Genomic DNA, 137,665 nt, shown 5'->3' with positions numbered 1-137,665 from the left:
CTGCCTCCCTACTGTAGTGAATGTAATGTAATGGTTCTATTTCGTATAGGCTACGCCCTCTAAGAGCTATCGCTGTTGGGTTTATCCCTCGCGCACCTGCGCAGTACTGAGAAAAAATAGTCCACGCCCACCCACAGGGGGCCCCACCTAGACGGAGTATAAATACCCGTGTTAACATACAATCAGCTCCCATTTTCTTTCAGCCACCAAGCTGCAAGTACTTTTGAGAACTAAAAACTCTTCAAGAAGCTAGCTAGCTAGCAAGAACTCACCATGTCGACGGCGACGGCAGCCTCCTCGGCGGACGAGGACAGGCCGTGTTCTTCCTGCGATGGCCGTGTCTCCGGCTTCGACCTCCACACCCGCTGCGGGATCTGCCTGGGAGCCCAGCACGCTGGCTTGGCCTTGACCTCGAGGTCCTCCTGCCCGTACTGCGCGCTCCTCCCTCCTGAAGAGAAGCGGCGGCGGGTTGAACTCTTCACCACGGCGGTGGACGACGTCTGGCCTCTGCGAGAGACCTACACCGTGGAGGAGGCCCTGGATGTCCTGGACCCGCCTGACTTATCGGACTCGGACGAGTCTGAGCTCTCGCAGGCTGACTTCCCTGTCCCTCCCCTCTCCCAGCCGGAAGAGCTGGAGCACGCTGGGACAGGATGTGTCCCCGGGATCCCTTCCTCTGCCACCACCGCCCTGCCATCGATTGGCGGCCTAATTAAAGAGCTGCCAAACATCATTAAGCAGGCGGCCGCTCGCCGGGAGCTTCCGGTTCCGCCGGCTCAAGAGTCCGCACAGCCGGACGAAATGTGCGGTGTGTTTCCCCTCGCTCAGCCGAGCAGGCGAGACGCCGTGTGGCCTCTCTTCCCGCCCATCCGGAAGTACCAGGAGGGCGCGGCGGAGGACCCGAAGAACCTGAAGGCACCTGTCTCCACCTATGTGCCAATCACCAAAGTCGGTGGTTTCAGCGACAGAGGGTTCCCGGCGGTACCTCCGCTGGAGGACAACCTCACCACCTTCTTTGGTGTCAGCGGTACGGCAGCCGGACGGCGGCCCTTACTGCCTGCACCCAGAGACCAGTACGTGGCTCGGCAGGCAGACCGGATCCACCAGTGTGCCTTCCAAGCATCTGCTGCGACGAACAACATCGCCCTGCTGCTCTCCAGCGTTCTGAAGATCGCAGCAGATCCCGGGATGCCTCCCGAGCTAGCCACGGAGCTAAGCAACGCAGCCAGCGCCGCCCTCACACTCTGCGCTTGCTCCGCCGTCTGCATGGCCCGACAGGCCGCCTGGGCGACTCTGCAGCACCGCCGCCTGTGGCTGGAGCAGACTCGCATTCCCGAGGCATCCAGAAGAGAACTCCTGGAGGCTCCGATCCACCCGGACGGGTTGTTTGGGCCGCGTTTTCGTGCCATGGTGGACTCCATGAAAGCTGCTTCCGAGGAAGCGGAGTCCATCAGACGTCACGTGCGCTGGGGCCAACCTCCTCCGCGCCAGCAGCGCTTTGTGGAGCGTCGTCCGAACCGTCCCGGCGGCGGACGGTACGACAACGAGCAGCGTCGGGGCCGGAGGCGACCTCCTGCAGCTGCGGGAACTGCACCTCACCACTCGGCTTCCTCCGCCACACCGGGTCGGCCTCCCTTCCCACCCTCCTCGGCTGGTCGGCAGGCTTTTCAGAAGGCCCCGAAAGCCGCCCACTCTGGCTACGGCGGGGCCAACCCTCCCTTTGAGCCTCCGAATAAGCAGGGCCGGAGACGCTGACGTGAGGGGGGGGACATGTGTGTTAATGTTCTTGATGTTAACGCTGCCGTTAGTGGGACAGATTGTTTTGAAATAAAACAAAAACATCTCCCCTTAATGAGCAACATCCTACCGAACAAACAACCTGCACCTGTCTCTGCTGACACAGCTGTAGTTACCCACATGTTCCCCACAAAGAGCGAGCCGGCTCTCCCTAACCTGCCGGTTAGCGGACAGCTCGGTCTCGAAGTGTTGAAGCACTACACAACCTCTGTTTATCAAACAGATTTTTCCCCTGCACAAGGAAACCTGTGTGACAATGAGCCCACGAGAGCTGCACGTGCGCCTCGTGTGGACAACGCACACTCACACACTCACCTGCCCGTAAACTGCGGCTCCTCTCTCTCAGCAGAGAGCGAGTGCGCTGACATGTCGCATCATCGCGTTTGTGGACCTTCTCCCACTAAACGGCGATGTAAAGTCACTGCTGTTAGTGCGTCTAACGCGGCTTCAGGGAGATCCTCCGCTGCAGCGCAGCTCTCGGGGATTCCCTCTCAGCCCTTTCGTCAGCAGCCCCCCATGGGTCACTTCCGGGGTTTCCCCGCCTCACGTGACGGCGGCGAGGGCTCTGTCGCAGCTCGTTTCCATGACAACGGCAGCGAAGCAGGAAAATGTACGCCCGCTCTCCGAGCGCTCCTCGGTGTGGCAGCGCGTTTGTGTGATGGACAGCTGGATGAGCAGGCTGATAAACAGGGGTTACACCCTGCAGTTCGCCTCTCCACCTCCCCGCTTCAACGGGATTGTGGAGACGGTTCTGTCGTCTCAGGACCAGCGTCTAGCTCTCCAGTCAGAGTTGCAGGAACTTCTGGCGAAAAATGCAATCTCCAGAGTTCCTCACGGGGAGGAAAACCGGGGGTTTTACTCCCGTTATTTTCTGGTTCCCAAGAAAACAGGGGGAATGAGACCCATTCTGGATCTGTCCCTGTTCAACAAATCAATAATGGTCAGACCTTTCCACATGCTGACGGTCAAGAGAGTGCTGGAGTGTGTGCGTCTCGGAGATTACTGTGTGTCAGTGGATCTGAAAGACGCATATTTTCACGTTCCCATCATCCCAAAGCACAGACAGTTCCTGCGCTTTTCATTCCAGGGGATTCAATATCAGTACAACCGCCTGCCGTTCGGTTATTCCCTGGCCCCTCGCACTTTCTCCAAATGTGTGGAAACAGCTCTGCAGCCGTTACACAAAAGAGGGATGAGAGTGCTGTTTTACTTGGACGATCTACTGCTGTTAGCTCGATCCGAGGAAGAAGCTCTGGTGCAAACGACAGAGTTGCTGTCACATCTGTCAAACCTGGGCTTCACCATAAACTGGGAGAAAAGCTCTCTCTTCCCCTCCCAGTCCATCACATACCTGGGCGTGGACTTGAACTCTGCCAGCATGACAGCACGGTTGTCACAGCAGCGAGTGGCTGCTCTGACAGCCCTGTTGCAGCGTGTCGCGCCTCCCCGGGTGGTGACAGCGCTGTCGCTCATGCGGCTGCTGGGGATGATGTCAGCAGCTCACGTGGTTGTCCCTCTGGGTCTCCTCCACATGAGGCGTTTACAGAGATGGTTCATTCGGTTACGCGTCGACCCCGTGCGTCACCGGAGGAGAATGATCTCCGTTCCTCCCTCCGTGGGTCCCGATTTGGCTTACTGGGGAAATCCCCGCATCCTGTCGGGCGGGATTCCCCTGGGCAGAGCTACGTCACATATCTCGGTGTTCACAGACGCATCTCTCTCAGGGTGGGGGGGGACGTGTCTGTCTCAGGTGGTGAGTGGCCGGTGGCCAGCTCACATGTCTCTCCACATAAATGCTCTGGAGCTTCTCACAGTGTGGAAAGTGGTTCAGCACTTCGCCCCTGTGCTGCGCGATCAGCACGTGCTGATTCGCACAGACAACAAGGCTACAGCGGCATACATAAACCGTCAAGGGGGGGTTCGATCTGCTCGGCTGCTGAATATAGCGAGACAGCTCTTATGCTGGACGCACACACACTGTCTGTCCATCAGAGCAGCGTATATACCGGGCGAACTGAACAGAGGCGCAGACATCATGTCGAGGGGAGGCCCCCGTCAGGGGGACTGGAGCCTCCATTCCGATCTGATTTCCCAGGTGTGGATCAGATTCGGCAGAGCCGAAGTGGATCTGTTTGCTGCACTCGGGAACGCACAGTGCGACCTGTGGTTCAGTCTGAGCTCACGGGACAATCCTCCGCTGGGAGTGGACGCGTTCGCACATCGTCCGTGGCCCAGGATGTTGCTGTACGCTTTCCCACCGGTTCCGCTCATCCCTCGGGTTCTGGACCGAGTGCTGGAGGAGCGGCTGTCCATGGTTCTGATAGCCCCGGTGCGCACGAATGCGTCATGGTTTCCGTGTCTGCGGCGGCTAGTGTCGGGCCGGCCCTGGGAACTGCCGTGGCGCGGGGACGCGCTTTCACAGGCAGGAGGGGTAATCAGGAGTTACCCGGTGCTGGGGCAACGGTTATGGGCCTGGCCGCTGAGCGGCAACGTTTAGAGAGGTTAGGCCTCTCTCAGGATGTTGTGCGCACGATACAGGGCGCACGGGCCGCGTCTACTAGAGCGTCATACACGGCGAAGTGGGCGGCCTTTCAGCGCTGGTGCGTAGAAAGGAATTTAGACCCCACTGCGTGTCCTCTGCCTCATGTGCTTTCTTTCCTGCAAACACTGGTTGACAGGAATCTGGCTTTCAGCACGGTTAAGACTTACACTGCGGCTGTGTCATCCTGTCACGAAGGTTTTGGCGACAGATCAGTTTACAGTCATCCGCTGGTGAAGCGTTTTCTGAGAGGTGTGCGGAGAAATCGACCTGTGTCTCGCTCATTTGCTCCTCAGTGGGATTTGGCGCTGGTTTTACGCGCGCTGATTAAACCTCCTTTTGAGCCATTGGATCAGGTTCCGCTCAAGTTTCTGTCCATTAAAGCGGCCCTGCTTTTGGCTTTAACATCTGCAAAAAGAGTCAGTGATTTGTCTGCTCTTTCTGTGGCTCCATCATGTCTCAGAATACAGGGAGATGGCAGTTCAGCTGTCCTGCGCCCGAACCCAGCTTTTACGCCTAAAAGCATCACCAGTTCGTTCAGATCAAGAGTGGTAACGCTGGAGGGGTTCTTCCCCCCTCCTCACAGATCAGAGGAAGAAGCCATGTCTCATCTTCTCTGTCCAGTGCGTGCGCTGTCATGCTATGTGGCGCGCACGGCTTCTACACGCCGCTCTCAGCGTCTATTTGTTCATTACAGAGACCGATCTAAGGGGCTTCCTCTGTCTTCACAGCGCCTGTCACACTGGCTGTGTGAGGCGGTTACACAGGCGTACGTTGCGTCCGGGTCGGACCCCCCGGAGCGCATCAGGGCGCACTCCACCAGAGGAATCGCGTCCTCCACAGCTTTATATGGAGGAATGACGGTGGAAGACATATGCACGGCGGCATCTTGGTCTTCCCCCTGTTCTTTTGTTCGCTTTTATCTGCGGGATGTGTCCCAGTTTTCCATGACTCACTCTGTTCTGAGTGTTCTGTCAGAGTGATGTGTTTATTCTTGTCTCTGCTTTGTTCCTCTGTTGCAATGCGAGACTTCATCATTCGTCTTGATTTTTCCCAACTGTCCTTTCTCCTCAGTATATTCTGAGGAATGTGGACTGCGTCATTACGCACAGCGTAATGGTTGGGCATGGATGGAGCTGTGTTTATTTAAGTAGCGGGTATGTTTGTGCTTCTGGTACTGTATGGAACCAGTGTGGCATAGACTATATCCTGCTACGCCCTTATCCCAACAGCGATAGCTCTTAGAGGGCGTAGCCTATACGAAATAGAACGTTAGTTACGTATTGTAACTCCAGATTCTATGAGTATAGGCGCAGCCCTCTAAGCTAGGGGCCCCACTGGTTCCCTGTGGCTAAAAGAAAAGCCTTTTATTTGGGAGCTGATTGTATGTTAACACGGGTATTTATACTCCGTCTAGGTGGGGCCCCCTGTGGGTGGGCGTGGACTATTTTTTCTCAGTACTGCGCAGGTGCGCGAGGGATAAACCCAACAGCGATAGCTCTTAGAGGGCTGCGCCTATACTCATAGAATCTGGAGTTACAATACGTAACTAACGCTACCAGGCATAGCAGCTGTGTTAAAGCACCAACAGAGGAGGGAGGGAGGAAGAGAGGGAGAGAGAGAGGGAAGGAGGGAGAGAGGGAGAGAGGGGGGGGGGGGGGGGGGGGGGGGGGTCATGGAGTGTTCAGCCTCCCTACTGTAACAGTCTGAGAGTCCCTAATGTTTTGTCTGTGTCTGTAATGCTATAGTGGGAGGGGAGGTGGGGGGGTTGGAGTGGGGGGGTCATAGTGTCAGGTTCTGGCCCCCTACAGTACTGGAAGGGGTAGTTCTAATGTATTGGCAGATCCTGTTATCCACTGAGAACCCTTTTCCCTCCACTTTCTGTGTGCACCTGTGCTGAGTCTGCTCGTCAGGATTGGTCATAATGTTTTGGCACTCTGTGTCTGTGTGAATGTGCTCCTCTTCTGCTGCGTGTGAGCGTGTGTAAGCTCGTTAGGGTCCGGTTGTCATGGCTACCAGGGCCACCTGCTGTTTGAAGTCTCCTTCTGCCTCTCACCTCTGCCTGAGTGAGAGGGAGGTCCAAAAAAACTGGACCCTAGGATTTGCCCTCCGAACAAATGCTCATAAATCAAAAACTACAAGTCCTATCGGGAAAACGAGCACATTGTGAGCGTCAGCCGAGGGTTTTCTACAATTTAGTGTTGTTCCCACGCGCCTACTGCGAAAATTGTGGCCGTAGTCGTTTTAGAAAAAAAATATGCGACACGAAAAATCGTCGAAAAATCCCTCTCGCTTTTCACATACACACACATGGGGAAAAATTCGAAAACTGATCGGTGCACTCCTCGCTCGGAGGAACCTCCAGTCCAAACCGTACGTCCCACACAAATAAAACCCACACCATCTGAAAGCCAACAAAAATCCCCACGTTTTTATATATTTTTTATCTCTCTACCTCAAAAACTGTGGCCACCCCGTAACATTGAAACTTTTTTTTTCTTCAGAATTTCGACGAAACTCTGAAGTTAGAGTGAGCGGTAGAGTGCGTCCATAGAGATCCATTATAAACGAGAATTTCTTTTTTTTTTTTCAGAATTTCACCAAAACGTAAACTGCGACCCTGACCAAACCGTAAAAGGTATCGAAACGCCGTTTTCAGGACTAAAAAGCTACACTTCCCGTGCCTTGTACAAACTTCCAAGCATTTTTCTACTCCGAAGCACGGCCGAGTAATCCCTCAGGAAAGCGAAGGTGTCCATTTTGGAATGTTGGCGATTTTTTCGGGCTTCTCCATTCATTTCAATGGGAAAAATCGTCCGTATTTTTCCCGATTATTCCCGCACCGTTGGGAAAATCGCTTAGAAAAGTCATAGCACACGATTCCCGATCAAGGCGCACGTCTGGATATACAATTTGTCTATTTTTCTTCAAAACTCTGGGACGAGTTATCCGGCGAAAAAAAGTCCGGAAGAAGGCGGAAGAATAATAAGCTCGGGCAAAAACCCCTCAACCATTACAGGACTATAGTTGGGCTGCCAGAATCTGACACTATGACCCCCCCCCCCCCCCCCACTCCATTTAAGCATTACAGTAATAGACTGCCAAAACATTATGACCACTTAACCTATTACAGGACTATAGTATGGTGGCACAATCTGACACTATGACCCCCCCCCCCCCGACTCCATTTTAGCATTACAGTAATAGACTGCCAAAACATTATGACCCCCTAAAAGGGTTCTGAGTGGATAACAGGTTCTGCCACAACATTAAAACCCCTCAAACCATTACTGCAGTACTGTAGGGGGCCAGAACCTGACACTATGACCCCCCCCACTCTCCCCTCCCACTATAGCATGACAGACACAGACTGCCAAAACATTATGACCCCTCAACCCATTACAGAACTATAGTTGGGCTGCAGAATCTGACACTATGACCCCCCCCCCCCCCCCCCACTCCATTTAAGCATTACAGTAATAGACTGCCAAAACATTATGACCACTTAACCTATTACAGGACTATAGTATGGTGGCACAATCTGACACTATGACCCCCCCCCCCCTCCCCTCCCCTCCGACTCCATTTTAGCATTACAGTAATAGACTGCCAAAACATTATGACCCCCTAAAAGGGTTCTGAGTGGATAACAGGTTCTGCCACAACATTAAAACCCATCAAACCATTACTGCAGTACTGTAGGGGGCCAGAACCTGACACTATGACCCCCCCACTCCAACCCCCCCACCTCCCCTCCCACTATAGCATTACAGACACAGACTGACAAAACATTAGGGACTCTCAGACTGTTACAATGGGGAGAAAGAACACTCCATGACCCTCCCCTCTCTCTCTCTCCCTCCCTCTCTCCCTCCTTCCCTCTCTCTCTCCCTCTCCCTCCTTCTCTCTCTCCCTCCCTCCCTCCTCTGTTGGTGCTATCACTTTATTAGGTAAGTGAGTTTCTAGAATTATTTATATGTTAAGTGTTAAGTGTGCCCAACATAGCTGAACTGTTAATAGAAGTTAACTACTAGCCGCCCAATGTTTTAGCCTTAGGCTAGCCTTCCAGCATAGCTCATGTATGTTAGCGAGCTAGCTAACCGCCGCTGACTAAACCGCGGTGTTAGCCTCGAGCTAACCGCGAGCTAGCCTCGAGTTAACCGCGAGCTAACCGCGGGAGTTAGCCGCGAGCTAACGCGGAGGCTAGTGGGGTTAGCCGCCGGCTAATTCGCCGCGTTGCTAGCGGGAGCTTATCACAGTCATGAAACCGGCACTGAAGTTAAAACATAATGTTGAAGTTTTACAATTTAAAGGGAAGATACTTTTAAATAAAACTGTAAAATATATTATTCCACCACATAAAGTAGGAAACGTTTATGGCTTGTAACAACATTAATGACATTTTATATATAATTGGAGTAATTTAATATAATATGATGTTTTTAATTAAATAAATAATGAGCTGTTGAACACTCATTAAAAAATCATCGTTTATAATGGATCTCTATGGACGCACTCTGGCGCTCACTCTAACTTCAGAGTTAGTTTTTAAATTTTTTAATTTTTTTCCAAAATTTCCCCAAAACGTAAACTGCGACCCTGACCAAACCGTAAAAGGTATCGAAACGCCGTTTTCAGGACTAAAAAGCCACACTTCCCGTGCCTCGTACAAACTTCCAAGCAATTTTCTACTCTGAAGCACGGCCGAGTTATCGCTGGACAAAGCTAAGGAGGACATTTTGGAATGTTGGCGATTTTTTCGGGCTTCTCCATTCATTTCAATGGGACGAAACGCCCGGTTTTTGCCCGATTATTCTCGCCCCGTTGGAAGAGTCGCTTAGAAAAGTCATAGCACACGATTCCCGATTAAGGCGCACGTCTGGATATACAATTTGTCTATTTTTCTTCAAAACTCTGGGACGAGTTATCCGGCGAAAAAAAGGCCGGAAGAAGCTATAAGAATATTAAACGCGAGCAATAGTAATATATGTGCCATGCACAGGCAGGCGCAGCCTGCCTGCAATGGGAGCTAGTGCATCGGCACAGATAATAAGCCCAAGCAATAACAATATATGTGCCATGCACAGGCAGGCTGCAATGGGAGCTAGTGCATCGGCACAGATAATAATAAACGCAAAGCAATAGTAATATAGTGCATCGGCACAGATAATAAGCCTGAGCAATAGTAATATATGTGCCATGCACAGGCAGGCATCCCATTGCCTGCAATGGGAGCTAGTGCATCGGCACAGATAATAAACGCGATCAATAGTAATATATGTGCCATGCACAGGCAGGCAGCCTGCCTGTGCATGCACTAGCTCCCATTGCCTGCAATGGGAGCTAGTGCATCGGCACAGATAATAAACGCGAGCAATAGTAATATATGTGCCATGCATGCACTAGCTCCCATTGCCTGCAATGGGAGCTAGTGCATCGGCACAGATAATAAGCCTGAGCAATAGTAATATATGTGCCATGCACAGGCAGGCGCAGCACTAGCTCCCATTGCCTGCAATGGGAGCTATATGTGCCATGCACAGGCAGGCTGCGCCTGAATGATATTATTATCGGCACAGATAATAAAAAAACAAAAAAAAAAAAACATATTTGATCTTTCCTGGATCATCCAGGGGCGTAATAGAGTACACGGCCCCACCGTCAGAGGGGGTCTTAACTCTATACTTCCTGGGACCCCAAACACCCTGGATCTTTGCTCTTCCTCGAGCGCTATGGTCTTGCAAATAGACCACTTCACCTTCTGTCAGGCTGCCACCAGACAACTGTAGGTCATGCCGTTCCTTCCTGAGGCGAGCTGCCGCTTCAATCCGCTCCTTGGCACCATCAAAGGCAGTCTGGAGCCGCTTCTGGTGCTCCTGCAACCAGTCATTAACCGTACCTCTGATCGGTTCCTGAATTCTGCCAAGGAGAAAATCAACAGGGAGTTGGGGCTCCTGACCAAACATTAAAAGGTACGGTGACTCACCAGTAGTTTGGTGGGTGGTGGTGTTATAGGAGAAGGTGACATGTGGAAGATAGTTTGGCCAATCCAGCTTCTTGGCAGGCGGGAGGGCCTGCAACAGGCCATGTAGGGTCCTATTAAACCTTTCACACTGGCCGTTCCCCTGAGGATGGTATGTAGTGGTGTGTGTTTTTTGTACACCATAAAAACTACAAAGCTGTTGGATTAACAGGCTCTCAAAGTTTCGGCCCTGATCTGAATGTATTCGGGCCGGCACCCCAAACCTGTAAAACCATTCCCGAACCAACACCCCTGCCACAGTGGAAGCCCTTTGATCACGGGTAGGTACAGCTTGTGTAAACTTTGAGAAGACATCAGTCATAATTAGGACTTGTTCTCTCCCATCCCGAGAGCGTTCTAGCAGAGAAAAGTCAATGGCTAGAATCTGGTTTGGTCGGTAAGCCATCAAATGACCCATAGGTGTTTTCACAGCAGGGTGTACAGGTTTAGCCAAGGTGCACCGTTCACACTTTTGACACCACTCCTTAACATCCTTATACAGACCTGGCCAGTAGCACCGCTCTCTCACCACGTTAGTGGTCCTCTCCACTCCCTGATGGCCATGACCCTCGTGCAGCTTATGGAGGACCTCTTCCCTCAAGGAGGCTGGTAGCAGCAGCTGGTAAGTTTCCTCTCCACCATCCGGACGGAGGATACGCCGATACAGGAGCCCTTCTCGCTCCACCACTCTATTCCACTGGCGTACCAGCTCCCGTACTGGTTTTGAGAGGGTCTGACGTTCCCTCTTGTCAGGAACGCGTTTGCTGCAGAGTGAGAAGATAGTCTAGGGTGTAAGAGGGCAGGACCGACATCGACATTTGGGCTACCTGTAGTGGTTGTTCGGTCTTCTGGCACCTCAAGGACTCTGGGAGGGCCGTTCCAGGGTGGGCTGTACCCAGGGCAGCAGGTGTATTGGCACTTTGGTGTTGCCTGGAAAGGGAATCAGCATTAACATTAGAACGGCCCGAGCGGTACCGAATGGAAAAATCAAACGCTGCTAGCTGGGCAGCCCACCGCTGTTCTGTTGCTCCCAGCTTTGCAGTGTTCAGATGACTAAGCGGATTATTATCAGTCCATACAACACACTTTTGGCCCAACAAATAATCCCGAAACTTTTCAGTCATTGCCCATTTCAGGGCCAGAAACTCAATCTTCATGGAGCTGTAGTTGGGCATGCTTCTCTCTGCTGGAGTCAAGGCCCTACTGGCATATGCTGGCCTCACTTTACCATCTTGCTCCTGAGAGAGAACTGCCCCCAGTCCGCTGAGACTGGCATCCACTTCTAAAATGAAAGGCAGAGAGAAGTCAGCATAGGCCAACACAGGAGCACTGACCAATCTGGACTTAAGGTTCTGGAAGCTCTCTTCACATTGCTCAGTCCAAAGTTCTCCAATTACCTTCTGAGATGCTTTTTTTGTGCGGGAGACGATGAAGAGGGGCTGCAATCTTAGCAAACCCCTCCACAAAACGTCGATAATAGCTACAAAAGCCTAAAAATGATCTCAACTCTGTCACTTTCGTTGGCCTGGGCCAATCTGCCACTGCTGATCTCTTTCCCGGGTCTGTAGCCACCCCATCTTTGGAGATCACATGACCAAGATAATTTACCTCGGTACGGAAAAAACAGCATTTCTCCAACTTTACTTTCAGGTTTTCCTGTTGAAGACGAGACAGCACTGCATCGAGGCGCTCCAGATGCTCCTCTATTGTGGAGGAAAAGACAATCACGTCATCCAGGTACAACAACAGTCTGGAAATGCTGGGCACCAAAGATCCGTTCCCTCAGCCTCTGAAATGTCCCTGGTGCATTACAGAGGCCGAAAGGCATGCGATTAAATTGAAACAGACCAAAAGGTGTACAAAAAGCCGTTTTTGCCATGTCCTTCTCTGCTACGGGCACCTGATTATAACCACTGGCCAGATCCATTGTTGAGAACCACCGCGCCCCTGCCAGAGCATCAAGAGACTCCTCTATCCGGGGTAGAGGAAAAGCATCCCTGCGTGTCTTACCATTAAGTTGACGATAATCCACACACATCCGCAGGCTGCCATCCTTCTTCTTAACAAGGACTATGGGGGATGCATATGGACTGCAACTTTCTCGGATCACCTGGGTCTCTAAAAGCTGGTTAATATGGGCCTTAACAGAATCATAATCTGAGGGGGGGATTCTTCTAAACCTCTGTCGCACAGGCACATCATCAAGCAGTGGGATTTCATGCTCAATAAGATTAGTACATCCCAGATCCCCTTCAAAAGCCGAAAAGACAGCATGATGTTTCTTTAGCATGGCCCTTATCTTAGCCTGCTCTGCCTCTGGGGCATTGCCTAGATCAAGGGACTCTATGGCATCAAACGTGCTGCTCACCTGCCCTGCCTGAGAACTCATGGTGGCCGCGATACCCAATCCTTCTGGCTTCTGGGGTACTTCATTGATGCCTGTAGGTAAGCTCACTATTTGGGCCTGGTTCAGCATCCCTAAGGCACAGCGAGGATAGAGTTTAGCACCAGTATTACCAACATTCACCACTGGGATGTAGGCAGTACCATGATGAACTGTGACCATTGCAGGAGATACTAACAAGCCTGCAGGGAGGGCATCAGGGTTAGCAAAGGGTTCAAATAAAGCATGGGCAGAGGGACAATATATTTGTGAACAGGTTGCTGCCACCAACTTAACTGTCCCCCCAGGTATGTAGACTGGATGTCTCCCCCTCACCCTAGCAACTCCGCTGGCACGTGCTGATGTCGTGACCCGGGCCTCATGGCACTTCTGGAGAGCCTTCTTCCACGCCGCCGGAGCCTCCTTCACAAGTGGACTATCAAAGAGGGATGCGGCATATTGCCCAAACAACTCTACATAGCATTCACGTATCACATTCATGCCTAGCACACCAGGAATGTCATCTTCAGGTACAGACCCAGGGGGATCCTTAACCACTAGGATTCCCCTTTTCAGAATGACTGTGCCCAATACAGAAACATCAAGCTCTACATACCCCACATATGGAATGCCATTAGCTGCTGTGAGTTGAAGCCACTGGCATGCATGAGGAGAGTTGCTAAAATGTTGGCGGAAAAATGACTCTTTCATAGTAGAAACCATGGACCCGGTGTCAAGTAGGCAATTTACCTCTACCCCACCCATGCCTACTGTGACATGCGGACAAGGGCTAACAATCTGAGAAAGGGACTGTTCGTCTACGGGATGACTTGAGCCTGCAATGCCCCCTTCTGAGTTGTGGCTCTGCAAAACAGAGGGCATTAGTTTTCCGACGGCTGATTCTGTGCGGCTGACCTTTGCGTGGGATGGGACTGGGGACACTGTTGCTGAGAAGGAACCCTTTCATTATCACAGTTACGGGCAAAATGCCCCGGCTGCTGACAGCGTCTGCAAATAACAGGACCACTATTAGGAGGCTGAGACCATCTGGGAGGGTTCTGGAGCTGTAGAAGGCGGCCCGGGAGTTGATTAATTTGCTCTTGTTGTTTCTTTAGCATCTCCTTTATCTCAGTCATGTCAATTTGAGACGGTACAGGGTTTTGATCTGACACCCTCGAAGTGTGGGTAGCACACATAGAGGGGACTGAAAAACTGCGTGGCCTACCTTCGAACTGTCTACCCTCCCTCTCCCATCTGATCGCCTCACTTCGTACATCCAGAAGGGTAGCTGCTGGCTTGGCACGTACAACCTGTTTTAAAGCCCTGCGAAGATCTGGATCACCAACATGTTCGACAAACTGATCTCTCAATAAAATGGCAGAGTTAGGTATAGCCTGAGGAGCATTTCTCATAATTTTCTCCATAAGCTCAAATAAAGCATGGGAGTATTCTTGTAATGACTCACCCTCTAGCTGTTTTCTAGAAAAGAAGTCCTTCTGCAAAGCAACATATGACAATGAACATCCATACATTTCCTGCAGTATAGCCAAAACCTTCTCTGGGTCCTCACGATCCTGTTTATCACATCACAATTAGATTAGATAGGTACTTTATTATTTTTATGTCTTATTTATCATGTGGTGTAGCAGTCCCCCCAAAGCCAATGCTGTTTCCACCCAGGTAAATTACCAATACATCTGGAGCAACATGGTGGCCAGAGTCTCTCATGGAGTGGATAAGAGGCATGAGATGCTAAAACAGCTTGAACAAGAATCACACTCTAGGACAGTGTACTTAAAATCATATCTATTCTACGTGCAGATGACTGCAGTAACCTAAGGAATGTTAGGATGGACTTCTGAGTCATCCAGGTCATGGTATATTAAAAAAAAAAAAAGCCTTTATTTTGGATATGTTCGGATGGAGTAAGTCAAGACGCTTTCTATCGAGCAGTGACAAAATGTCCTTGGCACACTGGCAGAAATTTTCCTCTCATCAACCTGTGGCTCACTAGCGCCCTCTTCCTTGAGGCAGGAGTACTGTCTGCCTCATCTGGTGCTTTTTCAGCACAGTTTAAGTCAGAGTTGTGGACATAAGACAACACTGTGAGACACAGAACTAAACAGCAGATGGCAGCAATGAGCTGAAATTGCACTTTTTCTTTAATGAATTTCATTCTGTTGACAAAATGTTTTGTAAAAGGATAGTTCATTAAATGTTAACATTTTCATAATGTACTTATTCTTCTTTGCACTAAAATAAACTGTATTTATAGGTTATTATGGTACTGGTCTGCTGTCCTTGATATAAATCAGTTTGACACCCTGATCTGTACCATCATATAATATTTTGTTGTGCATGAAAGCATGGCTAAATGGAACTCTTCAACTCTTGCATCTTTACTCTGTTTCTTTTTCCACAGAAGTGACATTTTTGCAAAGTATGATATTTTTTTTCCTTGTTCCTCTTTCCACTTCTAATAATAAATATTGCTTTTATAGTTACCCAAATGACCTGCCCTTTTACAAAACACAGGACTATACTGTTTAAATAAATCCCAAACATCTGATGCATGGTATACAACGGTAATGCAACTTGCATTAGCATTACATACAGCTGAGTTTGTTGCTTTGTCCTTTTAATAGTCGGGGGGTGGACGTACTGACATGACAGTCTCTCTTTCTGCAGAGACTATCTGGGTATAAGGTAATTGCCCTCCAGGGGAGGTAACCTCAAAAGGCACGGAGGAGGACCTATAGCGTTCTCTCAATGGGCACACGTGACGTGAAGGTTGATGCAGGGTTTGTTTTTGTTCCTCTGTAGTGCTGTGGGGGGAAGGAGGCAGACTCGGCGTCAAGCTGGACGCTCTGGAAAAGAAAAACCCGGAAATGGTGCAGCTGCCTTTAACTTTTTTTTTTTTTTTTAGTTTTTTTTTTTTATTATTATTTTTAAACAAAAATATATAACTAACTAAATCTCGAAAGATTAAGTGTGTTTGTTCACACATCCTAATAACAGTTCTTGTTAAAAAAAAAAAAAAATTGTAAATACAAAAAATATCAAATTTCCCAGCAGAAAGATTCTTTGCTGTGCAATACTAATATATTAAATATATTATGTGATATATTATTTGGGAAGTGTTTGTTTGGAAACTGTCCGTAAATCAGCATCTCCACTATTTAAATTTTTTTCTGTCCGCGACACATATTTTATTTTGGAAAAATAAACCGGAAGTACTCTCTGATTGTGGGTCACTTTACACAAAGACAACAACTCGGCTCGTTGCTCCTCACAAGAGTTTAGGACCATGGAGGGAACCGGGGCACCAGCACCGACTCGGTTTTCTTGCTTTTCTCTCCAGAAACTATAAGGAGAACTTTTTATTATTATTATTATTATTGTCGCTGACTCAGTTTATGAAACAAAAGAAAATAAAAACAAAAACGAAGTAACCTCGAGGTGGAATTATAATGTTGGTACATGTTCAGCAACTCGTCGGAACAATGGAGTTTTCTTCTGCCAAACGGCAATAACGTCCACTCCACGTACTAGGTAAGTAGATAGATAGATAGATAGATAGATAGATAGATACTTCATTTATCAGGTGGGAAGTTCAGCACCTAACAGCATCATTACACAGAGACAGGAGGAATTACAGTCAGCGAAAAATTGTAAAAAAAATAGTATGCAGTATAGTATAGTAGAGGTAGAATGTATAAAGGTACATACAAAAGTATATATATAATAATATAATATGCAAAGTATATATAATAAAAACAAAACTATACCAACATACAAACATACATTATACAAATATACAAAGATTTACAGTATACACGAATATATACATATGTATATATAATGCAATAGGTATGAGTGAAGGATGTGGTAGGTGCAGTCTAAGTTAAGTGTTTTTCCTTTGTGTTGACATTCTGCACTGGTAAAAAAAAAAAAACCTGAAGACTGAACTGTACCTCTGGACAAGGTCTTATTTATCCTGCCGGTTAATAATAAAGAGACACTACGGGAGAAGGAATCCTGCAGGACGTGTTGAACTACCACCTGTTGCACAGCGTCAGTACCCCAGCAAGACAGCACACCAGCGATAGGCAGGGAAACAGAAAAGCTATGTCTACTGACAAAATCACATGCAACAGCAGATGTGATTTGAGGCTTCTGTGAATCTCCAAACGGCAGCCTTCAATTCAGCTTAAAGAGAACAGAGTAATATATATAGTCAACAAAAAAATAGGCAAATGTTACACTGAGTTAATGAGCCTTCAAGTCTTAAAGGCTACGTTGTTGGGCCATACAGTCAGTGGTCAGTACATTAGCTGAAGCCAGATTTAGTGATGTTTGAGCTTACGGTAGACCGTCTTCTGTTAGAGACAATTTTATAAAGCTGTTGGCAGAGATTTAAGGACTGCGGATGTTCTGATCAAGATTTATTTGCCCCGATTCGATCTTTTCATATTGAGTATTGGCCGATCCGAGTCCCGATCTGATCCTAAATGTCCTAGAGTTGGTCTCCTGTAGCTTCCTAAAGTCTTTCCTAGTCTTTCTTGTCCCTCTCTGGAAGATGTTTCTCCTTGACGCTGTCTCCAGGAAACTGTGCAGCCTTTGCCTGAGCGGACTCGATGTATTTCTATTCTGTTTTTCCATTTTTAATTTTCAGTGTTGAATCTAGTTGGTAGTATTGACTCATGATCTCCTACTACCACCTCACCAAACATCCACATTGCATAATTTACAAATTTCTGTTGAGTAAAGTTCTTTGGCAGCTCCGGCGCTGAACCAACCGCCACTAAAACAGAGGAAGAAGTCGTTTTTGCAGGGACATGGTTTCGGTTTATGGCAGACGTAAAAGAAATAACTAGCCTGAACTAAATACCTGGATCAGGACGTCCCTAATAAGAACACAGACTACTGAGATAAACTAGAGTTGTAAAGTACCCCAGCAATATTGGAGAAATTAGTTGTATCGTCAAGGTGAGTTTGAGCTTATTTCCAAAATGCTCATGGCCTGCAGCGTTTGCTGATACGCGAGCCGGGTGATATTTCAGCTCAGCTTTGAAATCCACTTGTGTGCGCTGGTGTTTTGTGGCTTTGTATCTTTGTGACTCAGGACTCAGGTTTTCTTTTTCTGACCCCTGAATGTTTCCAGCTCGCAGATTGGTGTGTCATCTATTGTTTGCGTGGTAATTAGCCCGCTGTTTAAAAGTGGCTGCCAGGCATTCGCAGAGTTCTCGGCCTGTAATCCTACCCATCGTTCGTCTCCTGTCTGCCCCCTCCTCTTTTTTTTCCTGGGTGAAAAAAAAAAAAAGCCAAAGTATTTCCTGGTACCGGCCAAAACCCTGGTTTTGCAATCGCCTCAGAAATCTGCTAATGTGCTTAGTGCTCAGCGTCGGGACCAAAGCGGGAGGCTAGTGCTGCTGTCTACCTCAAAGCTGAATCACAGGTCAGGAATTCAGAAAGAGTCGACGGGCCCGGCAGCTTGGTTTGCTGTTTGACCACCTCCTTTTGAATATCACGCTGTATTTGCTCAGGTGCAATAAGACGGTTATGAGTACATGTTGCTTTCCATAGAAGGATTTTCATTTATGTAGTTACAAAAACATTTGGCAGCTCATTCACAAAACAGCAGCTTCAGATGGTATTAGTCAGGATGATGGGTGGGGTGGGAGTAAAGGGAAAAGTGTTTATTTCAAGCTTGTTTTGCAGATAAGTAATTGGACTTATTAACACCCAAATACAATGGAATATATGTTTTAACTCTTTGTGGTCCTCAGTGGGAACAGTGATGCTTTGCACTGAAGGATGGTTGGCAGGACAGGAGGAGGTTTGGTGGTCAAGATGTTGGTCATTCTGGTTCTCAGTCTGCTTTTCTGTAATGTAAATTAAGTTATCATCAACTTCCTGCTACAAAGTTAACAGGTGTGTGGTATCTGTGGAATCTCTCATCACATGCAGTCAACATGTCTTCAGTTCAACTGTGTTTCTAGACATGCTAACGTTGTTGAACGCTGCCTTTGTTTCCAGGAGACTTTAGTGAGGCGCTCTTTTATGAAGTCACCCTCTGAGAAAGGTTTCCTGTGTCGGTCAATGACTGAACTGGCTATTGTTGTATTTTCTATTGTTCTGAACTTTCTGCTCTCGTTGGGCTCCAGTGTAGGTCTGACGTTTGGTTTCACAGTGTTGTCGTATATCAGACTCTTTCATCACAGCAGCAGTTTCGTTTCACATCAAACAGACACACTTCCCCTCGTTTTCTGGGAAGAAATATTCATTTTTCCACCATGCGTTCACGTTCCTGTCTTGCGTTTCTTTGGTTCTACCATTTCTGGTCAACTGTGGCGCAAGTCTTCTTTGATTAATCTTGTTTTGTGGAGAAGCTGCAGCGTTCAAGACCTGTTAAACTGAAATAGTACGATACAGTCAAGTGCATGTGCCCATGTGTGAGTCATAATCCATTATATGTTTGGAATTTTCTGCAACCCGATTAAAAATGGACCATGGGACACAGTTCGGAGACCCTTGATCTAGTAGCAGTATGTACAGTACTATTATTCCCAGATGGACAATACATATACATGGAGACCTACTTTACTTGCCTTATCTAACCACAGATGTGAGGGACAATCCTGGTCTCTAACCCAACACACAAACTGGTCTCACATTTTCATTTGGTGAAAAGCAAAAAGGCAACAGAATAAAAACATTTTTTACAGTGTTCTGCTAAAGTGATGAGGTAGTGTTGACATGTAGCCTCTGACTAACACTGGAATATTGTGTTTATGTGTTTCAAATTAACCTCACAACCCCCTTTTCATCCTGAATCAAAGGGTGAGGTAATTACAGGTTATGTGACCCCTGAAGTGTGCCTGCAACCTTTGTACTGGTACCTGCACTCATTTTGGCCTTGGAGCATGTACACAGGTTACTGTAGTAAACGTAGTGAACAGCAGTGGTTAACATGCGTCAGCCCCCTTCATGCACCAGGCTTAAATACAGGTCAGACTTTGACTTTGGTAGGGCAGGATTTTAAAGATGGTTTTCCGATTCAAATCAAGCTTAATTGGATACCTTTCAAAGATATTGAAAGGTATCATCTGATACTGGTTCCGATACCGGTTTCGTGTTGACATCTGTTGCTGGAGAAACACCAAAGATCTGTAAAATCCTTTGCTTTGAAACTGAAATATCTGTAAATGAATCGGGGGGGGGGGGGGGGGGGGGCAGTGACACTGACATGTAACTTGAAAGGTGAGTCATTAGTTTAACAGTAAATCAGAAGACACCAACTAGACTGGAATTTCTGCTATTGCTCTGGTTCAGTCAACCTGTGTCATACACGAGTCTCTTCCAATGAATTAGGAAATAATAGGTGTGATTAATGTATTAAATTATGGTCAATTTAATTTAGCTTGTCATGCCACTCACTGATACGCTGGCATGTGTCACCTTGACAGAGCGGTTGGTAGTGTTTGTAGTGGTGACACATTTACCTGTTACGACAAGAGGAAATATCTGCTGTGCATCAAGACTGTACGCTTGTGACTTTAAACGATGTTGTGAGTGTTAGGGATGTCCCAATTGGTATCAGGCTGGATACGGGCATTGTTAAAATGATCGGATCGGTAACAAGGTTCAGCCAAGCCTGCTCTAGTGTAGTTATTTATTTTAGGTCTGACATAAACCTAAACCACATCCCTGATTTAGTGGCGGTTGACTTGCGAAGTAGAAGAAGAAGAAGAATCAAAATCACTAAATGACTAAACATGTCTGCTCTGTGGAAGAACTTCAGTCTGGAAAGTGAAGTCAGTCAGACAGAAATTTGTAAATTATGCAATGTGGATGTTTAGCAAGGTGTTAGTAGGTGATCTTTATTCAAAGGCTGCACCCAAACAACAACAACAAACACTGAACGTTTAAAAGAAGAGATGAGTTTCCCGGAGACAGCGTCAAGGAGAAAACTCTTCCAGAGAGGGTTAGGGAGTTTATGGCAGCGTTGGATGACCAGAACATTTCTGGAGTAGAGAACACAAGGTTTTCACCGTCTGTCATTACCTTTGACAGCCCTATTTAAGAGATTTAAGATAAGAAAAGCCTTCGGATTGGCCGATACTCGTGGGTATCAGATCAGAGGAGGCAAAAGCACCTGATCAGGACATTCCTAGTCAGTACAGTCTTCAGTAATCAGCTATATAGAAATCTAACTAAACTAACTAACTAAACATTCCTAATTCCAAACTACAAGTTGATTTGTTTGGATGAAATTTTAATTTGTTGGACCGCATTTTACACACATACACACATACAAAATATCCACATGCAGCTGCTAGTAAGTTACAGGCCTCTTCCCTGGAAGAAGAAGTTCAAGGGTTCACAAGGGGTTAAGATAAGTCTAGTTCCTAGTGTTACTCACAGTGTTTAGTAGTGTAATCAGAGCAAACCTAAACCCTACGTATGAGATGTACCACAAAACCAATAGGTCATGCTCACAGCAACACAAGGTGAAAATATAAATGTAAGAAACCACGTTAACCTTGATCTAAATGAATCTATTCAAGTTCAGAGTAACTCTGTTTGCAGAGTTGTCCTTTTATTTGCCCATCTGCAGTGATTTGTGGTTTCCTGTATTGTATGGTATTGTATTGCACCAGTCTGTTTCTAAATACAAAATGGTATTTAGCATTGCCTTCTGATTGCACGTTTGATGTCTTTGCATAGCAAATACCCACCCGCAGTCACTGCTCAGCCACGCCTTAGAAGTGGGGACGACAAAGCCGAGAGCTATTCAGCTCAGTCGCTGCCTCCACTAAGCAGCTATTGTCATGTGGGAAGTGTCTTCATTCAGCGCTCTCTTAATAATGACTTTCCACTCCTGCAGAAATGAAAGAACCGCATTAGTGATTTGGCAATGTGGTCTGTTACAGAGTGAAAAAAAGAAGAAGAAGTAATGATGAGTCATGACAAAGAGTGTCATCAAAGATTCCAAATTTACTAGCTGGTCATATTATATGTGTCTAGAATTCTTTTAATCCAACAAGAAACGCATATACAAAAGAATTATTGGTTGTTTGAACCTGCAATCAGCTACATGTCTGCAATTCTTCTGTTCTTGCACAAACACATGATTCATCCAGGTTAATGTTGTTGTTTTTGGCCTCATTGCAAGGGTTTATCCAGGTATTAAAAGGAAGCAGAACCGTATCTAGAGCGTCCTTAAGTTGTCTTAGTTTCTCCTTTCAGTTTTACACTGTTCTGCCATTCCAGTTTTATTGGTATACCGTTATACTGTCAACGTAGGATAATTCTTGCACAATGTGAAAAAAAAAACCTCTTCTGTCTGTCAGTCAGGACATCGACATCACTGTTTCCTGCACATGTGATCTTTGCCTATGACACACGCACACTTGAGTAATGGCAGAAGACGGTCGTATTAACTGGATTTGAAAATGGTCACACTGACCTGAATATGCTGACCCTGATTATAAGACAGTTTTAGTCATCATGAATATGTTTCCGGCTCCCCATGTGGCAGCAGAACATATTACAGGAGCCTTTAGAAACTATGAATGGGTGTCGGGAGATCGGTATCCAGGCATTTTTAAAATGATCGGATCGTTATCGGGCTTTAGCCAAGGCCGATCTTTTTTAGTTATTTAATTATAAGACCATGTCCCTGTAGCGTCAAAGAGGTTGGCTAATGTCAAAGCTGCCAAAAGTCGATCAAATGACTAAACATGACTGCTGTGTGGAAAAACAATTAGTAAATTATGCAATGTCATTGTTTGTTGAGGTGGTAATAGGAGATCAGCATCAATACTACCAACTTGATTCAACACCAAAAATCCCCTCCCAAAAAAAAAACAATACACCCAGTCCACTCAGACAAAGGCTGCACCCAAACAACAACAAACACTGAACGTTTAAAAGAAGAGAAAAGTTTCCTGGAGACAGCGTCAAGGAGAAACATCTTCCAGAGAGGGTTAGGGAGTTTATGGCAGAACATTTCTGGAGTAGAGAACACAAGGTACCGGCTACCCTCTCCACACTACATTAACTTTGACAGAAAGATTTATTGGACAGAATCCAGTCGACTCTAGGAGAAGACAAGGAAGACAAGGAAAGACTTTAGGAAGTTTAGTTTATTTAAGATCGGTTCGGCCAATACTGAATATTAAAAGAGCGGTATCGGATCAGCGGGCAAAAACACCTGATCAGGGCCTCCCTAGATGCAGTGTTCCACCATGCGCAGTTCACCACTTTCACTGGGGTGTTGTAGACTTTGGCTTGGTTCAGAGGGCGTGGGGAGGCTGTACAGTGCAAGTTATCAAGAAGTACAAGATATCTGTGTGTGTGTGTGTGTGTGTGTATATACACAGTGTGGCTGCTTACATCACACTCTCTTGTCAATCAAGATATGTGTGTTGGTGCATGCGTGTGACGTCAAAGCTGGGTAGATGGTTTTCCATGGAATAATTTGCTGCCATGTGGAGAAGAGAGACACACCCAGCTAATGTAAATGGGAAGTGGAATGCACTTTTATGCACTTCTATGGGGCTAAACATAGCATTGGGTGTTGGAAGAAGCTAAACGGCCGCCATCGTATTCGCCAGTTAAACCACGACCCACAGGAAACCCCGTTTGGAGTGGGGAGAAGTGCTCAGGAATGGTGGATGCAGACAGGGTAAAGAGGTCTGTTTTTTCAGAGACATTTTTCCATGTTGCTGTTGCCAGCTTGGAGTGCTACTTCACAACCCAGGCACTGTTGAGGCTCTTGTCCTTTGGACGATTCCATTTTTCCTCCATAAATGTCCAAGCAAAATGACAATAACATGCTTATTTCATTTATATATTTATAACATATATAATTTATTATGTATTGGTAATTGTTATATTTAGAGATGAATAAGACTCATCGAATAATACAAATCTTATTTGCAAACTTGTGAAAATATGCTAATTCACTGGATGTTTTAGCAGCTTTGATTGTGAACATGTCCGACTGACACACAACCAGACAACACAACCCAACAGTCATTTTATGCAGTGGTTGGTCGGCTTTGTGAACATATGATAGCAGACAGATTAAGCCTTTGACGTTCTCTTCTGTATATTGAGGCAGGATTGTTATTAAAGCTTACTGGAGCCTTAACTTGGCTCCATATAAACCAGCTTTAAACAACAGCGTCATCATATTTACTGAAAACATTAGACCCAGCTGCTAACCACAGAGTGTGGCGAGCACGTGAACCACAAAGGGGCATAAACAAATAGAGAAACAGCAGCAAGGAGTTTCAGTAAATGATATTTGCTCTGTAAGGTACTGGTCAGTTAGTGAAGTGTCTACAATTTGCCAGCATTCGGCTTATTGCATGACATACAGTACATCCATGGTGTCCAATGTTCAGCTCACCAGACCCTTGCAACTTAGTCAAACAAGTCCATATTTTATAGCCCGCTCTGCCTGCGACCCCAGATCATCCACAGAGCCCCCAGTGCTGCAAGTCATTTCCTTTGAGAGGGCAACTCTGGTCTTCTGGAGCTGATGTAGGTGTTTTTCAGAAAATAACCATTCCTCCACAACTTCTTTGTGGGGGAAAGGTTATTTTCAGGAACCGCTCTGTTGGGAACTAATTATGCTCTGGCAAAGATCTGCAGAGCCAATGAAATCGTTTGGGTGGGGCTTTACGTGGTGATGGACAGAAGACTAACAGCGACGTAGTCATAGATGTCATCTGAGTGCTGGGGAGTTGAATTAGTTTACAACTAAAGAGCACTGGTGTCCATTTTCTGCACTCAAAAATGGTAAAAACTTGTGCCACGTAATGTTTGCATATTACTATCGTACACCGATCAAGCATAATATTATGACCACTGACAGGAGAAGAGAATAACATCAACCATCTTGTGACAGTTCAATGTTCTGCTGGGAAACTTCTGGACCTGGCATTCATTGGTGTGGATGTTACTTAGACATGTAGCACCCACCTAGACCAGACCAGGCACCCCCACCCCATAGCAATGACACTCCTTGATGGCAGCAGCCATCCCCAGCAGGATGCAGCCTGACACAGACACACACACAAAAACACTTTAGGAACAACTAAAAAAAAAAACATGAAGAACAGCACAAGGTGTTGACCTGGCCTCCAAATTCACTAGATCCCAAACTGATCAAGTATCTGTGGGATGATCCACAGAGGCCCCTCCCCTCAAAGGCCCCCCCACTAAAAACATTCTGTTGCCAGACACCACAGGACACCCTCAGAAGGCCCATGTCCATTCTCTGATGACTCACCACAAGGGAGACCTGCACAATATTAGGAAGGTGGTCATAATGTTATGCCTGATTGGTGTATGTAATTAGTTTACAACAGTCTAGAGTTAATGTCTTTTAGTATATAACTGGACAACCTACAGTCCAGTGTTTATTTTCCATTTACTGCTAACCCCAGGGGCCTTCCTGTTTATGAGGTCTGGACTGCAAGTCACACACAAGCGTGCCATTACACACGAAAACACACACACACACACACATATGCACCAACCAAAACAACCCCAGAAAGCCCGACCCACTGCTTTGTTTTGACAAGAGGGCTTTGCCCAACTGGAGAAGTGAGGAGGAAAGGGGGAGGAAGGGAAGCAGTGAGGAAAGAAAACCAGTCAAGTTGCATGCTTTCAGTCAATCTGTGCTCTGTTGCTTTCCAGGAAACAAACCTGTTTTGGTCTGGACTTCTCAATGTTGCGTGCGTTCACATGCCAGTCAGGAAACTGGAAATGTTAACCAGACTTTTTACAAAAGCACGCAGATAAACAGCTAGAAGCCTCATAAGTACATGTACATATCTTTGATCTGTCAACTCAAAAGTGGTGCAGTATTCTAATCCAATACACCTTTTTGTTACCAAGGATTTACTAGCGGTCTGTTCTGTGTGTGCACTGAGAATAAGTCTTGTGTTTATATTGTATATAGGGATGTCTCAATCATGTTTTATTGCCCAGCAATCCGACATTGATCTTTCAATATTCAGTACTGGCTGATCTGAGTCCCGATTTGATAAAAAATAAAAGGCTTTTCTTATTTTGCTTGTTCTACTAGATCATGCATCCACCGTGGGACTGTATTACTGTTAATGTTGCGAGGAGACAGTGGCGGCAGACAGTAGACGGTAGACGGTGTGTTCTCTGCTCCACAAATGTTCTGGTCATTCACCGCTGCAATAAACTCCCTAACCCTCTCTGGAATAGTTTTCAGAATATTTATCAGTTTTAAGTCAGATGGAATTTAGTCAGTTTGAATCTAAGCATTGTGCATATGACCCCTTGTCTGGTTTGTTTGTTCAGCTGTTAACACTGTAATTTCGCTTGGGAGTGGAACAAAACAACTGCACTGAGACTCCTGACAGATGGCTGTCACCACATAAGCTCTGGAGCAATCTGTTGGTGCTGGTGGTGGTGGTGGTGGGGGGAGTTTAGCAAGATCCAAACCAACTTCTTGGTGTTCTCCACGGACACGGTAGCAGCTTGCATAGCCAGACAATGTTTCTTTCACCAATAGTCCAGAACACAGGGCCTCCTTCATGTAAACATCCCTCAGAAACATTTCACCAATAAGGGGAGTTAAATGTTCTCATGTGGTTTGTAGAGATGTTCTGGTTTGCTTGTATTCTTCTCCAGACCAACAAGAAAACTCTCAAAGTTTACTAACTCACCAACTGAAAACAAACTACTGGATAATTGTGATAAAAGGTTCATGTTACCTTTTGGATACCTCAACTCCTCATCCTAACTCTCAGGCTGAGCCCATCCACTCTTTGAAGGAACATTTTTTCCAGTCACTTCATTAAATTTCAACCTAAAGGTGTTGGTTGGGACTGAAAGTATTTCCTTCAGACTCAGCACCTCGTGTCAATCCAGTGCCGTACCCACATTCCCTCAAACGTTTCAAAAGTCTGGATCTCTTTCAGTAGGAATAGTGGACTCTACAGCAGGGGTGGCCACATGTTTTTCATAGACGGCCACATATGGAAAAATACAAGCAGGGCTGGGCCACTTAGGTGAGGTATAACTGCAAATAGATGTAGATAAATGATGCTTGATGAATGGTAATGATTTAAGAAATAAAAACAGTCTGCATCCCAGCTTTACATTAAAGGTTTTTAGCTTCTTAGTCAGGATGATGCAAACTTGCAAACAAGTAATTGGACTTATTAATACAATGGAATATACAGGTTTTAACTTTTTGTAGTACTCAGTGGGAACAGTGATGCTTTGGACTGAAGGATGGTTGGTAGGACAGGAGGAGGTTTGGTGGTTGAGATGTGAAGGACATCACAGAGATAGCTGTTGGTCATTCTGGTTCTCAATCTGATTTTCTGTAATAGAATAGAATAGAATAAAACTTTATTGTCCACCGAATGTAAAGTAAATTATTGTCAACTTCCTGATACAAAGTTAACAGCTGTGTGGTGTCTGTGGAATCTCTCACCACATGCAGTCAACAAGTCTTCAGTTCAACTGTGTTTCTAGACATGCTAACGTTGTTGAATGCTGCCTTTGTTTCCAGGAGACTTTAGTGAGGCGCTCTTTTATGAAGTCACCATCTGAGAAAGGTTTCCCATGTCTCAATGAGTTGAGAACCTCAGAACTGGTTATTGTGGTATTTTCCTGTGTTTCGTTAGCATGGATAAAAACTGTTGTAGAGCTTCAGGCTAGCTGCCATTAGCGGACCTTCCTTCTCTCAGTGGGCTCCAGCGTAGGTCTGATGTTTGGTTTCACAGTGTCGTCATGTATTAGACTCATTCACCACAGCAACAGTTTCATTTCATATCAAAATATTCATTCTTTGGTTCTACCATTTTTAGTCACCTGTGGCAAAAGTGTTATTTGTTGAATCTTGTTGAAGCTGCAGCGTTCAAGACGTTAGCACCACCTACTGTTAAAACTAAATAGTGAAATACAGTCAAGTGTAAGTTCCATCTGTGGACCATAATCTGTTATAGTGACATTGCATTGGGTGACCTCCATTCAGTACTGTCTCCACACCTCACATTTTACTCTGACTGCAGAGTTTGAACTAATCAGGATAATAATCAATAACATGTTGTTTTAATACAGTTTGAATTCTGGCGTCTGTAGCTTATTGCTTTGCTTTTTAACTCCAGCGAATCAAACAGTTCTCTGTCTGTTAAGATTTATACTTCAACAACAATGTTTGGACAGAAGATTGTTGTTGAAGTATCTGCGTAAGGGATTTTGGTTCAGTAATCGGATGCTGTTGGTGTTTTCCTCTCGCTCATATGTTTCTTAAAAGGAGTCCTGGGATGTGTTTGCATGCTTCGACACAGCTGGACTATATCAGGCCGTAACAGGATCCACCACAACATCTGGGTCAAGCATGTCTGTGTGTATGTGCATGTGTTCTGGCTCTGTTTCTGTTAAAATGTATTGTTCGAAACACGTTGATTCAGCTTTTGCAGTCACTGTGTTGAGGGAAATATTGTGTCTTAGAGGTCACAAGATTCTTTTTGCTGCAAGTAAACTCAACCTTTTAAGAAACTAATTATAGGACACCGAGAGAAATATAGCAGTATGTTGTATTTACTTAAATATGTCTAATGGGAAATACACCTGTGTGAACTGAAATCATAACATACAACAATACTAGGGTACATGTTGTTGTCCTGAGACAGGAGACGAGGAAGAAAAGCTTGACAGAGCTTTTTAATCCACTGTAAAACTTCACAATATCCTCTTGCCTGGGCTTGAGTCAGTTTTTTCCTCTTTGTGTATTGCTCTAATTATTTTTTTCCTTCGCAGATAGTTCTGCAGACGGAGAAGAAACATGTCCACGAGCGTCATCAGACAACCCTGCAGGCAGGAGAGGAAGGGCAGTTTCTTCAAGGTGTGTAACGTGGTGGACATTTCTGTTGGAAAAATAAGAAATCAGAACCTAACTACAGTCTAACTACAGACGGGCTCATGGTACAGACAAAACACCAAGCATTAAGAGTGGCAAATGAGAAAAGACTACACAGTGTAGATGTGTTTTCTACTTCTTATCTACTGGAGGTCACATTGTTCACTCCTCTCAGCTCTGGCTGACTCCCATCCCCCGAAACAACTCTTGTAGTTATTTATTTTACAAACCAAAACCACGTCCTTTTAGCGCCAAAAGCGCCTTCTTCCTCTTCATTGCCTGGCATCAAAGCTGCTACAAAAATAAATAAACGAAGAAGACGATGACTACTTCTTCTGTTTTAGTGGCGGTTGTCCAGAGTTAAAGCTGACAAAATAGAAGAAGAAGAACCAGAATCTGGAAAATTAAGTCAAGTCAGACAGAAATTTGTTAATTATGCAATGGGAGTGTTTGGTGAGGTGGTAGTAGGAGATCATGATTCAGTACTTCGAACTTGATTTAACGCCAAAAAACTGAACAGAATCCATGGAGTCCACTCAGGCAAAGGCTTCCTGGAGACAGTGTCAAGGAGAACAATCTTCCAGAGAGGGTTAGGGAGTTTATGGCAGCATTGGATGACCAGAACATTTCTGGAGTAGAGAACACAAGGTACCAGCTACCCTCTCCACACTAAGATAGGAAAAGCCTTTATGAATCTCCACGGGAGGACATTTTGTTTATATAAGATCGGATCATGGGGCAGGAAAACTTGATGGACCTGTATATTTTTATAAAATCAAAAGCAAGTCCTGTCCTTGAAATCCAATATGTGTCTGAGTTGAAGCATCTCCGTCTGCAGAGAGAAAAACAACCAAATGTTTTTTTCCGTGCGTATTATTACAATTTGCTATCAGAAAGTCATCCTCTGGTTGTAATTGTTTGAGGTTGTCAACCTGAAATGTGTCTTTAAAAAAAAAACAAATGAGTCAGAATTTGTGAATTCCCCTAAAAAGAAAAGAGAGCTGAGTTTATTCATTCCTCGTTGTGCTGAAGGTTACCAAATAGAAACGCTGACAAAGTAGATAGATAACTGGGAAATGAAACAAATGACTTCAGTGTCACGCTGGAAGGGATCAGGGTCAAGTAGTGGTCTCATGAAACTGGTTAAACATTGGATGAGCTCCTGTTAAGACTCACTCGTTTGATAAAATGCATTAGATTAATTCAAGGTTTTGGTTTTGTACAATAATAAAAATGACCTAATGACATTTTACCAGCATGTCTGAGTTTTACAAAACAAGCAGGATTTAGAAGACAGTACCAAATAAATGGAGTCACGTTATTTCACTGATATGGAAATTATTTGGTTTTGCAATGTCCGACGTGGAAGCGGCCGCAGTGCTGCGTAAAGTTTTTAAAAAAGAGTTTATGTAGCAGCATGAAAAACCAGTAGAAACACAAAACTAGGGATGTCCTGATCCAAGTTTTTTACCCCCCGATCTGATCAGAGTCCTGATCCGATCTTAAATTAAAATACTTAAGCTACATTTTTGTGTTAAATACTGTGAAGACAATCATGTCAGAGCTGTGAATTCTGTCAGTGGGTGTCCTGGGTTAAACTTAACTCACACAGACGGGTTTTTACGAAACGTTTCCTCTGTAGCAGCTCTGGTTGGTCAATGGGAAGTGGTCAGGCTGGGGATAGATCGTCTTGCACACACCCACACATACACACCCAAACACACACTGGCACTTCCCTATAGAGGGTCAGTTACTGGTGAAAATGTATTACCTAGGTCCTAATTCCTAACCCCAGCTCTTGTCTTGTCCGCATCAAAGTCCCAGACATCGGTGGCAGATGCAAGGACTTTGAACAAACTCTGGTCAATCATGAACGATGTCCACCACGCTCTGCACGACACCATAGCCAGGCAGAGAAGCTGCCAAGAGACAAGTTAAGGAGGACGTTCGTCCTTTAGGACATACGTCTCTACAGCGCCTCCCTGTGAGGACACAACCGGACTGTGGTTGCTCTGATGCTGCTATGTATTTATATTTTTATACAGTATATCACCACGTGTCTTCATATCCATATTTATTGCATTATATATATTGTATATCTTTGAATATTTCTTATAAACACCTTGATAGACAGGTAGCAGGTAAACAAAGTTCATCTCTTAGACCGGTTGCAGGAGTACACAGTCAGAGTAGACGCCTTTCACAGACACACATGTGCATATGTTTGGGTTAAAGCTGATTACTTCCCAGTTATTTTTCATTAAATGTTTCCATGTCTGTGTCTCTGTAGCTGATTGACTCGTTTGCTTGGGAAATTGGCACTCTGAAGAAGGAGATGGGGAAAAAGACAGAGCAGTCTGCAGAAGGAGACCAGAAGACAGACACACTCCTGGGGTGAGTGCACATACCAATGTCTGGATACCTCTCTAAGTGTCTGTGCCTGCTCTCTGTCGCAGGTCCTGTTGCCATTTAATTCAACATTATCCACTTTACCATAGCTTCCAGCAGAGGGCACTCTTGTGCTTATAGAGATGTGAGTGTCACTGAGCCATGCAAGGAATCAGCAGATAGACAAGCTGATATACGTTTGTTTCCCGCTAGTCCTTGAACCTGAATGACAGTATCTCAGACTCGTAGATAAACATGATCGGCACGTTCGAGCTGAAGACGTCAGTGAGAATGTTCACTGTGACGTCCTGGTGATTAATTCCTCTTCTGAGGTACAGCTTCTGCAGAACCAGTTGAGGTGTTGAGGAAGTGTGAAATAGGTTGGTGGTATCTTGAAGCCCACGGTCATGAATTCCAGTTCATCTATTTTTTTTTTTAAAACAATAAATGTGAAAAACACAGAACTAGTCAGAGTCTCTCCGATTTTTTTTGCCATGGGAACTGTTCAGATCTTGAAATCTGTGGTCATCGTAAAGGGCAGAGAGATCGCATTTGAGCGATCCGATCTCAGTCCACATGTGGAGGTGGTCTGGGACACATGTGACCTCCTTCCTTTGGTAGTGTGAACACACAGTGAGTCCTGGGTCACATTAAAGACCACCTACTCAACAGGGGTGCTCCTACTTCAGTGAAGTTTTGCTTCATTCACTCAAAAAAAAGACACACAAACATTATCATAAATGCTGACCTGAAAAAAAAGGAAAAAAAAAAAACATTAAGTGAGAACCTTTTAAAATATTCTGTCCCTGTAGCTGTTAACAGGCTGGTGCATAATCAAGAATTAATAAAAGTATTTCATATGAGTTATTAAATAACGTATCAGCATGTGGTTAATTACGGATGTGATCATGATGCATGAGGAACAGCTGGAGTTATTATTTCCTCAATCACTGATTAAGAGATTAACGGTGCATGTGGAAGCTTCCAGGGTTGGCGTTATAATCTGAGTTTAGTGCAGATCCGACTAACGTCAAAGTGAAGATCAATAAATAATAACGTGTGAAGCCAAAGTCATGATGCACTCACATAAAACAGTGCTGTTCTTGGTTCTGAAACAGCAACAGAGATCCATCAGAGACAGTGGCAGTCAAAAATATTCTACTGTGCCCCAGATGATGTTGGTGTTTATTTGCATACAGAGAGTAAAAATGAGATGGGATCCAGAGAGCTGGATCCTGAAGCTTGTCACGGATCTTAATGCAAGGTCTGAACGGGGCTGTAAATTTTAAAGTCAACAGTATGTTTGTCAACATCTGGTATTATATTGAACCGTCTCCAGTTTTTCTGTGTGTTAAGTGTCACCACCCAGCTTTTAAGCGGTGATTAAAGAGTCAGACAACACTAGGTCTTAGAGTGCAGATCAAACCCAGTTAATGGTTTCCTGGTGTTCCCGGTTTATATGCATTTGAACCCAGTCCACTCAACTTTCAGCACTGACGTGAAACACAAAATGTTGATCTTTCCGTTTCCAGGCTGGGTGAAGAGGTGGGGGGCCTCTTCCTGCAGGCCTCGCCTTGCGTCGGGATCAGTGCAGGGCTGGCTGGAGCGAGAGACTCGGGCTATGACTCCCTCCGCCGGCGGCTCAGTGTCCTGGACAGACTGGTGCACACACATGCTGTGTGGCTACAGCTGGGCCTCAGCCACCAGGATGCCACGCGTATACTGCAGAGCCAGCCCACCGGGGTGAGGGAAGGGAACAGCAGCTTCTTGTTTTCAGCACTGTTGACTTAAAGTGCTCACTTTGTCGCACGAGTTTTCACTTGTTGGCAAATGAACACATGTAATAACAGTTGCATTTAGGTAGCATGCAGATGTTGACATTCAAATCCGTGTTACAGATTATTTTCAAAGACGTATGAATCAGTAGAACGTGATAAAGAATGACACAGTCCTTCTGCAGACATGAAACATGTTGACTGGATGTTCTCTGCCCTGGTTTGCAGACATTCGTGGTGCGAAAGTCAACCAGCCTGCAGAGGAAGGTGATATCTCTACGCATGGACAAAGACTCTGTAGTTCCCGTCAAAGAGTTCTCTGTCAAGGAGAGCCAGTACAGTAAGAACCCAGGAACTCATTCTTCACATGTTCTTTTCTTTGTGTTCATTTGAGCCGCCTAAAGCCGTCAGTCAAGTTCGCCCCCAGGTCAAAGTGGAAAACTAAATTCTTGTAGTCGTCCCTTATCTGGATTATTTTTAGCATCATTGCACAGAGACAGGAGGAAGTACACCTGGAACAAAATCCTTTCTTTTCCTGTTAGTTTTCTGTTCTGTTTTCAGTCAAATATAATCAGGGGCTTTTGCCTGACTGCATACCGTCTTCTTCTCGTACGTGACGGGAACCCCCAAATTCTTAAGTGTTGAAAGTATGCAGTGTGTGTCAATCACTGCTCGGCGGTTTTCCCCCTGGACTCCAAAGCAATGATTAACTTAAGTGAGACCACTGTACTGGTTGAGCCAGTGTGAAGAGTTGTCGGACAATAAGCTTCACCTTCTTTTGCAACACAATACAAGTTCATGTCGTGGCACTGATAACACATTTCTACCTCCGTCATGTTCTTCATCATATCATCGCAGATCTATTACTGAAACCGCTTATCTTGCGTCATACTTGAACTCCCTCAGGCGGCAGGTAGCTTAGAAGCTTGAGGTGTGTAATTACTAGGGACATCCCGATTAAATACCGACCTTTTAATATTCAGTATCGGCCGATCCGAGTTCATATCCGAGCTCAAATGACAGGCCTAAAATAAATAACTACAAGATATCAGGCTTGGCTGAAATGCCTGCAAAAAAAAAAAAAAAAAAACCTGATTGGTTTTTGTGTAGGTCCGTTAACCAGAAATGTTCTGGTCATCCAAACTCCCTAACCCTAACTACCTGAAACAGCAGCTTTGATGCTACGCAATGAAGAGGAAAAAGACGCTATTGATGCTCATAGGACGTGCTTTTAGTTTGTGACAGGCCTAAAATAAATAACTACAAGAGATCAGGCTTGGCTGAAATGCCTGCAAAAAAACCCAACTGATTGGTACATCTCTAATTGGTGCCGAGATTAGATTGGAGACACGGTCGATGAGAAGTCGTGGGTTTGTTGCTGTCTAGACAAATGTTTGGATTCAACCTACTTTCACATAACATTTTATTGCTCTGTTTGTCCTTCCGCTTCCTTCTCACAATTTAACCCCACAGTGAACAATACGTTTAGTTCAGTGCCAAGAGCCTCACCTGTTCGCCAAGTTGTCAAACAAACACCTTGGTTTGAAGGTTTCATAAATGAGAAACGTAGAGAAAAAAAGTGAAAAGACAGAGCTTGATCGTGTTGTTCTGTTCTCTTGCAGCTTTCTCCCTGGAGGGATCAGGCCTGAGCTTTTCAGACCTTTTCCGCCTCATTGCATTCTGCTGCATCAGCAGGTGAGTTCGACAACTAGAAAGACATGCAAACCGCTGCTACACTGATTTGTGCCTCACCCGTTGGTTTTCTCTTTTACACTGTTTTATAGTTTTTTGACCACTTTACACGGCACTTTTTGTAAGTCTGGTTATTCTGCCCACAGCTGCAAAAACCGCAGACAGTCATTTAATCCCAGTTTCACCGTGAGATTCAAACTATTTGCTTCAGAAATCTGCAGGTCTAAGTTTAAGCCTTAGACACTTGAAGTTTGTTCGACTGACATGTTTGGAAACTGTCTTTAAATGCTTTGGAAGGTCTTATAAAAGAGCCACAGAGAGGAGAGCAGCAGCATTACCCTCTGGCTGTGCATGCTTGAATTCAGGTTTCAGCCAAACACACCCAGGCAGAGAAATGCGGTTTTCCAATTTAGTGACTCACTCGCTGCTTTTGGGAATAAGCTTTCAGTCCCGCCCACTCTCATGCACGTTTTCCCTTTCCTTGTCTCTTCTCTCTGCCTTTCACTCGTTCTTTTTGTCTCTTTCTTGTAGGGATGTGTTGCCCTTAACTCTGAAGCTCCCGGAGGCCGTCGCTTCGGCCAAAACGTTTGCTGATCTGGAGGAGATTGCGAAACTTGGATCAGGTTTGTTGTCTAATCTGTATCCGGTGTATGTTTGGGGACGAGCATGCTACGGGAAAGTCTGTGATTGTTTTTGTTTAGGTCCAACGTTTAACAGTTAACTCATTGCATACGGCATGCTATTCTTAATTTGTCCACTAGTAAGAGTTGTAGACATAACACTGAGACCCAGATGGCAACAATGTGCAAAAATGCACTTTTTTTTATTAGGAATTTTAGGTTATTCATTAAATGTTTTGTAAAAAGGATAGTTCATTAGCTCCCCCTGGTAGCTGACTGCAGTATAAGTCATAGCTCCACCCCCTCCATGTTAGTGGGCGGGACTTGGGGCAAACTATAATGCACGTGAATTAAAAAACTTTATTTTATGTTTTTCTGTAATTTTAAGTTAGTTATTTGACGCTATAGAAACGGGATGTGACGTCATGATGATTGACAGGTGCCGCTGACAACTGCTCCGTGAAGTGGTCCCGTTAGAACACGAGGTGCAGTGCAGGCAAAGCGCCACACAATTAAATGAGTAACATGACCCTCTATGAAGGTGTCGGTGTCTGTGATCAAATTTACTTTTCCTCAGTTTTCTCCACAGACACAAAACCCTCCATTGTGTCGCTCAAACAGGAGCCTCTTGTGTGAATGAAATAAAAGACACTGAGAGAAACAAGAGGAAGGGAAACGTAGAGAAAACACACTGTACGTCAGCAGATAATTAAAACCACTTTAAAGGACGTCATTGAAGGATCTGTGCTTGTTCGGTGTGTTGCACCGGACTCTTGTAGACGCTGTGGGGTTTATGTTACGCTGGACGTCAGAGCTGAGTCGCGGCAGCACCTACAAAGGTAGATCAGATAAACCCAGCAACAGCTCTGCAGTTTTAAATCACTATTTGTTCCACCTCACCTGGAAGAGGCTTTTTATTTATTTATTTTAAGCCAGGGCGTAGTCATTTAGCTCTGGAATGCCAGTAAACCTCTCAAGCTGTGGGCATTGTGGGTCAGATGGACTTAATAAGTGTCGCGACTCAAGAAGGGGGGAAGAAAAATCATAAAATGTTTATGCGCAACAGATGCGGTATGAGCAGACTGAGGAAACAAACAAAACAGTTTGGCAGCAAAAAAATAAAAAATAAAACTGATGCCATTACAACAATAATTGCTTCAAAGTGACTGGAGAGCTGAGGCAATACGGGATATTTAAAATAAACCCAACCCACAGCATAACTCAGTAATACTACACTTCTCAGTACGTGACTACATACTATAGGTTCTCAAGGTTTTCATAGGATGAATGAGTGGATGTCCTATGTGTTGATATCACCACGCAGAGTGAGAACTCTCCACTTTCTCTCACTGGTCAAACTGATGCTAGTGTCCCAGGGATAGTGGTGGCACCATCTTGCTAGTTTGGATCCAGAGTCAGAGCAGTGCTGTCTGAGAGAGGAGCCACGTTACCGATGCCCCGCCCACACTTCCTTGAGACTCAGTGGCGATTGGTTAATGCTGCACTCTGCTCTACCTCCATGAGTTGCAAAGACATGTTGGATTATACACCGAATTTAGAAGATTTTTTTTTCCTTCTCTCATGGTCCTATGGGACAGTTGACAGTGGCAACTGTCAATTATCATGACGTCACATCCTGTTTTTACAGCGTCAAGAAACTAAAACGAAACTGGATTCTTGAACATACAACATTATATTAATTACCTAAAATGACTGAAACCATCCTTGAAAATAAATGTAATTGACGTATAGTTTTAGTGTTTTAGTTTGGCCCAAGTCCCGCCCACTAACATGGAGGAGGTGGAGCTTATGACCTATACATCAGCCAGACACCAGGGGGAGCTCCACATGCTTTGGCTTCACTATTGAGGATTTGTCATGGCGTCCACTTTTTTATACAGTCTATGGCTGAAACCACTGGTTTGAGATCTGAAATCCAAATGGAGTGTTACCAGCTACAGTAGAGGTTTCTGCATTGGGTCTGATTTAGTTCGCTCTTTGCCTTATCTCTTTATATTGTTTAGTTTTTTTCCTAAGACCTTTGTTATAAAAGTCTGTCTTATATTTTACTGACACACATCAGTTGAGCACATCCTCAATCAGATCCTTGATCAGATACCAATCTTGGGAGTCCCAATCCATTCTTAAATAAACTAAAGTTCCTTCCCTGTAGATTCCTAAAGGCTTTTCTTGTCTTCAGGCCTGTCCAAGGTAATGTAGTGAGAGGCTAGCGCATACCTTTGCTCCAGAAAACCTGTGTTCTCTACTCTACAAATGTTCTGGTCATCCAACATGGTTCTTCTTCTTAGATTTTTTGCAGCTTTGACACAAGCCAACCGCCACTAAAACAGAAGGAGAGGACATTTTGCTGCCATAGAGACGTGGTTTTGTTTTATGGCAGACCTAAAATAAATAACTACATCAAAATAATTACTGCCTGTTGTTTCCTTGACCTATTTTTCTTCATCTGCCTTTCATGATGACGTTGAAATACCTCTGAGAGAATCACAGTAGTTGTCTACATGTCTCAGATAGCATGTTAGTTGGGTCTATTTTTGGCTCCAGTTCAGCTGTCATGTCTCTCTGCAGAATGCCCTTGACTTTCCCGGTTCTGACATCAACCATGTCAAACCACATTCCTCTCTTCTCGCCGTTCTAGGTGCACTGTGTGCTTTTGTGTTTGAACTTTGTACAGGAGTGTATGTTGTCTATACCTTTGTGAACCATATTCATTTCTTACGAAGTAGGGGTGTTAGAGAAGCAAAAAAAAAAAAAAAAAACGTACAATAATTATCAAGAATAGACATGAGTAGAAGGGAAGTAGGAAAAACTTGTCTCACTGTGTTTGAAAGTGAGAGGAGACCACGCAACTTGAACTGAGAGGGCGGGACGGAGGTGGGAACAGATGCTAACAGCCCGCCCACTCACTTATTAACATGAGTGAGTCATAAAGCAAGACTGACTGTGTGCGAACCACAGACACCAGTGGAGTTTCAGCTTGTGGATACACAGCAGCGTGCGTTTTTTTTCCCTGCAGAGAACAGAGAAAGTTAAGACTCGGTGTGAGATCAACGGCTCGTCTGTCGTTCTGCTTTGGGTTTCCAGTGAGTATTGTTGCTCTCTCTTCAGCTGTGTGCTTGTGTGAAGGAGCTGCGCTGTGTCAGGCACTAGTATCCCTCGTGTCGTATTGTTTGCGCCGCCGTCTGTTGTTTTTTTAGTCTTGGACTCTGCAGGTTTAACAAACGGTTATGTCAAAGTTGTGTAGTGATATTTATCTCTTTGTGGTTTGCTGCCTGACAAGGTGAACCTTTTCTTCTGTGAAAAACTGTTTTGTGGCTTTCTTTGTTTTTTGCTGCCCTTTGCTGTTGATTGATGGAGTCTCTAATAGTGTCGTCTACCCCAAAAAAATATTTTCTCTGTTGGTATCGATGTAATCTAGCATCAGTCATTTAAAAAATATTTTTGAAACAAAAGATAACATATATTTACATTTGTTCTGATTAGGGATAAGCCCTGATACTGATCTAGATATTTTTTTAAATTGTCGCATTGGTATCTGGCTTCAGCCAAGCCTGATCTTTTGTAGTTGTTTATTCTAGGTCAGCCATAAAACCTAAACCACGTCCTTATAGCGTCAAAACTACTTCTTCCTCTTCTGGTGATTGAATAAAAACCAAATTCACGTGACTAAATACGAAATAAGTTAGAGAGAAATCTTGTGCATTTATCCGATGTGGGTGGTAGTAGTGGATCGTTATTTCAATACTTCCAACTTGATTTGCAACCCTAACCCTTGCCCAAAATGCTAAGTTTAAAAATGAGAAAAGTTTCCTGGAGACACTCTCAGTGAGAAAAATAATCCATAAAGGGTTAGGGAGTTTATGACGTTGGATGACAAGAACATTTCTGCAGCAGAGAACGTGTTATCTGGAGCTACCCTCTCCTCTCTACAGACCAATTATTCACGTCATGGGGCTTACCTGTGACGTCTTTAATTAATCTTGTAAAAAATAGTTTCATCTGAAAGCCTGTGAAAAGGTAGCTACAGGACCTGATTTGATGAGTGTTGCTTTCAATCCACATACTACCACATAATACGAGTATGATCCAGGGGATGTGACGGGAAGCCGGTGTAATAAATTTGGCACTAATGGGTTGTATAAAGTCCATATAACAATCTAACTCTGTATTTTCTTCTTGTATTTGTCTCACAGGCTTCTGGGATGCCCCATTGTCCCGCACAAGGAAAGCATCGTTGACTGGGACAGCGGCTGCTCCCGACAGACCGCCCCCGCCAACCCAAAGACCAGTCTCGGGGCACCCCAAGCTTCAAACCCGCAGCCCGTCTGAGCTTGATTGTTGCCAGACCAACGGAGCACTGTGCTTCATCAACCCCCTCTTCATAAAGGTTCACCAAACCGACGGCGATGACCAGAGCACCGTTCCCGACGCCCCTGACAACGCAAAGCAGGGCTTGAGGGGAAAACCAAGCAACACAGAAACTACCAACGAGGGAGCTGTTCACTCTTGTGGTGAGATCAACCAGTCGGATCAAAGAAACCTCGGTGGAAATACAGAGCAAGAGCAAGACGGTATCAGTCAAACCAGCAGTTGTCGGAAGCTAAGCGTTGCTGACGGCGTGTCTCGGTCCCCGCCCCCTCGCCCACCGCCGCCTCGCTTTTCGCCGCAACGCTCGGGCCCTCCTATCCGACAGCGCAGCATGCCAGAAAAGATCGCCTGGATCAACAGCCCCAAGGAGAAGGTGGAGGAGAAGGAGAGGAGCAGTAGTCTCCTCTCTCGCCTCGGCTCCTCGCTAAGCATCAGCCCCTCATCTTCCCCTCCCAACAGACTGAGCATCAGCTCCCCCATATCCATCCCCCGGCGGTCCCTTCCCCTCTCTCTGTCGTCTCTGTCCTCATCCCCACGTCGAGCCAAAGCCTCGCCATCGTCCAGTCAGGAGGATGCTAAGTGTCATTTGGCGCTGGAGGAGCAGACCATTGAGAAAGCCCTCCTTAGGGCCAAGCTGTCCAAGCAAAACTCTACCCAAACCACCACCCAGGACTTGTGCAGCCCTGCTGACGCTTCCCTGACGACAACAAGCAAGCATGAAGAGGAGAAAACAAGCGAGGAATGCAGCGGGGGCGGTCAGCGACTGAGTGACATGAGCCTCTCCACCGATTCCTCAGACTCACTGGATTTCTCTCAGTCCTCCGCCTTCTTCATTCCTTCCATGCACGACCCCAGCCCTCCCACCGTGGCCGACTTTGACGCCCACCTCCCCCTCTCCCTCCCACCGTCCCACCTGCCTTACTCCGACGACGACGAGGACGACGAAGACGAAGAGGAGCCCGACTATGGCGTGAGCCTCGAGAGCGATCAGGACCAGGACCAGGACCTGACCATGGTGCCACCCGGGCACCGAACAAAGCGCCGCCCCAGCGCCAGCGCTCTGGTCCTCCAGAAAGCCCTGCGGGGGCATCTGCGCAAGATGAGCGGCGTTTTCAACTCGTTGCTGACTCCTGAGAAGAGGGCGACCCGGAAGGTAGTGGAGCTGTCCAGGGACAAGAACACGTACTTTGGCTCCCTGGTGCAGGACTATCTGAGCTACATGGGAGAGGGTGCTGGCGCCCAAGCGTGGCAGAGTTACGCTTCTGGACTGGAGCTGCTGCAGACTCTCCGCCAGTTCATCACGCAGATGAAGAGCTACCTTCGACAGAGCTCCGAGATGGAGCCGCCAATCGAGAGCCTCATCCCTGAAGACCAGATTGGTGAGTTATCCGTTTTTTTCTCACCTGTGTTATTTCACGAGTTTTCAATTCAATGTTCTATTGCCGCATACCTGGAAAACAATGTCACTTTAACTACAATAACTGTACCAAAAAAATTCGGTCAACTACTTTTAGAAGACCAGTGACATTTTCTAGCTTTTTAAGCAACGTGAACTCATCATCTACTCAGGAAGTGTGATGTGAGTAATTTCTGTGTGTGTTTGCAGCTGTCTGATTACTTTAGGCGAATATGAGTGAGTAATCTTAATTCTACTGGAAGTACTATGTCAAAGAAAGCACATTTAAAGCAGATGCAGCAGTTTCAGTTCAGCATTTTAGCAGTGAGGACATCGGTCAAACGTGTCCTCACGTGTTTGAAGCTGGGCGCGTGAACGTGTGCTTCTGTGTGTGTGTGTGTGTGTGTGTGTTACATTCCTGGTGAAACCATTTTCTGGTACACTTAGTTGTATGTCGTCATGGCATCTGCATTGCTTTTCGCTCTTACTATTACACAAAGCTGCCGTGAAAGAAGAGCGCCGGACACAATCGAGATCACACTCACACACCTGCCGGAAGAGCAGTCTGAACGCTTTCAATCCAAGATTCAGTGGCTGCGTTAGACTTTGGACAGAGCGACATGTAAACAGAGCGCACAAAGAGGGGTTTATCTCAGGAGGAAGGGGGGGGGGCTCATCCAACCTGTCTCCACTGGCCTCGTTCAAATAGTTCAGCGAAGGGCTGTAATTCTGAAGTCACGAATTCGTATGATGACGCTCTTCTTGAGTGCTGGCATTTAATGATTTACTGGTATTTTTTTTTGTTAACTGTTAGAAATATCTATTTTTAAATCATGTGTCATTAAGCTTTTTGGAAAATCTGTGCTGTCGTACCACTCAGCCTGCAAGTTGTGTAATCGTTGTTGTGCAACTGACAATGACATACTAGATCTATTTGCATTATTGGTGGTGTAAGTTTGGTAGGTTTCGTGTTTTTTAATTGACCCACAATCCAAAACTGATATTTTAATATTCAATATTGGCTGATCCGAGTCCTGGTCCGTTATTAAACTAAGCGTCCTCCCCTGGTGATTCCTTGTATTCTCCTAGATGGTCAATATGAAGCTAAAGCCAGTAGCCTGTTAGCTCACTTAGCACAAAGACTGGAAACAGTGGGAGAAACAGCTAGCTCCACCTTCCAGCTAATTAGCATGGCGTATGTCACTGGATAAATCTGGACACAGAATGAACTCTGCGGCTGCTGACTTCAGATTTGTAAACAACAGCTCGGCAGGGTGGTCGTATAAAGACACTGCAGCAGCTTGTTCTCAGAATATGTCAGGAAACCCCCCAGGTCTAATCCAACTGTTACAACATAGTTTGTGAAGCATACGCCATAAACAGAGCTTCATGACGTCCAGGCTAAATCCCACCCCCAACCACCGATACCGTGTTTAATACTGCGTGAAAGAACAGATACCTGATATGCACTGGCACATTAGATTAAAGCAAGGAAGCTGAAGAGAGGAGATTTGGAATGAGAAAGAGATGGGGCAAAAACAAAACCCAGGAACAAACAACTCATGCAGAGAGTGTCGGAGAGAAGGCGTGAGACAGAATGTGGTGGGGGGGCTTGCCTCTAATCCTCTCGCTCTCATTGGACAGTCGCTATAAAAGAACTGGAGTAAGGCGAGGGATTGCACAGACTTGGCAGAGAGCCCGCAGGGATGCATCTGGGGCGGCCAGCCCCTCAGGCCCAAACAGAAAACGCTCTCTGAAGAAGCCACAGCAAAATATTGTGCAATAGTTCCAAGAAGCAGTTCCCAGTGTGTCAGAAAAAACAGGCCATTCAGAAAACAGTCACGACACTAACGTGGAAAAAATAGGGTTGCAGCTCTGCGGTTCTTCTGAAATATGATTCTTCTTTTAATTAGAAGCCAACAATAGAGATGATGCCTCTGTGACACAATCTTTTTTTCTCCCTTTATAATGTTTTATGTCTCATTTGATTTTCCTTTTAAGTTTTTCTGGTCTCTTCCATAAAGTTGATGTTCATAATCTAAGCAGGAGAGGCTGAAATATCTTTTTAGTTCAAATATGTGTCAAGCTCCAAACAAAATAAAAATAAATGGAAGGTAGAGCTCCAATAATCCAAATGGTAGGGACGTCCCAAACGGTATCGGGCTTCAGCCAAGTCTGATCTTTTATAGTTATTTTTTATAGGTCTGGCTTAAACCAAAACCACATCCCTGCAGCGTAAAAACATCTCCGTGCTCTAGCAGAGGAAGAGGAACCAAAATCACGTGACTGGAAGAACTTTACTCTGGAAAATGAAGTCAGTCAGACAGAAATCTGTAAATGGTGCAATGTGGATGTTTGGTGAGGTGATGGTAGGAGATCACCATTCAGTACTACCAGCTAGATTCAGCACCAAAATCAAAGGCTGCACTGAAACGACAGCAACAAACACTGAATACTGAGGTCTAAAGGCTGATTATTTTTTACCATGCATATCTCTGTGCAGGAAGTAAACAATGTGCATATCAGAAGAGCTCCTTGACTCAGAGACAGGGCAGATAACACACCCTCCCTCCTGATTACAACGAGCTATTTATATCTGAAGGCCACCCTTTATCAACATGCATTTGTCATTGTGTCTGAGCTTAGCTTCATCTTGGTGTGTTTACTTGTATTCTATCTGCTTAAGGTGCGGCCCAACAACTGATCAGTTCAGTTTTGAGTGTACGGTGTTTGTCAGGTACAATTAAAAAATATAAATCTTGTGACGTGCAGGAAACCTGAGCATTTACTACAGATATATTGGCTGGGGCTGGAAGAGGACGGAGAGGATGTTTGGCAAGAGGAAGTTTACATCACGTTGGAAGAGTCACTTGTTTTGTGGCGTGAATTGTTTGAGTGTTATTGCCTGTCCTTGACTGATAAGCTGCCCGCAGGAAAATCAGCTGCACCGGAGAGAGATCTTGGCTTTAATGAATTTGTAGGTTTGGGGAATTTTACTTTAGATTCCTGCACGAGAGTTCAAAGAGGAAGCACAGAGGGGTCAGCAGTTATGCTTGGCTGCAGCTTTTGAAGTGAGGGAGACTAATGTCCAGAGGGAAAATAACCATTTTTACAAGCTTATAAGCCCACAGCTTTACTCTGCGGCGTCTGTAAATCTGAAGACGCCACCCTGTTACAAAGAGCTCTCGACTGTCTGCCCACAGTGAGCGATGCTGGCACCGTTTCCCGTTTTTCATCGCTTCAACAGAGCTGCAGAGAGTCCAGTGATTACTGATTACTGGTATTAAGAAACAAAGACGGTGCTTATTATTCACTTAATACACAAATCACTGTTTTCTCCTGGTTTTAAACTAGGACTGGATCTGTTAATTATGTTCTCAGTTTATTATTTTTTTTCATAAGGTGTCACAAACTAGCTGCACAACACTGTGCTGTGAACCGTGGCCACTTCTTATTTAAAGAAATGACCAAAACTGTTTGTCTAACCACTCTAGCTGTTGACGGTTAGTCCTTTTAAGAAAATGTGCCAGTTCCGACTTCTCTGACAGGAATGTCTGACACGTCTCACAGTTCTCTGTTACATTAAATCTAAAAAGTGAGATTTTGGTTTGTAAAACAGAATAAATTAAACTGAATTACAGATTCAGATTCAGAAAACTTTATTTGTCCCTGGGGGCCAATTTAAGTCACAAGTGAGCAGCATGATGTTAACTTTGACATAAATATTTATTGGACTGAATCCAGTCAAGACAAGGAAAGACTTTAGGAAGCTACAGGAGACCAACTCTAGGACATTTAGGATCAGATCAGGACTCAGATCAACCGATAGTTTATAATAAAAGACCTGTACTGTGTGCCGTGTTTCACTTAAATTCCTCAGATGCTTAAAAAGTGAGAAAAGGGAAATTGTGACCTGAGACACTACTGAGGAAGTTTATTTTTTTTTTCTTGGTCTTCCTCAGACTTACCGTAAAACATTTTTGTACCTCAAACCTGTTGCAGGTTTTTCCAGGAATTACAAAACAAAAAATCTTTTTTGCCCCCCCCCCCCCCCCCCCCGCTACCATTTTAAAAACCTCTTCTGTTAATGTCAAACAAAAAGAAATACAGAGCATTCATTTCCATTAGTACAGACTGTATTTTATTCATCAAAGTCCTACAGATGATATGCAATCACTGAGGAATACCTGAGAATACTTAAGGGACAAATCAATTCCCGCAAACCATGACAAACAAACAAACAATAAAAAGTGTCAGGTATTCATCAGAACTAGGTGGTTTAGGAATGAGGAAGTCAGACTGTGCTGTTGTGAGGCTGATTACCTTACGCTCTACTTGATTGGTCCAAGTCCAGCAGAGGTGTATCAGGAGGTGTGGAGGAGAAACTTTCCACTGACTCTGGGCTACGGGACCTGGACGCAGGCTGGTGCTGGATGTTATCCAGCTGTGGTGGATAGGAAAGTCTGTGACTGCAGATGTGCTCTGCCAAAGAAAAAAGAAAACGCTGACTTCACCAAGTTCTGGAGTGTAGTCAACAACTAACACACACACACACACTCACACACAGAGAGAAACAACATTCACAAATGGTTCTTATTCAGCAGAGCTGTGGTTTGGCCTCTCTGCATCCATCCTGTCTGCGTTCCCGGTGTGTTCAGGAGTCAGGAGCTGAGCTTGTTAAAGCTTGTGTTGACAGTGCCGCAACACACTCATGAGTTAAATATGTGCAGATGGTGAATAATAGAACAATGCAAGTTAATCTGAAGCAGCGATCGGACTTTAACGCCAGGGAGCTCGTACAATACGGAAAATAGTTCTGCAAAATATAGCTGTTGTTAATTAACGAATATACACTCTGATATGTTGACTCATGCAGAATACAAATCACTATCTTGTTTGCTCCAAAGGTTTCTTCTTAGCTCCTCCCAAACGGGCATGTCTTCATTGTTGGGAAAACAAATAATTATCTGCCAGTCAGACTGATTCATCGTGCTGTTATCTGAGGCTGGCACTGAGTCATTCTTTCATCGTAGTTGCGTAAAACTTTATTGTTAATAAACAAAATCCCCTCCTCTGTAGGTTCCTAAAGTCTTCTCTTGTCTTCTCCTAGAGTGGACTGGATTCAGTCCAATAAATCTTTGTGTCAAAGTTAATGTAGTGTGGAGAGGGTAGCTGGTACCTTGTGTTCTCTACTCCAGAAATGTTCTGGTCATCCAACGCTGCCATAAACTCCCTGAAAGCAACAGTGGCAAGGAAAACAGGGGGTCAGGGGGACACACAACATGCTATACAGTAGCAGCAGAGGATTGCATCACTAGTAATAGAGAAGAAATTAGAGGACAGGAGCTCGGTGCCAGAGAAAAGAAATTAGAGGATAGAAGCCCGGTGCCAGAGAAAAGAAATTAGAGGACAGGAGCTCAGTGCCAGAGAAAAGAAATTAGAGGATAGAAGCCCGGTGCCAGAGAAAAGAAATTAGAGGAGAGGAGCTCGGTGCAAGAGAGGAGTAGAGGACATGTGCTCAGTGCATCGTCCCCCAGCAGCCTAGGCCTATTTCAGCATAACTAAGGGATGGTTCAGCCCAGCTCTAAATATAAGCTTGATCAAAAAGGAAAGTCTTAAGCCTAACCTTAAAAGTAGAGAGGGTGTCTGCCTCCCGAACCCAGTTTTGACACTACAGGGACTTGGTTTTGGTTTATGGCAGACCTTCAGCTTGGGGCTGAAGCCTGATACCGAACCGATCATTTAAGAAATGCCTGAATCTGCCCCCATACAGCTCGGGACATCCCTAACGTTCATTCTTTCCCATTGCACACTTTACTGGGCCTCATGTGTGGTTGTCGTAAGAAAAAAAAGTGAACAGATCATGATAGGGTCTGAAGGAACTGATACGTTTTGGTTTTAGTGGGTTTCTAGTGCAGGAACTTTCTCTCAGGGAACAACAATCGTTGAGGAAGACATTCAGATGGAATTTCACACCTACAGCCTTAAGAGCACACAGACTTTGTTAACCTCCTTCTGTTTGCAGAAATTGACAGCGTTAGAGTTAAAAACAATGAAATAAAAAAATCTGTTCAGCGAGCTCAGCCGTGCGTTTCTTCCCGTCCTCAGACCGAGTCCTGGAGAAGGCCATGCACAAGTGCGTCCTGAAACCCCTCAAGCCCGTGGTGAGCGCGGCCCTGCAGGAGTTCCAGGTGCGCAGCGGGGCGTGGCAGGAGCTGAGGGAGAACTTGTCGCTGGCCAAGGCCCGGCAGCCGCAGGAAATGGGCGTGGCCGACGCGTTGCCGCCCGACCCCGTGGCCGTGGAGAAGATCAAGCAGAAGTTCCTCACCATGTGTAAACTCTACTCCCCAGAGAAGAAGGTCAGCATGCTGCTGAGAGTCTGCAAACTCATCTACACCATCATGGAGGACAACTCAGGTAGAGAGCTTCTGCAGATTTCAAGTCCTGACAGTAGATAAAGAGAACTGCACTTTTTGCACTTCAGATATGTAATATTGGCTCATTTTACTGAACAAACAAATACCAACCTCATAGTATTTCTGCTCATTTGTTTGATTGGGTTCTCTGTAGAAATGTAGAAACTCTGAGGGGTGCAGATACTTTCAAGTGGAGGTTGAAATGAAACCTGTCCTCACCACCCTGCTGTGTCTTATTTCAGGTCGCCTGTACGGTGCTGATGACTTCCTGCCCATGCTGACCTATGTGCTGGCCCAGTGTGACATGCCTCAGCTGGACAATGAGATACTTTACATGATGGAGCTGTTGGATCCCTCACTGCTCAACGGAGAAGGTGTCTATTTAAGTCTAGAGAGCTTCCTCCTCTTCAGGTCGAAAACCAAAAATGATCTGCCTCTAACACGCTGTGTGTTCGTATCCAGGTGGTTACTACCTGACCAGCGCCTACGGAGCCATGTCCCTGATCAGGAACTTTCAGGAGGAGCAGGCTGCCAGGGCGTTGAGCTGCGAAACCAGAGATACTCTCCGCCAGTGGCACCGTCGACGCACCACCCAGCGCTCAGCTCCGTCCATCGATGACTTCCAGGTGAGCACAAACACAGACGTAAAGGAAACGGTCTCGTTTCACAACACAGATCACAGTTTAAAACGATCACGATTCAGTCTTTCATAAAAATAAATTAATATAATAATAATAGTATTAATAATTCCGAGTGTCTGACCCTTTCCTCTGACTGTCCCTCAGAACTACCTGCGGGTGGCACTGCAGGAGCTGGACAGCGGCTGCACGGCCAAGACCCTGCAGGTCCGGCCTCACGCCACGGTGGAGGAGGTGTGCCGGCTGTGTGCCTACAAGTTCAAAGTGCCAGACCCCGAGAACTACGGCCTGTTCCTGTTAATGGAGGGGAGCAGCCAGCAGCTGGCGCCGGACACCCACCCCCAGAAGATAAAGGCGGAGCTCCACAGCCGCGAGCAGGCCACGCCCTTCCACTTTGTCTTCCGCCGCCTGGCCATCAGTGGCACCTTGCCGCCGGCTCTCCTCGACACCATGCCCAACCTCAACAACCTCACCATGACCTCTGACCCCCGGGCCAACCAGAACAACCTCAGTGCAGACCTGTTGACGACCTCCCGCCCGCCCAGCGTCAGCTTAAGCCTCAGCCTGCCGCCCAGCAGCCTCAGCAGCAGCAACTCTGTCTCAGTATGACTGTAGCTGTAGAGTAGGGACCCTGAAAGGGCCCTTTGTCCCCTGACTGCCACAGTATCGTCCATTATCTCTGATAATTTACGAGCCATAAACGGGAACTTCACGTTGAAAGGATCCCACTGGGCAAAACACTGCTTCGTGCCAGTCATTACAAAGCCCGACTTCTCCTTTTGGATGACACGTCTGTCTCGGTCAACATCCCCTTAGCTGGAAAGTTTTGTCTGACAAGACACGGGTGAAAGAGGAAAAGAAGAAAGGAGGGAAGGAAACGAGGAGAGAGATGCAGTTATTTTTTACTTCCTTTGCTTCATTCGGCATCACAGCAGCACTTTAGTAAACACGGCTCTCGACACAGATAAAGTAGAAGGTGGAGAGTGTTCACAGGACTGCTGCAGGCTCAGTTGTTATTCTCGCTACCTTAAAGAAGGCGCATGGAGGGAAATCTGGTCTCAGTTATACACATGGGACTTCAGTTATTTTAAATATGCAGTAAGTGGTAGATACAATTAAGATTTACTTATCACAGTTGCTGGTAAACTGTTTAGTTTGTGTTGCTTTGTGTTTTAATGCAGTTAATCCTTGAGATTGTTCGTGGATTTTAGCGACGCCCGGTGGTGACTGATGCACACAGCATCAAGTGTGTCACGATGACAAGGGAACATCTCAGTCATATAAAACAGAACCTTACGAAGCCATAAATGTATAAATGGAAAAGAAAAGAAAGAAACATGTTGTATAAAACAGGGACGTGTGGTGAACATTAGTTTTGTGACACACGTCCATGAATTACCTAGACTACGGGACGTTAAGACATATGATAAAAGTGTGCACAGACATTTTATTGGTTACAGACAGAGAAATGACCCCAGGTATAAGCCTAACCCAGTTTGTTCTATTCAATGTGAGGCTCAGCTTGTCACAAATTCTGTGATTTTAACTATAAAAATGATTGAAATGACTGGAATCATACAGAAATGTACAGCACAGACATATGTTATACTTTTATTCATTCATTTTCTGTAACCGCTTGACCTCTGGAGGGTGGGGGGTAGGTTGGAGCATGTCTTTGGACATTTAACCCATGCAGACCCAAACAGAAAGGCCCCAGTCGGCCCATGGATTAGAACCCAGAACCTTCTTGCTGTGAGGCATCAGTGCTAACCACCACACCACTTTGCTACCCCATTATTATAATTTATTATTATTACCTTTAATGATAACTCCCCTGGCCACACGTCCCTGGTAGCAAAGTAGAACCCTGTTCAAATATTTGCTTTCTTTTCTCTGTTGACCTTCATTAGAAGTCAGTGACATTAATTCTACCAACGTGGCGGCGACATTCTGGGTCTGTGTGATGATCTTTATGGATTAACGTTGTAAAATGTAGTAAAGTGTTCTTGCATGTTGTTCTAGTGTAACATTAGAAGCAGGCAGGTGTGCCGGTGTTGATGTATTTACTGATTATCCTGGTGATATGAACAAGACTGTATCATACCTGTAATCTTTTCTCCGTGCAGCAGAGAAACCGTGGCCCGGCTGCGTATCTCAGCTTTGACAAAGGACTCTGTGCTACTGCTAAAAAAATAAAATAAAATAAATGTTTGTATAAGATGAGATCAGTTCTGAAGAGGCTGCGGGGACTTCTTAGCTGGTCTGAGGTCCCGCGCTGCATGGGATCGTGCAGATCCTTGGAAAAAGTGAAAGTATGTGAGGATGCGGTGATGGTAACAGGAGAGAGACAAGAGAACTGAGATCTATCTGCAAATACACACATCTACATCAGTGTTGAGTACTGTCAGTCAGAAATACTTGAATTCTACAAAAGGTTCCAGTCGTTGCAAAAGTCAAATTAAAAAGCCGTTTGTCTAGTGCCATCGTGCTGATTCCTGTTTTTTTGTGGGGCAGAAATGTTTGTGGATGCGGTGCGGTCAGTAGAGAGGGAACTGAAAGTGACGTGGCTGAAGGAAAAAGTGAGAGGTGGAGTGGGAGGACGCTGAGTGGCACTCACGTTGAGTATGATCAACCTGTACAGACGCCGCATGAATGCCGTGGCATTGTAATCTAACTTTCTTTGAGTATTTATGTACGTCTCTGTGCAGGGAGTTTTTCACAGAGGGCTTCTCCATCGTCTAAAATATTCCTTTTGCATTTTACATCCAGGAGATATTTTCCTGCTCATCATTAAACCGTGTCAGAAATATTTTTTTGCACTTAATAAATGTTGGAAATCAAATGCCGTCTGCTCGTGTCTCTTCTTTGTCGGAGTCCTGCCTGCTGTAGCAGCTCTTCACCACCAGATGGTGCTGACACCTCACATGTACACAGAACATCAACAGCGCCCAGACTTTAGAATGAAAAACTACAAACAATGAAGGTTTCACCAGCAAAAGGAAACACAGCAACAAGTCTATTAATGCAAACTAGTAAGAAAATATAAATAAATGACATTCGATGTAAATCCACTTTATTTGCACATATATTGCTGCTCTAGTTCTGTGCATCAAAGTTACTCTTTTTATTTTACATTTGTGACGTGTCCACTCCACCTCCTGGTGGACAACATGTTCTAATATTAGAATTATATCAGTAATATTATTAATAAGTGCATTTTTTTTTGGCACTCCAAACACCTGAAATGAAACTCTTTTGTGTTCTTTAAATGTTCTTGATGATACACACATCAGTAAGTTTAATTCAGCTCTGCTAGAAAGATTTGCAAAGCACCCAAAAAGAAAAGTCACATGACTGCAGGTCTATGCTTCTAGGGATCATTTCTATAGTTTCTGAAATGTGTTTGGTCTCACTAACCACAATGGTGAGAGGGTGATACATTTTCCTGAACACAAAGCAGGCAGAGGGACTTGATTCATTTCACATGCCATTTGCTTTTGATGCCTGTTGACTTTGTTTTAGTCAGTGGTTTTAATGATCTCTGTTATGTGATGTCTGGTGAGGAGGCAGGACCCAAAGGCAGGACACAAAAGAATGTTGCAAAATGTGAAACAAAAAGCGCTGCAGGATAGGCAGGTAGAACCTAAAACACAACTTCAAAAAGTGGTGAAATGCAATAAAAAGAAAAAGCAATGAGAAAAGCTACACAGAGTAAAGGAAAAACTGACCGGAACACGAGGAAACAAACAGATTACGCAACAGGAAACTTGACAAAGAGAAAGACGGGACTATATATACACACTCATGGGCTGACGAGACACAGGTGAAACTAATGAGGATGAAACAATCTGGGCACAGCAAGACAAGAAACATCAAGGAAGAAACCATTGAAATTGTAGCCACACACTGAACATACCCTGTTTAAATACAGAACCAAAAACACGATGCAGGGTGAATATGTTTCCGCCGAATGATGCGCCGAATCAAAAACTCAAGACACGGGACTTCCGGTTGAGCATGTAAGCGAGAGTCACGCAGTGGAGTAGGCTCCCGACACTATCAACTAAATTTTCTACTAAATCTACATTTTCTCACTCTAAACGCACTAGTTTTATTTTGTAAGATTTTTTTTTACTTTATTAATCCTCGATGGCGACCGAAAGTCGACGGAACAAGACTAAAGCTACTTCTGCTACACCTGCGGTCTGTAATGGTAATGGCTCCGCGGCAGGGTCTCTTAAGCTGCCTGTTGACCTGGAAAATCTCCGCGCGGTCTTGATGTCAGAGCTGACAGCAGCTATCACCAGTCAGCTGAAATCCGCTATCGATGCTGCCCTTGCACCCATTGCTGCCTCTATAGAGGGTTTCACAGCCAAGTTCGAAGCGCAAGACCGCCGTATAGTGGAGCTAGAACAGCACCTCAACGTGTATAGCGACAGCATCGTCTCGCTAGAAAAGGCGGTTAAGGACCTAGCTACATCCAACAAGCAACTGACCGATAAGATGGAGGACCTCGAGTCCCGCTCCCGCCGCTGCAATCTGCGTGTTATCGGCATTCCAGAGGGTGCCGAAGGACCTGACCCGGTTGCGTTCATGTCCAGTTTCTTCTCCGAGGTGTTGGGACCTGATGTATTTCCATCCCCACCAGTCCTGGACAGAGCTCATCGAATCGGCCCTAAACCATCGGATAACCAGGCTAGCGGTAAACCAAGGGTTTTCATAGTCTGCTTCCACTATTACAGCGATAAGGAACGAGCCAGTCGCTGGGGGGCTGTCAATCGGCGACAACTCTTCTACCGGGAGAGGAAAATCTACATCTTTCCTGACTATAACGCTAGCACTGCAAAAAAGAGGGCTGCTTTCTCCATTATGAGACGATGTTTACGCGATAAGGATATGCAGTTCTCCCTTCGTTTTCCAGCCCAGCTGCGTATTGACTACGGTGGAGAGAAGCTACAATTTGACTGTCCAAATAAGGCCCAGAGATGGTTTGACGACCATTTCCCATCAGAGTGAGTGTTATCTGTGTGTGGCTGAGGTGACACTAGTTTGTACTCGTTCTGTGACATTGCATTTTGTATTCCTGCTTCAGACTTGCTTTAAACAGGCTTTAGCACAACGTTAGTTACCTAGCTGTTGGGCTGGTGGCTAGTTAGCAAAGCACAACTGGCTAGTTTTACACACCTGCCCTGTTGAGGTAGGCTGAGTTTCCATCTGCCGTTTTTGGCTCACTTAAAAGCCTTTCTTAATGTTAATATGTATTTTAGCATCAGTCGATAGGGTAAGATGGCTTATTTAACGCTGAATTAATGTTATATGCGCTGATGTTTTCTTGTTTTCGTGTTTGTTTGTTTCTTGCTGGTGGGAGGAATGCTAAGGTCACCATTAGCCTGCACTAGACTGTATGTTACATTTTGAGCGCGCAGTCTGCCCTTATGTTGTTCTGACAATTACAAGCAGCTCTTTTAGAAGTTTTGTTCAGATTTATTACAATGTTTATGTGTGTTTTTACAATGACTATTAATTTCACATAGTAATTTTCTTGTTTTTCACGTTGTGGAGCCTCTCTGACCATGAGAGGTAAACTGTTTAACTTGTTTAGATGCATCGGATTAGGAGATGTGGTTTTTGCCTGCAGTTTCCCTTATTTGGGAAGGGAAATTTAAGGTTTGATGTGGGAGGGGAGGGGAGGGGGGTGTGGGACAAGGTCTTTTTACATGTATGTTTTTTTCCTTTATCTTCTTTTATTTACGCTATCATTACTTTATGTATTTCCCTGTTGTGGTTGATCTGCCCCTACTGTCAGTCAATCTGGTTTGTACTCTGTCCTAATGGCTGTAATGTTATCAGGTTTCTTTTTCTCTTTTCCATGCAACCTCATTTAAGCCATGGTTGATAGGTACAGAAATGGTTCCTCCTTGAGATTTCTGAGTTGGAATGTAAAGGGAGGTAATAGTCCTGTGAAGAGATCCAGAGTGCTTTCTCACCTGAAGCAGCAGAGGGTTGATGTGGCTTTCCTTCAAGAGACCCATCTGCGCATTAAGGATCAACTTAGACTTAAACCCCGATGGGCTGGTCAGTATTTCCATTCTAATTTTGATTCCAGAGCTAGAGGTGTAGCTATTTTAATACATCAAAAAATACACTTTTCCTTGGATAGGGTTCTTTCTGATAGGGGTGGAAGATATGTGATTGTTGTGGGCTTGCTTGACTACACACCTGTTATTTTGGTAAATGTTTATGCTCCTAATTTTGATAATGTAGAATTTGCTAATAATCTATTGATGCAGATCCCAGCCTTAAATACGCATTTATTGATATTTGGGGGGGATTTAAATTGTGTAATTGACCCTGCACTGGACCGGTCCAGTTCACGTACTAGTGTTCCCTCTGCCATGTCAAAATATTTTTCTGATTTTATGGCCCAACATGGATGTGTTGATCCCTGGAGATTTCATAATCCTCAATCCAGAGAATATTCATTTTTTTCCCATGTCCACCATACATATTCTCGCATAGATTATTTTTTTGTAGATGGCTCTCTACTCCCAAGGGTAACAAACTCTGAATATTTACCCATAGTAATTTCTGATCATGCTCCCTTGGCCCTTGACATAATCATTTCCTCCCATTGTAAAAGCCGCCCCCCGTGGAGACTCAATTCTCTACTTCTTTCTGATCCAGCCTTTTGTGACTTCATCTCTACATCTATTGACAATTTCCTTATTATAAACAAAACAGATGGTATATCTTACTCTTTATTATGGGAGACACTAAAAGCTTATCTAAGAGGGCAGATTATTTCTTACTCATCGCATCAATCTAAAATTAGGAAAGCTAGACAGGAGGAACTCTCCAATGCTATTCTCGGCCTTGACCGCCAGTATGCTCTGACTCCTTCTCCTGAACTCTATAAACAACGCCTCAATTTGCAGGCTGAGTTTGATCTTTTATCCACAGGCACAGCTGAGCGGTTGTTACTACATTCTCGTGGCACATACTATGAGTACGGGGACAAAGCCAGTCGCCTTTTGGCTCATCAGCTAAAACGTCAGGCAGCTGAGCGTTCTATACCTCAAGTTGAGTCCCCATCTGGAACTCTTACCATTGACCCTATGGAGATCAACTCTGTTTTTAAAACGTATTACTCCTCACTTTACACATCACAGTCTCCAGATAATTCTGATGTGATGATAAAATTTCTGGATAACTTGGAGATACCCAAAATTGAATCCACACGGGCTGAACAAATTGATGCTCCTGTAACTTTAGATGAGATCTTATGCTCTATCAAGTCTTTACAGTCAGGGAAAGCCCCTGGCCCTGATGGCTTTCCCCCTGAATTTTACAAGAAATTTCATGACAAACTGGCCCCACTACTGTTGTCTGTGTTTGAGGAGTCGCTGAGGCTGGGCACACTTCCCCCCACATTGAGACAAGCCTCAATATCCCTTCTCCTAAAAGAGGGGAAGGATCCCACTGCGTGTGGTTCATACAGGCCCCTTAGCCTTCTCAATGCTGATGTTAAGGTTTTGGCAAAGTTACTGTCATCTCGCATAGAGGATGTTCTGCCCAGCATAGTATCGGAGGAACAGACTGGCTTCATTAAAGGTCGTCACTCATTTTTCAACATTCGAACCCTGTTTAATATAATTTATTCCAAAGATGTAAATAGACACCCTGAAGTAGTAATCTCATTGGATGCCGAGAAGGCTTTTGATAGAGTTGAATGGGAGTATCTTTTTGCCACATTGACTAGGTTTGGCTTTGGAGATGCATTCATATCTTGGATACGCCTCTTGTATACATCGCCTCTAGCCTCTATCAACACTAATAACTTCAAATCTGACTATATTACTCTGTCCCGTGGAACTCGTCAGGGTTGTCCACTTTCCCCTTTGCTTTTTGCTATAGCTATTGAGCCTCTCTCAATTGCACTCAGAACCTCACCCTCGTTTGTAGGGATAACCCGCAAGGGATCAGAACGCAGGCTTGCCTTGTATGCCGATGACTTGCTTTTGTATGTAACTGACCCTGTCTCCCACATACCTAAGATTTTGTCTCTATTGGAAACTTTTGGCTCTTTTTCTGGGTACAAGCTCAACCTGCAAAAAAGTGTATGTATGCCTATAAATGCAAAAGCGCTTCAACTTCAACAGTCTGCTTTGCCATTCCAATTGAATCGTCTTGGTTTCAAATATTTAGGAGTTAATGTTACCCGCTCACTATCTTCATTATTTGATGCAAACTTCACTCCTCTCCTTTCTCATATGAAGAATGCTTTTCAGAAATGGCGTAACTTACCCATGTCTATGCTTGGGAGAGTTAATGCTGTTAAAATGAATATACTGCCAAAATTTCTTTACTTATTTCAATCTATCCCTCTATTTTTACCCAAATCGTATTTTAAAAGTATTGATCAGGCACTCATCTCTTTTATATGGGGAGGGAGGACTCCCAGAGTTAGGAAATCCCTGCTGCAGCAATGCACTCTCAGCGGAGGGCTCTCTTTGCCTAATTTTTTATATTATTACTGGGCAGCCAACATCCAGAAGTTTTTGTTTTGGTTGGATGCTCCACAGACATTGTGGTGCCAACTTGAGGCTGGGTCATGTGTGTCATCTTCTCTCTCTGCTCTCTTGTTTTCTTCCATCCCCTTATCTCCTTCTCGCTATACAGACAACCCAATTGTCTGTACTTCTCTTAAAATATGGTATCAATTTAGGCGTCACTTTCAGTCATGTTCTGCCTCTACTCTAATGCCCATCTGCAGCAATCATCTTTTTCCTGCCTCTCAGTTGGACCCTGTCTTTCGTCTCTGGGAGAGAGGTGGTATAGTGAGCTTCAGTGACCTATTCATAGACAATGTGTTTGCCAACTTTTCAGACCTATCCACCTCTCACAACTTACCCCACACTCACTTATTCAGGTATTTTCAGGCTAGGCACTGTGTCTCCACCACCTTTTCTGACTTTCCCTCCCCACCCCCAAGACAACCATGGGAAGAGTTATTTCAACTTAAAACTCATCAAAAATCTCTCATTTCAAAACTATATCAAAGTATTTTGTCATTTGATAAGCAGACTGGCTCTAAAGCCGCTGCTGCATGGGAGACTGAACTGGGAGTAGAATTTGGAGAGGGTTTTTGGGAGAGAGCCATCAAGAGAATACGTACCTCTTCGTCATGCGCTCGCCTAGGTCTTATCCAGTTTAAAGTGGTACAGAGATTGCATTTTTCACAATCAAGACTATCAGAAATTTATCCAGAGGTTGATGACACCTGTGTCAAATGTGGAGCAACTCCCAGCCATCTTAGTCATATGTTTGCCCTTTGTCCCAAACTTGAAAACTTTTGGAATTCTATCTTCAATATCCTTTCAGACATTCTTCAAGTCCAATTAGAGCCATGTTCTCTACTAGCTATTTTTGGTGTTACACCAGTCCCACAGCTTCTTAATAGAAGACAGGCAGATGTTGTTGCCTTTGCTACTCTGCTGGCAAGACGTAGGATTCTATTCTCATGGAGGTCCTCACAGTCCCCTTCTGTGTCCCTGTGGCTGAAGGATCTTATTTACTTTCTAAAACTAGAAAAGGTGAAATTCACTCTCAGAGGGAACACTGATAACTTTTTCAAATGCTGGAACTCCTTTATAACTTACTTCAAGGAACTACAAACACTTCCTTGATTAGGGTGTGCATTCACCCACAACCACTTTTTACCCCATTGTTTTTTTTCCCCCTCTTTGTTGTTTTATTGTATTATTACTTATTTATTTATTTTTTTGTTTTATTTTTATTATATATAATTTTTGAATGTTCACTTAATTTGGTTTCTCAGTTAATGTTTGTGCGTTTCTGTATGTGCGCCATGTAAGACCTATCTTGGGGGGTGGGGGGTGTGGGATTGGGGATGGTTTGGGCTTGGGAAAAGGATTCTGTATTTTATTATATTGTATACGTTTCTCATTCATGTTGTATTACTGTCATACAGTGTTAAAACCGATTGTCCTTCATATAATAATAATAAAAAAACCTTGAACAAAAACTCAAGACACGGCACAAACCAACGTGTTACCTTAAGCAAAGACAACTTTATTTAATGCTCAGGTAGCAAAAATTATTCCTAAAATGACATTTGAAACATCTAAAACACAAAGTAAACCGTTCCGTTGAAAAGTTTCTTGTGTAGGAAGAGGTAAAGCTCGGACACGTAGAGCAACGCATCATCTGCAAACACTCTCACTCTCCGTCTCTCGTTATATCCTACGCTAGCAAACAGCATGCAGTCATCTAGGATATCCAGTTCATACTAAAAATCCAGTGCCGTCTAAAAAAAATAAAAATAAAAAGCCGTTAGACTCTCATCCCGAAGTACATTAAAATTTACCATAAATAATTTATTATATTGAAATATCTCCATGCGAGTAAACAAAAAGACAATATAGTCAGAGGTCTCAAACACGTCAAAACAAAGGAGGGGGTACGAGGGGTACTAGGATCTATGAAAATATATTCGACAGATATACAGATTGAGACAAAAAATATATAAATACATTTACACCTATTTATGTACATATATGTACATCAGCAATATATCACCCATGTGAATATCACAAATTATTTAGAAATCTTCTCTACAAGATGCCTTTTGTGTTGTTTTGGTTAGTTTCAGAGACGTGGTACCGTACGTTTAGGTGTGAATAGCAGCACATATCGAACATACTGAACCGAATAATCCGGAGCGAGTTGTTTTTGATGGTAAAGTGCATGATACAGATATTTTCTGATAAACATGATCAACTAAAAAGAAATGCCCTGGGTTTATGCCCTGAAGTGCCCCGAGCGGTGGCTTTTACTTAACCAGACGGGGCTTCTGTACGTTGAACCTGATAAACGGGAAGGACCGCTGACGTCTGGTAGTCAGCGATTATCCATCGTACGATGCCGAAGCAAATATCTGTATCTTAGTCACTGTACCAGGACAGAGCAGTGGAAAGTCAGTGGCGAGTAACAGATGTTGACTTTCAAATTAATTTACAGAAGAATCATAATGTTATTAGTCACCTTTAATTTCCCAGAAAGGGACTGATATGTAACTTTAAATACTTCTTGGCTTCTGGAAACCGCTAGAATTTGGTATAGCATGTTTTAGACAGTGGTTAACTGGTAAACATTAAATTCAGACTTGTCATATTATATCTTAAAGAGAGAATAAAGTTTAAAATTTTAACCGGTGATATCTGTTAGATTTAATGGAACGTGGAAGAATTCATGGAGGCCCGATGCTACTGCTACTGCTGCTAGAAAAGACAATATTAGGACTTAATTCAAAATTCTTAGCGACTCCAATTAAATGTCAACAGGAAATAACCAGGTTAGAAGTGTCATTTCTTTCAGAATCCGAATAAAAATCTTGTAATTCCTCTTGAAATTGAGAAAAAATTGATTTACAGTAGTCCAATATTCTAGAGAGGAAGCACCAGCCTCCTGTGCTCCTCGGGCTAGCCACAATTTTGTGTAAATCATTACAGATGTATAATTATTTCAACCTTGTAACGGTCAATTTTCAGATGTTGACAATCCCACAAATTTTAATCATTTCAATAATTTGCTGTAGAGCCTCAGACCATGATTCAGACTTTGCATTAACATCTAACCTGGGCAATCCAATCACAAGTGGCCAGCTTTAGTAAATGTGTTCACACCGGGCATTAAAATGCGTCTCCAGGCACCGTTTGAGATCTGATCTCAGTTTCTCTGTAAGCAAATGACAAAATTTGGGATGCCCTAGAATAGTAGTAGTAGTAGCAGTTTCTGTCTCTAATGTATCTCTATTGCTGTTTCAGAACCACAAACAGCTGTTGTGTTTGTGCCTAATGATTTGAGGAGAAGACACATATTTTTGAACAAGATGTAAAGTCTCTTTCTGTGCGTCGTCAATAAGTCAATGAGTCTTGGGTGCGTTCACAACTGTACTTTAAGCTGGACTACTGTGATCTGATTACCCAGGCTGGATGTTGATGTGATGCTTCAACGCATCATCTCATTAAGTCAAATCAAACATTGTACCTCAAAAATTTGATTAGTCCCGATTTTGCAATTTTGTAATTAAATTATTTTTTTTTCTTTTCTGACTCACATGGGCTTCCATAGACTCCTCCCAGAAGTCATTATGACGTCAACAAAAGAACAAATGAGTAATTATCACCACATCGAGCTCTTCCAGGGAAACCTCGAGGGAAATAATCAGGAAGGTGCAGTGACGGCTCTACCCTGATATATAACCTGCTAATGACCCATAAAATGACTACCTCCGATTGCAAATATCAAGGTCTCACATCAGGTGAACATTCGAACAGCATTTCATAATGATCGGAACGTTTTAGCTTATCAGGAATTCCACGACGATGTCGGCTTCTGTAAATTAATAACAGTCTGTTCTGATTGTTTGTATAGTCAGGAGCAAATCCTGACGAGCGGATATTGACAGACATCTTTTTTTTAAAACTCTACTATAAATCCATCTTTGATCATTAAAGTGGAATATTTACATATCTGTAAGCTCAATAATTATTGCATTACATAAGATTCAAAACCCTGTTTTCCGGTCATAGCACAGAGGACTGTGTCTGTGAAATAAATAAATATATACCATATAGAAACAAAGACAACATTAATCATTTTTTACATTCAAAAGATAGTACTTGTCAGATTTGATATTTTCTCTTACCAATCAATAAATTAACAAAGTACCCGGAGCAAATCAGACGTTTTGTTTAGTTCATCTTCCTCAGCGAGAACAGAAACAAAACGCGTCCGGGTGCCTGACATTTAAAAATGAACCTATCTGAGGGAGAGGCTGACATTTTGACGGATACCGAGTGAGAATCAAAAGGCTCTGATTGACGAGCAGTCACTTCTTCATAAGTCTTAGAGGAATCGTGTGACCTCGCTGGTCTTTAGTGGAATAAAAAAGAAAATAAAAATCCCCCCGGAGGGTTTCACAAACCACGTTGTACATGCTCTAAAAACTAGTAGGAATATTTATGTACCACAAACCTACCATATCTGGACAAATCTAGACATTAGGCATTACAAAATACAAAGAACTCCTGGATAAAAAAAAGAAAAGTTAAACCCTTCCCCGAAAGAATAAAGAGTCGGGGTTAAAGTCCTGCATCCTTCCATGCTACCGTTTCCTCGCTTTCTTTTTGGCCCCACAGAGGAGTAAAGCGTGACATCCATTCAGGGTACACCTTGTCAGGCTGTATCTATTTGGTCTTCAAGAGGAATCAAAGCAGCAGACCTAACCCTAACCCTAGCCCAAGACCTAGCCCAAACCCTAACCCTAATCCTGGATGGCAGCAAAGAAGCCACCCCACAGCCCCTACACACAGTAACGCATTTGCTTCATAAACACTTGAATTCCACTCAAACCTGCTTCATTTTACAAGGATGGCCTCCTTATAATCAGCATGCATTAGCAGCTCTTCAGTGCAAGTTTGAATCCTGCATTTCACATCCACATGCAGAACATGTTCCAAATCAAATCAAATCAAATCAAACACCTACACGAGAGGAAATTGTGCTTGTCTTGTACATGAGTGGGTTTTTTCTTTTTCTGAAAAAGGTCTTCAGCGTGGATTTTTTTGTGACCTCCAGAGGAGAGATGTGCGTACGACATGAATAAATAATAAATAAAACATCTGGGGTATTTACAGAGGTGGGCTATGTACAGAAACGGAAGTGGGGAAAAAAAAAGAAACTCTCTCATCGGAGCTAATCTAAACGAAACAAAAGCTATGACTGTGAGTTAAACCGATAAAAGGTGACGGGATAATGCCCTGGTTTGTGTGTAGGTGGAGGTTCGTAGGTGTATGTCTGAAAACGACGGACTTTATTGTGAACTCTCGGCGGAAGTAAAAACAGTCCAAAGATGACAGCGTTCGAAAAATATACTCATCTGCATAACAGACTCTGTTCTCCGTCCAAAGACTTCGACACGTGGCCCCTAGCTGTCTAAACAACTCGACACATCTTATAAACTACACCCTCCCACCCCTCTACATCATTGCTTTTATCATTATTACTCTCGACTAGTAGATCTAAAAGACCTACCTTTCCTGTCAGGGAAAGGTTAGCAGCTAGAAAACATCACACCCAAAGTACAAGGAGTCAAAATAAAAAGGTCCTCACATAAGGAGTGAGCAGTAGTTGGACAAAGAGTTTTTTTTTTGTGTGTGTGTGTGTGTGTTTGTCCTCCGTGAGACAGTCCATTCCACCTCTGCTCCTACGAACCGGTCCCTCGCTCTGGTCTGGTCAGGAGTAAACACCAGAGCGACTCCATATTGCACCGAGAAATCAGAAGAAATAGCAGAGAGTCTCGCAAAAGAGACAAAAGAGCAGGAAGGAGCGTGAATCGGATTGGTGCCAAATGGTATTCTGCAATCGATTCTCACTCGTCAGATTTAGATTTGGACCTCCTGGTTGTCATTCTGCCGTCAGACGCCACCAGATATCTATACTTCCTGTATAAGTGTGTGTGCAGCGTGTGTGGGTGTGCGAGGATGAGCGCGTGCGCCTCAGTCGTCCCGGCAGGTCGGCAGGTTGACGAAGGTGAAGATGTTGTACTCGATGAGGCAGGAGAAGCACAGGAAGACAGAGTAGAGGAGGAGACACGTGAAGCCCAGACGCTTGTCCAGCGTCCACTTGTTGAGGTGAACGCCCAGAACCTGGCGGGAGCAAAGAGGGAGGGTGGAGAGGTGAGCGGACCTGTACGCAGTGAGATTAAAACTCTGTCCCAAACCAAACTCACCGTCATGAACACCGAGGCCAGCAGGAGCCCCACAGAGAAGATCAGTCCTTTGCTGTTCAGTTTGATCTGTGAGTAGGAAACAGGTCAGATGTTAAGAATGCAACACTCTGAGGCGACTTAAGGCTCATTTAAGGTATAAATGCTGTAACCTACGTACGTAGTCTACGCCGGTGAGAGCCATTTATACTTGGGCGCACATCAGTCTGGCTTGGTCTGTAACTACGCCACCCAAACACTTTTTGTTTCTACTTCCTGCTTCACTTTCAACAACGGCGACGGAAACTTTCACCGAAATTTCGCCAAAGACGAGTCGCGCAAATGTTTGTATCTCTGAACCTCCTCAGCTAACCTTTCCTCCATGTGTTCCATCTTTACTGATCCAAAACAATCAATACGACAGTTGCGGAGATGGAGAAGCAGCCGGAAATACTAAAGAGGAAACACGGTACTACCAAGCGGACCAATCACAGCGTAGTTACATTTCTGGGGAGGTGCATGTCAGGCTATGGCGTTAGGGTCTGGGCTGTTGCCGTAGCCACAAATTGACGCAGTCTAAACCGTCTACTAATGATAATAGCACCTGTCTCTTCAGCTGAGGATTCACTAGACCTCTGAATGTGTCCCGTGGTATCAGGTAGGTACGTTTTTTTGACCCCCGATCCGATACCGATCTTTTAGTATTTAGTATCGGCCGATCCGAGTCCAGATCCGATCTTAAATAGAGGAATTTTCCTCCCCTGGAGATTTGTAAAGGCTTAACTTATGTTATCAAAGTACAAACAGAACTAAATATAACACTTGGATTTAGAAGTATGGGTGCAGTCTAGTCTAGTTTCCAAACTTTGAACTTCATGTAATATTTTCTGTCTGTACCCCGCTGGCCTTAGGCAGATGGGTCCCTCCATATGAGCTGGGTTCTGCTCAAGGTTTCTTCCTGTTAAAAGGGAGTTTTTCCTGCCATCGTCGCCTTCATGCTTGCTCTGGGGCTTTCAGGCCGGGTTTTGTAAAGCGTCTTGAGACAATCTGTATTGCTATTGACGCTATATAAATAAAACTGAATTGCACTCAAACTGAACTGAATATCTGTGGGTTGTGCTTTGAGCTGAGATGAACCAGGAGCAGGGGGGCCACTTACATCAGAGCCATAGTTGATAGCGAGGGTCTTGAGGGCCCAGGGGAGGCCGAGCCCCACCAAGATGTCAAACACATTGCTGCCGATGGAGTTGGACACCGCCATGTCTCCCATTCCTAGGACAGAGAGAGACGGAGATGGAGATAGGAAGTGTGAGGAAGGAGAAATAAAAAGGAAGAGAGAGATGCAAGCGGAATGAAAGAGATAGTGAGTGGGCAGCCGGAGAGAGAGAGAGAGAGACAGAGACAGAGAGAGAGAGAGGAACATTGGTGGAGGTGGGTGGATAAAGGTGGAGCTATAGTCAGTTTAGTTGAGGATGGACACACACACACTGAGCCGTTTAAATATTTGATGAACAGGAACAAGAATAAACACAGATGAAAGGACGGAGGAAGGGGCCCCGTCAGCCTCAGTAAGGAAAGATGACAGAGCCACGATCTTTACGGTCCCTCTCCTCCCGCCGGCTCCATCTCTGCGTGGCATCACTTTGATTCTGTTGTTTGGCTAGCATCGGGCCACAGGTGTGTGTGTGTGTGTGTGTGTGTGTGTGTGATTACCTTGCCGGGCCACTATGAGGCTGGCCATGCAGTCTGGGACGCTGGTGCCGGCTGCCAGGAAGGTGATGCCCATGATGACGTCAGGGATGCCGAGTGTGAAGCCGATCACCGTCACCTGGTAGACACAAAGATGGACTGATTGATTTGTATCTGGAATATCTGAGCAATAACGTATGTTTACATACACTATATTACCAAAAGTATTCGCTCACCCATTCAAATGATCAGAATCAGGTGTTCTAATCACTTGGCCTGGCCCCAGGTGTATAAATTCAAGCACTCAGGCATGCAGACTGTGAAACAAGACATTTGTGAAAGAATGGGCCGCTCTCAGGAGCTCAGTGAATTCCAGCGTGGAACTGTCATAGGATGCCACTTGTGCAACAAATCCAGTCGTGAAATTTCCTCGCTCCTAAATATTCCACAGTCAACTGTCAGCTCTATTATAACAAAATGGAAGCGTTTGGGAAAAACAGCAACTCAGCCACGAAGTGGTAGGCCACGTAAAGTGACGGAGAGGGGTCAGCGGATGCTGAAGCGCATAGTGCAAAGAGGTCGCCGACTTTCTGCACAGTCAATTGCTACAGAGCTACAAACTTCATGTGACCTTCAGATTAGCCCAAGTACAGTACGCAGAGAGCTTCATGGAATGGGTTTCCATGGCCGAGCAGCTGCAGCCAAGCCACACATCACCAAGTGCAATGCAAGGCGTCGGATGCAATGGTGTAAAGCACGCCGCCACTGGCCTCTAGAGCAGTGGAGACGCGTTCTCTGGAGTGATGAATCACGCTTTTCCATCTGGCAATCTGATGGACGAGTCTGGGTTTGGAGGTTGCCAGGAGAACGGTACATTTCAGATTGCATTGTGCCAACTGTGAAATTTGGTGGAGGAGGAATTATGGTATGGGGTTGTTTTTCAGGAGCTGGGCTTGGCCCCTTAGTTCCAGTGAAAGGAACATTGAATGCTTCAGGATACCAAAACATTTTGGACAATTCCATGCTCCCAACCTTGTGGGAACAGTTTGGAGCGGGCCCCTTCCTCTTCCAACATGACTGTGCACCAGTGCACAAAGCAAGGTCCATAAAGACGTGGATGACAGAGTCTGGTGTGGATGAACTTGACTGGCCTGCACAGAGTCCTGACCTGAACCCGATAGAACACCTTTGGGATGAATTAGAGCGGAGACTGAGAGCCAGGCCTTCTCGACCAACATCAGTGTGTGACCTCACCAATGCGCTTTTGGAAGAATGGTCAAAAATTCCTATAAACACTCTCCTCAACCTTGTGGACAGTCTTCCCAGAAGAGTTGAAGCTGTAATAGCTGCAAAAGGTGGACCGACATCATATTGAATTCTATGAGTTAGGAATGGGATGGCACTTCAGTTCATAGAATGAGTAAAGGCAGGTGAGCGAATACTTTTGGTAATATAGTGTATCTCTGTTATCATGTGCAGTATACATTTGGACGACTTCTGTTGTATTTAATGTTTTCTTTTTTACAGCTTGTGTGTTAATGTCCTTAAACTGTCCCTAACCCTAACACTCTACACATTTCCTCACAGTGAGATAACTAAAAGATTATCTCATGTCACCTCATCTCATCCCATCTCATGTTATCTCACTTTATATATCGCTTTTAATTTCATCTCCTCTCACGTCATCTTATTTCGTCTCGTGTTGTTTCATCTCATCTCATCTCATCTCATGGCATCTGATCTCATGTTATCTCACCTCATCTATCTCATATCATCTCACGTCATCTTATTTCATGTTATTTTATTTCATCTCATCTCATCTTTTTTCCATCTCATCTCATGGTATCTCACCTTATCTATCTCATCTCATCTCATCTCATCTTTTCCCATCTCATCGCATGCTATCTCACCTTATCCATCTTATCTCATCTCACGTCATCTTATTTCACGTTATTTTATTTCATCTCATCTTTTCCCATCTCATCTCATGTTATCTCACCTTATCCATCTCATCTCATCTCATCTCACATCATCTTATTTCATGTTATTTTATTTCATCTCATGTTGTTTCATCTCATTCCACCTCATCTCATCTCATCTCATCTCATGGCATCTGATCTCATGTTATCTCACCTTATCTATCTCATATCATCTCATCTCACGTCATCTTATTTCATGTTATTTTATTTCATCTCATCTCATCTCATCTTTTTCCATCTCATCTCATGTTATCCATCTCATCTCAACTCATCTTATTTCACATTATTTTATCTCATCTCATTCTATATCATCTCATGTTATCTCACCTTATCTATCTCATCTCATCTCATCTTTTCCCATCTCATGTCATGTTATCTCACCTTATCCATCTTATCTCATCTCACGTCATCTTATTTCATGTTATTTTATTTCATCTCATCATTTCCCATCTCATCTCATGTTATCTCACCTTATCCATCTCATCTCATCTCACGTTATCTTATTTCATGTTATTTTATCTCATCTCATGGTATATCATCTCATCTCCTCTCATCTCATCTAGGCAGCCATGCTAAAACTGCCGGAGTAGACAGACGTGACCACCACAAGGTGAAGTGAACCTTAAATTCTCTTCAGTTCCTCTAAAATATTCTGGATTTATCAAAAGGACAGTTTTCATGCTGCACTTGACGATAAAACGGAAACTGAAATATGCTCATACCGATGTTCTTCTATTAGCAGTGAATGAGAGGATGTCTGAAAGATGTCTCTGACGGTGACAATTACTGCCTGACTCTGCAGCTTCCTGCAGCACTGCAGAGCCTTTTAAACCCCGTTAGGATGGAATTATCCTCACAGGGGGAAGAGGGGATGAAAAAAAACAATCCCTGTGGTAATTTAACTGATTGATCCAGGCCAGGGTTCATTTTGACGGCCCTTTAATTAATTTATTATTACTTAGTTAAACTGAAATGAACACTGATCCAGTAGTTAGTGCTTTGTAAGTAAAGGTGAATATAGACTTAGACTTATTGGGTTACCAGCAGCATACACTTCTCCCTACGCTTTCAGTTCAATTCCACTTTTCACACACATGCACTTTACGTAAAAGTAATAAATAACTGTCCAGATATTTGTTGTTTTTCCTGCCGTGCCACTCACCATCCAGACCATGATGTAGGAGAAGGCGGCGATCCACAGGGTGGAGGCGACGAAGGACAGCATGAACCAGTTCTCCCAGCGAGGCGTGGACGAGTTGGGGACGGTGAAGAACAGCAGCAGACACAGAGGCCAGGCCAGCAGCCACTTGAACTTATTACACAGACCAGCTGCAGACACACATGGTCCATGGATATAAATACAGAGCCAAGAAACAGCCTTTACATTTAACACTGCTGTCAAGTAGGAAGCATTTGTTAAAAGCAGAGATCTAAACAAGATCATTTATGTTTTTCATATGTTCCATTAACATCCGTCCTGGGTAACCTGACCAGTAAAGGTCTGCACACACCCAGGACACATGTAGGACACATATGAGGGATGTGATCTATTACCACATGTGGAGGTGGTCTTTCAATGATTACAGCTGAGATTGAGCACATTAATGAGCACTAGTGGCTGTGTTGTAATGTCTGACAGAATAAATCAGCCCTCCAGACGTCCAGCAGGTACCTGGGCACTGGAAGGGCACCAAGGGCCCCTCTCTGTCCTCTTCCTCCTCCTCTTCGTCATTCTCGTTGTTCTCGTTGTCCTCGTTCTCCGTCTCGTTGCCGGCCTCGCGGTCGTCGTGGCGAGCGTTGACGCGCCTCTCGGCACCGGACAGCCCATTTTCTACACTCCGCCTACTTCCTCCTTTCACGGGGACGTCGGAGTCACCGTTGGTCAAAGTCCGAGTGTTGATTAGACGCTGCCTCTGTACGGGACCAGCATGAACACAAAGGGAGGATGTTTTGTAAAAGTTTGTTAAATGCAAGTATTTTCATAACGTACTAAAACAAAGGCCCCTGAATAAAACGAGTCTGACACCCCAGGTCTTCCCCATGTCTACACCAGTCCTTTGCAAATGTACAACAGCAGGTCATGCCTAGACTGGGGCTGATTCGCAGGCCGGGGGCCTCCGTGCAGCTCCAAATTACCTCGTTAAAGCAGCTGTCTGAACCGCTTCCCCCTCCGAGAACAACACACCGCAGTCGGTTTTAAAAATTGGAAATGGCAACAATCTCTTTTTTTTTTTTTTTTTTCTTTTCCAATCAGAAGTGCAGCGGGGGCGCGTCTGCGTGGCCTCACCTCGGTGATGAGCATTCGCGAGGCCATGGTGAGGCGGGTTCTGGGGGAGAAGTGGCTGGTGATCATGATCCTCATGCCGGCCTCGGAGAAAGTCAGCTGGTGGGGGTACGCAGACAGCAGCTCATCCACCATCAGCACGGACGGCTTCCTGTGGTGACTGGCTGTAGAACAGACACACATGAACTATTACCACTAGAATACATGTCCATTTACTAAAACATATTCATATCAGACGTATGGAGTCAGATCCTTGCCTACAAGTAATATGTAAATGCAGATATTAGGTGCATGGAGTGATGATTTTACTAACTGCATTAGTGATCTCCTTTTGGGGATACTGGCTAGAGATTAGCTACTTTCTCTGTTAACTTCTAGTCAGATGCAAAAAAACAAATAAAGGATTTGTGAGAAGACTGAGGTTGTTCCTCGATAGATGTCGTTAGTGTGCCGCTTTGGGCCCAAAAAAACACTTTAATGGGAAAAAAAAGGTTTGGAGTCAGGAGGCGAAGCAGCAAATTGGAGAATGTGTCATCTAGTTTCTTCGAGGAGAAGTTTAATTGGTGTAAAATATTAAAAAACGTTTGTGCTTTATCCGTCCCGTGCCCGGTGCTTCTTCACAACAAGCTGCTGAGTCACTGTTTAACAAAGAAAGCCCACCTTTCTTTAAAAGAACAGCCGTGGCATCGCAGCCGTCGTCCAGTTCAGCGTTGTTGGCTGCTCCGTTCCTCAGACTGGACGAGCTCTTCTTTCGCCTCTCCAGAAAACGGACAACGTGGGAGTTCATCCTGAAACAGACGAACAGATAAATACATAGATACATTCAAATAATCGAATTTATGAACAGATCAGACTCAGTACAAGCTCAATGAAGAAACCAGAAGCCCTTAGTTTGACTCCTGATCTGTGGATGTGACATTGCATTTCCTTTTAATGTTGTGATTGCTTTGAAATGGCATCCTCATCTTGTCAATGAATAACCTCCAACCCTTTGACCCTTACCATCCTGGAGGTCTCTGTGAATTATTCCAAGCAGGGTGCATTCATTTATGTTTGAGAATTATTACGTTCACTTGGCTCGTTCTTAGAAAGTTATTTTTTTCCTCTTCACAGTTTGAATTAGCAGAAGTAAAAGTGCATTTCAGATTCAGTCTTACTCACTTCATGATCAAAATGTAGACGAAATACATGAGAATCAGCGTGAGGGCCTCCCACCTGGAAAACATAGCGCGTTCACAGTTCAGTTTATTATCATTTATGTTCATTAGTGTGCACATCTATCTGCATCAGTCGTGTCATTCATCTGAAACACTCACCAGACCACTTTTTCATCATATATGAACTGAAACATGGGAGAGAAAAACAAAATCGGCGAATTAATGACACTATATGTCATTTAAACAGATGTTCTGCATGTTAATTTACAGTTAAATGCAAAAAAAAAGCAGATAAAAGAAAAGCAAGGGGTGTTAAATATATGGCCCGTGGGCCAAACTCAGCCCACCAGAGGGTCCAATCTGGCCCACAGCATGAATTTGCAAAGTGAGAAAATTACATAGAAGATATGAACTGCAATTTCTTCAATAAAATGCGCACCTCTTCCTAATTTGTCGTGCCAGAACTAAACAGCAGATGGCAGCAATGAGCTAAAATTGCACTTATTTGTCTTTCAAATTCTCATAAAATTTATTTTTATTATGTATTTCTTTGCACTAAACAAAGAAAAACACTTTGAGTTGTCGTTATTTATAGGCTTTATATGGCTTGAGATCAGACTGGGCTGCATGTGGCCCCTGAACTAAAACAAACGCAGAGGCTTCAGCATTCTCCGTGTTACATGTCAAAGTGAAGCGTTTCCTCACCACGATGAGAGCAGAGATAGACAGGGTGTAGTAGGTGGAGTCTCTGAGCAGAGGCCAGCAGGTGAGGTGTATCGTCTGGGAGAAAGAGAGAGAAAGATGACGCTGTAACACAATCTGAACGACTTTTTCTTTTCTTTTTTTGCCTTGTTGAGTAACACATCCCACAAGGTACTCAGTGCCGTGCACTACCAAGATAAACCATGCTCTAAATTTGTGTGTGTGTGTGTTTGGGTCTTACATAACGTGTAATCTAAATAGGGGAGAAAAAAATAAATAAATAAAAATCTTTCAAGTATGTTTCTCTTCTCGTGGGATTACAGCAGTGAGCGGGGCAAATGTCATTTTCTGACTCACACCCATGGACTGAATAAAAATGTGGACGACACGTCTGCACCTTCCTCCCAACGGTCAAACTGACTCTAGCCCTCTGAAGGATAGTGGTCACTGCAGTGGATAATTATTTAAAAGTCATTTTCTCCTAAATGCAGTTGGTTTCAATGGTAGAGCTGTGTATCAGCCTCTGGAGCTGCTCACTGCTGGACCACTCCACTGAGGTTTATTCACTGGTCAGTCAGTTTAACTGCAAGTACACTGCTGGTATACACTCTCAATCCCTCTATTCCCAAATGAATTCTAGATGATATACAGTAACATCTAATAATAATATTATTCTTTTACTTTAGAAAATTTTATTTTAGAAAACTTTATTTCAGATAAGTAGTAAATATTTTCAACACAATATACACACGGCGCCATCTTGCTAGTTTGGATCCAGACTCTGAGCAGTACTGTCTGAGAGTGGAGCCACGTTATCGATGCTCCGCCCACACTTCCTCTACACTCACTGGTGATTGGTTAATACTCTACTCTTCCTCCACCAGTTACAAAGAGATGTTGCATCATTCACTGCACTTATTGATATATTTATTTTTTATTTTTCCTTCTCTCATGGTCCTACGGGACAGCTTCTCAGAGCTGGTTGTCAGTGGCAACCGTCAATCATCATGATGTCACATCCTGTTTTTATATTTACACTTGAACATAAATCAGCATTATATTAACTACCTAAAATGACAGAAGCCATTTTTGACGTGTATTTTAATGTTTTAGTTTGACCCAAGTCCCACCCACTAACATGGAGGGGGTGGAGCTTATGACCTATACTGCAGCCAGCCACCAGGGGGAGCTCCACTTCCTTTGGCTTCACTTTAGAGGAGCTGTCATGATGTCCACTTTTTATACAGTCTATGCTCCCGAGGGAACAGGAGCACAGATTCCATTTGAGGGTTTTTAACGTGAACAAGCGCAGGTCTCTGAGTGTTTGTGAGAATGCTTGTTAAAAAATCTGCCTCTGTTACGTGTGTTTTGTTCAGTACCTGCACAGCGAATATCCCACACACTCCTATAATGCAGAGGATGTTGAAGACGGCAGAGCCCACTATGGTGCCGACCCCGACGTCGCCTTTAGTGATGAACACTCCTGTAGGGAGGGGAGAAACAAAACACTGGTTACCACACGCACTGTCTCTGCACAGTTTACTGATCATTGATTAATTACCTGTGGTGTTTAATTAAGAAACCGAGTATACATTTCATCAGAGGCAGGGGTCTTTTATGAATGATTTCAATTCCTCATGTTTTGGAATGACAATAAAAACCTTGAAAGCTTAAAACAGAGAAGCAAAAAATAAAAAGTGTCTCTCACCGATGACGGAGGTGAACAGCTCAGGCGCTGAGCTGCCTGCTGCCATAAAGGTCGCCCCTGCAACATCCTCACTCAGGTGAAGACGCTGGTGGACGGGGAGAAGGAGAGAGAGAGAGAGAGAGAGATTATCTTCACAGAAATCCATCACAAAGCGTTAGTGAGAGAGAGAGTGTGTGTTGATGTGAGCTCAGTAGAAGAACAATAATAACCCGCAGTTGGTTTCTTACCTCACATATCTTCTCTAAGGAGGGGACAAAGTAGTCATCACACACCAACGCCAGAGCGTAGAACATGTAGACCGCCTGCAGAGGTCAAAACACACACACACACAAACACTGATATAGGTGAAGAACAATACAAACATACCACCTCCACCAAGACACCTGCAGAATGAATAGACCATGTAGACGCAGTAATAAACCTATTCTCATTAACCTTTTCTTGTTGTCAAACAACGTCTGAGAAATGTGCCCTAATTTCCTTCCTGCTAAGAGTTCACACCATAGACTGTATATGAATATGGACAACGCATCCCCACTTTCTTTCACTGGCCAAACTCATGCTATTTTCCCGGGGATACGGGCGGCGCCATTTTGCGAGTTTGGATCTAGAGTCTGATCAGTACGGTCCGAGAGTGGAGCCACGTGGAGCCGAGGTATCAAAGCCCCGCCCACACTTCCTTCAGACTCACTAACGCCTTTGTTTAATTAATACTACGCTCTGCTCTACCTCCACCAGTTACAAGGAAATGTTGGATTATACTTGTTTTTAAAAATTGTTTTTACAACTCTCATGGTCCCACAGGACCACTTGGTTGGCATGACAACCGATGGTGCCATTTACATTTTAGTGTTTTAGTTTGGCCCAAGTCCCACCCACTAACATGGAGGAGGTGGAGCTTATGACCTATACTGCAGCCAGACACCAGGGGGAGCTCTACTTGCTTTGGCTTCACTTTTGAGGAGCAGTTCTGCCGTCCATCTTTATACAGTCTATGGTTCACACCAAGAAGCTGAAAGCAGCAGTGGATCCACTTTATTCATAGGCTGAACTCTAGAGTCGGTGTCTCAGAGCCGGGGCACATTTATTGACTTTACATTGCTGAAAACAAGTGAACAAACGTTCACGAGAAGAGAGATTCCTACTCTTTTTTGGACAGTTTACACGTATGAAGTCTGACTGTGTTTCTTTATGCTGACGATGTCCTGGTGTATGTATCTCCTGCAGCAGGTGCAGGAAAAAGGGCAAGAAACTAAGAAATTTCAGGTTGTTCATTAAATGTAAACACTTTCATAACGTGCTTGTTCATCTTTGCACAAGAACAAAGAGAAGCTGTTATCATTTAGAGGTTATTGTGCTGTTATGTTACTGGTCCGGTCCACCTGAGATCAAAGTTGCTGAACTAAAATGAGCCCTGATGTAGGCAGACTGTAGGTGGCCACCAACAGAGAGGCTTTAATGATAATGCAGATTTAGGAAATTAAAAAAATTAAGAACTGATGTCATGGAGTTTTTCAGGACAGCACAGCTCTAATTTACTAAATGTACATTATGGATTTAAAGAGGGATTTAAAAAACTCATCTCTTAATAAGATTTAAAATGGGACAAAAAGCTCACAGGTGAATAATAATCATTTTGATTATTGCTGATATTTCCACCTACGTGGGCTACGTCAGGTCGGAGCGGTCGGCCCAGGTTCGGTCTGTGCAAAGACATCGTTAAATTCAATTTAATATACTTCACAGAATATACTACACTCCTTAGAGAGTACACAGGACACACATGCTTTGGAGCTGCACAAAGACAGGAGACGTTTGGAGACACCAAATGTCATGGGGCAGCATCCACAGCTTAGAGCAATGAAGGAATGGATTTTTAACCAATTGGAAACGTGAAGATCCACCATAAAAAAAGGAATTGGATCAATGAACTTGTATCTTGTTGCACAAAATAAAACTCTTCCCTTGTTGTATGTGGCCGATAGCGGCGCTGTGACCTCTGCTGAACCAATACCAATGTATATTTGAGTATGTGTTTAAATGTTCATGTGAAATGTAAAGTAAGGGAGAACCCTATGCAGGAGGTTGGTGGGATCATGGTAAACTGCCATTTTATTGTAACGCAGAGCAGCTGAAACAAAACAGAGAAGACATCTGCTGTGGCTGCATCGTGGCTCCCCGGGTCATGTGGCAGAAAGAAGTATTTATGTGAAGAATGCGCGCTGACAGATTAATAAACTGTGTCCGCAGATTGGGAAACCGCGCACGGCTCCCCGACCTCGGCTCGGCTGGATGTAAACTACGGGCGCTGCGTCATGTCAGCAAAGCGTATAAATACGAAATGATGAATGATCAACACACGGCGTGTTTAGCGCTTACTTTGCAGGTGTTGCTGCTGACGCCCTCCTCTGAGTTTACTTCTGACGTCTCTGAGGACAGGACGCCGAGGCTGTGGACATGCTCTGTTAATCTATTCTCTCAATTTATTGATCTGGATTCAGGTTTATAAGGTTTATTTATCTATGTTCTCAATTTTTTGCGTAAATATTTAGACACTTCGTCACTTGGATTCATATTTTGCTCAATTTTGAGGCTTTAATGAGTTCAACGAGATCTGCTGGACAGAGCGGCACATGAAACATGAAATCTTTTGCATACAGAACACTGCTGTGTTAAACAGTGTTATAAACTTCTCTCTGTGAGGTGAGCACGTTCTGTCTGCAGCCTGGATTCATCTCTACTGTATGTGAGTCTGCAAATATATCTCCAGATGTCCACTGATCACTCATAACATTATGACCACCTTCCTTGTGCTGCTGGGGATGGCTGCTGCCATCAAGGAGTGTCATTGCTATGGGGTGGGCGTGCCTGGTCTGGTCTAGGTGGGTGCTACATGTCTAAGTAACATCCACACCAATTATACAAGTAAAAGTCTTTATGAATCTTTATGCACCAGAGCCCCTTATGGACATGCAATGGCTTTATCACAGCGGTGCAGGTGACACTCACGCAGAGGACGTGCAGGCCCACCGCTCCCTCAACACGCTCCTGGTTGGTGAAGTAATCCCTGGGGAACTCATGGATTCCTGCAGAGAGACAAAAAAAAAAAAGCAAACAGACCGTGAAGAGAGTTATCCTGAAGGACTCACAGAACGTCTCATCAACAAAAGATAAATAAATATGATTGCGCACAAGTACAAGTCAAAGGGATGACTGAATTTTGAATCCATTAGGGGACAGAAGTACAAGGTTCTCTTAATTTGCTGTTTCAGAGTGGGTTCTGCCTGGTCTCTAAATGCCGGTGATGGATCAGTCAGCTTTTATTTGTCTAAACTCGGGGGCTACATTCAGCCCAATTTGATCTCAAGAGGCTGGACCAGTAGCGTAACAGCATAATGACCTATAAATGAGACCTGTCTCGTTCAGAATCAGACCAGCCCTGATGCCTCCACCGCTAATGGCTCACTTGAAATGCGAAGATCGTTCTGGGTGCATGAAAAAGAAACTGGGGTTTGAATCCGGCGCGTTGCACATGCTCTGTCCTCCACCGGTCAGAGGTGGTAGTGTGAATGCATCCCTGTCTGAAGGCTAATCGGAGCACGCTAAATATATGTCGCATCTTCATTCACAGCCATCATGTGCATTTCCTGTTGAGTCTGTATATGAGTGGCCACGCTAAAAATAGCCTCGGCCCCTGTGACTGTGTGTGCGTACACTGGATTTGGTCGGCTTGCTCGGTGTGTGTGTATGTTGTGACTATGTGTGTGTGCACTTTCACCCGTGTGTGTTTGTTTGCCGTGTGCATCGTGCGCTTGCGTAACGTTAAGGCTACCCAATGTGCAGTGACATTCTCCCTCTCAACAGCCGAGAGCTCGTGAGTCAGGCGGCTTGGGCTTCAGCCTGCCCCGGTGTGGCCCTGAACGCAACACAGGTTGGTTCAGCTCATAGGAACTGACAGCAGCACGGGGGAGAGAGAGAGGAAGAGGGAGAGAGAGAGGAAAACTGAAAAGACATTTGAGACTTATTCAGTATCAGTATCTGTTATGGTCAAAGGTGTAGTGAGTCATTTATTTGTCACCAGTGGACAGCTGATTATCATAACACACTAGGCACGTGTATTTTCATGGCGTTTGATTGGATCGGTATTGGGCTTCAGCCAAACCCGATCTTTTGTAGTTGTTTATTTTAGGTCCGCCATAAACCAAAACCACGTCCCTGTAGCATCTTCTTCTTCTTCTGTTTTTATGGCGGTTGGCTAGCATCAACGCTGCCAGAAAGAAAACGAAGAAGAGGAATCAAAATGACCTGACTAAACATGTCTTCAAACTATGCAATGTGGATGTTTGGTGAGGTGGTAGTAGTTGATCATCTAAACAGAATCCATGGAGTCCACTAAGTCAAAGGCTACAGCCAAACAACAACAAACACTGAACCTTTAAAAGTTTCCTGGAGACAGCATCAAGGAGAAAAGTCTTCCAATAACCAATACAACAGCTTGCAACTGTCTTCTTTAAGAACATATGTCATGACATGGCCTTTATCACTGGGGACATACCAAACTAGGAATGATCATTGGGCGAGGTGGTAGTAGGAGATTGTCTTTCAATACTACCAACTTGATGTGCAACCAAAAAGTAAAGCCAAAAAAACAAAGGAGAAACCAAAGAACCAAAAAAAAGGAGAAACATCTTCCAGAGAGGGTTAGGGAGTTTATGGCAGCGTTGGATGACCAGAACATTTCTGGAGTAGAGAACACAAGGTACCAGCTAAACCTCACCCCCCCCCCCCACCAGAAAATAAATATCTGAGATTTAAGCATCTTCCTTCAATTGTTCAGGCTGCCTTAAATCCAGCTGGTAGCTTCATAAGAGCATCAGATTATCCTTTAAATGTCAAATCAAGGGTCAGAAAAGTTGATCAACTCTTGTTGGTAAAAAGAAAGTCTGTCAGAAAACAGCTTTAGTTTCATTCCTGGGTCATTTCCAGCAGTGGAATCTGTTTCCCACTGAACCGTCACAGCCTGGACAGCCTGTGCCAAGAGAACTGCAACACAAATACCCGCAGACAACAGCGCTCTGAGAACAAGCAGAGAAGAAAACAATTAAGTTCGTCTAATGCATATTGGACGCATATTCATACACACATCCAGGCCTCTATAGATCCTGTCGGGACGCCGCTTTAGGCAGCTCCACATGACAACAAAGACTTGCCTCAGCCCGCTGGCGTGACTGCTTCTTTTTGGAGTCTTTGGGTTTTCAATTCACAGATTAGAGGCTCGCTGAACCTGGCCGGTGCAAGCGTGGACACGGGCCAGCTCTATTTCTACCAGAGATGTGTGTTTGTGTGTCCCTCCTCTTTCCTCTTGTCCCTTCAGCCTGGCACCGATACACTGCCACCAAGACACTTCCAGAGGGAAGAATGGGCAACACACCATGAAATAGCTACTACTCTAACACATGTGGATGGACACGACTTCAAGTCCAGTGCTGCCAGTAAAAGAGTGTGGTCTGTAATAATCTCAGACTGAATCTGTCTAAAGGACCACACACTACAAGAAGCCAAAACTTCTTAATTTTACTACAGGGGTACATTTTTATTTCTTTTAGTTTAACATAAATGACCACTTCAAAATAAAATGTTCCAAAATGTTTTTCAGCTCCCTTGAGATGTTTACAGACCTTGCACTAAGATCCGATTTGGGCAATCTGGGTACATGTGTTCACACCTGGCATCAACAAGTGTCTCCAGCCAACTCTCCAGATCTGATCTTAGTTTCTCTATATGCAAATAAACACAGACATCATCTATGGTGATGTAGAATAGTTTTAACAGCGGCTGTCTCTAATAGATCGCTACCGTTGTTTCGGAACCAAGAACGGCACTGTTTTATATGTGTGTGTATCACGACTTTGGCTTCACTTGTTATTATTATTAAGTAATTATTTATTGATCTCCACCCTGACGTTAGTTAGAACTGACTCAGATTATAACTCCAACCCTGGAAGCTTCCATATGCAACATTAATCTCTGGTAATAAGGTTAAATAAAGACATCAACTTTGACTATTAAAGAAATATGAAACTGAACCAACATGACTCCTCATACATCAACATGATCTCTTCAGCTATTAACCACACGCTGATACGTTATTTAATGACAGAATCAAACTCGTGTACTCATATTAAATACTTTCATTAGTTAATTCTTGATTAGATTTATTTATTCTTTAGTCAGTTAACAGCTACAAGGACAGAATATTTTAAAAGCCTCTCATTGCTAATGAATAAACATCACTTATGGTGTTTTTTCCTTTTCCGGTGATCATTTATAGTAGCGGTTGTGTGCTTTTTTTCTGAATGAATGAGGCAAAGCACTGTTTACACAGGAGCACCCCTGTGGATCAGGAGGTCTTTAGTGTCACCCAAGATGAATTGTGTGTTCATACCACCAAAGAAATGAGGACAAATGAGACCCAGACCGCCTCCAAATGTGGTCAGAGAAAGAATTCCCCCATGAGCGATCAATAAAGGATTCATTATTAATTATTGTTTTATACCGGGTGTCAAACCCTGACAAGAACAGCTAGCTTGTCAAACTTGTGATAAGACAATTTCTGATCTGAGAGATAATATTCCAGAGGTTCACTATATATGACCGTACTTGGATGTCATGTGGGCATTAATTGCGTTACATAGGATTTATGCTATTGTAGCAGTCTGTCTCTCTGGATAAAAGCTTCTGTTGAGTGCTTTAATGCAAAACAATCAGTCCTATATGAGCATCCATCATGGTTTAGGATTAAACAATCTACACGTGGCTGGACTAGCCTGACATCAGCACTGTCCTGATGTCAGCTTCTCATCCTGCACTAATCTTGTTAAAGATCATCTGAGGAAACAAAAAAAAAAAAAAAAAAAAAGAATGACGTGAGGGGAACAAAAGCATTGCATAATCTCCAGATGTAGAAAAAAAACGAGGAAATCAGTTATGATTTACAGTAGCTGTTGCCTTAAAACCCGTTTCAGGAAATGTATAATCTGAGTTAGGTGGTGTTTTGTAGGGTTAAGTGCAGCCTGCAGCCTCTCTCAGGGGCTTTATACAATATGGGATGATGGGAGCAGAATGTACGAAGGGATGGAGAGACTGTTATTAGTCTGTTTGAGGAGTCAAGCCTTGAGCAGACTCAGGTAGACATTTAGAAGAGGCCCAGCAAATTATTTGGATTCATCATAAAGCTGTTGTTTTTGAAAATATGTTATGACAAATGTATAAAAGGCTGCAGGACATTTTCTCCTCTTTGCTCTTTGCTGTCACCCTCCGTACTTCCTCTTCTGATTGTCTTATCCATGCATCCATCAGTTTGGCTTCCAGTTTACAGAGCTGTGCATGGTTTGGTACCCTCATACTAAAAATTCAAATACAATGCACGTGCACAAGACTGTGCTCAAGATTTAGGCAATTTTAAGATTCTTATCCACAACCCAACACCATGATGGAGGTGTGTGATTGTCCAACATTCATTCTGCAGCAGCACAAGCCCAGACTTGAAGTCAGAGTTGTATAGCAACAGATGGTCTGACTCCATTATCTCAACATCATGGAGTCAGTCTGGATTACATGAAGAGACTGATGACACTAAGACAAATGAAATCCACAGGGGAAAAAAACAGTGTTGAGGTCTCCGAGATGCTGGAACTCTCTAAGTACATGGAAAAACTGTGCAAACTTCAAATTAGGGCTCTCCCAATCAGTATCGAGGTCCTTCCAGGCATTTGTGAAACGATCGAATGCATATCGGGCTTACAGTTAAACCATCAAAGCGTCTTCTTCCTCTGCATTGGCTAGTGTCAAAGCTGCCGAAAGTTGAAGAAGAGGAGATGGCAAAATCATACGGCTAAACATGCTGTGGGGAAGTACTTTACTCTCAGGACTCAGAGAGGACAGAGGCAGTGTCCAAAGACCGTGCTGATTGAGGGGTTGTTTGTAGCTTCATGATTGCTAGGCTAGCGAGTAGTTTCCAGTCCAATTACAGCGGCCGCACTTAAAATGAGTTCACAGCAACCGGCGTCAAAGCATTTCCAATCACCAAAAACCAGATGTTGGAAACTGGTGTCTTATAATCTGGTCATCCCATATTCAGGCCCAATACAGTCAATCTCTGCCGGAGTTGTGGTTAATTCTGAGAGGCACAGCTTTAGTCACACACACAGGTCAACTGTAAAATCCCAGAGTTGCATTAGATGAGCGTGGATTGACCTGAGCAGAGACGTACGGATCGTCACTCCAGGGGCAGAGAAACAAGAGTTGACCCAACCTCAACCCACACCACCGCCACCCCCAACACTTACGTAACACCGTGAGCCTTACATAAGAGCTTTGCGGCTACAATAGAGGCTGGAGAGAGAGAGAGAGAGAGAGAGAGAGAGAGAGAGAGAGAGAGAGAGAGAGAGAGAGAGAGAGAGTGAGTCACAGACAAGAGAGGGAGAATCCTACAAATCCTATACATCATATTAAAGGCATGTGAGGAGGCCGCTGTGTTTTAAGAGCCGTAGAAAAGACACTGCTTTATGCAGATGACAGATGGCTTTTCCTCCATCTATGACAAAGCATCCTGTAGCATCTGCCGTGTTGGACAAATACACACACATATACACACACACATACATGTTTGCAGTGTGTCGACACACAGTACTACAGCCCTGCTGCCATGTGTAAAGTCTGCCTTGTATTTGCATCATGAAACTGTAAGTTAGAGTTTAAATTATGGCTTCTATTTAGACTTATTTACACTTTAAATATATTGGCGAAGGTTCACGGAGAACAGACCAACCTAAAGTTAAAATAAAGACTTTACTGATCCCCATTAAGGATATTTAGCTGTTACAGAAGCCAACAAAAAATATTTACAGAATGGATCAAGTACTACTAATAATGATAACTACTGTTTGGTAGAAAAACTGGAAGATTTCACTTGAAAAAAAAAGTATTGCACCAAAAATGACTTGAGCATGAGGTTGACCTGAACATAGTAGATGTCAGTAGGTGATACTTTATAAGCAGTGCTGGGTCATAATCAATACAACAGCCTGCAACTGTCTTCTTTAAGAAGATACTGTATGTCACGACCCAGCTTTATCACTGGGGACATACCGTACTCCATCAGCCACTAGGAATGAATGTTTGTTTGAGGTGGTAGTAGGAAATTGACTTTCAATACTATCAACTTGATTTGCTACCAAAAATAAAATCAAAATAATTACTTTAAAAGAAGAGAAAAGTTTCCTGGAGACAGCGTCAAGGAGAAAAGTCTTCCAGAGAGGGTTAGGTAGCCAAATCCTGACCTTTGGTAGTTGTTTATTTTAGGTCTGCCATAAACCAGAACGACGTCCCAGTAGCATCTTCTTCTGTTTTTATGGCGGTTGGCTAGCATCAAAGCTGCCACAAAGAAAACGAAGAAGAAGAGGAATCAAAATGACCTGACTAAACATGTCTTCAAACTATGCAATGTGGATGTTTGGTGAGGTGGTAGTAGTTGATCATCTAAACAGAATCCATGGAGTCCACTAAGTCAAAGGCTACAGCCAAACAACAACAAACACTGAACGTTTAAAAGTTTCCTGGAGACAGCATCAAGGAGAAAAGTCTTCCGGAGAGGGTTAGGGAGTTCATGTCAGCGTTGGATGACCAGAACATTTCTGGAGTAGAGAACACAAGGTACCAGCTACCCTCTCCACACTACATTAACTTTGACAGAAAGATTTATTGGACTGAATCCAGTCGACTCTAGGAGAAGACAAGGACAGACTTTAGGAAGCTACAGGGGAGGACATTTTTGTTTATTTAAGATTGGATCAGGGCTCAGATCGGCTGATACTTAATTTTAAAAGATTGGTATCGGATCAGTGGTAATAACATTATGAAATCAAAGTCTGGCAAATGAAAAGAACTTTTTTTTGTAATCTGAAGACAGAATGGCGTGGTGCAAAAATCCAGATCCCCTCCTGAAGCGGTTTCCGTGGGCCCCTTTTTCATTCATCCTCTGCCACATCTGTTCCAACGACTACGTCAGCAGGTGTAAACTCGAGCATACGTAACGCCGATCGGTCGTTAATCAGTAATCTCAGCACATCTCGGGCTCTTTTCACAACATCCTTGGATTACTGTGAGGTTTTTCTAAATGATGTCCGTCCAAAGAACTGTTTAGAATAGAATAAAGAATAAAATAAATAACAGTGTTCAGTCCAAACATTTATTCTCTGAACTCAGCAGCTTAAGACGCACACGGCCGGCACACCATGTGCACGTACACAGCAGCGGGTCAGAGGAAGAAATATGATGTAAGCTTAAAATGTTCGACCCCGTGGCCTTACTCCTGCTTGTCGTTAACAGTTTAGTGCACAAGGAAGCATGCAACTGCACACATATACACGAACTGCAGCATGTGGTTGCATTTATTTTCTGCCACAAGTGCTTACAAGTAAGTGGGTGGTATTACCTAACACATCGGACATTCGTCAGCGGGGGAAAAAAAGTGTAGAAATTAGAGAAAACGAGGGGGAGGCACGAAGAGAGGTCGACGCTATTTACAAAGTTTTCCTGTAAGTTGCCCGCTAACATTAGCGTTGGATAAATACAAATAAACATCTCTTCACAACGTCTGCAGGGGAGAGGCAGCAAAAGAAGAATCTACAGGGATTAAAAGGAAGCGGTAAACAAGAAATAAAAGAAAAGCAAAGAGAAGAGGTGGGTAAGGATGTGAGGAAGAGCAGATCAGGAAGGTGAACGATCTGATTCAGGTTGAGCCGTCATCCTCTCTGCTCCTCTATAAACTGCTCCTCCTGAGTGTCTGCAGCTTCAGGCCTCAATTAGCACCAGAGGTGGCTCAGAGAGGAGGGGGGTGGCATACCGGGCTCACACTGGCTGCTCAAGCTTGAGCAACAGGGCCTGTGCAGACCTCGCATTAAGATCCGATCAGGTCAATCCGATATTGTAAGAGACCAGCGTAAAAGACAGGTGTTAACACCCCCCGAACACATCGAGGTCTGAGCATTTGAGAGATCCAGAGATTAACGCTGCGTATGGAAACTTCCAGGGTTGGAGTTGTAATCTGAGTTTTGTGCAGGACTAACTAACGTCAGGCTGGAAAACAATAAATAATAACGTGTTTAACTTAAGTCATGACGCACACACATAAAACAGCGCTGTTCTTGGTTCTGAAACTACGGTAGAGATCCATTAGAGACAGCTGCTGGTGTAATATTCGACTGCTCCCCAGATGATGTTGATGTTTATTTGCATAGAGAGCGTGAAACTGAGACACATGTGAATGGCAGGTGTGAACACACGTACCTAAAGCTGATCACTTGCGATCAGATAGCCCAGATTGGATCTTAAAACACGGTCTGAGCATGGCCACAGACCTACCTCCAAATGTGGTCAGCGATCAGATCTTTTAAACACGATATCAATGCGTCCTAGGTGTGTTCACACCTGTACTTGGATTTTCCAGGACGGCTGTTAATGCAAGGTGTGAACAGGACATGGAACTTTAATTTAACAGAGTAAAATAAAGTTGTGCATTACCTTTTAGATGAAATGATTTCACTTTCAGTCACAGCTTATTATACAGTTTAATAGTTTTGGACACCGCAGCTGTGCTGAGTATGGGGATTGACAGCATTTCATTAACTCTAAATCCCATCTTGAAATTGCTTATTTGATTTTTTATATCCCTGTGCGAACCAAATCAGATTTGTTTAGATCAAATTTTTGCCACAGTTCTGAAATGCAGAAACAGGTACCAGTTATAGAAAGTATGACTGAAGTTAATGTTATGTCGTCTGTGTGTTACTTGTGCAAGCAACTTACAAAAGTCATAGTGTTCTTTAGATTCACTTTTACACAACACAAGCTTTTAACAAGCTCTGGTCGGGTCCCCTCACTCGCTCTATGGGCACTGGGTCTTTTTTAATTTAACTTATTTAAGCGCCCTACATGTAAAGTATGTGAACATTAGAAAGAAGAAAAAACTTGGAAAGTGGGTGGGGAGGTGTGAAAGTACCTACGTATGGGAGCAGGTACAGTATGACGACATCTGCGGGAGATGAACGACAGTAAGAGCTCCTTTTGGTTGCAGAAGGAAAAAAAAAACTCCACACCGAACACCAGGTTGTTTGAGTGTATGTGCTGCTTACCAGCTAAAGGTTACATGGTAATACTGGCATTTAATCAGTGTGGCAGCAAACGTGGGCAGCAAGAAATCAGATTATGACCTGTGCTGACCTGGGACTCAAATTATACAAGATAGAAAAATCAATACATCCGTGCTCCGTGTGTCTTTTGGCATTTGGATTTTCGTTTCGGAAACGGGTATGAAAACACACACATGCCTGTAAAAGAAAAAAGAAAAAAAAAAAAAAAAGACATTTTTCTTTTTCATGGCCCACAGCTTAGATATTAGACTACGTAGGCCAATCGACCACAGTATGTGAGGACAAGGACTGTCACCCTGAACACTGTAGACTTAACCCACCACCCAGCCCACTGCCAACGACAAAGGTTCTCTGACAACTCTGCTGCTGTCAGGCTCATCACAGGATGAGGATGAAAGCGAGGACAGAGAGCTCACCCATGGCTTTGAGGATTGATGCCAGCAGAACCGCCTCCAGATCAATGTGAACGTCCAAAGGTGAAAACACTCTCCCGCCTCACTAGTGAATATCCAGGCAACGGACGCTGACATGGATGAACTCTTACAAGTACCTGGGTGTTCACCTGAACAACAAACAGGAGTGGACCGACAATATTAACTCTAGGGATGTCCCCATCTGCGTTTTTTTAGATGATCGGATTGGATCAGTATCAGGCTTCAGAGACCTGGACCAGAGAGACCTGGACCAGTGGTCACCACAGAGACTACTTCCTGGACCAGAGAGATCTGGACCAGTGTCACCACAGAGACTACTTCCTGGACCAGTGGTCACCATCGAGACTACTTCCTGGACCAGAGAGACCTGGACCAGTGGTCACCACGGAGACTACTTCCCAGAACAGAGAGACCTGGACCAGTGGTCACCACAGAGACTACTTCCCAGAACAGAGAGACCTGGACCAGTGGTCACCACAGAGACTACTTCCCAGAACAGAGAGACCTGGACCAGTGGTCACCATCGAGACTACTTCCTGGACCAGAGAGACCTGGACCAGTGGTCACCACGGAGACTACTTCCCAGAACAGAGAGACCTGGACCAGTGGTCACCACAGAGACTACTTCCTGGAGCAGAGAGACCTGGACCAGTGGTCACCATGGAGACTACTTTCTGAACCAGAGAGACCTGGACCAGTGGTCACCACGGAGGCTACTTCCTGGACCAGTGGTCACCACGGAGACTACTTCCTAGACCAGAGAGACCTGGACCAGTGGTCACCATGGAGGCTACTTCCTGGACCAGTGGTCACCACGAAGACTACTTTCCGGACCAGAGAGACCTGGACCAGTGGTCACCACGAAGACTACTTTCCGGACCAGAGAGACCTGGACCAGTGGTCACCACAGAAACTACTTCCTGGACCAGAGAGACCTGGACCGGTGGTCACCACGGAAACTACTTCCTGGACCAGAGAGACCTGTGTTCCAGATGTAGACTACTTTCTGTTTCATTGAAGAAATATACAGCTGCTTTTTTTTTTACTTTTATTTTTGTAAAATCACATTAGTAGAAAGAAAATGAAGTCTAATATTAACTTTCTCTTTTTTGTTTCAGACTACAGAATAAAAGAGAGGTTTCCTTTTTCTATTTTTGTCTCTGGATTGGGATTTAAAAATGAATATCAAACAACGGTACCTTTTCCAGTTTTCATTTCTGGTTTCAAAAGCACAACTTAAAAAAAAACAAAAAACACCAAACGATGCAGAGACTGAGGTGTTCTCATTTACTTTACACAGCGCCTGTGTAATCTGCAGCTCTGCCAGCACGTGACCGTGAGCCTGCTGCTTAATTACAAACACATTTGAGGAGGTGGAATGCTTGTAAAAGGACAAAAAGGTTCTGAGGCAGTCAGAGGAAACGAGGAAGACGACGATCGTCTTCATGTTTTTTCCTTGTCGCTGCAGAATGAACCTGAGAAACTCTGATGAAGGTGGCAGGTGAGGGGAAAATGATGAGACTGCAGAAACTGTATTGGGGCTAAAGGAAGGTAATTATAAGGACTGTATATACAAAACAAACACGTACTGTGAAATTAGAGAACTGGGGACATCCCTAGATGACAAACCGTGGTTTTGGTTTATGGCAGATCTAAAATAAATAACTATGATCTGATCATTTCAATAACGCCTGAATCGGCCCCAGTACCGATCGGTACATCCCTAGTTACAGCCACATCCAGTTTTCTAAAATCCACTTTGCCTCCTTCTTCCTCTCTAACTGTGTGTTGGTCCGTTCTTAACTACGCAGTGAACACACCCATGCTTTTTGTAGCGTTCATCACATCAGTAAACGCACTGAATCGTTCTCACAGTCTCCACCGTTTGTCGTGTCTGTTGACATCACGTTTGTTGTGTCTCTTCTAGCTGCCTCTCTTCTTCTGCATCACTCCCAACCTTTCACACACACACACACACACACTCATGCGTGTCCAGGTCCTGTCTCCTGTTCTGTGAGAAGCAGCAGCAAGGAGGGGGGTGATGGGGGTGGTGGGGCCTCAGCTGTAGAGCGCTGCTGAGATGGAGCTCCGTGGTAGCAGTGCATTAACCCTGGGAATTATTAACTCTGCAACGAGTGACACAGCGATGCCGTTGCGGACAAAAACCTGCCTACATACACACCGATCAGGCATAACATTACGACCACCTTCCTAATATTGTGTAGGTTTCTCTTGTGAGAGAATATGAAGAATGAGAATTTTTATTGTCATTGTCCGGTGAAAAACAACTAAATACAGTTTGGCAGCTCTTTGGTTCAGGAGCAATATAAATAGAAAATTTTGGAAGTATAAAGATTAAAAAGTATAGGAGCTATGCACAATAAAATACAATATGTACAATAAAAGCACACACATATAGTTGGTACAGCGAAGAAAAAATAGCAGCATTTTAAAACAGTAAATAGTTAAACAAGAATGCAAATATGTCTACTGAGTGTAGATGGACTGGGGAATGAATATAGGGGTTATTACAAAGCAGTTCATGAAGGAGGTTGAAGGCGTGAGGGATTTGATCACTCCAAAACAGTTGTGACTCATCAAAGAAAGGACATGTGAATTTGGAGGCCAGGTCACCTTGTGCTGTTCTTCATGTTTTTGTTTTTAGTTGTTCCTAAAGTGTTTTTGTGTGTGTGTCTGTGTCAGGCTGCATCCTGCTGGGGATGGCTGCTGCCATCAAGGAGTGTCATTGCTATGGGGTGGGGGTGCCTGGTCTGGTCTAGGTGGGTGCTACATGTCTAAGTAACATCCACACCAATGAATGCCAGGTCCAGAAGTTTCCCAGTACGGTTAATGGTTTTTACCTCTCCTGTCAGTGGTCATAATGTTGTGGCTGGTCGGTGTATGTTTGTGTTTTTTCATAGGACTTGCATAGAATATAGATGCTGTGAGTGTAAAAAGAGCTGCATGCAGACACAACCCCTAAGTGTTCTTCCTCAGCATCTTCTTGAGGATTTATCATAAAAACAAAATAAGTTTTTAACTAATTACTACAATCATAGTCATAGTAGTAGTGTCATAGTAATTAATACACCTCCTAATTAAGAGAAAGAGGCTCCATGATTATGTGTCTGTGTAATTACAAGACAGAGAAGTGATAATTAATAGAATCAGGAAGAAGGTGCTGAGAGCAATGTGCACATTTCAGAATACTTTTTTTGCAGCCTGGTCAGAAACATAAAGGAGTCCATGTTGTTACCCTTTAACACCAGCAGCCCTCATCTAGAGGGCGGTGAGCTGCACCACTGAGCCCACAAACGCTGTCGTCACCAAACTGTGCGATACGCTGCACTTCCAGCTGCTGCGACGCGCTGCACAGTCCCTTCCAGGCTCCGCTTACGAGTTAATACCTTGAAATCAATGGCACAATCCTCCTTCTGACAAACAAGAAGATTACGTGCCCTCTCTTAAGCATGCGCCCTCCTGACATGGACTACACCATCCTCTTTATATCATTACCATGCACAGAGCTCCATAAAGCTCCCACCCTGCAAAAAAAAAAAAAAAAAAACATCGACGACAACGCATATTATCTCTGTGCATGGCGTGTTCTCAGATTCCACTTATTATCCTCTGCAGCTATCATATATATGACATCTGTGTGTACATAAACAGATGGCTCTGATATTAATCCCGTCCCTCACACACGGCCATGTTACTTTAATGTTCCTTTTATTCTCCCATCTGACATGATCCTGCTTTACGTCCACTCTCTCCGCTGCACATCACGTCATCGCATCAACTCTCCAGACTCAGAATGAGTCTGTACTATATGTGCATGCACATGTTTTTTTTTTCTCTGCCCACTTTGCTGCAAGACAATTCGAGGTTTTCATTTCATGAGAATTCTGCAGGAAACGGTTCTCTTGCAGCAGGACACTTTCGATGCATGGAAGCAGATTAAGAAATTGTGAAGAAGAGCAGGATGACAGTCACTACTAGGGATGTCCTGATGTCCTCAAGTTTTTTTTGACCGCCGATCCGATACCGATCTTTTAGTATTGAGTTTCGGCCGATCCGAGTCCCAGTTCAATCTTAAATAAACTAAAATATGCTCCCCTGAAGATTCATTAAGGCTTTTTTTTCTTTCTTATTCTCTTAGATCACGTGTGCACACTGGCCGAACTCAGTTCATTCAATTAAAAACTTTTGCATCCCAGCCATCTCCCATCTCCTCTGGTGTACCACAAGGTTCTGTCCTCGGCCCAGTCCTCTTCATCATTTACCTCCTCCCCCTTGGTCACATATTCCATAAATACAATATTCACTTTCACTGCTATGCAGACGACACCCAGCTCTACCTTTCCTCTAAGAACATCTCCACATCAACACACCCAGCCGGACTCTTAGATCATCATCATCCATCAGCCTCACCATCCCTCCTGCCCGCATGACCACCATGGGGTCCAGAGCCTTCAGCCGTTCCGCCTCCCACTTCTGGAATTCCTTTCCACCCATCATCCGTAACATTGAGACATTGGCTATTTTCAAATCTCATCTCAAAACCCACCTTTTTCTGCAATCATACCCTCCCTGACTGTCACTCTCTCCACGACTATATACTAAGAAGAGGAAGACAATTTGGCGCTACAGTGACGTGGTTTTGGTTTATGTCAGACCTACGGTGTGATAATCTGTGAACTGTGAGGGTTAAAGTGAGAACAAAGTGTTTGAGGATGATGAGACTGTCACCAAGCGCAGCAAGCACAGACCTATGCAGGTATGTTTGTGGAAAGCGGTGGGTTTTAGGTATATAATGACCTAATCCTGGATATCTGGCCCCTACTGATGGTATCTGCGCCGCTGCACCGTGACGACAGGAATGTTCTTGCCGTTTGCAGATTCAGAGCATAAAAAAAAAAAAAACATTTGGACATAACGTGAAGAGAAAAGCTCTTTCATAATTTATCCCGACAGACTCGAGATACGGTGTGTTGTCAGTGGCAAGGGAGGAGCAAGCTGTCCTGAAGGTTTTATTTGAGCTGCTCAGCGGGATTTCAGAAAGTACAAGAGGCAGAGAAATCAGGAAAATAAGAATGAGGCAGTTTTATATCACTGCATGTAAGAAGATTTAAATGTGGCTGAAGTGACAGCTGCATCCCTCCCTGTGATTTCAGCTGTCAGGTAACAGGTTGGGTTTATCACTAACTTGCTCAGGTTTTGGTAAAGACGTTGAAGAAGGATAGAAATCCAACGGGTGTGTCTCAAGCCGCCTCTGGACGAGGTTTGAGACACATACTAGTTGATGCTGAGCTGATGTCTATGCATCAATTTCTGCAAGACACATGTTTATACAAAAACTGATTAGTGGAAAAACTAAATGCATTTATCACGGCTAAATATCCAGGAAATCAGAACCAGGGATCCAGACTGGATGCTCATAATTTGAACCTCCTTGATCCTGCGTGACAAGTGGAATCTGTCTTTAAAATGCAGACGTCTGTGTTAAGCTGTGCTCTTTGCTGCCGTGTGCCGAGCTCTAAAGAGTTCTCTAAGATCTTTGTAGGGGGAAAAAAAAAGATTTAAAAAAGATCATTAAATTAAATAAATAATTCACTGTGAGGAAAATCATATTCACGTACCATAGATTTCAAATCATTAGCTGCCCCCAGGAAATTCACGCCAAGAGAGGAACAAAAGAAAGTCTCCTAGGACCCTGCAACATCGTCACAACATCCGCAAAAAAGGGAAATGACCATGGTCTGGTATTTATAGAGAGATTTTCACACGCTTATACACCTTATCACTCTTCTCTCTTTCTTTGTCCCTGGCCTTGTAAAATCATAACCATTCACTGTAATCCCCATCGACCAAAGAGTCAAACATCTGCTAGCTCTGCTTCACCACCACCATCCTCTATCTAGGCTTCAGGCCCTCTATTCTGTCTCCCACCTTAATTTGAGACTACACTCGATGAGCATGAGTCTAATCTGCAAAAACCTTTTACACTCCTGAATGATCTCTCCTTATTGAAACTGTGTCAAAAACAGAAAGTGGTAGACGCAAAGAAATAACAAGAACCGGACTAAGGATGTGGAATTCAGCGCAAATATGATGACATACCATGCACACGAGCACCCAGTTTATTCTGGCAAACAGGCAAAACATTATGCAGAGCCTAATTGGCTTTAAACAACGAGCGTGAATAAAAGATTTGACAGGGGAATTGTTGGCTGCAAAATAAACTTTGAAACCAGACTCAAAATGGTAACTGCTACCGGTACTCATCCCCGGTGTCCACTGTCCCCGTCTCTCTCTCTATCTATCTCCTCCTGAACCCTCTCAGTCCGGCATGTCAGCTCCAGGTCTTCAGTTTCCACCGGGAGAGTTTGGAAGCGTGGACGTCCCCCATGGAGCTGAGGAATGCACGCCACGGCGAAGCATGAGAGGCAGCCAAGCTCTGCTGCAGGCCTCTGGTATGCCAATAGCTGGCAGCTAGTTGACAGTACCAAGCAATCGACTGAGATGCAAAGAGAGAGAGAGAGAGAGCTGGAGGAGCTGCAGTATTGCAAAATGCATTGGGGACGGTGCATGTTCTTTTCCTGCTACTTCTTCTTCCTTTTTGTATAACACACACACACACGACTGCACACAAACACACATATATATACACAGACACATACACACCACATCAACTGGCAGGTGACACAGTTCACTGGTTGCCATGGCAGCAGTGGAGGGAGGGAGGGGGGGGGGTATATTCCCACCAGCGAAAAATTTGCCGATTTGCCTGAGCAGCAGAATCATCCTAAAGCGTGTACCCCAATTACACACACACACAAACACAAACACACAAACACACAAACACAGAGCTGTTTGTGTGTAATTCAGCCAGGCTACAGTGTGACAGCCATGTTACCTGCTCTCTCTGGAGATTTTGTTTTATGCTGGCCACAGGTCTGCGGGGGCTGTGAGGGCATCTGACGACATGCCTGCAATAGGTCTGGTTGTTAGAGTGGAATTCCGCTCTGGTTTACAGTCTACTATAAATAATTTGGTGTAATTACAGTGGTGTGTCCCCATTTTGAGTTATTCCAGCTAATTGGACCTCCTCTCAGTTTGAGGGTGGATGGAGCTATGCAGAGGTGACCAGACTCCATAGCACACATTCTCAAAGAAACAGCACGAATTTGGCAATAAGGGGAGGGGGGGTCTCAGTCTGCTTGCAATCACTAAGATTGATAATACTGCTTTTCATATTTTATAATTACATAACCAAGGAGTTTACCTAATGCAGAAAAGCTTGCATATCTCCAGAGCCCGTCTTCCTTAAACATTGTTTTCTACTCACAGCCTCAACGCTTGATCGGTCTTGGATCGGGTCAGTACGTGGCTTCAGCCAAGCCTGATCTTTGGTTAATTATTTTAGGTCTGCCATAAACCAAAAACCACGTCCCTGTAGCATCAGAAAATCTTCTTCCTCTTCTGTTTTAATGGCGGTTGGCTGGCGTCTAAGAGCTGCCACAAATCAACTTAAGTCTTGTGGCTAAACACGTCTGCTCTGTGGAAGAGCTTTACTCTGGAAAATTAAGTCAGTCAGACAGAGGTGGTAGAAGAAGATTGTTATCCAATACTACCAACACCAAAAAAAAATAAACAAAAAAATAAAATACGTCGAGTCCACTCAGGAAAAGGCTGCTCTTCTTTAAAAGAAAAGTTTCCTGGAGACAGCGTCAAGGAGAAAAAACTTCCAGAGAGGGTTAGGGAGTTTATGTGGCAGCGTTGGATGACCAGAACATTTCTGGAGTAGAGAACACAAGGTACCAGCTACCCTCTCCACACTACATTAACTTTGGTGCACACGTGATCTAGAAGAATAATTAAGATTAGAAAAACCTTTATGAATCTCCACAGAAGGAAATTTAGTTTATTTAAGATCGGATTCAAACTCGGAATGGCCGATACTGAATACTGAAAGATCGGTATCAGATCGAGAGGGAGAAAAACTGGATCGAGACATCCCCAGTTGAACATTTCTCTATGAACCACACAACAGGAATAAATACCAAAGCCAACACTCTCAACTTGAGTTGACAGACTGATCTATTATCAGTGAAGCCAGTTGAAGTGAAGAACCATGTTTGGTGCAGAAGAATTTGCCTTAAAATGGAGTGAGAACGAGTGAAAGAAAAATCACCAAAAGGTCAAAGGTCACCCCTTGAAAGGACTGTGAGTCTATGGTCACTAATAACAGATGAGAGTCACAGGGGACCTTCAGCTCCTGAGTAATTTCCAGAGGATTACCCCATTACAACAAAAAAAACTCAACAGTTTCTGTACGTGCAGGTTTGGTGTATTGGACAGAAACGGGGGGGGGGGGGGGGGGGGGGGGGGGGTTGTTGTTGTAGAGAATAAAGGACGTCCCACAGGGCTCCATACTAGGACATTTATCTTTTTCACCCAGTGAGATGTCTGTTTAAGTCCCAGCTACAGTCAATTAACATTGATTTTCCTCTAAGGAGGGAAAAAAGATGCAGCAGAGAGACTACTGGAGCATGCTAGTGTGTATGTGCACTTAATGTGTGCAGCGAATGCACCGAGGAAGATCTATCATCAGCTGAATCCCCAGTTGGATTTGGCATCAGTTGTGATCAGTAACATTTCCATTTGTGTAACCTTGAAGCATTTTCTAAACGTAGCCTCCAATCAGCCTTGAGGCATTCATCACGGCTGTCATTCATCACTCAAACTAGCTTCTCACCACCAGCCCGATGAGGATGCAGAATAATTGTGACAATTCAATAATCGTCAGAGGATGTAAAATCAACTCGCGGATGTGGAACTCTGTGGATGGCAGTGTAGTGGAGGTGGATGTGTAGCTATAGATGTAAAGGTAAAGCAGAGTCAGAGTTACACACTCATTATATCTCAGTATGGATTCCAATCTGAGGGTATCGATCGTTCTGGAACGGACTTTTAATGCTATAAATCAATGGACTTATGTCTGTGAGGGTTCTTAGTCATCCAGGTCACGGTATATCCAAAATAAGTTGGGGATATTTAATGTACTTACATGTTGAAAATGACTTGCTCTGCATTATTATGCCTTTACTTTTTTTAGTGGCACACATGGAGAAGATCTGACCAAGACAGATAGGTGATACTCCAAAAACTTGATCATATCCAGACTGGCAAACACCCATAAGAGGTTGGACAATGTTACTGTCTCTGTTCACACCTGAATATTAAGTGAGTAGTTTCACACCTGGAAGGCCACAGCTTTGCACTCTGTACAAATTATGCAATGTGGATGTTTGGCGATGTGGCAGTAGGTGATCGTCATTCAAGACGATCTCTTTTTGATTTGTCAAAAAAACATGCAATACGGTGAGTCCACTCAGTCAAAGGCTGCACCCAAACAACAACAACAACAAACCACAAACACTGAACACTGCATTTAAAAGAAGAGAAAAGTTTTTACTGGAGACAGCGTCAAGGAGAAACGTCTTCCAGAGAGGGTTAGGGAGTTTATGGCAGCGTTGGATGACCAGAACATTTCTGGAGTAGAGAACACAAGGTACCAGCTACCCTCTCCACACTACATTAACTTTGACTGAAAGATTTATTGGAATGAATCCAGTCGACTCTAGGAGAAGACAAGGAAGACAAGGAAAGACTTTAGGAAGGTACAGGGGAGGAAATGAAAACTACGTAGTGCATAGGATCACTTTATGTTGAAGGTGTGAAGTTTCACCCCCCGTTCACACCTTGAGACCGGAGCCTCTGACTGACAACGTCCAGTTGCCTTTTTTTGGGTATACTAGTCATGTGAGTTTCTGGTTAGTAACACCTAGAGATGTTCATATTTAAACCTCAATTCCCCACCAGTCTTTTAGAACCGAAGACTTGGATGAAACGTCCAGTTTCTTTATCATTGTGCTGGATACTTTCTATAAAGCATCTTCAACAATTCAAATTGTTACTGACACCTCTCTTTCAAAATATCAGGTATTTCATGGAAATTGGGAAAATTTACTCCCTAGATAAACATTAGGTCATTCTCAATATTTATCTCATTTACACATTGTCTCTATCTCAAACCACTTTCAGGCCAGAGCCTTCTGAAATTTAGATGTCAAAATCTAGTATTTTTAAAAAATAAAACCCGGCGCCTAAAGGGTTAAAGGAGAACTACTGTTTTTTACAACCTGGACCTTATTTCTGGCATAAAATACGATCGTTTACTCACCCATATAACTGGTGTCATTTGGAGTCGTTCAGAAGATATTTAGCTCCAGTGGAGCACCACGTATATCCATATAGCGGGAGGTCCAGGTCCAGGTTGTAAAAAACGGTAATTCCCCTTTAAATAAATCTGACTTTACTAATAATTCAGTGTCTGCTGTATTTATATCTGTAAGGAAATAAACTGTTGACATTTTTAAATGAGTTAATGTCGTTCTCTGTAATCATGCCTCTCTCCTTTCCTGTAGATTTTTATTATTTTGCTGGTGGTGGGATTCCTTTACAGGAAATGATGCGATATGAAGTGACAGAGATCACCTCCCCACCACCCTCCTTCGTCCACTACGCCAACAAACACATGAACACACACATGAACACACACATGAACACACACATGAACACACACATGAACACACACATGAACACACACATGAACACACACATCCACGCTGCCTCCCAGCTGGCCTGCAGACTCTGACATGCCTATAGTGAGCTTTCTTGGAGTGACAGATGGACCGTAGGCAAGGAGGGGATGGCTTGATAAACACACTCTTATAATCACACACACACACACACACACACTCAGAGGTACACTCCTGCCTTCCCTCACAGTCTGTGCTCAGGCTAGCTCCTCAGGGCTCTGCATATGACCTGCCTGTCTTTCACAACCTGTTTCTTCTTCTGCCCCGTCGAGCACCACGGGCCACGCGACAGCCACAGCTAGCCCGAGCCAGGGATGCACTCTAAATAAATCTGATTTTCTGTGAAGAGGTTCACCTCTTAAGACCGCGAAGGCTGTGAAGGCCTCCGCCGAACAAACACCGCTGCAATCATTTCACGCTGGCTGCAGAAACAAAGACGGTAATTGGTGATTATCTTCCGGAGCTTTAATGAAGAGCAAGAGGACAAGATTAACAACCACCACGATAAACAGTGGGATTACAGCTGTTTTAGGCTAAATGCTAACTCCAGAATGCTAATGTGCTCACAGTTATAAATGGCTGAGTTTTTAATCGCTCCCTCACTGCGTCAACACTCTCCATAGCAGTGGTTGTTGAAGTTTTTATAGTGTGCAGACCCAGTTAAAGAGTTTTATCAAACATTTCAAATGATGATGTGGGAAGCAGCTAACAAAGGAAGGATCCCCCGCCCTGTCTATGTGACTCAGTGTTCATTCTGACAGGCATTTTTCATTTACAGCTTTGATTATTAGTCACATTTTTACCATTCGTAGTCATTGCATTTTTAGTCAACCCTTTAAGATTGAATCCAGGTAACACGCTGCATCAACTCTGCTCTATTGGCATCGGTGCTATTCTACATATCCCTTTCTAGAGTTGGAGATCACACCTACGGCCAATTTAGAATCACCAATGAACCTAACCAGCATGTCTTTGGACGGTGGAAGCTGGAGAACCTGGAGAGAACCCACGCAGACACAGGGAGAACATGCAAACTCCACACACCTTCTCGCTGTGAGGCATCAGTGCTAACCACCTCGCCACTGTGCCACCACAATTTTAGTCTACTAAATTCTAATCCATTATCCACCCTTGAATATGTGTCAGTAAAAAGTCAGAAGGCAATAACTTCACGTAGCGTAAAACAGCAACTTGTAAAGTACTTAGATGAGACTTCTTTAACTTCATAGTTAGCTAACTGACCGTGATGGAGGCTGCAGAAATAGCAGGACGATGCTCCTACAAAATGACGTATTCTTGCATCTAATTCAGGTCTTGTAGCTGCTAGCTAGGTTTGGTAGGCGAACGTCAACTGCCTGAGATCAGACGAGCAAAAGCTCCGCATCCAATCACATGACAGGGACGCACGTATGAAGAGATCATGTGATTTGAATGTCCGATATTCAAATAACATCTTATCATATCAAATAATATTCTAGTCCCGTCTCGTCTCGTTAATATTTCATCATAGTTGTTATAATTCAGATATTAGTTTTAGCTCATCGACGTCCTGCCTTAGTCACAGAAAAAAATGGTCTTCATGGAATATATTTTTGTCATCGTCTTCATTAACTAAATTAACACCAATGTAAATCATATTTATTCAAAGCATATTTTTGCCACTCATCAACTTTCAACTCAATCCATGTTAATACAGAGGGTCAGCTATACTAAAGACTTTAATGACAAAGTTTATCATGTTTGCTCCATCCACCACTTTGATGCTGCAGAATGTACCAGAGCAAATCTAAACTGAACTCATTTCTTCTTGTTTCCTCTGTCTAAACTCCACGGCTCTGAAGGCTTTCAGATATCCCGTTTTTTAGCCAGACCTTCCTCCAAACAGACTCCCGCTTTGCCTTGAAGGTTCATTTCGCTCCGGCGTGCAGTAATGGAAAAAGAGAAAATAGTCCCATTAAGCAGATAATTATCTTCATGTCAGGAAAACCTGCAGTACACATGCTGCTGGTCGTGGTGCACGGAGAGTCAGGCGAGCGGTTTCTCATGGGCTTTTAAAAGATTTGCAAAAGCATTCGACTCTCACACGGCAACGATAGCGCCACTGGATACCAACTCAAGGACGTTACAACGCTGGTTCACGACACCCCACGGGATGGAAGTGCTGAATTTGTTCATGATCTAGATCTACTGCTTGCTGAGAAACTGATATTAATATTGACATCAGCCTCAAAAACCCAGTATGATTGTTTGAGGCATTTTAAGTGCTTACTCGTGTCCAAAAATGATTTCACTTTATTTTTAAATCCATCACTGAAGAATGATGCATAACATACCACTCATACTAACGAATACTCGTACGCCATCTGGAGCAGATGATTCTGATTGGAATTAGTCTATTATTGTGAGCAAACATGTTCTGTTGTCGTGATTGTGCCTCTTAATCTGTCAGTATCAGCACTCACGCTGATTGGACTGATGCTAAGACACAAATCATTCATGCCATGAATCTGACTTTAAAAACTAGACGCTCGTTGGCTGCACCGACGAAAAGCAGCAGACTATAACAATAGTAAATAAGCATCGCTGAGCATACGTCTAAACGAGGACGCGGCGCTCACAGTCCGGAGCAAGGGAGCGTAACCTCCTCGGTCATGTTTCATTTGTGCGACCGCAGTATGATTAGTGAGTGTAGCGAGGGATTTTTAATGGTCAATTAAGACTTGATGGACAGAAATACAAGTTAAAGAGAAAGTGAGAGAGCAGGTCAGGAGTCTGCTGTAACACACTCACTACCAGACATCTATCCAGAGCCAGATCGATGGAGATGAGAATAAATATGAGTCATGAAGGAAAATGACAGAGGTTGTTGTTACCACACACACACACACACACACACACACTCCTTCTAATGAGGCAGAGGTTGTTGTTTGCGGTGCATGAGCAGAGAGGAGAAAGTCAGCAATTGTAAACATGATTACGTCTAATCCAACGCACTCCTCTGTGTAATTACGTCTGTATGTGTTTGACCTCAGACTTTTTTTTTAATTTGACGGAAACAACACAAACACTCACGTGCACGCCAAACACCAGCCGAAAAGAAATCGCCGCGCTGCACACACACACACACACACACACATATATATACGCGTGTTTGGGTTTGAAAGTGAATCTCCTCCATTGTTCTGTCAGAGCCCATCTCCTGCGAGTATGGATGTTTTTCGTGCAGCGCGATGAGAGGAGGAGGTAAGTGCCATTGATCTGAGCAATTACAAGCACAAACGGCTGCAGAGAGACGGTGGCTGCCATTGGAACGCGTGGAAACATCTCTGCTGACAGATTAGAGGAGAGCACTCTAACTTAGCCGCTGTGAGAGGAACAGTTTAACCCCGAACACTAACTGTTTCTTTGCATCCCCGGCTGCTGAAGCTGCTGAGTCTACCTACTCACACACCTGTATGCAAATTATAGTGGAAGTTCCACTCAGAACGTTTTGGTGCTGGATCTATTATAACGTACAAGTCGGTATTGCAGATCGCTATTGATGCTGATTTAGGCATTTTTAAAACGATTGGCTCGGTATTGGGTTTCATTCATTTTCTGTAACCGCTTGTCCTGTGAAGGGTCGTAGGGGGTGGGGGTGGGACGGAGCCTATCCCAGCTGTCATTGGGTCTAGAGGCGGGGTACACCCTGGACAGGTCTATCACAGGGCTAACAGAGAGACACTCACACCTACGGCCAATTTAGAATCACCAATGAACCTAACCAGCATGTCTTTGGATGGTGGGAGGAAGCTGGAGAACCTGGAGAGAACCCACGCAGACACAGGGAGAACATGCAAACTCCACACAGAAAGGAACCAGTCGGCCACGATGGATTAGGACCCAGAATCTTAAGGGAATCAGTGCTAACCACCACACCACTGTACCAAAATCGAGTCATACAGATGCTTGCACCTTCGAACCTCCTCATTACATTTTTGGTCGGTGTGTTCCATCTTTATTAATCCAAAACAATCAATTTGAAAATTGCAGAGATGGAGTAACAGCCAGAAATACTAAAGCGGAAACCAATCACAAGTCTTGCTGTCTGCATTTCTGGGGAGGTGCACGTCAAGCTAGGGCGTTATGGTCTGCACAGGGTCTGGGCTGTTGCCGCAAAGCAACGCATTTCTGAAGTAGAGAGCACAGATTATATGGAGCCAAGGTACCAGCTACCCTCTCCACACTACATTAACTTTGACAGAAAGATTTCTTGGACTGAACCCAGTTGCATCTAGAAGAAGACAAGTAAGACAAGGAAAGACTTTATGAATCTCCAGGTCGGATTGGGACTCTGATTGGCCGATAATGAATATTAAAAGATTGGTATGGGAACGGGGGGAAGAAATCACAAAATTGGAGACACTAGATTTTAAACATTTCAGTCATTCTAGTTTGTAATAATGCGATACCGTGAACGCATATCGAGTCTAATAATTGATACCATAACTAAAGTTGAGGTTCAGGCAGTAACGCATAGTGTTTGCAGCAAAAACAGCAGCCCCATCTCTAAAGCAGCTCCGTGGCTTTGTTCATCGAAGAGAGCCACACAGACCCCAGCTGGCCTCAGTCAAAAGCAGAGGAGCAAATGTTATTTTGGGGAATTTGCCGTCACATGTCCGGGCTCCATTGTTGCGTAGTTCCAGTGGGGCTGTTGGGCGAATGCCACTAAAAATAGGAGCTAGGCCATTTCCCCCAGATTGTTTTCTGTGAAAGATCCCCAACAGAAAAGATTCACATTTTTATCCTTTCAGAGGTCATTCCAGCACAAACTCAAAGACACAACTGTCATTCTCAACAGTGTTTTGGCCGAAAGACATGATTTGATTTGTTCACCCAGTAATTCAGCCTGAAACATCACGTAACAAGAGGTAATCGTCTCTGTGTCAAGACACAAGGAATCAGACAAATCTATACAAATTTATATAATCTATACATTTCTATATATACACTTCTGCATATAACACTGATCAGCCACAACATTAAAACCACTGACAAAAGGAGTAAATGACATCAACCATCTTGTGACAGTTCAATGTTCTGCTGGGAAACTTCTGGACCTGGCATTCATTGGTGTGGATGTTACTTAGACATGTAGCACCCACCTAGACCAGACCAGGCACCCCCACCCCATAGCAATGACACTCCTTGATGGCAGCAGCCATCCCCAGCAGGATGCAGCCTGACACAGACACACACACAAAAACACTTTAGGAACAACTAAAAAAAAAAAACATGAAGAACAGCACAAGGTGTTGACCTGGCCTCCAAATTCACTAGATCCTAAACTGATCAAGTATCTGTGGGATGACCCACAGAGGCCCCTCCCCTCAAAGGCCCCCCCACTAACAACATAGTGTTGCCAGACACCACAGGACACCCTCAGAAGGCCCATATCCATTCTCTGATGAGTTACCACAAGGGAGACCTGCACAATATTAGGAAGGTGGTCATAATGTTATGCCTGATCGGTGCCAGGCTGCATCCTGCTGGGGATGGCTGCTGCCATCAAGGAGTGTCATTGCTATGGCGTTCTCCGGTCCTTCTCCTGTCAGTGGTTTTACTGTTGTGGCTGATCTGTGTACATTGTACCTCTATCTATCTATCTATCTATCTATCTATCTATCTATCTATCTATCTATCTATCTATCTGTCTATCTAGTGCTCTGCCAAAAATGTGCCACTGGTTTTGAGAACAACGAGGCGTCGATGCTCCACACGAGACGACATATTTGTGTAGACGGTTACGTGCACGCACGTGTCACCACATCAGCAGCGTGCACGTGTCTCCTCGTTGTGTGTGCACGTTTCCGCGGTGCGTGGCGACAACACTCCGCGACTTGGAACTGAACGGATGATTGTGTCTGTTAAAAAAAAAACTAAAAAAAAAAGCTAAAAGCACAGACAGACAAGAAAAACAAAAAAAAAGAAGAAGCAAGAGACAGCGAGCGCTCCGGGGAGAGAGAGCTAAACAGATGATAACAGAGAGAGAGAGAGAGAGAGAGAGAGAGAGAGAGGGAGAGAGAGGGGGAGAGAGGGGGAGAGAGGGAGTGAGGCGTGAGGAGCTCGTTGTGAAGGCCCCTTTTAGTGCAAGAAAGCAGGAATAATCCCTATTAAGGTAATTAGAGTTTCAGGAGACAAAGCGTAATTAAACAGAAACAGGCTATATAAACTATGTGCTGTCTAAATATAACTCATCCGTATGAATCCGGTCAGACTGTGCAGTGTCTCTGTATCCCCCGCGCTGCAGGGCGAAGGAAGGAGCGAGCGTGGTGAGTGTGCATGGGTGCATTCGATGGGGGCTGTGTGTTTACAATAAGATCAAGAGAATGCTTGGCAGGACGTCAGCCTCGTAAAGCCCCAGGATTCCACATGGAAAACACTCACACACTCCCTGTGCTAGGGAAAAACACACACCGACACACACACGGTGACGAGCTCACAGAGAAAACAAAAGTAGGAGAGCAGGAGAGCTTTTGGTTCACACAAAGCAAAAATGTGGCACTGGCCAAAAACCCTGATCGTACCCTTTACCCTAAAACCAAGTCTTAACCCTCAAACAGCCTTGTAAAGACATGAGGACCAACAACTTTGCACAAATGTCCTCACTCCGATGGTGTAAAACTCAAACTGGTCCTCAGAGAGACAGCTGTAGAGGAACACACACAGTGATGCAGAGAGGACGTCTACCTGGACAAAGCTTGTGTTCTTCCTCAGCTTTCATCTCAATGTCAACATTTTCTCTCGCTCTCCGTCACCAGGTCCTCACCAGAGGGAGCACTGCTCATTTATTCACCCTCGCCTCGGCTGTGCTCCGCTTGTAGCCAGCTCTCCTGAGACTGCACAGTGAATGTGTGTGTGTGTGTGTGTGTGTGTGTCTGTTTGAAAATGCGAAGGGAAGTGGAGGTTAGCTGTGACTGTAAAGAATGAAACTGTTGCTGTGGTGAAAGAGCGCGCTACGTGACAACTAAGAAACCAAGCGTGAGACCCACACCGGTGCAGAACGAGATGAAACAAATGAACGAAAGTAAACGGCAGCTAGTCTGAATTTTCGTTTGTCTACTTTAACAAAACACAGGGAGATGAGAGAATGTTAAGGTTCTCAAGTCATTGCGTGACATGAGAAACCTTTCTCAGAGGGGGACTTCATAAAAGAGCACCTGAGACTTTAGTGAGGTGCTCTAAAGTCTGAAGATTCCTGGAAACAAAGGCAGCATTCAACAACGTTAGCATGTCCAGAAACACAGTTGAATTGAAGACTTGTTGGCTGCATGTGAGAGATTCCACAGACACCACACAGCTGTTAACTTTCTATTAGGAAGCTGACAATAACGTACTGTAATTACAACAGCTATCTCTGTGATGTCTTTCACACCTCAACCACCAAACTTCCTCCTGCCCTGCCAACCATTCTTCGGTCCAGAGCATCACCGTTCCCTTTCTCCTTTTGTTTAATTTCATCATTTCCGCTTTTCCTCTTTTGCACTGGTCTAATAAACCTAAGACTCAAACTCTGACCCACTCGCTTTGCTAAAAAGCCGCCGACAGGAGTCCAACTAGTGCCAGTGGTGCGGGACACACTGCCATCACAAGGGCCACAGATGCTCAGTGTTGGCCAGACACTTTACCTTATTGGTTGACCCGTTCACCACTAACCCCACGAATTTACAACAATATTCATAATGAAAGATAAAGACGTTCAAATCTAGTTGCAACTATTAGGGCTACAACCTCAGTTCATTTGCCGACTGATTAACTTGATTAACTGTTTAATCTACAAGATATCACAGAGTCACAGAGATTGTGACTGTTCCTTTATATATATATATATATCCAAGTCTCCCTCATTGAGTGAAATGCTTACAAAAATCTGCATGGAAATAATAGACAAATAGATAAATATGAATTAATGAGCCTCCATCCAAGCTGTGATGCAAAAGCTTTTTCTTCTGTGGTCTTCAAGTAGTTCTTCAAAGCTTTGAAAAACTTCTTGAAGACCACAGAAGACCATGACTGTCATGGTCTTTCTTCCCCAGTCACATCATTTAGAAATGTAATTTTCTATTTAAACCTCAACTCCCCACCGGTCCTTCAGAGCTGAAGAATCTCAGACAAGTGGTGAAACATCTTCAAGAAACTCTACAAGTCCAGTTGCCTTTCTTTGATGTTTCCAGTGCCTTTCTTTATACTCAAATAGTTAAGCTCATGTTATCATTTGTTAATTAGAACATCAATGCAAAATCGGAGGATTAGTGGTCTCAAGCTTTTGCAGAACCCTCCATCTCTCGCCTTTCTCACCTGGTTCAGTGCAGTTCTTCTCCGGGTAGAGCCTGGACTCGTTGTCCTCTTGTAAAAGGTGACGACTCTCCCACCTCGCTTCCTCCAGAACCGCGGAGCTGGAAACATGATATCCTGGGGGTCGAGGAGAAAGAAATGATAGAACAGTTAGGGAGGTTTGATAAAGAACATATTCACTGTTAGCGAACAAACCATTAGTGGCAGCTCTAACCCAGGGGTGATAGTTTCAGGAAAGGAAAGGCATCCATTACATAACAAAACATCAGTTTCACAAAGACTCTTTGTATTTTTTTTTTCTTTTTTTACAGATGAGCACTGGATAATGACTTTTCATTCTCTGAAAAGATGCCTGTCGTGGTGTACCCTCCCATGCACAAACAGACTGATGGCTGTGATGCAGAAGCTTTTTAGTCCCAAAGCTAATTGACATTCCTGAATGTTCTGAACCTTTTCACTCCTCGCAGAACAAAAGGCAGATGAGACTTGCATCTTATGTCACTGCGGCAGCAATAATACAGCGGCACGCTGAGCGCCACAAGGCCGATCGTTCCAGCTCACTCATCTGGGTCACGGTATCCTCAAGCGCCCCACCTCCGACCCATCTCCTATCCCACCACGCAACAGGCCCCGACTTGGGTGCAGAGCAAGTCTCTATAAATAGCACTGTGCTCTGCAAACATGAAAAATTCGCTGCATTTTACAAACAGCTACCGCATGTCGCAGGAAAAGGGAAAGACACATTTTGCAAAAGTATCATGGGGTATAATGGTGGATATGTCGTTGGAAGCTTATTAACTATGTTTAGGATGCAGGGAAAGCAATGTTTTCCACATTCCTTCCCTAGAAATACATATTATGTAACAACAAACCTTAAAGGGCCAGTACACCAAACAACAATCATGCTGTTCCATGGACAAAGTCTGCTATGTATGCAATTTTTCAGATGTCAAAGATTCCTGCTTCCACCACGAAACTGAACAATGTGTGGGAGTGGTTTCAATTTCAGTAATAATCAAACTTGTTCCTTTTCTTTTTCTTTGGTGCAGGCAAAATGATCCGATCGAAACAGATCGGATCAGGCTGCAGCCAAGCCTGATCTTTTGTAGTTATTTAATTTAGGTCTGCCATAACCCAAAACCACGTCCCTGTAGCGTAAAAACATATTCTTCCCCTTCTGATGTAATGATTGCTGGCTAGCCTCAAAGCTGCCAAAAAATAAAACGAAGAAGATGACTTTCTTCTACTTCCAGAAGAAGAAGAAGAAGACAACTTCTTCAGGGTTTATGGATGACCAGAACATTTCTGGAGTAGAGAACACAGGTTTCCTGGAGTCAAGGTATGAGCTACCCTCTACACACTACATTAACTTTGACAGAAGGATTTATTGGACTGAAGATAAGAAAATACTTTATGAATCTCCAGGGTGAGACATTTTGTTAATTTCATCTCTAAAGCGTCAGAGTCTCTGATCAATGAACTTCCTCACTTTTGATGCTAGGAATTAGTTTTTTTTCAGTCAACACTATGACATGTCCATGTATTCCATGCAAACTGACGTATGTACGTAGTAAATCTCTGCTAAGTATGCGTTCTGAAAACAAGCATGTCCGTTTTGGAATGACATGTCACTGCCAGTAGTGTGTTATAGTATAGAGGTAATAAGACACTTCTTATAACTGTTTTAAGAAGCAATAATATTACTTTACTCAGTACTTGGAATTGCAAAGCATTACTTCCTACTGTGTTTTTATTAGCAGTGTCATTAGAGACCAGTTGGTGTCGACTTGACTTTCATCACATAAAAAAATCTGAAGTCATGCAACCCCTAGTGCACAACAAAGAAGAAGAGATGAGAGAGTGCATTAATGACAGAAAAGGTCCGGTCAACTGGCTCTCCCTGGCTGGTGAAAGAATGCCATCATGGCCTTCCTGAAATACTGAAATATCAAACTACCATCTTCACAGTTGTGACCAAAAATGTGTTTTGAGGAGTTTCAACTATTTCCACTTTCAACACTAAATTCTAATCAGTTCATTCTTGACTTCAAGTGGACATGTGTCCCATATCCAAAGCATTCCAATGGACGTATTACTGCGATATTGCATTCTGAAGAATGGGGCAAACATGAGGTCACGGTATTTGCATGACTGGTTACAGCGTGAGACATGTGAAACAAAGCCTCGAATGTAGCATCCATCCACAAATATCTATTACACGTTAATGTAAACCCAACACACAGCTGTGCAGTGACTCTTGCTTACAGTGTGCGCAGATAGTCACAGATACAAGGAGAACCGAAGGGTGAAATCTGCCACGCTGCATCAGTGCCAACGCTTCTATACAGCTCTGACGCTTCCCGCCCTCTTACTGTATGCTCTACCCCTGAGCCAGTGTCTCTGTGTGCATGTGGCATTAGCAGAAGACAATGAGCAAGTTAAAAGCATGAAACACGCTCAACATACACTCTCCATCTCTTGTCAATGCTTAATAACTTCCGTGTCGTGCGAGACATTCGCAGACACACCGAAACACACCTAAACAGACATGGGTGAGGGTTTCAGCTGGCCGGCGGTCCAGTGAAGCAGAATGCCTCGCCACCGACGGGGTTACTATGGCGACGTGACGTAAGGGATGAGACGCAGGATGGTAGGGGGGAGGCGCATGACATAACACGAAGTAACTCGCGCGCAAGCACCGACACACACAACCGTGACTAACCAAACTACGAGCGCATACTCTCAGATGTGCTGGGCAACACTGTCACTCACACAGGTAAACTCAGTCAACAGCCCCGGGCTCTTTACTGCACCACTTCCACTGGAGAGAAAGGAATGTCAGCTGCGTCGATCAGGATTATGTGAGCCAGGGTTGTTTCGATCAAGTTTGACCCGATTGGATTCAGATCTTTTAATATTTAGTTCCTGAGTCCTAATCCGATCATGAATAAACAAAAGTTCCTCCCCTGTAGATCAGCTTGTCTTCCTTGTCTTCTCCTAGAGTCAACTGGATTCGACTCCAGAGAAACTGAGTCTTCTGTATGTCTGGAAACATAGAGAACTGATAGAGAACTCTTGGAATCTCGAATATTGGAAATTTGATTGTGATGGTTCTCAGTCATCCATGACATATCTAAAAAAATAAGCTGAACTAGACTTGCTGGGTTTCTTGAATATATTTCAATCCAAGTAGCTTCTTCAGTTTCTAAGGACTGGAGGGGAGCTGGGGTTAAAACAGGAACATCTGTGTGTGGTGCCCAGCTGAAACTTGCATGACTAGTGTCTGATAATGACCAGATAGTTACCTGTAATTGGAGGAAACTGTTTTGATCCCGTTTTCCTTCCCCAATGATGGTACTCTTAATGACCCATTATTTCAGATGGGCAACACCCCCAGATGTTCTTAATAAAACCCCAACTCCACACCAGTCTGTTAGAACTGAAGCAGCTACTTGGATTTAATGCCTTCAAGAAACTCTACAGGTCCAGTTGCTCTTGTTTCAGCTTGTCTCTAGATACAGTGGCTGGAAGTTTATTTGTGCACTTTCAAGCTGCCCTTAAGGTAGGGTCGTTCTGAGCTTAATGACCTGATGATATTTCCACAAAACGTGCAAATTTAATGCCTGAAAAAGCCCTTAGGAGCAGCAGAATCATCTGTTTAGAAGACATTTACATGAATATAAATACAGTTACATGACTCATAGAAGCTTTAAAGAGCGCTCGAACAGTGAGCTGAAACACTTTAACATCAGACAATTGAACAGAAGCATATTGTTTAGTGGATGTCACAGAAACAATAGTGACAGCAACAGATAACTACACATAAATAGATGAAAGAACATAAGATGCTGTGTGCCTGCAGGATTCACACATCCCATGCATTGTAGATCTAGGCCAGCTGTCTGCACGAGTGTGTCTGTGTGCAACGTTTCAGGGGAATCTCGATCACCAAGGGAGCCGGGGTGAACCTCAAAAATATTCTTCCCATCTACGCCTTTGATATACTTTGATATATCTTTCTCTCCTCACTCCGCCGTACCCATCAATTCCCCCGTCTCTAACTAACACAGTGTCCTATATTGGCCAAAGCCCTGTCTATAGGTCCAAGCCGACCCCATAACGTCACATAACGTGGCCCACCCATCAGTCCTCACTGTCACGCTTAATTAGCTACTTCGTCTTCATTAGCGTCTTTTGGCAGGTGTGCATGGGTACGTATGCATACATGTGTACACATATGTGTGCTGCACATGAAGACAACAGGATGTGTTCCTGAGTGGAGCATGTGCCGTTGTGTGCACAAGAACGTCAGGGTTCTGTTTGAGTCCATGTATGTGCACACGTGTGCATGAGTGTTGGCTACAACCTTGTCCCTGGAGAGACAAGAATCAGGCCATGAGCACGTGGCTCATACTGTACAGTGTGATAATATGTTACACGTGAAACCAACATCCTTGGCTCTTCATCCTAGGACATACGATATGTAGGCTACTCTAATGTGTGTATAGAACATTAACGTTATACATACATAAAGAGGCTAATTTAATTACTCATTAGAATAACACATTACATATTCAACATTCCATGTACCCCCATGCTTTGGCTCCCAAGAAAAACACAGTAATATTATCTTAATATTAGTGTAGTTTTAGATTTAGATTTGATTGCCATTAGTTTATAGTTTATAAGTATCAAATAAAAGGAACATACACTGTGACCATACAGTGGTCTACTATCAGTGGTATCTCAAAATAGAACTGAAACATCAACCTCATAGTGCCATTAGAGGAAGAGTTGGGAATCACCAGAGACAGCCAGTGGTAATTGTCAGGATTTTTCATGCTGAACCAAATTCGTCAACCTCATATTCGCCCTTAAGGAAAAGAAAATGCATCTCCACAGTCTGCACAACCTTTCACAGCAAAATCTGTCCACCACCCCCATGTTTGATGGAGGGATGAGGTTCTGATGCTGGAATGATGCAGTGTTGGTTCATCTCATTTAAACCAAACTATTCTACTTTGGTCTCATCTGTCCACTAAACATTGTCCCAATAGTCTTCTGTCTTGTCCACATGATGTTTAGAAATGTTCTTCTTGGAGAGCAGTGTCTTTGTCCATCACACCATGGTTGTTCAGTGGATTCATCAACATTAACATTAGCCAATGAGAGAAAGGCCTTTAGCTGCTTAGAAGTTCCCCTGGGTTCCTTTGGGACCTCTCAGACTATTATGGAGTGATCTTTGTTGGTGGACCACTCCTGTGGAGGGGAACAGTCGTCTTCAATCTGTCTGATTGTGGAATATTTGTGGGTTCCAAACTCTTTCGAGATGGTTTTGGAAACTTTTCCAGCCTGATGAGCAACAACACTGAGACCAAGAACTAATCAGCAGAAGGCAGAAATGCACCAAAGTTGCACTTATTTTTCTTAAGAAATTTTATATAAAATGTTTTGTATTCATAATGTCCCTGTTCTTCTTTGAACTAAACAAAGGAAACCTTTTGGAGTTGTTGTTATTTACCAGTTATTATTCTGATACTGGTCCTCCCCCCTTGAGATCACACTGGGCTGTATGTGGCCCCTGAACTAAAATGAGTTAGCCCAGCACTGACCAAGACTGTGAACGTATTTAAATTAGAAAGACTGCTGCAGCCCCTCTTTCTTACAGTGGAGTCTCAGAATTAAAAATTAATTTGAGGTAATCCTGTCCCGCTGGTTTGCATTGGATCCTCACATGCTCAGAATTGCAGTTATTATCGGTATCGGTAGGATGGACCTGGCTTTTTTTGAAGCCAGGTCCATCCTTAGGAGTATGGAGTGTGCTGTCTTGGGGAAACATGCCTCAATACCTCAAGCTGGGACAAATATTGACTATCGTTAAACGCTGACTATCCGTACATGTGTTAACGTCGGCTACTCTAGCTACGTCGTGCAAACAGCGAAGGAACTGTAATTACTGCACTTTTACTCAATTTCACAGTAACTGCTGCAGGGTTCTGAGAGGAGTTCCTCAGAATCCAATGGGCACATTGTAGCCGGTCTGCAATACAGAGATTAAGCTTATCATCGTTGCCATCTCTTCTATTTGGAGCTGGTATGTTGCCTTTCATACTCTGGAAACACACCTTCGATAAAAGTAAAAGGTTTCTGTATTCTAGGATACACTGCACATCACTGGTCCACAAACCTGGCAGTACAGAATCTCTGCAATCACACAGCCAGGCTCTGGTTTGTGACCAGAAGAAAATGAGCAGTGGTGTTTCTTTCCTGCACACGGTGGATGTAAACTTACGCGTGCATGGCCGTGCAGCGATTCATGAATTCAGAGGGTTTAAATTGGAGCTCAAAAACACCAGTCCATTCTCAAAAACACAAAACCTCTCTCCTGTGACCTCAGAAACACTCCACACAGAGTTTACTCTTCCAGGCTGTGAAGCAATCAATGCACTGCTGCAAATCCTGTCATGCTGCCATCTGAAATTCAGAGACTCGCTGCTATCTGAGAGCACTCGGCTACAAGCGCTTAATATCTCAGACCAAGATCAGTGCAGGATTCAGGCATACTGCTGTGAACCGGTGCGTCACACACCTCATTCACTCTCGGGCTCACACACATACACAGACCTGCTAAGTCTCGCTGTGCGGCTGCCCATCAATAAGTCAATAGGACTATGAGTGGTTGGAATCACATGGCCCCATGTGTTTTAAGAAACTACAATCTCTGCAAAAGATTTGACAAATATGTCCTAGAGAGAACAAACTGCAAACGATGCTGCGTTAAGTGTACAGTGCTGCTTCTGTATATAAATGAATCCTGATAGTAGACAAAGAGAATCAAATAAATGAAACAGAAATATTATGCTTTGGTATTTCTTTATCCCAGAAAAGTATTTGTACATATCTGTGAGTTGCAGGTAAGTGAACCCTTGCACAGCAATAACATCAACTAAATGTTTCTGGTAACTGCTGATCAGTGGTCTACAGCAGCTTGGAGGAATTTTAGCCCATTCCTCAGAACAGAACCACTTCAGTTCTGAGATGTTGGTGGGTTTCCTCACATCAACTGCTTGCTTCAGGTCCTTCCACAACATTTCTATTGGATTAAGGTCAGGACTTTGACTTGGCCGTTCCTAAACATTCATCTTGTTCTTCTTTAACCGTTCTTTTGTAGAACCACTTGTGTTCTTGGTTCTCGTTGTCTTGCTGCATGACCCAATTTCTCTTCACATTCAGCTCATGGACAGATGTCCTGACATTTTCTTTTAGAGTTCACTGGTAGAATTCAGAATTCATTGGTCCATCAATGATGACAAGCCGTCCTGGTCCAGATGCAGCAGAACAGGCCCAAACCAGGACATTAGCACCCCCATGTTTGATGGAGGGATGAGGTTCTGATGCTGGAATGATGCAGTGTTGTTTCATCTCATTTAACCCATTTAGGCTAAATACTAGCCTGGGTGTTCCCATACTGCTTTGCGCGCGATTTCATTCTCGCTGCAAAAGCAGTCTGGAAACCATCGCCCATATTTTCTCCTGAGATAGGGAACCAATCACAGAACGGGGGGGGGCAGCAAGACGATGACGACGTCTATGCGCGACACCGAAGCTTGTAGTGTGTCAATCCAACATGGCAGCGGACCTAACGTTACCGTTCGATGCAGCCTTAGACAGTGTTTTAAGTAGCTTAGAACGCAAGTTTATTTTAAAAAAAGAGCAACGTTTGGCGTTGAAAGACTTCATTGCCAAGAAGGATGTGTTTGCTCTGCTACCAACAGGTTTTGGCTATGAATCGCGCGCAAGGCAGCATGGGAATTACCAGGCGCATTTGATAGACATTCGTAGCGCCCAATAAACGGCTCTAGGCATTTGTAAAACCACGCCTCAAATACGAGAAAATAAACACGTAGTTTCCAGACCAGCATCTCATTGAGATGTGCAGTCGCGTCAGCCAGGCTACCTAAATACTCTTCTGTAAACCCCCTCTCAAAACCTGAGGTTTTTCAAAATATGTCAACGCTTACTAAAACCTTAATTTCTCAGGCTCTGTAGCAGATAAAAACATGAGATAAAAAGCATTTGACAGCTTACTTCTTTGGCTTTCAACTTGACTGACTTGCTAGGGCATAATCTTCAAATGCATTTTTTTTTTAAATCAATAAACACCAAACATTTTTAAAATTTAGAAAATCAGTAAAGATCTATTTTTTCAATTACTTCGTCAATATCACTTCCTTCACTTGAGTCAGCCGTGACGGATCGCTAGCACGGTGTTTAAAATTTTCGACCAAAACATACTCCTCGTGTAGGCTTATTTCGACCAATCACAAAGCGTTTTATTAGTCACATGAGTTTAAAAAAAATCCCTAAGCATCTCTGTCACTCACCCCAAGAATATTTCAGCCAATCACAGTGCATATAATTGGCCATGTGCCTCGAAAAAGACGACAACGCTCAAAATGACACAGATGCGTTTGCCGGCCTTAATGGTAACTATGCATAGATGCGTGATCCTTGTCCAACTGATGTTGCTCAAACTGCAGACAGGCAGAAATGCTCTTTTTGGAGAGCAGTGTCTTTGTCCTTGCCACTGAAATGGTTTTGTAACCTTTTCCAGACTGATGAGCAACAACAACTCTTTTTCTGAGCCCCTCAGAAAGGTCCTTTCTCCGTTGCCATCATACATTTCCACAAACGAGTCGTGAGGATCAGACTGAGACAAATCTGATTTATTTAAATTAAACCAGGAACTGAACCACACCTGAGTCAAATCACATTGATGGAAACAGTAATGAACACAAAGACTCTGATTTGACCTTGAAATTAACTTGTAATTCTAGAGGTGCACCTCACAGATATGAAATATTTGCTCATTTTCTTGACTAAACAAATACCAAAGCATAATATTTTTGTTTCATTTGTATGACTGGGTTGTCTTTGTCTACTGGTACTGTACAGTACTATGTGCTAGGATGTGACATGCGCCTAAATAAAAGATCAAAATGTACAAAGTCCATCAGAAGGTTGATTAAATTGTCGTTTAATAAATGTGACAGTTTGTTAATGGTCTCATTAGCTGACACCGTCAGACGCTACTCCTGCTGTGACGGTGTAAGGGCCCTGTCATCGCTCACGATCTCCCTCGCCTCTCGCTCTCATCTCTCTTTCTGTCTGAAGATGTGGCCCTGGTGGGGGGCCTCTGAGGCCAGGCTCTCTGACCAGGGAAGGGAGATCATGAAGGGATTTAATGATACCACATCAATTTATGTGAGTGTGACTGACGGGAACATCATCAGAATTTAGGAATTGGAAATTAGAAAGGATTAGATGAGTCCTAATCTTACCCTCCAGTCTAGTATTTTGTCACAATGCCACAACACGGAAGAGAAAAAAACATCATGCTTTTTGCATAAAGACTCATGACATATGGAAAACCAATGGAGACAAATGGTAGCATAGTGAAAAAATAAAACATAATTGTAGTTCCAAGTGTTAGCAACCTTTGACCTGACTTAATAAAGGGAACACATTTTAGCTATTGAGGATGAACCCTTCTGAATTTCTGAACGTCAAACTGAAACTTATATGCACCTCTGTGCATTTTCACATTATATTTCTTTACAATCTGGAAAATATACACCATCAAATGGATGTTTTATCAGCCGGCAGAAGTTCCTCAATGCCGTTTAATGGATGACCAATATTGTATTACTTTTGCTGGAGAAGAACTGAGTTTTTTTGCCCAAATATTTTTTAGGATGTTTAGCCTTCGTGGGCTTTGATGATATTACTATCAGTGGAACATGATAATTTACTGTATGTTCTCAATTAATTGAGGGACAATAAGTTTATGTTTATGAATAAAAAAATATTTTGTGCATCTAATTCCTGAAAGATTCCTCAAAGTAGTCACTGTTTGACTTGATAACAGCTTTGCTCACTGCTACAACATCTTTACCAGATTCAAGAAATTGTGTTCCTTGTGTGTTCAAGACCTATCCTGCCATAGCTAGAGACAAATCTCATCAGAATATGAGTCTGGTAACACCTCATTTGGATTTCACTATGATTTCAACCAATGCAGAGAAAAAAACACCCCTCTATGCAATTGGATTGTGCTACAGCTAATTAGAGCCAACTCCACAACACTCAGTTTATGACTACAGTGCTGTTACTCTTCTGTCCATCGCCACATTAAGCCCTGCCCAAACGATCTGATTGGCCCAGTAGATCTTTTCCCAAGCAGGATGAGTTCCCAACGGAGAAACTCCAGAACGACTTTCCAGTAGAGCTGGTATGCAGGAAATAGCTCCAGTCTACTGTGGTAATCCTTATTATGAACCCAGTAAATTTTAAAATATTTAGAATATTTCTCCAAGTGCAGTCGCAAAAAAACATCAAAACAGTGTGGTGAAACGGTTCGCTCAAGAGGAGAATATCATTAGAGTTCATTAGAGCCTCATGCTCTCTAAAGGCTCTGAGTGATTTAGTGCTGGAACGAGGTGACCTGACCTAAACCCAACTGAGATAACTGTGCCGTGCATACATTATCACAGCAAAAGATGGCTGCTCTGAAAAGTCTCCAAGTCAAGAAAGATTTTGCTTTGCTTGTATTCACAGCTTTGACGTCCTGAATGTCGGAAAGTAGCAAAGATAATGAAAGTGGTTCATCCACTTCACCGAGGCTGAGGAAAACAACAAAGAAGAGGCAACAAACGAGCAGCAGATCAATCTCCAGGCTGATCCTATTTGTATTTTAATTCTGACCTTTTCCTGCAGACAAAGAACTGAATAAATCTGCTCTTTCTCGTGACCCTCAGCATATCAGCGCCTCTTTGGATGAGCAGTTCATTCTGCATATATGTCACACACAATAATCAACATGGTGTCACAGCGTGTGAAAGCGTTACATAGGTGCCATGTTTCTTATGTAACTCAAACGCACGTAATTCGAGGTGGATCCAGTCCCAGAAAGAAAGGAAATACATTCTCTCCTGCACTGGAACACAGGATGAAAAGTCAGAGCAGGAAAAAGTAAGTGCGTGTGTGAGAGAGAGAGGATGATTATCACTTGTGCAGAGATCTGACAACACACACACACACACATAATACACACATTTCAGTACAAATTGTCTCGTCAGTGCAGGAACGACTTCAGACAAGAGAGTTATGTAATCAGGTTGTATTTGCCGAAACTGCCCAAAAATGGACGGGGGTGGGGGTGGGGGTTGGCGGGGGGTGGACAGCGCATTCTCTGTGTGCATCCCACTGGAAGCGTGAGATGAAAAATGCACAAAAATGATCTCAGACCAGAGCAGTTGTATAATAACATGTTCCGTGTAGGTACTGTATGCGGACCAGAGCGCTCGGAGACGTCAAAACTAGATTTGCCTGTAATAAGCCAAACAAACAACAAGTTCATCTTTAATTCAAGAGACGCCCGTCTCAGTGGATCCAAACCAGGTCGTCTTAGTGAAGGAGTTTATAACCCAGCACAGAAGAGTCTGACAGGCTCATTCAGTTTTATACAACCAAACACAAAGACTGTTCTGAAGACTAGCAGAAACATTGTAATGAATTTCTGGGTCTCTATATGCTCGTATCACACTACACTAGAACGTTATCCACATGCCCATGGGGGACAAACTTCTAATCAGTCAGATTTAAATAGAAAGGCTTCTGGCTGCCAGACTGCCTGCTAAACAGTGGCTTCTCTCACTGAAGAGCAGGCGGCAGATAAGGACAAAGTTTCATTCATTATCTTTCCGGTGAGGAGATATTCTTAGTATAATTTGTCTTTCTTATCTCTGCCACAATAAGCTCCTCTTCATCTGCCTGACACAAAGAGACAAAAACCGACACACGCAGATGGTTAAATTTCGCCGGAGTCATCCGAGAGCATGATTAATCTGATCGGAGTAATTAAAAGCGTAATGGGTTCCTCTGGCCCCGCTAAGTGCAGGTGAATAGCACTGTGATTGTGTTTGCATTGTTCAGAGGAACAAAGGAGCCCTGCAGGCTAATCGCTGCAGGAGAGCTCAATCACAGATCCCACTGTGTCATCATCAGCCAACAAGAGCCACTCAGAGAATTCAGAGACGAAGAACATGGATTTAAATGGGTAGGGGGCTGTGAGCTTAGGTCTCTGAAGAGAACAACTGTATATTTATCTAATTAAGGAGGAAATGACAATGCTGATTATTGTTCCAACATTGTTGATGAGGGCGTTCTTGTCCTCAAGAACATACCTTTCTTGTATTTCCCGTATTTTTGCTGCAGTTCACAACACAAAGTGATATTTAGAGGCAGCATCGATACGAACTAATATAAACAGACTGAACCTTCTGCTTGGTGTCTGTTCTATTTGAGGTAACTTCAATTACACTGACAGTAGACGATGGCTCCAATATGGATGTGTCTGCAAAACTAAAGCTTCTACAGCATGGGTGCTTCAGACAGATCATCAACGCAGCATTAAAGATCTAAAAAAATCTCTTAAGTTTCAAGATGGGCACCCAAGAGCTAATGTCACCACACCAGTCTGTGCAATGTGGTCACACTCCACAGGCCTTTCTGTTCCTGGGTTATGGCTTGAATAATGACAAGATAAGTGTTTCTGCAGAACATTATAGTGTCACCGTGAAGCTGACGTTCTGGAAATAGACGTCATTGCTTTGTCATTTTATTATGTTATGATATTTCTTCACAACTAACATAACATTCGCATTCAGTGACCTTTGACAACCATGTTTCAAACAACGACTGTGACAAAAAAATATTCGTCAACGACCACAAGACGCTGACGATCTGCAACTAATATCTGATGATCAAACCTATGAGGAAACGTTAACGAGACGAGACGGAACTAGAATGCTGTTTGAAGCTAGCTATGAAGTTAAAGAAGTCTCCTCTAAGTACTTTTTTAAGTCGCTGTTTTGGGCTAGATGAAGATATTGCCTTCTGCTGACTCTGCTAGTTTTGAAGAAGTAGAAGTTCGACGCCAATAACGATTACGAGGTGTTAGCTCTAAGAAGTCAGTGGCGTCATCTGGCTGACATTTATATAGAACAGCCTTTTGTATTTATTTGTATTTAGTGTGATGGTAAACAGCTGTCTTAACATCAATATCGAGTCAACGTGTTGAGCATTTTGCGAACAACATGGAGGGATGCCCTGGCTCTCTGAGCCACTGCTGTTTCATTAAAGTGCATCCTTATCTGCATTTCATTCCACTCTGAGTGTCTCATTATGAAAGTGCATCCTTGAAACCCTATTATGTACAATAACTCTCATCACCTTGGTTTATAGTCTATTAACGTGACTCTGTTTTCCTCTTTGAACCTGTCTTACAACATTATGTAGTCATCTATAGCATCTAACCTACATCTCACAGCATAATGACTCTCGGACACAGAGCGTTTGGGGGAAACAGCAAGTCTGTTTAATTTCTAATGTGCAGGGAGGGACTCCTCTGTACAGAGACAGAATGTAGAGGGCCGGTGAGAGGTATGGCGGGTCTTTGCCAAGCTCATCAATCATATAGCTTAATGAGGACTCTTTCAGGGCTCCTCTATATATAGCTGCAGGTCCACGGGTCAGCTTGAGATAGCAGTGGGACATGACTTTAAGCCCTATATGAAAATTGGACCACAACAGGACTGTGGTTGGCTAATAAAAAAAGAGGTCAGCGATTTAAAGGCTTCCAGTATGGTGATTAAAAACATGTTGTTGTTTTAATCAGGTAGAAAATGTACCACTATATGTATAGTTGAAAAATGATTGGGGCCTGTTGGTTCTAGCTTTCTAGCTGAAAGTGGGTATTTTCTGCTTTAAATTAGGGACGTCCTGATTGGTATCGGGCCGATTCAGGAATTTTTAAAATGACTGAATTGGTTCAGTATCAATAAGGCTGATCTTTTGTAGTTATTTATTTTAGATTTGCCATAAACCAAAACCACATCCCTTTAGCGTCAACACTTCTTTGTCGTCTTCCGTTTTAGTGGCAGTTGGCTGCCAAAACTGAGTGCGCTGTGTATTTCCTGTGACTGGAAAATGAAGTCAGTCAGACAGAAAGTGGAAAGTTGAGGTTGTAGCAGGAGATGATCATTCAATACTACCAACTTGATTCAAGCCCATTTATTGGACTGATTACAGTTCAGGGATCTAGGAGAATACAAGGAAGATAAGAAAAGCCTTTATGAATCGCCAGATGAGGAACTTTGTGTATTTAAGATCGGACTGGGACTCGGATCAGTCGATACTGAATATGATTTAATATGATTCAAACAACCTTAATCGGCCGTATCCGCTCAGCATTAAATCCCGCCAGACTACAGGATATTTCAACAATGCATGAAAGTGCTAAGTCTTCAACTGAGTCACATGCTAATGGTGATTAGCAGCTCGCTGTGCAACAATGAGACAGTCAACGGTGGAGAAAAGGGAGACACGAAGGACGGAAGCAAGTGAGGAAAGAACGGAGGAATAAATGAAGAGAAAGAAAGACGACAACAGCAGGTCCGCAGCATCTTACACATTGGTCACACTCCTCCTCAGGGATGGAGCCCTCTGTTCTACTCCTCTTTCCTCTTTCATCTGTCTCTCCGAGCCAAGCCAGGATCCCAGAATACACATGGTGGGTGCTAAAATAGGCTGCGAGCCGGGTGATGAATTAGCCAGGGCGTATTTGGGGAGCAAGGGAGCGACGGTGAGCGAGCAAAAAGATTAGAGGGAGAGCAACAGGGAGTGAGAGATAGAAAATAGCTCCTAATGTTTAATCACAGCCAGATCTAATGGCGTACATGGCCCACAGACACAGACTCAGTGACCCTTGCTTAGATATGCTCATCCATCATAAGTGAGCTCTGGACGTGTTTGTGTGTCTGATTTTATTATGGACACATGAGAACGGTCGCTGGGGGCTTGAGGGGGGACATTCAGGAGACAAGGACGCACACCTACAAAATCTCCAAGTCTTCAGGTGAGGTAAATGAGACGATAGCTGCTTTCCTTCTTCAGTAGCCTTTAAATTTGGACAAAACACGCTGTTTAAACTACATTACAGCATACTAGACAATGTCACACTATAGTAAACCAGCCTGTATTAAACTAAGTTAAAGAACTTGTTAAAGGAAATTTAAATAGCAAAGGGGATAGTAAGTAGGAAATTACCATAAACCTATAAATCATTAAAGTAGTCCACAAAATAAAGCAAAACTAAAGCAACGAAAGCAGAATATGCAGAACGGATACAGCAAAGTACTGATAACTGCAGTTACAGTTTGTATTATATCCATATGTGCAGTATCTATATTTACCAATACCGATCTTTTAATACTCAGTATCGGGCGATCTGAGTCCCGACCCGGTCTTAAATAAACCTTTTTCTTATGTTACTTATTCTCCTAGATCACATGTGCATTGTGCAACTGGATTCAGTCCAATAAATCTTTCTGTCAAAGTTAATGTAGTGTGGAGAGGGTAGCTGGTACCTTGTGTTCTCTACTCCAGAAATGTTCTGGTCATCCAACGCTGCCTTTTAAACGTTCAGTGTTTGTTGTTAACGATCACCCACTACCCCCTTGTCAAACATCCACGTGCATGCATCATATATAAATTTCTGTCTGACTGACTTCATCTTACGGAGTAAAGTTCTTCCACACAACAGACATGTTTAGTCGCGTGATTTTCTTCTTCTTCTACTTTGATTTTTGGCAGGTTTGATGTTAGCCAACCACCACTGAATAATAAGAGGAGGAAGACATTTTGACGCTACAGCGACGTGGTTTTGGTTTATGTCAGACCTAAAATAAATAAGTACAAAAGATCAGGATTGACTGAAGCCCGATATTGACCGGATCATTTTTAAAATGCCTGTATCGTCCACGATACCGAGCAGGACATCTCTGATATATACAGTACTTTTCTTATTTCACCAGAGCTGCTTCATTGAATACGTGATCAAGAATGTTTGCACAAAACTGGATCAATCAAACTTTTGCTGTAACATTTCAGTCTGAACCAATAGCCGACCAACCCCGGATAGCATAACATAACATAACATAGCAGCACTTTAATAAAGGTAAGTTACTGAACCAGACTTTAAAAAGATTTGAAATGCTGAAATCACATCCCTGCCAGTTCATTTTGAACAGGTTCTTGGTACATCGCCCCTGCAATCTATACTCGTTCAAGCGCCGTCATTTGCGCATGAATATTCATGCACAGTGTTTTTGCAGTCAAGTGTGAATTTGATGCAATCTGAGCAGATTGTAATGATTTGAATCACAGCAACCTTCTGCAGTTTGTAGAGTCATCTCCATGAAGGTACATTCGTTTACACGGGGTTGATTTTTCTCATAAAACTAACCTCTGTGCCACCGAGTCCAACTGTACCTTGTATTGTGATTTCAATTATAAAAGGCGACTGTAGCTACAAGGCAGATATAGTAAATAAATCCTTCTGTATCAGTTTTGGTGTTGAATGGAGGTAAAGATGCTGGGGAACCCAGAGGATGGAGGGGACAATAAGGATTTGCTGTGCACAAATATGTCTGTGTTGTATGTGTTTGTGGTCCTGCTGCAGCAGCAATGACAAAAGTGTGGACCTTTCACCCACACATTGACACAATGAGAGAATAGGAGCTTTGAGTGACTCGCACCTGCACCTCATTGGTCTGAAGATGAAACAACAGAAAATGCTGACATCTCGTTCAGTCCACAATGACACGTTGCAGCCTCTGCAGACCACCATCTGACCTGATTGACCTGTTTTGTTTGTTTTTTTAACTTTCATCGTGCATGACAAGGGTTAGGGTTAGGGTTAAAAGGTTTAGTCCCAATCCAGTCATCGAGGCGGTAGACTAATATAGCAACAATGCTCTGAAACATGTGCTGTTGAGTACAAACAGGAAGGTACTTCATCACTCATTAATGCCATTAATCCAAGGAGAAAAGAATCTTTAGCCCTATTTGCACGGGATTAGTTTAACCTAGGGGCGTCATGTGATTTAGGAATTGCCACCCTTATGTCTGTGTTTCGCGTGGCAGTAAAATTTACTCTCCATGGTTTTGATGGCTCTGCTACTTTCAGCTTCACTCCACTATGTCGGAATATAATATATCCACTATGTCGGTAATATGCGACATTTCATAGCTATACACTTTGGACAAGTTTAGTTACTTTGCAAATATGTTTTTTTAAATACACCATGATCTGATGAACTCATTAATGCTTGACTTAACACAATCCAACACATCCAAATATACTGCCACACATTTCACCCATCTCATCATCCTTTGCACTAGAGATGGGCGATATGGACTAAAAATTTTATCCCGATAATTTCTGGTATTTATCTGCTCCGCATCAGACTTTTTAACCCCTTCATGCCTAGTGTCGCGAATTCGCGACGCACTGTTTCCGTTCAGACTGCAGCCGAAATAACACATGTACTACTCCAATGTCAGTTTGTGCACATTCAAAAAATTCCTAGGAACCTTTTGCAAGCACTAGTTTCTCGTAGGACCGGTCGGAGTGGTAAGCAAAAATACAAATATTTCATTTCTCTATATAATTGAAAAATCAATTCAGGCGTTAAGGGGTTAAAACCAAACCAGATAATGGAGGTGGAGCCTCGTTTAGGAACGAGCTCCTCGCTGCCCGGCGTATCTGCTCCGCCATTGTCAATTTGTCAATATTCCATACGTGTTGGGCTGCGAGTGTGTCGCGCACATATATACGTCAACAATGGGAATTTATCGTTTTTATCGCGGGATGACATATTCTTATCGTGGGGAATGTTTTTGACAATATATCGTAAACGATGAAATATCACACATCCCTACTTTGCACCCTTACATCTGTCCAAACTTTGATTTATAACACAGCCTTCATAATTCTTCAGTGAAAAGTGGTGGGAAAAAAAAAAAGATGTGATTCAAACTAAATCATTAAATAAATAAAAACACGATTCCCAAAATAGCAGAGATGCCAATTTGCACTGGATTATATATATTTTTTTTTATCACAGGACCTCTGTGTTAGGAGAAACATTAAATAAATTAAGGACATGGTCACTTCACACGGGATTAAGATCACAGACATTATTACACATTACCAGAGGTCCAAAGGTAAAACTAGTCCCATGCCAATAGGACTTTTGAAGCTGTTTCTCTCATGTTGCGGTGATGAATACGTGAGTGAAACATCAGATCCTGAAGAAGTAAAACATTCCACATATTTGTTGTAAAGTATTTCCAGTACATTGAGCTTCTACACAACCTTTAACATCATAGAAAGTATGTTTTCAGAATTTCAGCGTAAACTTTGATTTACTTACTAGCACAGATGTCAATGGGACAGGGTTTTAAATGAGGTTTTCTTACTTCAGGAACAGAAACGAGGACTAATATTGGCCTCAAAGCACACACCATCCGGTGGAAGGCTCGAACAAGCTTCTGTGGTTTAACACTGGACAAAAATAAAGGTGTCTATTCTCAGTACAGAACACTCCTTTCACTTTACAGAGTTATTTAATTCTGCGTCTCCTTGATGCAGAGCTCCAGTCGTTCACATCTGTGGCTGCTCGCGGTCACAGCCTTGAATAGCGCTGCAACGGCGGGCTGCGTAACAAGAGTGTACATTCAGTCAGAGAAGAGGACAACAAGATTCTCAGCTATTCGACCCAGAGAGAAGACGGGCCCCATTAGGAGCTCAGCTTGTTACAAGGACTCAGAGCCCATCAAAACCCCGGACTCGCTGTCACAAAGCCTGGAGAATGAAGCCTCTGTAATGAAGTGCAACACGACCGCCAGATCAAGAAGGGTGCATGGTGGAGAACAGACAGAGTGAGAGAAGAAAGAAGGGGAAAACAAAAGAGAAAGGAAGAATGGAGCAGATGCAATCAAATCTATTGAGAGAAAAACAGAGAGGAAAAATCCATAAATTGTAGTCCCTGGTGAACGCCAGCGGGCCATTTGCACCTCATATTCTGACAGTTTCATTCATCACACACACACATACATACACACACACTTCCTTCCTGTCATGTAGATACTGTACTCTCTTCATTTTACAGCAGTTTAGAGCACAGCAGTGCGTGATTTCCTGTGAAGTGAAACATTAACGCTCTAAAAGGGCTGCGTGCAGACTTGTGTGTGGATAACCCGCCGACGTGCATGTATTAAATGGCGCACAAGTGCAAGGATGAGGTCAGTTCATCCACGCTTTGCCCAGTCAATCACGGCAAAGTGGAGAGGTTAATCCGCGTGTTCCTGCCATGCCTGCCTTTCTGCGTACTCGCTCACGCAGACGCAGTGTTTCTGTCCTCAAGAACAACTGACGGGAGTTTGTTTGACTCTGGGTTTTACCCTGCCGACACACTCCAAGCTTCCCCGATTAAACGATTGTGTTCGATGTGTCGTTTGTTGGGACAACCAATATGCAGAAGCTGTGGTTTGTAAAAACAAAGCAGTAGGCCTAAATGTTATTTTTTTTTTGTTTTAGCAAAACAACAATCCGATAGCATGCTCGTGGAACATTTGGTATTTTTGGTAGAGACCAAAACATGAGGCTTTTATGACATAGCCAGACACACAACGGATTGATAACTAGGGATGTCCCGATCACTATCAAGTCCATTGGATCATTTTTCAAAAGATCGGATCAGTATCAGGCTTCACCCAAGCCTGATCTTTCCTAGTTATTTATTTTAGCTCTGCCATAAACCGAAACCACATCCCTGTAGCGTCTTAGTCCCCTTCGTTGGCTACCATCAAAGTCGCCAAAAAAATCGAAGAAGAAGCAAAATCACGTGACTGAACATGTCTGCTGTGTGGAAGAACTTCACTCTGGAAAACGAAGTCAGTCAGACAGAAATCTGTACCTTGGCTCCAGAAAACCTTTCTTCAGAAATGTTCTGGTCATCCAACGCTGCCATAAACTCCCTAACCCTCTCTGGAAGATTTTTCTCCTTGATGCCGTCTCCAGGAAACTTTTCTCTTCTTTTAAACGTTCAGTGTTTGTTGTTGTTGTTTGGGTGCAGCCTTTGACTGAGTGAACTATTCTGTTGAGTCCAAATCAAGTTGGTAGTATTGAATGATGATCTCCTACTACCACTTCAAAAGACATTCACATCGTGCTCAGTCAGATCCACATGAGTGTCATCTCAATGCTGCCTCGGTGGATGCATACATACGCTTTCTAGTGACTACAGAAGGCTGTGAATACCTAGGACACATTAAAGCATGACTTGCTAACAACTGGTACTACGCAAACATCAGATATATAAACATAAGGGGATTTATTTAACATTTTCAGTCTGCCATATTCTACATGTTGCGTGTTTAGGCTACCTCTTAAGTTCCTCTTGGCTCTGTTGTTTTTTTTTGATCATCTATCCCCCTGGTGCCAGTGACATTAACCACAAAAGGAACTGCTGCTCCCCTCTGGGCGGAGCTTTAAATGTGTGACTGACAGGTCCATTAATTAGTCAGCTGGACTTGAGAAAATGCCGACAGAGCTGCGGAGATAAGCGGCCCACAAGGAGGAATATTTAGTTCCACTGGATGCCGGTACAGAAGCTCGTTATGAACTGAAAGCTGCATCCAGATTGTAAGAAAAGCATCAAAAACAGAAAGATCTTTTACCGTAAAGGCAGAACGTACGTGTGCATGTTAGCTTGGCAGCCAGGTCCTATGGGTGTATTCTGTTAACACTTAAGGATGTTTGCCTCAAGTGAATTACAATGTGTGGTTAAGTCAGGCCAGTCATTGTTAATTAGAGAAGTATCAAGTTCCACTTCCTTCTTTCTATGAGGCCCTGCTTTGTGTTCCCATACACAGTCATGTTGTTATATGAACTCTTGATACCAGTAATGATGCAATGTAAGAGTTTTCGTAGAGGCCTGTGAATTATCACCCACAGTTTCCCTCAAGTCTTACGAGCATTTTTAGCATCTCTGGGTCGTTTCAGACCTGCGTCCTGAGTAATCCAATCACAAGTATACAGCTTTAAGTGTGTTCATACCTGGCATTAAAATGCATTCCACCATACTGTACGTCTCAGGTCAGCACTCAGAGTGCTGCTGTCTCTAATAGATCGCTACTGTTGTTTCAGAACCACAAACAGCCATTTGTTATCACATTCATTTGAGGGTGTGATACAGACTCTGGAACGAGCTGTAAAGTCTCTGTGACTCAGTGACACCACGCTCACACGTTAAATTAGTATTTGATTATTTATCTCCACTCCGACGTTGGTTATTTTAGAGACTCGCACAAAGCTTGGATTAAAACTGAAACCCTGGAAGCTCATTTATCTGGTAATAAAAGGTAAGTACAAATGCCACCACTTGCCAGAACTGGTGTAGCTCCTTGTATAACTTTGCACATAAGTTTGTTTTGAAGAGTTGCAGCAGGTAAAAAAAAAAAAAAACGCCTATAAATGTACATGTTCCTATGGGAAATATTTGTATATATTTTTGCTATATTTCAGTTTTACCTTTATACGTTCATATTTGCAACCTACATTTACTTTTTAAGTTCCAAAACAGTCTATTGAGCATGTTTGAGGCTTTTATTGCATTAGTATATTTTTTCCTATTTGGATTTGTTGGTTTTTGTGTATTTCTGGGCCCAATATGTTAATAAAGTATAGCTTTATTAACATATTGATATGCAGAGACTGTTGATGTTTTTAAAAAGAGGCTCAAGACCCACCTTTTCAACCAGGCTTTTAATTGATTCTCTTACCCATTTTACAGTTTTAGTTTTAGTCCCTCAGTTTTTAGCAATTTTTAGTTTTTAGTAGTTTTTATCAGACTTTTTATCATTTCCTTTTCTATTTTTATTTTAATTATATGTTATAACTACATGTTTTAATTTTATGAGCTGAAAAGCATTTTATCTATATTGGTCAATTTTGTCCTGGAGGGCTCTGCACCTTGGTGTGGGGCCTCCTGTCTGCCTGGGTCGGGGCTGTCTCTATGGCGGTGCTCCCTGCAGTCGTGGGCTGGAGGCCCTCTCGGTGTGGTCGGCCCCCAAAGGTAGCTTTCTCCTTGCTCCAGGTCTCGGTGCCCGGCCATGTCTTTCTCGTGTGGGTGTGTGTGGGGCGTGTGTGTGTGTGTGTGTGTGTGTGTGTGTGTGTGTGTGTGTTGGGGGGGGGGGGGGGGGGGGGGGATGTGTGTGTCTCGTGTCTCTGTGTTTTTATGGGGGTGGGAGGGTTGGATTTTTTGTTTTGTTTTGTTTTTGCTGTTTTTAGCCTCTGTGAGGCACTTTGTATTGCCTTTAAAATGCATGAAGAGTGCCATATAAATAAATTTGATTTGATTTGATTTGACTTAAAGTGAAAAAAACTTGCATCGCTTCTGCTGTTTCACGTTTTGTTGTTGCACTTGGGGATGAGATAAAGATTTTGGAACAAGCTGTAAAGTCTCTTTCACTCACAACAGGACACTCGCATATTACATTAGCATTTGACTAGTTTCCTCCACCCTGACGTTGGTTATTTTGAATTTAACAGTACATTTTGTCTATTCGGATTTGATGTTTTTGTGCATTTTTTGGGACCAATATGTTAATAAAGTAGGTTAAAGTGAAAACATAATTATCAGATAGGTGAGGCTGTGCTGAAAAGAAAATGTTGCCAAACATGGGTATGGTAAACATTTTTTTACGTATTTAAAAAGGTTAAAAACAGAGAGTGTTTCTTATCAGACCCTAATAAGTCTCAATCCGTGTGCTAATGTGGTTTCAGGGAGCACGTTTTAAATTTTTAGAGTGTTTTAGAGAGACATCTGCTCGGTGCGCTGTCACTCTTCATCTTCCTCTACCTCCAAGCTCCATATTTCTCATTCCTTCACTATCACCCGCAAACATACGCTCACATGGAACTGTGTCTAATTCGGCTGCATCTGGGTCAGCCTGTGTGAACGGAGAGCAACACTCCTTCAGTCTGAGCCAGGCTCTCTGCTTTCTCTATCCATCCATTTGTCCCTTCACTTCCATACTCTCTCTCTCTCTCTCTCAATCATCCCCTCCATCTAGTGTTCACAATGCTCTCATCTTGTCCCTCTCTCCCTCCATTTCGCAGGCACTCAGCTCTCATTTTGGTCTATCCCCCTGTAGCCGTAACCTTTTTGCCCTTCCTAGCATCGCAGGCATGCAGCACCTTTTTTCTTCTGCCTTCTTTCTCTCTCTCTCTCTCTCTCTCTCTCTCTCTCTCTCCTTGTATCATCAGAGCACAGTCTCCTAAACCCTGCTCACAGAATTTGTTCGGGCACAGCTCGCCTGTTTGCTGACTTATTTATTTTGCAGTCTTGTATCTGCGTCATTGTTTCTCTGTGAAATTCGGTAACCTGCTGTGTTTGCCGAGGCACACTCAGCTCAGCCAAAGTGACTTTTCTTACTATAAACGAGTGGATATCAATTTGCAACACTCGCAGTTACGACGTCCCGTTTTCCTCCCCCTAAGTTCTTCGATTACTCTTTTTTTGTCTTTAAAATTCAGGGCTTTTCTGACGTTCTTAAACTGATACTGCCACAACATTATGACCAATGACAGGAGAAGTGATAACTCAGTGTTCTGCTGGGAAACTTTTGGACCTGGCATTCATTGGTGTGGATGTTACTTAGACATGTAGCACCCACCTAGACCAGACCAGGCACCCCCACCCCATAGTAATGACACTCCTTGATGGCAGCAGTCCTCCCCAGCAGGATGCAGCCACAACGCTTTAGGAACAACTCAAAACAAGGTGGCCTCCAAATTCACTAGATCCCAAACTGATCAAGTATCTGTGGGATGATCCACAGAGGCCCCTCCCCTCAAAGGTCCCCCCACTAACAACAGTGTGCTGCCAGACACCACAGGACACCCTCAGAAGGCCCATGTCCAATCTCTGATGAGTCACCTGCACAATATTAGGAAGGTGGTTGTAATCTGGAAAATACAAGAGGTATAAAATAACAAATTATCTTACACCCCTTGGAAGTAAAACAAAAAGGCTAGGCACGGAAAAGTCTGTCTTCCAACTAAGATTAATGTGTACAATGTTTATTTCTAGCTTTAACTTTAACACTTTCATTTTTCCTTTGAAATAAATCTGACGTGCTGCAATGTGACTGTGTTCTCCCTGATATCAGCAATTAGCTTGACGTCGTGGTGAAGCCGAATCCTCCTTTAATTTGATTTGCAGGGAAAGCTTTTTTTTTTTTGGTCCGCTGCTCTCATTAGAAGCCGCTTTGATTAAAATGCCTGAAATGCTAAATGCGTTGTTAGTTTGGACTTTTGAAGCAGCAGCAGCAGCAGCCGTCGTCTGCTGAGGTTCAGGTCGGAGAGGGAAGGAGCGCTCACATAGCAGGAGTCTGAGCTGCCTCCTCTTCATCCTCACACTTCCAACCTTGCACCTGCTCTCTGACTCATAATCACCTTTGCTCCCGTCCTCACTTCATCCACTTCAGCTTGGACAACCCCACCCCACCCTAACCTCCCCCCTCTCCACTGCAGTCCTGGCCTCACCTTTTCTCTCCTCCCGCCTTCCTGCCTTCCCCAACCGTCCCTCTTCATCTCACTTTCTCCTTCACGTCTTCCCTCCTCTTCCCACAATCACTGCCACCGCTGTCCTCGCTTGCTCCCACTTTCCCTTTTCACATCACCCCACACTGTCTCCTCATCCTCCTCCTCCTCCTCCTCCTCCTCCTCCTCCTCCTCTCCCTCCACTCTTGTCTCTTTTCCTTTTTGTCTAATTCTGCTCTCAGGTCCCGAGGCTTTGTCGGCGCAAAGTGCTCCGTCTGTGCTCCTCGGCTATCGTGCAAAGAGAAGAGGACCAGCGGACGAGAGCTTTAAGTTATGTAATGAGATCATCTGGAGACTAATGCTGTATACCAGATATACCAAGCAGCCATTAGTGGCGGCTTCTCTATAGCATGACCATTTGTCTGGTCGGTGCACATGTCTTTTAGGGTTGCCGTATATATGTATATGGTGGAGGGGCTCAGAGATAAAGCATTAAAACTGGCAGAGAACAGCAGCTGCAACACGTGTTTCTTTGTACTGGTAATCCTTAATGCCGCCCATAATGCTTTTGTCCTTTGTGGGTCTGGCCTTGACTTGGGATATACCGGGATATCGGAATCGGGGCAGATCCAGGCTTCAACCAAGCCCAAGCTTTTGTTGTTATTTATTTTAGGTCTGCCATAAAGCATGGTTAGCGTCGACGCTGCCAAAAAACCCAGAAGAAGGCGACTTCTTCTTTGAGGATTGGCAGCTTTGATGCTAACCAACCTCCACCAAACAAGAAGAAGAAGAAGAAGAAGAACCAAAATCAGGTGACTAAACATGTCTGTCAGTCAGAAATTTGTAAATTGTCCAATGTGGATGTTTGGTGAGGTGGTAGTAGGAGATCATCATTCAATACTACCACCTTAATTCACCAGCAAAAAGAAAATTTAACTAAACAGAAGACATGGAGTCCAGTCAATGAATATTAACAACAAACATTGAATGTTTAAAAGAAAAGTTTCCTGGAGACAGCGCCAAGGAGAAAAATCTTCCAGAGAGGGTTAGGGAGTTTATGGCAGCGTTGGATGACCAGACCATTTCTGGAGTAGAGAACACAAGGTACCAGCTACCCTCTCCACGAGATAAAAATGTGATGTCCAGTGTCCTTATTTTTTTTACTGCCCACAATTTTGTCGTCTTTTTGTGGCGCAAAACCATTCTCTCGAGAGTTCTAACAAGAAGACATAGGAAAAATGTCTACCCAAGGATTTTATGAATCATTATCAGATCTTTCTGCTCAGGTGGATGGGCTAAACTAATTCCTAAATTCCTTGTCTCTGTGTACACACACACACACAAATATATATGTATACCCAGTACACAGCAAATAAAGCTGATTTTATTTGATTCTATTTGAAAAAGACGGTCGATCCAGAGTCCCAGGTGGCAGAGGTGAGCAGCCATTACTCTGAATGACAGACCCCGCCGTATTCCCCATTAAAACAGCTGCCGTGACTCAGAAACACGCCCGTGTAGGTGTCTGTTTTCTGTTGTCTGTTTTCTCGGCCCGACAAACGTCTGTGCAGAGCTCGACGCGAGGAAGCAGTTTTTACATCCATCTGCTGAATTTGTGACATCTCAAACTGTTTGGAAGCCAGTCTCAGTTCTGTAAGCAACTTATAAAAATAAAAATAAGCCAGTCGTACATGCTTTCAGGCCAACACGTGTACAGAGAGGATGGAGAGGTCTTGTGTCTGGCATAAATATAATTCATAATTCAAAGCAGTCACTTTAAATATCTTGTTCTGAAATAACCGAGGCCAACAGTCCAACCTGAAAACACAGAAAAATCCATAAATTCAATCGCCTCATGTCTTGGGAAATTTCACGCATGTCTTCTTGAAGTGAAAAATGTGCCACTGATGATCATTGCTTGCCCATTTGAGACATCTGGCATTCTGCTAATGCCTCCGTCGTCATTTCACATTCACCAAAAATAGAAGCCTCAGCTCGCTATCGAAAGTCAGTGAGTCATCAGTCGCCAGGTTAGTGAACAATTAGCAGTAAATGTAGAAACCACGTTGAATGTGCTAAAGCAGGGGGAACAAGCAGACACGAGGAGAAACTGTGTTTCAGCACTAGTGTTTGGTTTAAGTCCTGATCAAATGCCGACTTGACCATCAGTGAGACCTACTTGGCAAAAGCCACCAAAACACTGGCTGAGCTCAGAGCTGGTGGTCAGATAAAGCTGCTCCAAACTCTGACAGCTTTGATTATGGCCTGGAAGAGTCCTGATAATCAATGAGCATCCCTGTCGGCCACGGTAAGCCTGTGAAGTAGGGAAGTCCCGATCGGTACTCAGGGCCGATCCGGGCATTTTAAAAATGATCGGATCAGATCGGTCGCTGCAGATATACGATGGAGGGGCTCACAGATAACATGAGCAGTAACACGTGTTTCTTTGTGCTGGTAATCCAGCCGCCTATAATGCTTTTGTCCTTCGTGGGCCGGTATCAGCGCCGATCCAGGAATTTTTAAAATGATCTGATTTTGGGATTCAGCCGAGCCTGATCTTTTGTAGTCATTTATTTCAGGCGTGCCATGAACCAAAACCACGTCCCTGTAGCATCAAAACACCTTCTTCCTCTTCGTTGCCAAAGATGCCAAACAAAAAGAAGACGGCTTCTTCTGATTTAGTGGCGACTGGTTAGGGTCAAAGGTGCCAAAAAACAAAGAAGAAGAGGAACCAAAATCATGTGACTAACCATGTCTGCTGTATGGAAGACCTTCTGTCTGGCTGACTTTATTTTCCAGAGTAAATTATGCAATGTGGATGTTTAGTGAGATGGTAGTAGGAGATCGTCACCAATACTACCACCTTGATTCAACGACTCAGACAGAGGCTGCACCTAAAGTTTCCTGGAGACAGCGTCAAGGAGAAACATCTTCCAGAGAGGGTTAGGGAGTTTATGGCAGCGTTGGATGACCAGAACATTTCTGGAGTAGAGAACACAAGGTACCAGCTACCCTCTCCACACGACATTAACTTTGACAGAAAGATTTATTGGACTGAATCCAGTCAACTCTAGGAGGAGACGAGGAAAGACTTTAGGAATCTACACGGGACCAACTTTAGGACATTTCAAGATCAGATCGGGACTCGGATCGCCCGATACACAATATTAAAAGATCATATAGGTTCTGGAGGAAAAAAAAAAACCTTGATCAGGACATCCTTAAATGTGTAAAGTGTACTTTAATTAATCAACCTGTGTTTGAGAGTGCAGCGCTCCAGCTTGTCATTGACTCAATGTCATCGGTGTCCACAGAACAAACAGACGGCGGCGCAGGTACACTCAGATCAACTTGTGAAACGCGCTGTGCCCGTTGCAGCCACGAGAGATGTGGTAGATTTCTGTTAAGTAATCCAGGCACCACAGAGCAGCGCAGTCACCCCTAATTCCTGCAGGATTATTAGTTACAGATGTTGAGCTGAGCTACAAGGAGGCGTTCTTGTTGTTGTTTTGTTCTTCACTTTACTGATGTGGGCAGATGTAGTTAAACGCAACCCAACTACATAAATAAAAAATAATTAAAAAAAACTGATATATCTGCAGTTAATCCTGGTGGCGTCTATGTTTCCTTTCAGTTTATAGACTTGCTGCACACTAGATTCATCTACAGACTTCCTATCCTCAGGAAATGACTTTAAATTCCATGTGTTTCTGTTTTATTTCTCCTGCAGCCTTCCTGTGGATGATCCCTTCTAACAGACAGCACCAAAATAAAAAATAAAAAGCAAAAAATACAGAAATATGTAAATGTCAGTGGGTTTCTCTGCTTTCTAACAGCCTGTTGTTCCTGCTGGAAACACAAACTCCAAACAGAAGCATGCTGGTTCAGGCTGGCAGGGCATAAAAACCCTGTCAGGGTCTAAACTGCTCCTCACCTGCTCTGTGAGCCACAGACTGCAGCCCCGCGACGAGCCCGAGCAGCGCCCCCGCAAAGCACATCTGGACGCCGAACAACTCCTTTCGCTTTCTCCGCCTGGCTTTGCTCCTCCGCCGGTTCATCATCACCATCATCACTCCTCCTCCGCCTCCTGCTCCGGCTCCTCCGTCGCCGGTCGACTCCGGCATCCCTTCGACCACCACGCGGGCCATGGCGCTCTTCTCTCGGCGAGCGATCCGGCGGAAACCTCCCCCCGGTGGTGGTGACTGAGGTACGAGGAAACTGGAGCGAGCAGGCGGGGACTGAGAGGTGCGCGGTGCGGGCACTGAACTTACCCGACGGGAGAGGAGATATGACCGGGCTGTCGGTGGCTCCGTGAAGCCGGCCGGGGTGCATAGGAGAGACACATCCGGTTTTACGTTTCAAAGTAAAAGCATCATCATCCTACTGTATTATTGGTTATATTTTACATCCTTGGTTTATTATCCAAGATATAATATAGATTTATTTATTCGATGGTTGCAAATAAATCTAATAATTTATTTAAAAAATATTGACAAAATACACGAGATTGAAACTAAACATAGGATGAGAATAATAATTATAACAATAATAATTATAACAACAATAATAATAATAATAATACATTTTATTTGTGGGCACCTTTTCAGAAAGAAATTTCAAAGCATAACATATAATAATAAAACAAGCAAGAAAAATAAAGCAGATTAAAAAAAGTATATAGAGATTAGATAAAAAATATTTAAATAATATTAAAAGACTAATGCAATTATACACGATCAACACTATTGTACTAAATAAATGGCATTTTTCTACTATTTGAAAACATGAATGGGTTGTATAAGGGGTGTTTTGTTTAATTTTGAAAATCCAATTTCCGTTTTGTTTTTGGGTTAACTCCGGTAACTTGACGCAATTAGAAGCGACCTACGACGAGTGCTTCTCCACCGTTTCCTCCTCCTTGTTTGGAGGCGGAGGGCGGGGCTTTCTGGGGGTAGTACATGTTGGGGTAGAAGCTGCTTGTTAACTGCAACATCATCAGGGTCTCCTGCTTCTTCTGGAGATGTTGCACAAAGAGAAAGAGACAGAGACAGAAACACACAACTCCAAGAAAAAGTCCTGGGAGGTGGGGTCAGGGGAGACCTGGCATTCGTATGGTTGTTACTTAGACATGTAGCACCCACCTAGACCAGACCAGGCACCCCCACCCCATAGCAATGACACTCCTTGATGGCAGCAGCCATCCCCAGCAGCAGGATGCAGCCTGACACAGACACACACACAAAACCCTAACCCAGGAAGATGGTCATAATGTCATGCCTGATCGGTGTATGTCCTAACTTTCCATGCACTGCACAAGATTAAACTGCATCAAAGGAGCAACAGACCAGGCAGTCAGTACTTCTGCCTCATGGAAGAGGGCGCTAGTGAGCCACAGCTTCATGCTTCTTCTGCTCTTCTTCTTCTACGCTCTGAGTCAAATTCATGGTCAGAGTCTGTTTATTTAAAAAGAATTTCTCTGACTGAATGCCAAAAATGGAGCAAAGAAAAAAATGCATCCTCACTTCCTCCTATTGGCCAAACCAACGCTGTCAATTATCACAACGGCACATCCTGTTTTTATGTTTTCAAATAAGTAAAGAAAATTAAACTTCTCAGAAAAAAAATATATATATTTGACATTTATTTTAGTATTTTACTTTGGCCCAAGCCCCACCCACTATGACCTATACTGCAACCAGCCACCAGGGGGAGCTCCACATGCTTTGGCTTCATTTTTGGAGGTGTCATGGCCTCCACTTTTTTTTTTTATTTTTTTTACAGTGACTTGTACTAAGTAATGTTCTGATAATGCAGTCTCAACAGACCCTTTTTGAAATTAACCCAGCCATGCACAAAAACTCAGGACTATTCATCTGTCATATTTATATTTGCCGGGACCTGACAGTACTTGACATACGCCGTGAACCCTGACACATGTATTGAATGAGAATGAATTGAGTTATTTCTTTGGGTCAAACTAGGACTAAAAGACACTGGTCTGTGTTTTATTAAACGAGTCTGTTGGGACGTAATGAAGTGCTGCTATGAGTGGAAAAGTGTGTTGTAATGATGGGTCTGCAGAGGGCCGTTTGAAAGGGACGGTCATTATGAGCGTTACCGTTTAAAACGATTAGATGCACTTTCACCTTTGTAACACACATTTACACTGGCTGATTGGGGTCAGGGGTCACACTCTCTGACCTCTCAGTAGTGAATTATCAAATGGCTGCTGTTCCTTTTAAAGGGAACAGGAAAGTCAATAATCACTTGAGACTGTCACTTGCATTTGAGCTGTAACAGGGGAACAGTATGCGACGTCGCAGTGTTTTCATCTGTTTCCCTCCCACAGAGGTGCATAACGATGCCATCATGGCACGGGCGGACCAGAGAGCCATAATGCCATGTGAGAGATAGACGGCGGTGTGGCATTAGCGAATGAGCTCCCAGATTACACCCACAGTCCCTTGGCCCGCGCTTATACGCTCACACATGCACACACTTCCTCATGACGGATTGGGTATAATCCCCGCGCTGAGCAATAGCGTCTGACAGACGTGATTCGAGACAATGACAATGACATATCGAGCGTGCCGGATTAGGAGGCAGCGAGGGATTTCTACCCTCAATCTTTTCGGTAAAATCTGCAGAGTTGCGTGTCGTTGTTTTAGTTTTTTTAAATTTCCACTCTTTAGAAGAGGAGCTGTTTGACCGCCAAATGTCACGGTTCCTTTGAACATGACAACGTGTCACATTAGAATTGAAAAGATATGTGCAATCCATTCAGTACAAAAGTTAAATGCAATAAAATATATGTCTTAATTATTCTTTAGGAGCATTGAATGCATTAATAGCTGTCTGATAGAAACTATTTTTCAGTCTATTAGTTCTGTTTTTTGTCGTCTGCCTGATGGCACTATCTCAAAAAGTTTGTGACCATAAGGTCCGTTGTTCGTCTCTACTGGGCCTCCTTCACCAGCTCCACAGTTTAGGTCCTCTGTGACGTGGACTTCCAGGAAGCGGAAGTGTGATACCCTCTCCATAAAGTCCCCACCTATCAGTAGAGACTGAATGTCTGTTTCCTTCTTCCTGTCGTCCACAACAATCTCCTCAGTTTTGGCTGTATTGTGCAGCTAGTTGTCACTTCTACACCTCACTGTCGCCTGCTCCACCCTGTTCCCGTAGGCAGACCCGTCCCCTCCGGAGATGTTGGCAAATTTGACGATGGTGTTGCTGTGGTGGGTGGGGGTGCAGTCGTGGGTGTAGAAGCTGTAGGGAGATGTTCTACAGCCACTCGCAGACTATCCTATAGACCATGACAATTTTAGTTTGCTAAAGCGTCAGAAGGCAACAGCAACTTGTAAAGCGGGAGGCGGAGGAGGAGTGATGATGGTGATGATGAACCAGCGGAGGAGCAAAGCCAGGAGGAGAAAGCGAGAGGAGTTGTTCGGCGTCCAGGTGTGCTTTGCAGATTCAAGGATTCAAAGAGTTTTTATTGTCATTTCAACACATGTTGGTACATGAGGTGGAACGGAATTAGTTACCCTGGTCCTGGTGCAAGTGTGACGGCCACCTGCCACTAGGGCCTGTTTTGTGTTTTCCCCTTGTCTTGTCTGTTTCTCCAGGTACCTCAGTGGGCGGGTCTCATTTTGGGCAATTGGCAGCACCTGGCCAGTCTCCCTGAGCCTAGAAGATCTGACAGTCACGATCCTCATTCTGTCTCTGATCTTCGACCTGGATTCCTCCTGCATGGGTTTTTGTTCTGTTGGCTTAGGCCTGTTTGTTTTGTGTTAGCACCTCTCAACAATACACATACACCATCATGCACCCATCGACAGACATACTGATACAATCAAACCTCATTCATTCTTATGGCTTTTTTGGTTTTCTTTAAATAAATCAGTTAACCTGTATGTTAAACCGCGTTTCTGTTTTTTGTCATGGCTTACGAGCCAGGTCATGACACGAGCTAAAGATGAGGAGCAGTTTAGACCCTGTCAGGGTTTTTATCTTTTAGAAGGTGAGACTCACTGGCCATGATGGAGGCTGCAGAAATATCATGGTGATGCACTTGCAAATGTTGTATTCTTCCACCTCATTTGTAGCCACAGGGTTTGTAGCAGCTAGCTCGTTTTTGTTGGCTACTGTCAACTGAGATTAGATCATCCAATTACAGGGACACACATTTTGAAAGACAGTCAGCCTGTACGAAGAGATCGTGTATTGTGAATGTCCAATATCAGATATTAGTTTCAGCTCATCAATGTCTCATGTCATTTTCTCCAGAAAGCCCAACAAGCCCAGGATACATTGATGAAGTGCTCTTCACCTGGTTTTAAGCCTTCAGTGATATGTTTCTATATCCAACAAAGGTTCAAAAAGGTAACTGGACTTGTAGCATTATTAGCATAACAAGCATGTTTTTTCAGGAGGAGTTCCTATTTAAACCTCAGACTTCCCACCAGTCCCCTAGAACTGAAGAAGCTACTCGGGTGAGTGGTGAAACGTCTTCTCAAAAAACTCTACAAGTCCAGTTGCCTTTTTTGAACCTAACCTGGATGACTGAGAACCTTCACAGAGACATAATGTTTCTTGTATAGACACACGGCAGTTAACTTTTTAAAATTCCAGACAGGTCCCAGCCACAATGCTTTGCAAAAACAGAAGAAGAGACAACCTAGAGACCTTCTGTTAACAACTGGTACATCTGTGTTTAAAGCTGCACGGTGTACAGCGGTAGTGTTTCCAAAGCAAGCTGTGAGAGGACGAGACACCCAAGGGTTTCTACTCAATGCTCATATATTAGATTCTGTAACCTCACATCATGAATTACCGCCTAAAATCATCGCTCTAAACATTAAAGACCTGCCTGAACGTTGACAGGTTTTACAGGCAACAGCATCAAGAGGAACAGATGATAAGTCTTGATTCTGAGTCGCTCTCCTTGCGGCTCACTGCACACTCTGACATACACACTGTGTTTGTAGTGCGGTGGTACACCTGCCTTTGATGTGTTGTTAGTCCAGGCATTGTCCTGTAAATCATTCCAGGATTCCATGTTTATTCCTTTCTGCGTGGACCATTGAAGCGGCTCCTCCACTCTTTTGATCATCAGGGATTTGGTTGGAACAGTTAAAAGGATTTTTTTTTTTACTTCTCTCATAGAAGATTTATTAGGTTTGTTTGAAATTCATCACAGGAGACAAACACGAGACTG

General features: G+C 43.9%; 2 protein-coding genes across 3 annotated transcripts; one reads left to right on the top strand and one right to left on the bottom strand.

Moving 5' to 3' along the window:
• Window positions 1-16,178: 16,178 nt before the first annotated feature.
• On the top strand, window positions 16,179-51,168 carry LOC311500578 (ras and Rab interactor 2-like). 2 transcript variants are annotated; one of them, XM_084562073.1, is made up of 12 exons: window positions 16,179-16,293; window positions 28,570-28,654; window positions 30,960-31,063; window positions 32,590-32,800; window positions 33,061-33,172; window positions 34,455-34,527; window positions 35,056-35,147; window positions 39,359-40,912; window positions 47,038-47,346; window positions 47,588-47,719; window positions 47,808-47,971; window positions 48,131-51,168. In XM_084562073.1, exons 2-12 carry the CDS (start codon window positions 28,595-28,597, stop codon window positions 48,590-48,592), a joined length of 3,273 nt encoding a protein of 1,090 aa, XP_084418199.1. In that variant the 5' UTR covers window positions 16,179-16,293; window positions 28,570-28,594; the 3' UTR covers window positions 48,593-51,168. The 2 variants fall into 2 exon arrangements, with proteins under 2 accessions (XP_084418199.1, XP_084418200.1); XM_084562074.1 differs by having other exon boundaries at window positions 16,231-16,293; window positions 28,574-28,654.
• An 11,397-nt stretch (window positions 51,169-62,565) lies between these two features.
• On the bottom strand, window positions 62,566-132,718 carry slc24a3 (solute carrier family 24 member 3; the record flags this gene model as incomplete). Its single annotated transcript, XM_084561464.1, has 17 exons — window positions 132,386-132,718; window positions 103,941-104,054; window positions 75,303-75,379; window positions 72,521-72,595; window positions 72,294-72,378; window positions 71,965-72,068; window positions 70,589-70,663; window positions 70,043-70,068; window positions 69,888-69,941; window positions 69,387-69,514; window positions 68,730-68,890; window positions 68,115-68,355; window positions 67,605-67,771; window positions 64,488-64,602; window positions 63,934-64,046; window positions 62,799-62,864; window positions 62,566-62,715 (listed from the first exon to the last, which is right to left on the bottom strand). Exons 1-17 carry the CDS (start codon window positions 132,597-132,599, stop codon window positions 62,566-62,568), a joined length of 1,965 nt encoding a protein of 654 aa, XP_084417590.1. The 5' UTR covers window positions 132,600-132,718.
• Window positions 132,719-137,665: the final 4,947 nt, after the last annotated feature.

This window comes from Chelon labrosus (genome assembly GCF_963514085.1).
Source record: "Chelon labrosus genome assembly, chromosome: 15".
NCBI classification, from domain to species: Eukaryota; Metazoa; Chordata; class Actinopteri; order Mugiliformes; family Mugilidae; genus Chelon; species Chelon labrosus.
Note: the sequence above shows the minus strand (reverse complement) of the source record. Positions and strands in the feature narration are given on the sequence as shown.

What these genes read in the sequence shown, in the direction of transcription:
- LOC311500578 (XM_084562073.1), top strand. Translation starts at nt 28,595, where the DNA reads ATGTCCACGAGCGTCATCAGACAACCCTGCAGGCAGGAGAGGAAGGGC. An exon ending in GGAAGGGCAGTTTCTTCAAG is followed by an intron (nt 28,655 to 30,959) that starts GTGTGTAACGTG and finishes GTGTCTCTGTAG; the next exon opens with CTGATTGACTCGTTTGCTTG. An exon ending in CATCCCTGAAGACCAGATTG is followed by an intron (nt 40,913 to 47,037) that starts GTGAGTTATCCG and finishes TCCCGTCCTCAG; the next exon opens with ACCGAGTCCTGGAGAAGGCC.